Below are 144,179 nucleotides of genomic sequence, written 5' to 3' on the forward strand. Positions count from 1 at the left end.
CAAACCTGGGTTCGGTATAATCAAAGTGACGTGCTCACTTTAAACTTCTCACTCACCACTCACCTGTCTGCAGTTATTGGAAGGAAGTGCATTTTTTAAAGAAATAGTTTGCACAGAAAAATTGCTTCTGGATCTAGTATTTCTTTTCCTCAAAATGTTCAGGCTAGGGGCTGGAGGTTTAGCTTAGCAGCATAAGCACCTGCCTTGCAAGCAGGCAGTTGTGAGTTCGATCCCCGGTACCGATAAAAAGGAAAAAGACAAAAAAAAGTGTTCAGGCTAATGACTGCTTCCCCCTTGCATCAGGTGAGGACTGCATGGTGAAGGGAGTCTGTCATTACTTGGACAATTGCATCCTATTTAAAAGAGAGCAGGTCTCTGTCGCTCAGGCACAGAAAGCTGGGTTTACACAATGGATTGAAATTGCTCCTCCGCCTCTTAGATCCGTGGTCAGGTGTTGGAAATGCTTGCCCTTGAGTTTTAATCCCAAAGAACCAACGGCCCAGCTGAGTAGTATGATCTGCTAGTTCAATAGTCATTCATGTGCTTTTTGTTTTGCAAGTTGAAACACACAGGGTAAAGCTGGGAATCAATACTGATTCTGACACTTTAAGAAAACCGATGTCCTCTCCTGAAATGGCCCAGCTTACTGAATAAATGCATCCATACAAAGCTGCATCTGAACAGTGAGGGAGAAGTCTCTTGTTAACACAAACTTCAAGGTACAGGACAGTCACCAGTGAGGGACCCGGCGCCTTGGAATTGACTAAAGAGGGCTGCAAAGGGGCAGAGTCACTTGTGACAGGTCCATGACCGAAGCCTGCCACCCCCAGAGAAAATACCCCTGGCCCTGCTGTGGGGCACTGCAGACAGAGAGGTGTTTGGGGTAGTTGCACGATACAGGTATTCTGGGGCACCACATCCATCTCCCATGTTTTGCCAGCAGCCATGAACTCAGAGGGATGCAGGGCAAGGCTTTTAACTCCTCAGTTTCTTCATCTAAAAACTGAATTCATCTGCTTTAAATGGGATGAAACTTGAAAGTACCATTGGAAGTGCAAACATGGAATCCTTGCCTTTGAGGTGTCTTTAAGAGTGTCGTTAAGAGGTGTGATGAGAAACATTGTGAGCACTGCTATTGGCTGCCAGCCGATGGAAAACCAAGCTGATACACACAGTACGGTGTGTCCCCTTTCTGCTTATTTATAGACCTGGTTGTGCAATTTATGGCCCTCACACAAAGTCAAAAAGATCACAAAGGGACATATTTTTAGCTGATTCAGGATATCAATGCAATGTACAACAAAAGACACTGATGAATGAGCACTTCCAGAACTGCTTCAGAAAGTGACAAGAATGATGAGACAAGTGTGTTTGAACCGAAAGGGAGGATTTGGAGTAGACTTTTTGGCAATGTGTTTTTTGATACAATAAATTTTTAAGGTTTAAAAATTTCATTATATTTCCCAGTCACATTTCATACACATGTAGTGATCATGGTTACCAATCTTAAACTTTTATCTTGTCTTTGCGTTAGGAACACTAAACATCCTTTTGGCTATTTTGAAACATACAACTAATTTTTTCCACACATAATCCAATACTCTGCTATAGAACACTATAAAAGTGGTTCTTCCTACCCAACTGTACCCCTGTACCTCTTAAATACTCTCTCTTCCCCATCTCATCTCCGTGCCTTTCCCAGATTTTGGTAACCACCTTTATGCTCACTGCTTTCATGCTATCACCTTTTCGGCTTCCATATGAGTGAGAGCGTATGCTACTTAGCTTTCTATGCCTGGGTATCTACTCCCCATCTGTCTCCAGTTCCATCGTGTTTGCCTTACTGTGAAGACACTGCTCAGCAGTTTCTTATCTGTCCCCTGTTATCAGCCTTGCAAGATGAAGCTAAAGTATTTTCTCCCAAATGTCTCTTCATTGTCCTGTCCACATGCAACTAGATGAAGAATTCCCTACCATATTTGTGGTACCTGAATTATTGAAGAACATTAATATACTGACATATTTCCTTTAGAAGTTCACATCACTTTCTAAATAAAAATACTATAAATTCTTTCATCAACTTATTCAAGAAGTATTATACGTTCCATTTCCTAAGGCCTAGAACTAAAAACTACATTTCTGACACCCCATAGAGAATCAAGATAGAGCCCAGGACTTACTCCCAGACCCGTTTCCTCTGGGACTTGTAGACAGGCATTTGATATAGAAATATAAATAGTTGGAGAATGCTCTGGTTATGACACAGGACATAGCTTTAATGGTAGGCGGTGCTACAGTTGACTGACTAAAAGCTATGCATTCAATTCTTAATTTGTAATGTGGTGGCATTAGGAGGCATGGCCTAGTGAGACGTGTTAGGTCTTGAGAGGCCATGAGTACCAGTCTCCCAAGAGCTGGTTACTTCTTACAGGAGTGTGTTTTGCTCCGGGAAGTGGTTGTTAAGAAGGGAAGTTTGGCTTCCTCACTTTCTCTTGCCTTCACCATGTTATGAAGTAGTATGAAGCTCTGACCAAGAGCTGAGAAGAGATCAGCACCCACATTCTTGGACTTCCCAGACCCCCAAACTGTGAGCTGAATAAACGTCTTTTCTTTACAAATTACCCAGTGTGTGTCATTTTGTTATAGCGACAGAAAATAGTCTCCCTTTGGGGTGTAAGTCTTCTCGTTTGTCTATGAGCAAATGTAAACACTGCTGGAAGACTAATAAAACACTTGTCAGTCACACCAAACTCATTCTGTTATGAGCGCACCGCAGTTTGATGAGGGGAGGATTTCTGAAGGTAAAGGAAATAAGAGTTGAGGACAGTGAGACACAGAAGAAGGTGGCTGTAGAATAAACGGCTGGGAAGAGAGAGGGCAAATCTACTTCCTAAGATTTCTAATCCCAGCAGCTGAAGGTGGAAGGGGGCAGGAAGAAAAGACACTGTGTCTCCAGATCCGTGATCACAGTCTCCAGAGCCACAGGCCTGTCTAGCATTTGAAATTATTCTTCTGCTTTACAGAGCAGAGAAAGTGGCATTTTAAGATAAACTGTTTAACAGTATTAGTTCGGTGACACATACCTGGAGATGAGATATATAGCTCCCCTTTAAATATATGCACTGTTTTTGGGTTTTTTTTGTTTTTTGTTTTTTTTTTTTTTTTTGTCTTTTTCATTTTTATCGGTACCAGGGATCGAACTCATGACTGCCTGCTTGCAAGGCAGGCGCTTATGCCGCTGAGCTAAATCCACAGCCCCTATGCACTGTTTTTTATGGGGAAGACTGTATAATACACACACAGTCTTAAGTTAACTTTTCTTATCACTAGAACAAAATACCTGACACCCACAAGTTAAAGGAGGGTAGGTTTGTTTTAGCTCACAGTTTGTACACATTTCTGATGGCTGGCTCCATGGAGAACAGTCCATGGCAGCCCAGAGGCAGGGAAACACAGCTGCCTTTTTTTGGTTTCTTCATATTTCATTCAGGCTGCAAAGCTATGGGTTGGTGTAGCCCACACCCAGGGTGGGGTTTCCATTACCCACCCAGAACCATGCTAAACCAATTCGGTGATCACACTCTTAATCTCAGTGTTCCCTTAATTCCCTAGTACAATCCCAGCACCCGTGACCTGTGACCCGATACCAAGCCTAGGAGTACATGAGACTTTGGGGGGACATCTAGATATAAGCCATAATGTATATCTTGATTTTCATAGAGAATTTCATATACATATAATTAATAGATAACATCTGGAACCTGCTTATACAACAACACATACTGTTATAAATCCTTCACATGCAGTGACTTATTTTAGTCTCATAATAATCTTATTAAGTTCTAAAGAACAGACGGGAAACTGAGGCATATGAGGCTCAAAGACTTGTTAAAACTTACAGGGCTAAGAAGCAGTAGAGGCTTTGATTCCCAGCAGTCTGGTGGTAGAAACATTGCTCTTAATTGCTAAACGAGACTATTTCTTATATTGATCAAATATCTTAAATTTTTTAATTTTTCAGTAAAATATGTATTTTCTAGTTATATTTCTACTGATTCCATCTCATTCTTTAAATGTCTGTATAAGACGTAAAATTTTGTGCTGTGAATGTTCTACATTTTATTTAATGATTTTCTATTGACAAATAGATGGTTACTTTGTTTTTGTCTAGCAATATTGCAATAAACATCTTTGATTTTCTGTAATTATCTTTGTGCACAAGCACAGATTCCTAAAACTGTGATTACAAATCAAAAGTTGTGCATATAAAACCTGTGATTGATAACTACCAATTTGTCCTCTTAACTTATACTCTCACCAAATGCTGTATGAGTCCATCCATTCCCCCAAAATAACTCTGAATATGAGCCATTACAGATTTTTGGTGAGAAGAGCAGTTTTTAACCTCTCTCCCCGCTTTCCCCAAGGATGTAACAAGGGATGCATGTGTTTTATGGTTTAAATATTGAGTGTCCCCCAAAGACTCAGGTCCTGAGGGCTTGATCTCCAATTCAGCAGTGTTCACAGGTGGGACCCCAAATGGATGAACCCATTGATGGGTTCATAACTGTTGGGAGGTAAGGCAGTGTGGGGGTTTAATTTTTTCAGGCTGTCTTGGTTACTTTTCTCTCCTTACTGGGACAAAACACCTGATACTCAAAATGAAGGAAGGAAAGGTTTATTTAGCTCACACTTTGGGGTTTCGGTCCACAATCAGCTGGCTCCAAGGAAGGGTGGCGTAGCACTGGGGCAACACTTCAAGGCAGCAGCCAGAGCAAAAAGCAGCCAGAACAAAAGAGGAAAACAAATCTCTTCTCTTCCCTTATATTGTATACAAGCCACCTCCCTCCCAAGAGCAGGTGTCTCCTTGTCCTCCTCTTGCCCAGGATGGGGATGTTTACAAAGCAAGGACCCTGGCTCCCTGCTGAGTCTCTCAGTTAAACTTCTAAACCTCTCAAGTTAACACCGTGTATCAACCATGACACAGGCATTTGCCTCACTGGCTTCTCCTGGCTGCCATGAAATGAGCATCTTTCCTCCACTGTGAGTGGTTTCTGCCTCGCTACAGTACAGGCCGACAAGCCTGGGAACTAGCTAATTAAGGACTTAAACCTCCAAAATCATGAGCCAAAACAAATCCTTCCACCTTTGTATATCAGATATTTCATCGTTAGCATCTCTATGCACACATATAAGAACTGTATATGTATGAAGATTTATGTATGAAGGGATTTATTATGGCTCATGTGACTGAAATAGGCTGAAATATCTTATGATCTGCCATTCACAAATTGGAAGCCCAAGAAAACCAGTAGTGTAATAGATGAGTTCCACTCCAAAGGCCTGAGAAGTAGGAGAGCTGATGGTGTAAACCTGGATCTGAAGGCAAGAAAAGACCAATGTCTGTCTCTGCTCAAGCAGACAGGAAGCAATAGGGGTGGGTCCCCCATCCTCTGCCCTTTCATTCTGCTTAGTCCTTTGGTGGAATGAATATCCTGTTCACAATGGAAGCACTACCTACTTTAATGAGGCAACCGGTTCAAATGGAATCTCACTCAGACACACACACACACACACACACACACACACACACGCACACACACACACACACACACGTTTAATTGGGCATCTCATGATCCAAATCAGCTGACACATACAACTGAGCATCACTCCAATACTTTCTGTTTTCGATCACATCTTGAGACTCGAACCACTCTGGTTTGTGTGTGCAGACACCGTATAGTGGTCACTTGCATTCCCATGGTGATTCATGAAGTTTAAAACTTTTTTAAACCTTAATTGCCATTTGGATATTGTCTTTTGCTGTCTTCAAGATGTTTGTAATATTTGTTGAAACATCTACCTTTTTTAAATTGGTTTGCAGGAATTCTTGATATATTTTAGATATGAGTCCTTTGTTAGAATATGTATTATAATCGTCGTCTCCAGCTCTGGGGTTTGCCTTTTTACTTTCTGACTGGCATCTTTTGATTAACAGAAGTTCTCCACTTTAAGGTATCACAGGTTGTTTGTTATAAATCAGTTTGTGTTTGTAAGAACACGTTGCACACCCCAAGGTATAAAGATGCTCTCCATATTAGCTTTAAAAATTTTGGGCCAGAATTTAGTTCAGTGGTGTAAGCTCCTGCCTGGCAAGCACAAGGTCAGTGTGATCTCTGGTAAAAAAAAACAAACCTGTAATTTGTCTGTCACACTGCAGTCTAAAATGCACGAGAACTGTTTTATTAGTAACACATTGAAGGGGTAAAGACTCATTTTTCTTCGATCCCTGGTACCGATAAAAATGAAAAAGACAAAAAAAAAAAGACTCATTTTTCTCTTCACATGAATGTTCAATACTTCCAAGTACCATGAATCAAAAAGTAAGTCCTTCCTCACTGCATTGTCATAAACCAAATGACCAGCTATATGGTGACCTCACTCCAGATTCCCCATCCTTACTTTTGGTCTATTATTTTTCTTCTCAGATCAATAGCACATTTTCTTAATTACAATAACATTGAAATAAACTTGCTATCTGATAGTGTATATTCTTGAACTTTGTTGTTCTTCCATTGTGTTTGCAATTCTAGGCTTTACATGCATCCATATAAAATTTACAACCAGCTAATTCCCACAAAAATGGCTGATGGTTTTTATGGGATTGAATTAAAATTGAGATTTCAGATATTTATGACATTCAGTTTTCTAATACATAGTCATGAGATTTCCCTCTATTTAGGTTTTCTTTAATTTCTTTTGTGACTAATTAGTGTAGAAATCTCAGATATCTTTAGATCCAAGCTGTCTGGTTAATGCTTTAATAATTCAAATTATTGGTTGCTATAAAACTAAGGGAATCCAGTGACCTTGAGAAATTCACCACTTTAATTTTTTAATCCCTATATTTAAAAATCATAAGACAGGGTATGGTGGTGTAGAGTATAATCTCAGCACCTTGGAGACTAAGGCTACAAGGTTGCCATGAGTTCAAGACCAGCCTGGACTACATAATGAGATCATATTTCAATAAATAAATAGGTTTTAAAAGCCACTGGCAATAATGACAGCATGATTTCTTATATATCTTGTTACTCGCTTACCAATTTCTTTGACTGACTTACTGCACTGCCAGTATCTGCAGTACCAGGGTGAACAGGATGGTAAGAGGACTTTTCTTTCCTCAGCTCAGAAGGAAATCCCTCAGTAACTAATGGTTGAGAGGTGTTGACATAGCAGCAAGGGGGTGGGAAAGCTGCTTGCTGAAATAAACAGGACCCGTCAATTCTAAGACCCCAGGACAGTGCCAAATAATTCCCAGACTCCACACGGAGAGCTTCTCCCGGGTCCCCATGACAGGGAGATGGCACCTAAAGACACAGATGCCCCCAGAAGCCCGCTATCACGACTCTGCATAATAGCCCATGCTGTCTTCTAGGCCAGGGAGCTTTGAGTTTAGCTCTTTTTCTCTCCTGTTGAGCCCAAGTTTGCTCTGCAGAGCCAGTTTTTTCCCTCAAATCCCTTCACCTCTCACTGTTCAAATAAGCTCCTGGCACTCTTTCGGGCTTGTCTTGTCCAATTCTTTGTTCAAGGCAAGAAGGACCTGGAATGCTTTTGATTGGTAAGCTATTTCTAAAAGTTGCTGCCTGTGTCTCTCTTAATATTCATTTAGGATATTTTTTCATTCCTAATATGATATCTATCACAGATAGATGGTGAATTAAAATACCACATATTTTATTTATTTTGCTTGTGTGACTCTCCACTAGAGTGCAGGGAGTTTTGTCAGTTTTATTCTCTGCTGTTTGCTGGCACCTAGAGTGAAGCCCGTGATGCAGGTTAAATGACAATGTATGAACAGTGACAGGGATGAGCCCCAAAATGTCAGAGCGCCTCAGGACTCTGACCACGTCATGGAGTTGACTTGTCTGGAGCGGTCCATTCCCAGGAGCATCCATTACAGTGCCCATCTGAACCACTCAGACACTAAAGCTTTCCGATGCCTCCCATCCATATGCTGCTCATTGTCCCACGTGACCCCAGGAACCAGCTGGAGAGCACCACAGACCACACCTGATGCACAGGGACCTTGGAGGGACCTTGGAGGAGAACATTAGCTCCAGAGAGAACATCATAGGCTGGCTTGTGGGCGGGAAGGTCAGTGGGAGCAGGACATCACCAGAGAGCAACTCCATCTTGCGGCCTCAGGTGGACATTTCTTGAAATACATGGGGAGAGAAGCTCTGAGGTGGGCGGTGGAGAAAAGTGTCCCAAGAAGGAGTCTGCACGTCAGCAGAGCAGTCTTTAAACAGGAGAGCGGGGTGCAAACCCCGTACACAGCGAATGACTTGTGCAAGCCCATAAGGCAGGCCAAGACTCTGTCCACCGTCGGGGATGGCACTTCCTGCCTGCCCCAGCTGGGGAGACCCAAGTGGGATGTCTCGGACACTAAGGAGTGGCCAGAGATCCCTGTCTTCACATCCTCACCCTCTAGCTTAAGCGGGCAGCAGCAGCAGCCCATTTCTAATTGAATTAACACACATCCCACAGCACTGCATCCCCAGTAATCCTGTGCTCAGAACAGGGCTCCTCCACATTCAAAACACTGGAGTCTGAGGCAGGATCCCTGTTCCCTGGGACTGGTGCCTTGAGGGTGCCCTGGAAGCATCTCCTGCCTTCCTGCCAGATGCCACCACAGCAGCCCTGGCAATCAGAGCTCCCCACAGCTGCTATCAAATGCCTTCTGAGGGCAGGGTGGGGGGACGCAACCGTTCACGGCTGAGAGCCACTGCCCTAACATGAGCTTAGCTCGGAATCAGCTCCCCGTTCAGTCTTCACACCCAGGCTCCATGGTGCTGAGGGCATCGCTCAAAGCCTGTATCTCAGCTGGGTGAGGTGGCACGCACCTGTAATTCCTGCACTCTGGGAGGCTGAGGCAGGAGGATCACAAATTCAAGCCCAGCACAGGCAACTTAGCAACTTAGTGAGACTCTGTGCCAAAAATTAAAAATTAAAATAAAATAAAGGGACTGGGAATGCAGTTTCAGTGCAAAGGCCTTGGGGTCAATCCCCAGGACCACCACCACCCAAAACTCTTTTTCTCTGCTCCGTGGCTTATGGATGAAACTCAAACGCTGCCCGGTGTGGAGGAAGGGTGGCCTGAGTTGCACTGACAGATGCTGGTGTCTGGAGAGCCAGAATCCTAAACCTAAAACACACTTCAAGATCGCTTTGCCTATTGATTTTTCACTGGGATTCTAATTTTCCAGCTTGACTTCTGGGTAGGGTGTCCTCCAGGGTCATAACCCAGTTACTCCTGGGGTTACAAGAACAATGGATGCCATTCAAGGTATTTTGAATACAGAGGCAAGCAACTGGACATGCCTAGGAAGGCCAGTGTTGGTATTCACCCAGGGAGTGAAATCCTGGTGCGGAGCAGTGGTGGGGGACCCATGGCACATGTGTTATTGTGCTTTTGCTTTAAAACAAAAGATGATAATGAAGAGTCATGGGGGTGTTTTTGTTTTTTCCTAAACTAAAACCCCAGTAGTCAGATTGAATTCCAGCGTTGAGCCTTTGTGATAAATAATAAATGGTTTGGGCCTGCAGTTTGGGTACTCATCTCTAAAAGTTGGCTGCCACGGATGTAGAGCACGTAGCTGGTGAGTGGCTGGCGAAGGCTAAGCTACTGAATGAGAGAGCAGAAGTGTGCCTGGGGGGAGGCAAGTGTCTGCTTCTGGCTTGGGTCACAATCCCGGTCCTGGTGACTGGTTCTGTGAAATACACCAGAACGGTGACACTGTGAGGACCTGAATGTCTGTACTGTGACACCACCATCTCCTAGGGTCATGCCTTTGGCTGCAGGTTTGAAGGGAGCTCTTAAGCTGCCACTGGAGAGAAAGAAGAGAGAAAAGAGACGGGAGAGGGGGGCTGGGGATTTCTCAGCGGCAGGGGATTTAGCTCAGCGGCATAAGTGCCCACCTTGCAAGCAGGCAGTCATGAATTCGATCCCTGGTACCTATAAGGAAAAAGACAAAAAAAGGGGGGGGAGAAGGGAGAGGAGGCGAAGAGGAGGGGAGGGAGGAGAGGGGGAGGGGAGGGAGGAGTGGGAGGGGAGGGAGGAGAGGGGGCCGGGAGGGAGGAGAAGGGAAGGGAGCCCAGAGCAGAAGAAAGCCACACTTCCTATTCCCGGTGAAGGCTGAGCTCAGTTGCCACACCCAGTGGCTAGGAAGGTGGGAAAGACTTCAGCAGGATCATCAAGTACTCATGAAGAAATGTGAATGGGTCAGGGAGGAAACCAATATCTAGCAAAAGAGGGATTCAATTCAAATGCCAAAGAAATAAATCACCTTCAGAGGGCTAAGGTATTTTAAAATAATCTCTATAAATTGTATTTGGTTTTCTAAAATATCCTACATGTTCTTTGCCTTTGGACTAAAGATTGCTTAAACCAGGCACTCATAATTCCTGAACCACATTTCTGGGGAAAGAGACACTTAGGTCATCCGGGATAGAGGTCGTTTGAAAGCAGAAGGGGAGATAGCCTTGCTTTGGCAGGTTCTTGGGGGCCTCTCTTGCAAAGCTGGGCTATGCTTGGAGGTATCATGTGGCTTATGTGGCAGTGATGCCCACAACAGGGTGATGGGTATCTTCCACTTCCCTGAGGAGCCACTCCCCAGCTCCCCCTGGGGCTGCAGTTCATGCATAACCAAAGGCTCATGGGAAGGAGTAAGGAAGGGCAGTGGACCCTCCCCTTGCCTGTGGCTCTTGGTCCAGGTGCCTGGGCAAGGTCCTAAGACTGGGTCTGCACAGGATTCGAGAACGTAAGAGGGCGAGGTCCTCCCCTCCCCACCTCCAAGACCACCTCAGGACAGCTTCCCCAAAAGAAGGGGGCTGAGAGGGGACAGAGGACAGGTCAAGAGAAGAGGGACAGCCAGCAGAACTTTAACTTTCAAAGATAACAACTAATAGAGCACATCAGGCCCCATGGCTGGGCTTCCCTAAGGGAGCGTGGATCCTAGTCTAACTATGCAAGGATTTCCCGTGCTCATGTGAGGTATCAGTCTGCCTGTTTTCCATTCTCACAAAGCCAGCCCTGCAGCTCACTGCCTGCCACTGGAACCACCCTTGAATGGATGGGACAGGTGCCAGTCATGTGCTGCTCACTGGAAAAGGGTGGGTTAACCCCTGGAAGCCTGGTTCAACCAGAACATGCCTGGATCCTCTCTTCACAGAGAGCTTTCTGTTATCACATGCACATGACATGCAGAATTTCTCATGCCACAGACTTTACCACAACTCTGGAGGGGTGACAGTGTGGGTCTTAAATGTGTCCCCAAGTCCCATCTTTTAGATGCCTAGTCCCAGGGAGGCAGTCTTGGAGCTTGTGGGACCTTTGAGGGGTGGAGCCTGCTGGGAGGGTCACTGAGGGCGGGTCCTAGCTCCGCCCCTTCCTCTTTCTCTTTTCCACTTCCCAGCCATGAGCCCAACAGTTTTATTCTACCCCAAGGCCCCAAAGCAAAGGAGCTGATCATGTACTAGAAAATCCAAGCTGAGCCAGAATAAACACTGTCTTTAGAAATTGATTATCAAGGGGTTTGTTATAGTGACAGAAAGCAGAGGAGCACAGGGCCACGGGTAGGTACAGCAGCTGTGGCTGAAGAGTAGAGTCACTCTGAAGAGTTGGGTGTTATCAGGCCCAGAGAGTCTGTTTCCATAGGCCTGGGCAGGGATGCAGACCAGTGTGCCTGGCAGCTGGGGCTGAGAACCACTGACATACAGGGTCCTGAGTAGCTGAGAAGAACAGGCATCCTATAGACAGAGAGACGACCTCAGGAAGTGAGGTGATTTGCCTGAGATCCTGCAGACTTGTCTCTGGATTCTTATCTGCGAACTGCCTCTTACTTGCCCCCTGTAGAGAACAGTGCTTTTCCTCCAGGGGGCTCAGAGGTAGTCAGTTTCTAGATTTCATTCTGCTCTTGGAAAAGTTAAGAAAGGAAAGTGCTAGGGGTCCCACCTGAGTTCTCTGTTTCCCCGCCCTTGTATCCTTGGACAGGGGAGAAAAGCCCATGGAGCCAGAGGTTTACACACGTGTTCCCACACAGGAACATGTATACTACACATTTTTGGGCTTCCCAGGAAGCTCAGCCAACAGGCATTTATGTCTATCTGCTTTCCCTGGCACAAGACGAGAGCTCCCCTCCCTTGGAGAAGCCAGCGCTCTCTCCAGCTGCTTTCAATCACTTACCGCTACCTTTCCAGAGAAAGGCTCACCTCTGGGCCTGAAAGAGAATTGTTTATCACCATGTGGGGGACATCTGAGCCACAGAGCAGGCTTCAATTTGAACTTCCTACTTGAGACTTCTTAAGGCCCGCAGGAGCCCTTTTGTGTATTAGAAGGGGGATAATTTTGTTTTGAAGAAAGAATTTGTAGTACAGCAACAAGATCCACATTTATTTGGGGAACTCTGATTCGTAAACTTAAGATTCTTCCTGTGATTGTCTGAGGGTGCATGGGCTGAACGTCCACTGCCACAGGGATGGGAGGGAAAAGCTGAACTCAGGGGTGTGACTGCCTGAGTGTCCACATTACAGCAAATGAGAGTGCAGATAAATGCCTGTAAGCAGCATGCATGCACAGCACATGCAACATGCTGGACACATAGTTCACACATGCAACAGCATGTAGCTTGGGTGTGCTCAACACACAGCACATGCAATACAGGAAGCCAAACACACACATATGCCACACACGTGCACAATCCACTCACAATCTACACACTCACATAGCTGCTGAGCACATCATGAGCACTTCCAGTAACCAGCCAGCAGGGGACAGCGTGGCCAAGGTGTGAGGGTGAGTGTGTTCAGGTTCACAAACATGAAGGTACAACAAGTTTTACAGCCGTATCCAGTGCCTGCTAAATGCCAGTGCTGGGCTAGGTGCTTCCCAGCAAAAAAGAGTGATCCATGCATCCAGGATGGAGGAAGGGCACATCACTCAGAGTGCACCTGTGCCCAAGGCTGGGCTTGCACAGGAGAACTGCTGCCTTCATTCCAGCTCTGCCAACAGGGAGGTCTGGGGTGCTGGCAGAGTTGGGCCCTGTCCTTTTTCCTAACTGAAAATGACTACCCATGTTATCCATAGAAATACAGCATGAGTCAGAGATGCAAGCTACGTGTGCCAGCATTTCAACGTGCAAAATCACCAAATCTGGAGTGCATGCTTTTGCACTTACACAGAGGAGCACTGTGAGCAGCAGCCAGACTTTAAGTGCTCCGTGATCACCTGTGGCCTGTGGCTTCCACACAGACATCAGCAGAGGACAACAGCTCTAATTCCCAGTCTCAGTATGTGAGCATCACCAGAGAAGGACAAAAAATTATCTACCTCTAAAAAAACCCTGCAAATACAGTGCTGGACACATAGTTCACACATGCAAGAGCATGTAGCTTGGGTGTGCTCAACACACAGCACATGCAATACAGAAAGCCAAACACACATACATGCCACACACATGCACAATCCACTCACAATCTACACACTCACATAGCTCAAATACAGTGCCCAGCCCACACAACACTAATTTTATTCTGAAAGTCTAAGCTAATCCCCAAAATACCAAGGGCCAACCTTGCCCACTTTTCTTCCCCTTGCCATTATGCAACCTGCCCCCACCTGCATGTGCAATTTGGAGTCTGAACTCAGAGACTTTCACAGGATCCCTTTTATTACAAATCACAAAGTACAGGGACAGAGAGAGCTGGGGCAATCACATTCCTCCATCTTTCTTCACTGCCACATGCTGCGGGCCACAAAACTCTTGGTGAAGATCCCACAGAGTGAAGCTCTGTCATTTTTCCTCTGGTCCCCAGCAGATGCTAAGCCCAGGAAACCGTGTCTCTTGTTGCTGTCCCTGCAGGTCTGTCCTTTGAAGACGAGGACTCTGCAATCTGAGCGGCTTCAACCCTTTTGTCTCCAAGCAACACACAGAGCTCAGCCTCTGTGTCCAGGGTCCTTCCTGAAAGGGTTTTGGCCCAGACAGGCCACTGTAGCCAGAAAAGCCTCAACCGGAAGCAGGAAGCCCCTATTTCCCCCGCCCCTAGGAATTTACCTGTGGCGCCATCTTCCCACCCCTGGAAATTTACATATGGTGCCAAACCTAGGACCAATGGGCTACCTGTGTATCCCTAATGCCCTCCTTAGGTTCCACCCCAAACCGAGGCTACTTACATACCCCCACGCCACGTGTCCGCCAGAGAGATCCCCGGATGCCAGTGGTGGGGGTGCTGGTCATCTCTCTCTGTGTTCTCAGAATAAAGGCCGCTTTTTATTTTATACTTCTCATCTTTTGGAAATATTTTTCATCTTTTGGAAATAATCCTAGCGCTTCCACCCTTGAGGATTCAGGGTTCAGGCTTCGGTGGGCTGGCCGGAAGCTGGGGATCTTGGATTCCTTGTCTGCCATGGCCCTGATTAGTGGAGGAACCCAGCTGACTGGCATAGGTTGGCTGCTTTGCTGAGGGGAGATCTGGAGGCTGCTGGCCATCCAGATGAAGGAAATCACTGGGAGATGAGTGGCTGAGGGAAGAATTTCCTGTACTTTGGGTCCTTCGGACATGCAGATAATAAGGCAAAATTCCATTAATAGATCTGAAAATTCATTTTAAAACAAGCACAACAAACCCCTAATTATCCCATCCAGATTAGAGAAGAGAAAGGAAGTTTGGAGACAATGCTGCCTTTAGTTATGTAACACTTATTTTCTGGAGATTAGTATCTCTCCTAGCTTTAGAAATGTCCCCAACCTTCCTGAGTCTTAGCTACTTTGAAAAATGGGATAAAAGTCACTCTGCTGTGTCTGGCTGGGTTGCAGGGTGTCTTAGTTACTTTATGATCGTCGCTGAGACAAAATACCTGATGCCCAAGTTGGGAAAGGAAAGGTTTATTTCTTACAGTTTCTGCAGGCATGGCTGGACCGCCGTTCATGGCGACCTGTGCCCCAGAAGGAGATGCTGCCCGCAATTCAGGGGCAGTGAACCAGCCTCCCCTTTCTGCTGGGCCAGACTGCCTCTGCTTCTCCAGGTTGGTCACTCTGCAAAAAACCCTTAGAAAGTCTGAAACGGTAGCTTCTCACCGCTGTGACCAGTACCTGAACAAGCCAAGTTGGAGAGGGAAGGATTGTTTTGGCACATAAGTTTACTCTAGGGCTTTTTGTTGTTTCTGGGCCTGAGGTGATGCAGAACCTCAGGAGGAAAGAGCAGGGCGGGGAGAGACATTGATCTCATAGAGTCTGAAGGAGGAATGGGACAAAGCGTAGCCTTCAAATGCTGCCCTATAACCTGCCTCCTCCAACCATGTCTGACCTCCTACAATGTCTGTAGCACCCTTGACCCCCGGAAACCACTGCAGCTTCCAAGACTGAGCCCACATGAGAGGAGCAGGCTTGCTTACTCTGTCTGACTCGGTCCACCCCGTGCTCTACCTCGCTGGCTGGGGCACTCAGGGTTGCACAGGAGTTCACAGACACCTAGAATCCTGGGAGCTGCCCCAGATGAGGGAGAGCAGGACAGAGAGGCAGGAAGCTAGGGAGCCCCTGGCCCTCACTCCAGTGGTATGTTCTGCACCACTGACACCCGACAGAGTCTTTCTGTGCAAGGCAGGTAATGGAGCCTCACAATCTGCACCCTGGGGGCTGAAGTCTTTGTGTGGGTCAGCAAGTGTGCCTGAGGGGACTCTTTTGCCTGAAAGGTTTGTGTGAAGCCCCGGTCCTGTTCTGTCTGCCTGCAGGGTCAAGGCTGGTATGGGCCTGGTATCAGCTTCTCATTAATGAAATACCCAAAACAATCCGTTTATGAAGAGAATGGGTGAGGCCTATGCTTCTGGAGGTACTGGACCAAGCTGCTGTCCACATTGCTCCAGACTGCTCAGCAGGGCACAAGTCACACATGGTGTGACAGAATGTATGACAGAAAGAACCGCTCCTATCCTGAGCTCGGAAGCAGCGAAACGTCAGGAGGCCAGGGTCTCCCAATCCTCTTTAAGGGCACATCCCAATGATCAAAAAAAAGATTGCATAATCCCCTCCCCACAGCGCCACCCAGGAGCAAAACCTTTAGCACAAGCACCTAGAGTCTCCCACCTCACCCCAGCAGGGCTCCTTCCTGGCCCTCCAGGCTGACCACTGACTGCCACCGACCAAACTTGCCCAGCATGGGGTGGTCATGCTGGGCCCTTCCCAGGCACCTGCTTATAGGATCCTCTCAGCAGCCCTCAACAGGTGACACAGCACCATAACCCAGTTCGTCTGGCTCTAGGGCCCAGGTGAGCTTCAACAGAAACGTGGGAGTTATCTGCACATTTACACAAATAAAAGTCAGGGTTTACGACAGGACCCTTTCAAACCTTTTTTTTTTTTTTTTTTTTTTTTTTTTTTTTTGTGCCAGCTATAGACGCACGTAGCTCAAAGTGGACCCACAGGTAAGAAAGCACGCGGGTTCTGTCCGTGAGAATAGCAAGCAGTCTGCCCTTCACGCTGTGGAGCAAATCCTTCCGTGCGCGGGCACGCGCTGCCCTCTAGTGTCCAAAGGCGCGCAGGCGCATCCTCTGATCCGGGCTTGGTGACAGGGCAAGAACCTGCCAACCCTGCTGGCAGCTCTGGAGACTCTGCTCCAGGGATGGACTCTGTCTCTGAGGGTGGCCAGGCTTCATCATCTGTCACATCCAAAGCCACTCGTCCTGGTGGCTAAGTCTGGACTGGATCTCCTGATGGGTTCTACAAAGCTGAGCTGTATTTCCTGTTCCCTTCGGTGTCAACTATCCAGTTAGAAATCAAACATGTTTTAAAAGAAATTCATCAGAACCCAGGGCCCACTCTTCAAAGTAGGACTCCTCCGCCCCAAGATTCCCACCTCTGACCAGGTGATCAGACAAGCCCTTCAGACGGTGCCTCCAGTTCCTGAGATGATGATTCTTCTCTGTGGAGCAGGGTACCAGACCCAAGCCATGGTTCTGTGACTTCCAATTTCTTTAGATTGAGAGAAAAATGAAACTCTGAATCAGGACCATCTATTGGAAGTACCCAATTTAATAAGAATCCACTGTAAACAGTTTTTAAAATTCCACAGTTTATCTGATTTTCATGGTACAATTTTCCATGGGTAGGATGGATCTGAACCGGATATAATATGGGCACAATTATAATTCTGTTAAAAATTCTCTCAATCACAGATCTTTGTATTAAAAAGAACCACTTAATTTGGTCTGGGGCCCACGCCCATAATCTCAGCCTCCCTGTGGGCTGAGTTACTGAAATCCGCCACACACCCGGCTGTGTTTTCTGCTTCTGTAGAACAAATCATCCCATTCTTAGTAGTTTAAAAGAACCATTGAGCTGGGCTTAGTGACACAGGTCTGTAATCCCAGCACTCCGGGAGGCTGAGGAAGGAGAACGGTAAATTTGAGCCCAGTTTGGGGAGGGGGCATTTCATGATTTAGGGAGACCCTCTCTCAGAATTAAACACACACAGACAAAAAGGCTATGGACGTAGCTCAGTGCTAAGTTCCTGGATTCGCTATCCAGTACTACAAATATACATAAATCTTTAATAAAAACAACACGGGCTGTTTACACAGCAGGGGGCGTGGTGGCTCCGAGCTCTCTGGCGGGGCTGATTAAGGAGATCAGCTGCAGGTATCTGGAGATTCCCCGGCTGAAGGATCCCTTCCTGGGGCCCATCAGCCTCCCAGCACGGCTGGCGGTTCTACTTCGTCTTCCTGGGTTCTGCGTCCGCGTCAGCAGGCTGGGGAAGCTGTCTGCTGAGGGCAGGAGATGGCTCTCCCTGCACCTTCAGGATCCAGTTCATTTCCTTTCCCTCCTTATACTCCCCTTCTCTTCCTTTTTATAGCTTTCATTCCTCTTTTCATTCGATAGCTGTTTCTTTTAGAAAATACTATAAATGTAATATATAGCTACACATCCGTAACTGTAGCCCCAGGGTAACTGCGGCTCTGGTTTGAATGTGTCCCCCAGTGTTCATGTGTGGGAACTGAGTCCTCAATGGGACAGTGCTGGTAGAGGGGCCTTTCCCAGGTGTGAGGTCTTCAGGCTGCACCCTTGGGCATGAGAACCAGCATTACTCATTGATGGGATGTGAGGTAGGGCTCCGCCGGAGGGCAGCATGGCTGTCCCAGACACCTTCTCTTGCCCTTGGGTCCTGAGTGCCTCCAGTCATGGGGTGACCTTGACCTGGACCTTCCCAGACTCCAGAACTACAAAAGATAAATCTGTTCTTCAGCAATTATCAAGACTCTGATACCCAGTTACAGCAGCACAAAAGGACTAAGATAACTATTGTTAACTTTGTGTTCCTGAAAACACGTCCAGCCTTGTTTTCAGTTTTGTAGTGCAGGGCTGGACTTTCTGCTCTACCAAAACAAAAGAGTGCCCGGGCTGCTGCTCTTCTGTTTAACGTCTGAGCGTTCATGTTCTGGCTTCCAGACGCTGTCAGCACCCATCTGGCTCGCCAGTCACTGTGCCATGTGGATTCATGAGAGACACAGTCCAGACTCATGAGAGCAGTGCCCCAAGGGGACCGTGACAGTCACCAGCCCAGGGCAGTGTTTGCGGGCCTGGCCTGAGCTCCCTGGATCTGGAGAGCTAGTGAGATACCTGAGGCTCAGAGCAAGAACCAGAGGACAGATGGACATTGCCGGGAGTGGAGAAGGCCAAGGCATACAAGCACCAGCAACCAGCAGCACACAGGGTCCTTTGAAAAAGGACTTCTGAAGATGCCAGTGTTTCTTGGGTACTATGGGACGGCTTACGTCAAAATCACGTATGTACTTGTTAAAAGTGACCTGTCCTGGTCCCCACGTCAGGCATCCTGACATATACACCCTTTCTCTTTCAGCACGTCCCAGGCATTGAGGACATACCCCTGTTTGAGAGCCACAGCGCTGAGGACCCCTACCCACCCACTGCCCAAGGGTAGGGCGGGAGCAGCTTGAGGCTGGCCCTACGGTGTCATTCCACAGCTATGCCAGCAGGGGACGCCCATGGAGCTGTTGTCTGGCTGGGAGAAGGAAGGTGGGTTAGTGACCTTGGTCCTCCACTGGATGGGGTGCATTTCTTTTTCATGTTTTAAAGGCTCTGCAATTGGGGTGCGTGCACTCATAATCAAAGGCAAGGAACAGCTTAACGGGCAGCATTTTCTTAATGTTTTAGGATGAAGTCAATCACAGAATGGCACATCCTCTAGATGCCCTGAACTAGGGTAGTTAACTTCCCCTTCCCCAAAGCCTCCCACTTGGCCCAAGAAGACTCCTGGCAGTCAGGGAGTTCGGCCCCCTAATGTTACTCTGGTTCAGCATCCTCAGAGTGGCCTCGTCCTGAAGGTCCAAGATGGTCTGTCCAGTTACACGGCTGCTGGGACGCTGTCTGTCTGGGTAGCGGCTGGAGGAGACTTTCTCCCAGATGAGTTAGGTTCCTTTAGGAGACCTCTGGAACTTTCCTGCTCTTTGCTGTGTTTCTTTTACAAGCACCATGTCACCTGGTCCAATGAGCTGCAGGGACTGGAAACTAGTCCGTTTAACTGGTACCACTGTGGCCCTGAATAAAGCGGTAGCTGTGACAATAGAGCAGGGCAGGTGTGGACCAGCCACACTCTGTATACCACACTCGCACCTGGTGGTGACACAGGCCTGCCAGCCAGAACCGCAGAGCACAGTGTTCCCCAGGCCTTGGGGAGCCTCACAGGCAGCAGCATCTGCCCGCCAGCGTCCCTTGCCGCCCTCACACAGACACGGACGTGTGAGGCTAGGCCACAGGTGTCCACTTCCTGAGTGGGACCACAGGCCTTGTCCTCCTTGTCCTTGTCCCTGTGGAGAGGCAGAGCTGCACCATGGGCCATCCCACAAATTTCAGGAGGAAGTCTTGAGTGAATGAGTGGAAACAGCTTGGGTGCCCCTGGGCAGTGCAAATATAGGGCCAGAGGAGAGGTGGGGAGAGCCTTCGTGTCCTCACTGGCGGGTGGGAGGGGTAACTGCTCAGCCCTTGGAGGTACCCTTAGAAGCCCTCAGGTTCTACTGCAGGATGGGAGGGCTGCCTGCCCTCCTGTTTCATTATTCCTGCTGGTCTCCCAGGGTAAGGTCTGCGCCTTCTTCCCTGGTTATCGATTTACAGAATGACATCAGTGTGAAGAAGGTATTTCTCAGAACATTCTTAAGGGTGCATACGAAAGCAAACATGCAGTAGGGAGCCTCCAAAAAGCACTCAAAAGCATCAGACGGACAGCTGCAGCAGGCAGTAACATCCATGAGACATCAGCGAGCACAGCAGCAGAGACCCCGATGGATGGGTCCTGTGTGGGATCACAGACCTTGTTTCAATTTCCTGGCACCGACAGCTAAACCCGGTGCTAAAAAATGCATTTAGTCCTGGAAGAATGTAGCTGGCGTGGCAGCACACCCCTATGAGTCCAGCACTTTGAGGCTGAGGCAGAGAGATCGCAAGTTTGGGCACAGCCTGGGAAACTTTGGGAGATGCTGCCTCAGGACTAAAAAAGATAGGAAAGGGGGATTTGGGATGTAGATCAGGGCAAAGTCTGTGTTCAGTCCCCAGAGCCCCCCAAAATACCTCTGAATTTCTTAATTAGAGGATCATTCTCTCGCACTTTTAAAGATGCAGCAAGTGCTAGATGAACAGCAGGCGGACTCTGGCATTATAGAAATAGGGCTGAATCCCTCCTCTGTCAATAGCTCTGCTGGGAGCTCCCACTCAGTCTCTCCGAACCCATTTGTCTCCTGCACAATGATAAGCACTCTGTGACGCACAACCTAAGAACTCACGAGTGTTAGTTTGCTTGTCTTTCCTCACCCTAATGCTGAACATTTTAAGTGCACAGAAGCAATCCTCAGTAAATCAGCGCACGTTTGGGTTTATGCCTACACAAGTGGATCCTATTCTCTAACCTGAGGAATATGCCATGGATTCGGTTAGGTAGAAACATTCAGAGTTGGTGCGGCAGGGAGCCTGAGGCAGAGGGGAAGTGGCAGATCTCCTCTAACTCAAACTACGGCAGGGCCGTCCAGCCCAACCCAAACCCAGGGCCACTCAGGGTCCTGTGGAATTGTTGTCCCTCAAACCCGGAGCAGTGGGGTGACTGCTGGTAGCACATCCAGCCGGGGCCTGAAGGCCTGACAGAAGAGGAAGGCTCTGTGCTTGGGGTAGACACAGAAACCCTGAAACAGCTGGCGCCATACAAACATCTGGGAACTGGTGTGCAGGTGAAGGACGTGGGGTAGCCGAGCTGTGGGAACAGCTTCTGGGCTGTGGTGGGGCCTCGGCTCGCCAGGCTCATCCACTCATGCCCCGCTAACATAAGGAAAGCATGCAGGGGGGTCTTGGCACTGTCAGTCCCTTGGCCACCCCTAGCGAGGGGAGACAGCCTGATAAGTGACAGGAATGGGGACATGGACCACCCAGTACAGGAATGATGGCAGCACTCCCACCCTGGCCAGGACCCAGGCCTCTGTCCCACACAGTGGAAGTTTTCCAACTGTCTTATTCCCGGGCTCTTCTGACAGGGCCAAAGACCCTATGGAATTCTAGGTTTGCCAAAAAGTTACATCATCTTAGAGATAGAGGCATCAGGGACTCAAGTGCACTCTCCCTCTCCACTCATGGATCCGAGAGTTTCTGCATGGGTAGTCAAGGTCACAGTTAGTTCATGGCAAGAGCCAGACCTGGGCCCAGGCCCCCGGACCCTGCTCCTGCTTTGCCTGACAGCACCAATTGAGTCAAAGGAATCCTTTTGTCAGTTGTGCCTTAGTGTGGGAATGCAACTGTCAGCCACTTAGGGGACACTTCTACTTAGTAACCCAATCTTACTGAGACCTGAAATGCAGACGATCTAACAGGGCCCTCAGTCATTCCAGCTTAGGACCTCACACATAGGAAGTCAAGGAGGAAATAAAAAAAAAAAATGACTTACAAACCTAACGGGAGTGGGCAGAAGCCCACTTGGGGAAGAAGCAGCTTAGAGATACATCAGCCTGGCTTCTGGCCATACACAGAGCATGATGGGGCACCGAGTCTCCACCATCTGCTTCCAGAGCCATCACACTGGAAATGAGGAGGTGAGCCCTAAAGACCGAGAACTGGATCTTAAAATCTACAGGTTGCCAAGCAGGTATTTCCCTCATAAGGTGAAGTACAAGATGCCCAAGAGACTTTTCTATACATTTCTATATATTTGATTTGGAGGTGGGAGATAGTGGAGATGTACTACAAGGCCTTCCCACTGAGCTGTACCCTCAGCACTTCAGTTTTAAAGTTGTCCATACCGGGCTTGAAGCTGTGATCCTGCCGTCTCTGCCCCCCACCGTACTGGGAACAAGGCGTGTGCCAGCACACTGGTGCATCTGATTCTCACATTCAACAGGCAGAAGAGGCTGGTGGGACAGATAAGCTGATCTGTGACATGTGTTAATCTGCACCCAGCCCCTGAACTGAGTAAGCCTCCTTCCAGCTCATCTACAGAGCACTGGGAGATACACAACCAGGAAACCCTGAGTGGAGCTGGAAGGTGCTGGAACTCAGTGGTCCCTGGCTTGGGGAAGCAGCCATTAGGGAGCCAGGGGAGCCCTGGTCCCCACAGCCATCACCAATAGACCAAAGTATGTCCACACATGATCTTTATTTGGAGCCACCTGAAAACAGGAAGGGTATTCGCACTGCACTGAGCACAGCACTCTTGAAGATGTCCAACTGGGCTTGTGTTGTGGTTTGCATCTGGGTGGCCTCCTAAGCCTCATGCAGTCATGGAAGTGGCTAAATCTAGCATTTGTGATTGATTTATTGTCCAGTGCTGGGACTGACGATGTGAATGCTGCACCTGTCCAGGGGTGAAAAGCCAACATACATTGTAAGGGAGATAGGGAGGCATGCTTTCCCCTTCTGCCCTTTTACTTTTTACTAGTGGCTGCCATGAATGGCTGCCCCTCAGCAACACAACCCTGCCTTGGAGCAAAATGAGTATGGATTGAAACCTCCAAAACCAGAAGATAAATAAATCTTTCTTCACTTCACTTTGGGTGTCAGGTATTTTGTCTCAACAACAAGAAAAATTAAAGTAACCAAAATAGAATTTGGTACCAGAAGTGGGGTACTGCTATAACCATACCTAACCACATGATTCAAAAGCCTTTGAAAATGGCTTGTGGGAAGAGTTTGAAAAGGTTCAGAGGTCTCACCTGAAAGAGTGGTACTAGAACAATTTAGGCTGTTCTGCATGGGAGATTCTAGTCAGAGCTCAGGAGACCAAGAGGCTGAAAGAAAGCTTGCTGGTAAAGACCAGGTACGGGAGGTTCTGCTGGGAAGGACTGCATTGGCTGTTGGACTCCAGACAATGTGTGTTATGGCTTGGCAGAAAGTTTGTCTGCATTTTACTCATGTCCAGAAACTTTGTCTGAGCCTCAGATTAAGTGTGCTAACTGATTAATCTGACAAAAAATTTCAAGTCAGTCAAATGTTGAGGTAATAGCATGGCTAATGTTGGGGGCTGTAAGCCAGATTTATGCTGCAAATCAAGGGCAAAGGGCTCAAAAGGCTTATTTAAAATTTTGTGAGTTTGGCCAGAAAGCTGTGGACTGTAAGAGCTGAGAAAGGAAAAAGAAAAAAACAGATGGCCTGGTGGCATCACGGAAAATGATGAGAGGTCTCCACCCTTTAAAGTCTCAGAACTATAAAGTAAATTTTGCTTGGAGGAGAAACCCACAAATCACCATGCTCCAGAATAGCAGCATCAGCCACATGAGGTCCCAAAATGGCAGAGGCCACATCAGGTTCCAGAATGGTGGTGACACAGAAAATCTGTTGTTCACAATCAGGTTCAAAGTGATCACAATCCAGATACTCAACCCCTACAGCCAAGAGAGAGGACAGTCTGGCTACCACTCCAGTCAATAGTGGACCTTGGCAGCATCCACATGGTGCTGGTTTTAGGTGCATATAGAACGAAGTTAAATCAGCTTCCACCCTGATTTCAGAGGGCATGGGAGGCCAAGCAGTATGCCTAAGAGGACAATATGTAAAGCTGTAAGTATGAAGCCAAAGGTACAGTGGAGAATCCAGAAGTTTAGAAAAGCCAGGAACATGGATTGCCTAAGAAAACCTGCAAGTAGAAAACAAGGCCAGCCCAAGAGAGATGTGAGAGCTAAAACCACTGGGAGTGCCATAGGGATGGAGTCACCCAAGCTCTTTGGAGCTCACAATCTGATTGCTTCAGATGCTAGATATGGAACTCCAAGACTTAATGCTTGCCATGCTGGATTTTGGGCTTCCTTTGGTCCTATTCCTCTGTATAACTCTGTTCATATCCTTTAAAATGGTAATGTTTATCTTATGCCGTTTCATGTTGGGGATGCTTAAATTTGTTTTCATTGGTACAGGGGCTTATAGCTAAGAGTTTGCCTTACATCTAGAAGACTTGGGGCTTGAACTTTTCAGCAATGCTGAAACTGTTAGGGCTTTGACAACTCTTAGAGATGGGCTAAATGTCTTTTGCATAAAGGATGTACATGAGTCTTCAGGGGACCAAGGATGAAAAGTTATGGTTTGTGTCTGGGTGACCTCCCCACTCTCATGCAGTCATGGAAGTGGCTAAATCTAGCATTTGTGACTGATTCATTTTCTGGTGCTGGGACTGACCACATAAATGGGCGAAGAGCCAACTATGATGTAAGGGAGACAGGGAGGCATGCTTTCCCTTTTGCCCTTTTACTCTTTGCACTTGTGGCTGCCATGAACAGCTGCCCCTCAGCCACACAGCCCTGCCTTGGAGCCAAGTATGGACTGAAACCTCCAAAACTATGAGATAAATAAACCTTCCCTTGCTTCACTTTGGGCATCAAGTATTTTGTCTCAACAATGAGAAAAGTACCAAGACAGCTTGGCAGGCCTTGTGCCTGCTCCTGTACTCACCAACTCTCACCACTATCTCTTCTTGTCCCCAGGGCTCCTGTTCACCTAAAGGTGACCACTGCAGCTGGCACTGGCTCTCCAAGGACCCTTCCCACTGCCCTGGGTAGCACCCAAAGAAAGGGCAAGTAGATGCAAAGTTTCATGGGACCTTGTCTTCATCAAATTTTATTTTATTTTTGAGTCACTCTCTTGACTTATGGGACCTGAGGATGAGGGCTTGGGTATCAGCTGGCCCAGGTAGAGAGGACACTTCTGCTTTTCTCTGGGCTCTGACAGGGTTTTTATTTCTAATTTCTGCTTCTCAACTTGAACGTCTCTGCCTCCCTCTTACTCCAGGCCAGTGAGTGCTGGGGTACAGGGAGGAACAAGTGCAGCTTGTCCCACCAAGGCAAAGGCTGAGTCATCCCCCCAAGAGGCACTAAAGAGGTGACTGGCCAACCTTGGCTTCCATGGGGTCAGATTCAGTCAGACTCTATTGGCCTCTGCTGTGTCAATAAACTGAGTTGTAATAGGGGGCTCACAAAAGTCAAAGGAGCTTTGGAACTCCCCACACAGCAGACAGACCCAAGGGAGGTCCCAGGCCAGGTGCTAGACCACTCAGCCTCAGTGAGAGGCCTCCACCTGGACTCACACTAGGAACCCTCTTCTTTTTCTTTTTGACAAAACATGCAGCTGACCATTCTTCTGCTAACATTATTTGATCATCTGCCCCTTCTTGGCTTGGTGGGTCCCCATGTGGACCAACTCACACTCCTGGGGAAAGACCTCCCACCACGTACTCTTTAAAGGTCATTTGGCAGTCTCTGAGCCTGCGTCCTGAAGAGCAGCTCTCCTCCCACAAACTGACATACAGAATATGCAGCAAAAACAAAACAGAGAAAAAACGCGAACTCCCCCACGCCTGCAGCAGCTTCAGTGCAGGTCTGCAGCTGCCTCTCCCTGAACAGCTGGATGTCGCAGAACAATGCCCCCAACACACCCGCCATTGTTTAGAGGAACACAGGAAGTCGGAAGTGTTTTTGCAGGTTCAAATATTTATAGAATTTTGCTGCACTGGTCACTTTGCAAGAGATGTTAACCCGACGCTTCATGGCACATTATTTAATCATTTGAAACAAACAAAACACAACAAAAAGCAACAACAATCTTTGAAGTGCCACAGATGAGATGGCAGGCTGGTGTTACCATCCATTAGTCCCTCTGAGCTTGGAAATCACTGTCAACAGCAGACAATCTTCCTCAAAAGTCCCTGCGGGGGGGGGGGGGGGACACGGGACTGTCATGCTGGAACTGTGACACTGCTGTCAGAGAGCGGCCAGGGGCTGGTTCCGAGCTGTGAGCGGCCGCACACATGGACCTCCCACTAGAAGTCAGTGGAACAGAAAAAGTTCTATTGAGAATTTCCCTGTGGACCAAACCTTGACCCATGATTCTTATAAGGAAATCAAGATATTGGTGAGTTTATCCATATGTTAGGGTCTTCTGAAAAAGAAATGCAAGTAATTAGAAACAACTGGGAAATAATTCTAACACACCATTTGGGCAAGCTGCATCTTTAGTGGGGAGTTGTCTGGGGTTTGCACAAACAAGAGGCTGAAAAGTGGCAACACAAATATTTCATTTCCAACTACTCCGAAGTTTCCTTCAAGGGTCACCAGCGCCAAAATACTATCATCCTCTCTGTTTGCAAATCTAGGTACATGTTTCATTTGTCGTTCCTTAGACAATTTTTAGTTTAAATAGTCAAAATTAGAACCTTAATTTTACAAATTATTGAACACCAACAGGAAATCATGTGTACGGGAAAAACAATAGATGGATGTGAAGACTGTTTCCAGCCACAGCTTATGAGAAACAGAAATAATGAAAAAAGTATTAAATTCAAAGCCTATGGGAAATCTATTTCTTATTAAAGGCTCTTATTTACCTCAGAATAGTAAAGTTCATAGGAGAGATTTTGAAGTTACTAACTCTTTAAGTCACCTTTTTTCCCTAAAAATTGACTGGCTTGAACCCAGGAAAAATTCAGAATGAATTCAGAAAGATATGCTATGGTAATTTAGAGAAAAACAAAATGGAAGAGCATTGTATTTTGGGCTATGAGATACGGTAGGGTAAAATTCTTCTGTTTTGTTTTGCTTTTTCAGGGTCCTCTTCTTCCTTCTGAGGACTAGGGTAAAATTTAGGATTTTGGCTTAAAAGAGGTCTTTGGATGATATCAATAAAATTTAGGAGGAAGCCGGAACAGTACATATATGCACAGACATTCTTTCATTTGCTCCTAAAGCAGGAAGTACACGCCCACAGAGAGCTGTGGGAGCTGGGCCCTCCCTCCCTTCCTTCCTTCCTTCCTTCCTTCCTTCCTTCCTTCCTTTCTTCCTTCCTTCCTTCCGTCAAGATACACGGAGCAATTCCCAACCACAAGACAGTGAGCCACCTCTCCCCATCAGATTCCTCCTGAGAAGAGGCTCAGCCTGTCTCTGCTGCTCCTCTGACAACTAAGGCCCATTCTGATTTTGCTGGGCTCTCAAAAGAGACCCCTGTGCAGAGCAAGGAGGGACACAGACTGCAGGTGATCTGTCCACGTTACCTTGATTCTGTTCTGTGTGCCACAGTCCAAATACTCAAGGTCCTTAGGAAATAAAATCATTCAATATAGCTAAGAATGGGCCGTGAAAACCCAGCAGGTCAGTCCAGAGCCAGCTGGCAGTGGCCAACAGTTCACATTTTAGGAATTTGAAATGTCCAGAAATGAAGTGATATCTCAAAAAAAAAAAAAAAAAAAAAAAAAACAAAAATTAAAAGGAGAGGGGGAAAGGAAAGCAAGGATGGAAGAAAGGAAAGGAGACGTGTGTGCTAACAAGAATATCTCACTTAGAAAGGAGAGACAAATGCACACAAATGCACGAACTGCAGGTTAATTTGGTATTAAACACAGCAGGGCACCTGGGCCTCACAATGCTTCTGTGACGACATAGGCCTACACATACATGCATGAGGCTAATTCAGGATCATTCCAGAGTAAAAATACAAAATACGGGTTCCTTTAAAGGGCCAGGGCCAGAGCGGGGCCCATGGGGGAAAGGCTCGTCACAGAGAGACCCTGCTGACAGGACGCACAGAGACGTAACCAAATGTGGTCTTTTTGGTAATTCTAGTTGGCATGGCAGCAAAATGTCAAAGATGTGGACTGGTGTCCAAGAGGATTATTCTCAAATATGACCTTACAACTACATTTGTTTAAAAAACATCTTTGCAGAAAGTTTCTTAACCTTGCAGTACGTCTATGCTGATGGTTCCTAAAATGAAGTACGGCCAGGGTCAGGGATTGGGGCTTCTAAGGGAGAGCGAGCCCTCTCTGAGTCCTGTCACACAGAAGGGGTACTCTTAAATAAAATAGCACTTCCTTAAAAATCTGCCCCTAACAACTGTTCACATCATAGAAAAATAGCAATTTTATAAAAAGAAATATAGTCACTTTGTTAAAATGGTTTCTTTTAAACCAGCAATTATTTTTATATAAAGTATTTCTAAACATCCATACAGAAAATAAAAATAGATAATACTGAGTGCAAAGCAGACAATGGCATATTTGCAAATGATCAAAGCATTTCATTGCCAGATAAATATTACTCTTTAGTATATTACAGTACGAGTGTCATCTTTTAGGAATTAAAAGATATTGCTTTTACTCTCTGATGGTAAGTTACTTATAAGTCAAGTCACTCCCAGCAGAAGGCCAAATTGATTAGAAGTGGGTCACACATTCATTCACATCTTCCCTCAGCTCAAAGTGCCGACAGACAAGGCAAAGGTCCTGCCCAGACCTGGGCAAGAGCAGTCACACCCAGGAACCGAGGGTGTTTGTGGTCCTTTCTGGCTCATCCACAACATCTTCCACATTTCCATTCCACACAAACACAGACGGATGCCTAACTCTTTACCAGCGTGGCCAAATCCATCAGGAAGCAGGGTTCTCTAAGGATAAGCACTAGGTCTTCATGCTATAGAAACAGACGGTGTCAGCGGACGGGTGCTGCATCTCCAGGAGTCGACATGGAGGATGAGAGTCCACTGATGCTGGTGGAGGGTGAACTGGGACTCTGAGCCCAGCAGTTCCCACCTTCTGCTGGGCCAGACGGGAGGACGGACTGAACCACAAAATACTCAGCGCACCAAGCTGGCCCTGAGCCTCACTGGAATGTCATCACACCCTCTCCACTCTGCTGGGGTCATACGAATCTGTGACAAGGGAAAGTAAGTGAATAAAATCAGTGATACATTTGACTGCTATGTTTTCAGTTTGATTCTCAGACCTTAAATAAATTCGTTAAAAAAGCAAATTTTCTAAGTTTATAAAATTCATTTTTAGACATTTCAACAATTTTTTAAACTAAAAAGTACAAAGCTATTGGTAAGAGGTTATTTTCAGGGAACATGTATGGATATTACTCAAACACAGATGGAAAAATCGAAGTTGCTTAGTACTGTCATGGCCTCTGGCTGTTATTCAATTAACTATAAATATAGTGCTTCTTAACCAGCGGTTATGCCCCTGGCTGATGCTTGGCCATTTTCTTGGCTTTTATAAACCACAGCTCCAGTGAAAACTTCCTTTACAGTGCCTATCTCTGTGCCCAACAGCTATCGCTTCGAGGACTGGGGATCCCGACACCCTAACTGTATGACCAGCAATGTCTCCACATGCCACTAACCTGGGACTAGATGCGCACCTGTTAGCACGTGTTCAGAATTCAGACATAGGCTGCGTCAGACTGTGCCACCAAGTCAGTCCCTTCTAGAGCCTGTCCTGGACAACTCCAAACTGAGCAAGATGACCTGGATTTCCAAATGGACCCATGCAGAAGTGTGAAAGCAATAACCACGAGCTGCAAAGAGTACTGGGAAATCAGAGGTCTTTTGAGGGCTTTGGAATCCAGCAGACCTCAGCCTTAGACACATGCCTCCTTTGGGTACAATTTCCTGTCACACTGGCTCAAAGGTTTCCTAACTTTTGAAGAGAACACGTTTAAGAAATCTGGAAGGGATATAGCCATTTTAAAAAAACATTGTGGAGAGTTCTAAAAACAATTCAAAGTAGAGCTAGCATATGCTGCAGCAATCCCACTGCAGGGAAGGCATTAGAAGGAAAGGAAGTCAGCACAGCACAGAGCCACCACCTTCCACATTCACGGCAGCAGTGCTCAAAATGGCCAGGACAGGGAAAGGCCTAAGTGTCCAGCGCACAGACTCAAACAAACCAACCAACAAACAAAACCAGTGTGTTTACGCATGTTCAACGGAGTATTACAGTCTTAAAAAAACAAGGGAATCGTGTCATGGTACAGTAACAGGGATGAACTTTAAGGACGTTATGGTAAGGGAAGTAAGCCTAACAAAGAAAGGCAAAAGCTGCATGATCTCATTCATATGTGGAATTTTTAAAAGGTTAAATTCTGAGGAACAGAATGAAATGGTGGTCAACAGGAGCTGGGGGTGGAAAGGAGAAAATACTGATTAAAGAGTATAAATCTTGAGCCGGGCGTGGTGGCTCACACCTGTAATCCCAGTGCTCGGGACGCTGAGGCAGGAGGATCATTGCGAGTTTGAGACTAGCCTGGGCTACGAAACAAGCTCAAGGCCAGCCTGAACTGCGTAGTGAGACCCTGTCTCAAAAAGACAAAAAAACCAGTGTAACTCTTAGGCTGTAGAGTGAGTAAATGCTGGAGACTACAGTGCAGCCCGGCTATAATCAACAATAATCAACGTTGCACATGTGAAACTTTCTAGGAGCACTGATCTCAAGCACCTTCCCCACGCACCAAAAACGCTGTGTGGGGTGATGAGTATGTTAACTAGCTTGGCTTTGACCTTCATTTCACAAAGTGTAATAAAGCTGCACACCTTGAATACGTAATTTTTATTTTTCAATCATATCCTAATAAAGCCAAAAGGACAAAGACAAAAAAGGAAAAAGAGAACAAAGCGAGGCTCAGAACAATGAAAAAGGTGATTCATTAAAAGAAATCTGGAAGGACAGTACAGTTGACCGAAAGAATTCCAAAACAGTCCTTTCTAAAGTCTGTCTGGAAAACTGCATTACGAGGGCCACAGAATCCCCAACTGCTCTGGAACGTTTTGTGTTGTCCTTCTCGCAGCTTTTGAATGTGGCTGCCGCCTATTTGTGATAGGCTAAGTACTCTGCTGTGACAACCAAGCCCGTAGCTGAGCACTGTGAGCTGGCAACAGACAGGGTGGGCTGGGAAGGCGGCTGCTCTTGCTCCAGGGCCGCCCAGATAACAGGCGGTGCAGCCACGAGGAGGTCCGTGCCTCCTGCCGCTCGGCCTCAGCCACAGTGAGCGGTCAGGAAGTCGCGTCCCAGAGCTGAGCTGCTGTGCACTGAGCCTGACGGTGCCGTGATGCTGAGAAGGGCCTTCTGTGAGCAAAGATGGCTTTTTCTTCACTGGGAATGTGGCAAGTAGCCTTTGTAGACGAGATGTGGAGAAGACATGCTTCAGCCACATGGCAACCCTAGAGAGGCAGGCTCCCCCAGCCCCCAGAAACCTCAAAGCAAATAAAGTACCCATGCTGTGGATCCTCACCCTCTAGTACCCGGACCCCAGCGACACCTCCACAAGATGGACCTGTGCTCACAGCCTAAATCATAAACTAACGGCTCAGCCATCTGGAGCCAGGGAAAGAGTCCGCAGGAAAATAGCTCTGCTCCACCTCATGGATGGTCTGGGTCCAGCAGAATCACAACATGAGCTCTGTGATTTTTAAAAAATTTTCTAGTAGCTACATTAAAACAAATAAGAGGAAACAGGTGAAATTAATAATATATTTTATTTCACCAAATATATCCCAAATAGCATTTCAACATGTAAGAAGTGAATATAAAAGTATTAGGGTTTTTAATTTTTTTCTTTTCTATACTAAGCTTTTGGAATTTGGTATTGACAAGCACAACCCAATCTGGGTGAGTTATATTCCACACGGTCAGAAGTCTCACAGGACAAAGGGCCACCACCACACAGGACAGCACAGGTCTCAAGGGCAGAGTGGTGACTCAGTTTGGATAAGGCTCCCCCAAAGGCTCATATATCAAGGGTTCAGCTGCCAGCCTGGGACACTACTAGGTGGCGATGGGCCCTTTTAGGGGCGGGGCCTACAAGGACATCAGGTCCTCGGGCTGCCCGTGAGTGGGACACTGTGACCCAGCCCTTCTGTTCCCTGTCTTTTCTTGCCATCCAGCAGCCATGAGGAGAGCAGCTCTCCGACATCACACTGTCCCTCACCCTAGTCCCCAAAATAACGGATCCAACAGAGATGGACTAAAATCCCTGAATTGTGAGCAAAAGTCAGTCTTTTTTTGTTAGTTAATGATTTCAGGTATTTTGCCACAGTGACAGAAAGCTAACACACTTGGAACATTGAGAATCTGGTTTGCAATGGGCTCTACTATAGCTGAAGACAACTCGTGGTGACGTGTCCACCCCTTGAATGCTACTGTGCTTCAGGGACGTGCTGATGTCCAGCCTCTTACTGGTGTGTCTGGCTTCCTGAAAACTTTCCTGACTCCCCCACTTCTAGCCTGAAGCAGAAAGTCTCCCCTATCTTCCTCTTCTACTTATGTTAACAGAGGATGACATGAAGGCAGAGGGAACGAGTAGGCTCTCCGGACTCTGTGCCCGAGATCACACTTCAGAGTTAGAATAAGTCACCCAGCAGAGATGGAAATCTGTGACCTCAATTAGTTTTGAGCTGCTGACTTTTCAGACAGAGCCAAAAAGCTCTAGTTGGAATAATCACTCTTAATTTGAGATAATTTAATGATAGAACAGGTACCGCACCAAGATAAGGTTCTAAAGAGCTGTGTGTGTGTGTGTGTGTGTGTGTGTGTGTGTGTGTGTGTGTATGTGTGTGTGGTGAGTGGCTATTGAGGTTCACTACATGACTTTGTTTTATGGTTCTAGAACAGAATCTGAATGGACATGGACTGTGAATCTGAGCCAACTCTGAGCCACGGGAAGCAGGCCTAGTGCACTGGGTGAAGGGAGCAGGACTGGGTGGGACAGAGGAGGCTGAAGTTAAAATGCACCAAGGAACCAAGAGAGCGCGGGCCAAGGGCTGCCACAGAGATCACAGCAGTGCTGAGTGCGAAGGTGAGGGGGCCTGTACGATTCTCAGAAAGGCAGATGCTGAATGCCAAAGCCTGGTGATCATCACGGAAAGGCCATGGAGGCTACTGAGCAATGCATGCGTGGCCACCCTGTGCACTCTGCCTTCAGGGATGAAACGCTCCCTGCCTGCAGAGTTTCTGGTGTCCCAGGGAGAGGAGTGAAAGACGGCTACAGTTGGACTTATTAGACACTGATGTTTTCGAAAACATTAGACAGAGCTCATGCCTAGCACACACAAGGCCCTAGGTATGCTCCTGGGCACTCCAAAAACATTTTACAAGAATAAAAATAAAAATAAAAGGTCAGGAGAGATATTCTTAGCAGATTCTTACTCTGGGTGCCTTCAGACACCTGCGAGACCCCACTCACATGCTGAAGGCCACGAGAAACTTTGAGGGTGAGCAGATCTAGTGAGCCTGAATTCGTATGTTGTAAATCACTCCTTATAATATGTGCCCATAAGCAGAGACACAAAAACATTCCCAAACTGATGCTTTATTTTTATTTACTCATTTATTTATTTTTAACAGCAGGATTTGTCTGACTTTAAAATCCTAAAGACTTTTTTCAGGATGAAGGACTGATACATATGGAAACTCACTCTGGAAGCCTATGCCAAGCTTTGACCAGCACTTAAAAAAATCAAGTGGAGATACTTTTTTAGGGGAAAAGGGTTCTGGAAAAGAAACTCCCAAAACATAAATAAACTCCAGAAGCCTGATCTATAAGACAAAGGGTTGTTTTTGAAATTATCTTCTCAAAACCTACAATCTTCAGCTAAACTAAGAAAAAATACAGAAAATGAAATAAAAATGAGATGAAAAGTGAGACATTACAACTACAAGGGTCCTAAAGACTACTGCAAACACTTCCATACCACAAACTGACCTGGAGGAAACAAAATTCCTGGACCCACATCATCTACCAGGGTTGGAGAATGAGGAAATAGAAACTGTGACCAGACCAATAATGAGGAAGCTGAGCCAGTCACGGAAAGTTCCCATCAAAGAAAATCCCACTCCTGAGTCTTACAAACATATGGACATGTACAAATAGAAAAAATAGAAAGAGCTTATAAATAAATTTACAGTCAACCGGTATTTTAGTAAAGATACCAAAAACACAGAAAAAAAAAAAAGTCTCTTCAATAAAAAATATTAGGAAAACCAGATATTCATAAGAAAAATGAATTTAGATCATTCTTTCTCACTATATACAAAACACAGTTCAAAACTGATTAAAGACTTAATCTTATGACCAAAACTATGGAGTTATCTGAAGAAGATATAGGGAAAGTGAGACTGGTTTGAGTAATGTGAATTCTTGGCTATGACCTCAAAACCAACAAAAGCAAAAATGAAACAGATGAGATTCTATAAAACTGAAAAGCTTTTACACAGTAAGCAAAACAAAACAAAATGAAGAAACCAAAGGAGTAAAGAGAAAATGTGCAGAATAGGAGGAAATATTTGCAAGTTATATGATAAGGGATTACTACCCTAAAATACACGAGGAACAATTCAACAGCAAGAAAACAAGCAATCTCATTAAAAATGGGGCAAAGGATCCGAATAGGTATTTCTCAAAAGAAGACATCCACACGCCTTACAAGTATTTTTGTATCACTAATCATCAAGGAAATACAAATCAAAATCACATCATCATTCCACTGCTGTCAGCAAAAAGACAAAAGATACCACATGCTGGTGGAGATAGGAAGAGCCATTATGGAAAGGTAGGAAAGTTGCTTAAAATACGAGTGTAGAACTATCACACAGTCCAGCAGCCCTCTGTGGGCCCGTATCTAAAGGAGATGAATTCAGTGTATTAGAGACACTGCTATGCCCAGGTGCATCACAGCACTAGCCAAACAGTAATGATAGGGAACAAACAACTCTTATCAACAGCCCAGTGAGTGATAAGATGCAGTGCATAAACACAAGAAAACACTATTCAGCCATAAACAAATCCCTTGTAGAGCATGGATGAAAGAAGAGGACATTATGTTAAGTGAAATAAACCAGGCACACAGTGTACTGAATCATTTCACCTACAGGTGCAATAAAAAATGTTAATCTCATTTGTGAAAGATTTGGGGACCAAGAGAACTCGAGGAGGAGGAGGAAAAGAAGGGGAGGGGATGCAGTCAGAAGTAAGATGAGGGATGTACACTGACAGCTCCCCACAGCGACCTGAATCATCATGGCCTGAAAACAGGCACTACTAAAAAGAATAATTTAGTAGAACAATGTCGATTCCACAGAAGTAAAGAGAAGACTGGTTACAGAGGCAGAGGTGTCTGGACAGGTACGGGCCATGTTGCTTAAAGGACACAAAATTATAGTTAAGGAGGAGGAGTAACCACCGGATCTGTCTGCCACACAGCACGCTCACTATGGTCAATGATCTCTTCCTGAGAAATGCGAAAAAGGGTATGCTAAGTGTTCTCATCACAAAAACGGTTGCCACGTGAGGCTGTACTTTTGTGGTTAGGCAGATTTAACAATTCTACTATATATCAAAACATCATACTGTGTGAGTACAATTATGTCAATTTAAAATCAGTCTAAACAACTTAAGAAATACCTTTTCCACCAAAATAGCAAAGACTCCACATCCCTAACATTGTCCCATCATCAAAAACCCAACTGTCAAGCCTGAGGATCCAACTGGACCGTGACACATGGCTCATTTTACTAATGGCTTTTGCTCAAGGACCAGAACAACACTGGTTGAACACCCTTACAAACTACATTGCATTCGTGGGAAAATCCAAGTTTCCTGAGTATGGCTATTTTTGCTTAATAAAAATGTCAAGCTTCTTCCAGATGAAACAACTGCTCCTTCCACCTACCTCTAAATTCCCAGATTTCCAATCAGAAGCCAGAAGCAGGGCTACAGGGGAGTGGAACCAGCTGGTGGGGCGGCTCAGGGACGCAGAGCCGCCTTCGCTCTTCTTTACTCCACTAGGGCCCTGGCTGCAGGGTGTAAAGTCACTTCCGCTATGCAGTTTCTATCTGCAGACCTTTAGATACGTCTCTCAACTCCTAGTCATTTCTAAGATGTGTAATCCATTCCCAGTCTCTAAAAATCATACTCGGACACTGCAACAATTCTTGGTTCTGTTTCTGTCAGAATCAAACAGGTGGAACTGAGTTTAGGGAAAGTCACTCTGTCACTGGGAACCTGCCTTGTGGTTTCATGATTTAGAGAAGGCTCCAGAAACAAGTTATGGTAAGAGAATAAAGAGCCCAGAGACCTACAAGAGCCTCCTCTGAGGTTTAGCAATCACAATTAACACACCAGGTGTGGTAGCAGACATCTGCAATCTCAGCTCTCAGGTGGCTAAGGCAGGAGGATCACCAGGAGTTCAAGACCAGCAAAGTGAGGTAAAGGTCAGCCTGGACTACAGAGCAAGACCCAGTCTCAAAAACACAAAAAACAAAAACAACAAAAACCTTAGGGGACATGAGACAGAGTTGGAGGGCACCATCACCTGACTATGGTTTCTCATCACCAAAACTCATCAGGGTGAGGTCTCCAGGAGAAAGTGTGGAAGGTGGCAAGGCCTTGACGAGGTGACGCCCTCTTGAGCAGGGACTATGTGGCTCGGAGAGTGGGCCTCTCGGAGCAGGGAGCAGCCCAGCACCTCCCTCTGTCTCCACATCCACACTTCTCTTCACATCTCTGCTTGACCTGCATTTCTACCAGCTTATGAAGCAGCACAAAGTCCTCACTAGATGCAGCTGGCCAACTGTGAATCTCTCAGCCCTCAGAACTGGAAGCCAAAAGAAATCTCCTTTCTCTAACAATCACCCAGTCTCATCAGGTATTTTGTTACAGCAACAGAAATGGGCTGATCAGTGGGTGAGTTTTGGGGTGAGGTGCTGAGAAAGGGCGGAGTGTTACTTCAGCTTTCTAAATATTTTAAAGTTTCATAAGTGGTATGACAGTAAAAGCAGAAAAAACAAGTAAGGCAAAGAAGAATCTCAGAAAGTGCAAACGTAAGACAGCATAATAGGTCATGGTACACCTTTTCTTAATTCAATCAACCTGGAATACTTTTTCTTAATAGACTAATAGTTATGAAGTTATTTGAGTGAGTGCCTAAAACCTGAGGAGGAGAAAACAACTGTAAATGCTATGGTCTCCAGCAAGATTTATCAAAGCACCAGCAGCAAAGCCAGAAGACTGTTTCACCTATATTACTGCTTTAGATAATTTTTTATAGTTGTTTACGTAAGTGTCTACAAAGATGCAATCATTTAAAATATGTGACAAGATCTTAATTTTTAAGGAAAGCTTCTGGGTAATTCTTTAAAAATGAAAAATCTTTTGATGAAACAATTAGCAAAGTTAACTTCCTCTTTTGCAAAAATGCAGATGGACATGAGCCTCCTGCCCTCAGCGGGGTTAGAGCTGAGCATTCCACATAAGTGCCCGACACCTGCCCTCCACCTGTCTCCTCACCTGGACACCAGAAGTCTTGGCTCGTGCTCTTCTCCTTCTGGGATGCCACATGCCCATTTTCTTCCCAAGTGACGATGCCCTTGGGGATGGAGGGTGGATGCCCCACTCTCCATGCCCGGTCTCCCCTACTCAGGGCCATGGGGCCCCCGGGCTGCCAGGCCTGGCCCCTCTCGGCCTTCAGTTCCTCGGCCTCCTCTGAGGACTCTGTGCTCCTGCAGCTCAGGCTCCTCATCCTCGATACGGAGCTCACCTCCTTCATTCTCATCAGGCGATCAGGGTCCGCCCTCCTTGGCGGGGATGCCAGTTTCTCTTGCAAACTTTCGATCACTTTAGAAGGGCTTCTCAGCCTCTTTTCCAAGCCAGACACACTTGGGGTTCTTTCTATAACATGGAACAATGTGGACTTGAAGGGTGGCTTTGGCTCTACCAGATTTTGCTCCAAAGGCTTGGACTCCAGGGGGCCAAGTTGAGGCTCAGGGCTGGTGTCTTGGCTGGTCGGGACCCTGTCCACAGCTGAATGTTCGGAAGCCTGGGGAGCCCTTTCTCCCACGAAGAGGGGGCTATGTGTCCAGCCACATCTCCTCCGGCCATAGAAGGCATCTGTGGTTGCTGTGGGGCCGAAAGACATTGCTGAGCTGGGGGAGGACTCTTCTCTGAGTGGCTCCAGGCTGCAGGTACTTGCATCAGGCTCAGGTGACTGGCTCAGACCTGCTGTCCTCGTGCCCGGAAGCAGGGACTCCATGGCCACCTCGATGCCAAGGATTCTTGCTGCCCTTGCCTGCAGCGATTCACTTGGGGGGATTTCTGCCGCAGTGCTTTCACCCAATGGCCTGTCTAGCTCACTGGTGCTTGGCTCCGGTCTCATTATGAGCCCAACAGACCGCAAGTCTGGTGCAGAGAGGCCTCGGCTTTTGTTGGTAAGGGTCAGAGGGACCCCTGTGCCCCTCTCCTCGGCAAGGCCAACCTCCAGAGGAGCTTCTTCCCTCAGCTGCACAGAAGTGAAAGCATCGGTCAATTTCTCCCTTTGTGCTGGCTCCTTTGGTTCAGCCAGCCAGGATGGGGACACTGGCTTTGTGTCACTCTGTCTAAAAGATACCACTCTTTTCACAGGACCTGGCCTAGCTATGAGCTCATCTAATCCATTTACAATCTCCTGCTTTCGATTCTCTGTCACCAAACTTCCATCGGCTGACCCAAAAGGGTCACTTCTGCTGTCTTTCACCTTCGAGAAGTCAGGGGACTGAGGACAGGTAGACAGGTGGCCAGCCTTCAGCTCCTCGCTCCAGCTCTCAGACTTACTCTTCACTCTTCCTGACCAACGTTCTGGGTGCTCCAGCACCAACTCCCTCGGCGGCGGCTTGACTGACTTCTCACTGTCTTCATAGAAGCCCCAATTCCTTGGCCTAGAATCAACATAGTCTTCCTGCCTTTCTATCTCATTTTCCTCACCGCTGCTGCCGCTGCTACCATCAGGGCTGTCTTCCCCTTCTTGAAGCTCCTTGTTAAAACTTTCCAGCTGACTGATCAGATCCCAGGGGCGCCGGCTAACTGGTTTCAGAAGAAACTGACCAAACAGCTGCTTACTATTGCAAGGGCCTGCTGTGGGCTCTCCCTTTACCACCTCGGGTTTGGGGACAGGGCTGGCTCCCTGCCCACGGACATCTAGGCAGGGGTGAGGCTGGCCTGCTTTTAGTACCGGTGCCTGACTGGTGGTTGGGGACGTCCTTGAAAAAGCACTGTTGCTGGACGGGTTGAGGGATGTCTGGCCCTTTAAGTTAGGAGCGTATGCCTTCTGCTTTTGGTCACTGGACCCAAACGGCACATGCCTGTGACTGCCAGTGGCCTCTAAACGTTCTGGCATTGGGGCTGTGTCACTCAACTCACCCAGCATGGAAGCAGGGAGGAGCTGTGAGCTTTTGGACTCCTCAGGGAAGCTGGTTTGTGTTTGCTGGTCCCGGTACTGGTTCCCTGGCCAGGAGCCAGAGTACTTGAGCGCTCTGTGTTTTGCAAGGTGGATGAATCTGAAGTCATCTGTTTGTTTGTCTCCTTCTGGTTCCTCCTGATCTTGCTTTGGGAACTCTGTTTTCCCAGCCATGCTTCCTGTGAGTGCTTGCAGCTCCAGGTCGGTGGAAGACATGCTCAGCAGACTTTGTTCTTGCAAGGCTAGGCTCTTATCAATCCCAGGCTTTTTATCAGCACTCTGTTTTAAGTCATTGTTGTTCGTATCTATCTCTGGCAGATGGGATTCTGATTTAACTGGGATAGAAACCAAACAAAATATCGTCTCATTCGTTTTCTTCTTTGAACTTTTCTTGGTCTGCATCCCAGTTTCAAACATTCTGAGCTTGGTGTGGGTTTCACAGGTCCTCTCACTGCCTTGTGGGTCTGGGGAGGAAACGTAGCCCCCTGCATGGCCATGTTGGCCACCTTCCCCTGGAGCCTGCTGTCCTCTTACAATGCAATGCTCTCTTTGGTCAGGGACACCTGCATTTTTTCCATCCCCCAGGAGCTGGTCCCAGAGCCACTGTGGGCCGGGGTCAACCAAGGTCGGTCTCCTCTCAGTCCCCAGTGGGGGTGTCAGGCTCTGTACATTCAGAATGGCACTGTCATGGTGCCTTCTCTCCTGAGCTGGTTCTGGGGCAGGAACTGGACGAGCGTCATAGTTTCTGTCACCAGGCTTCACTTCTTCACAAAAACCCAGAGGCTGAGCTAGTTTGATATGGCGGATCCGTGGATCATCAAATGGAATGTACTGAACAGAGCCTTCATGGGTGGTGACAGAACGAGGGTGAGGAGGGAGACTTTGGGGAGAGGCTGGGCCTGCATCACATTCATTCCTGGTTCTGAGGAGGCCAGGAGGAAGCGGGCCCCTGGCCCCAGGCTTTTCAGTGGGCTGGTGCTGTGAGCCATGCTCACCACTCACATAGCTGGGGACCGAATCTTCCAGGTAGGGGTTAGGGATGTGCTGAGGAGGCGACCTGTATGAAGGCGGAGGCACATAAACTGGGGGCTCCAAGCCACAGTCGGGCACACTGGGCTCATGAGTGGGGCCACTGGTTCTGTTCAAGCAGGAACTGTGCAGGTCTACCTGCTGGCTGTCCTGAAGGCTGCTCCGCTCCCCGCCCCTGGGTTGTGGGTGTGAACCATACAGAGGCCTGATGGGTCTCCCAAACTTGGGCCGGGGGAAGGGGGCTGAGGAGCCAGCCTTCTCAGGGTTTCTGACCAATTCTGAGTGGGGTGCACAATTGGGAGCATATGGGGGCACTTTGGGAATGCCTGGTAAATGTCCATCATCTAGCGGAATGGGAATTTCCTTGTAACTCAGGCTCTCAGGGGAAAGAACTCGAGGTAAGGACTGGGATTTCTTTTTGTTCTGAGAAGTCAGCGCATGCTCTCCTTGAGTGAATGGGTACAGATCTTGAAACAGTTTCTCCCTATCACCATCAGACATCTGCCTCCCCAACTTCCTTGGCTGGTTCCAGCTTTCCAGGCTTACATTCTGCCACTTGTCAGGACCCGACATCCTCGGCTCTTCTTCCCAAACTGCTTTCTTCATCACGTACTCTGTCCTTACTCCGACATCCCATGGACCCTCCCTCATGTGTGCAGGCAGACCGCAGGCTTGGGCCACTCCTCTGACCTCCAGGTCATCCGGATCCTGTGGGCCCAGCAAGCTGGTGGCCTTCTGACCTCTTCTCCAACAGGCCTGGTCGGTACCGATCTGGGACTGAGAGGACCGTACTGAGGCAGCTTGATTGTAAAACCTACAAAACACAAAGACATGGATGTGATTCATGGAAGAAATGTGCCTTTCTTGCTGCTGTGACTGGTTTTTTAGGTCACACTTAGGTCAGCACCTTTGAAAAACTGGTTCCCACACTATTTGCCAACTTTAAAAAAAATAAGTCCTACTCTTTATGGCTGGCAAACAGCCACACTTTGCCATCATCCAGGGCTTGGGAATGGCAGCACCAGGCACCTGCAGGATCACCAGAGATGCTGGGTTAAAACACCCAAGGGTCTAAAGGGATTCAGAGTGGTCCTGGACCACCTGCAGTACAGGCCAGGCTCAGTCTGACCTACTGGGAGTCACTTTTAACAGCAGTGATCCCTAAATGTCTGTGAGTGTCAGCATCACAGAAAGGTTCCTACGAGGAAGGCTGCCAAGTGCTCCACGGAGTCTCTGATACGCTGTGACTGGAGGTGGCTCCACACTTCACATCTCTGATGGGTTTTCGGCGGGGGATGCCACTGGCCTGGGACTTTACTCTAACGGTTACCAACACATCCAAATCTGCAGTGCCTTAAAACACCCCAGTGGTCCAGGCTGTAGCAGGGTGTCATCCTTAGAATCTTGGACATGAAAATCCTTCTGGGTTCCCCCAGGGGTTCCCAGTGTGCAGCCAGCACATCCTACAGGACTATACTTCAGCTAGCAGCAGGCTACGTGGATGACAATGCCTTCAGATTGTGATGGAGCTGGAAAGTCCCTAACACTTACTGACCTCAGCTATTGTAACATCACAGGGTAACTCATTATTTGTGGTAACACTGATGAAAATATACCTCCTGACCAGCTGGTCCTGATCCACATGATTATGCGGACATCATACTGGACATGGTAACCAGGAACTGTGCTGTGGGTCTAAGTATAGACTATATCACCTTTAAGGGCTGGGGATTTAGCTCAGCGGCATAAGCATCTGCCTTGCAAGCCCATGGGTCGTGAGCTTGATCCTCGGTACCGATTAAAAAAAAATTACAAAATCACCTTTTCATGTCCTGTATTTACTTCAAGTAGGCTGATGGGAAGACAGCACATTGCACCATGCTGGCAGCGCCTCAAACTTTCTGGATTCAGCCTCATATTCACTGACCATGTGTATCACCTACATCAAAACTGCCACTGATGTGTCTCCCAGAACATGGCCCCACCACGAACTGACACACGTCTCTATACGCAGTGTCCAGTGTCCCCCCAGGAGCTCTGTGTCTAGCCCAAGATCTGTATTTTTAACAAGCTCTCTGAGGAGTCCTTAGATGGCTAGAAAACACTGCTAGGACTGGCTCTGAGACTGAGGCGGGGGGGGGGGGGCTCTGCCCATGGCTGCTGTGTGCTGCCGGCTCGATGCAGAATGTCCCCATCAGCCCTTAAACAATGCAGACCCAGGGCCCCCTCCCAGGGACTTGGACTTGACTGGGCTAGAAAGCCTAATGCAGGCACATTCTCCAAACTGCCCAAGGGACTCTGGCATACATCCGAGGGTAGGGTCATTGCTCCAATGCAAGTGAAGGAAGTATTTGAACAGCACCATCACAGTGTGCATGAACGTGGACCTCAACCACACACAGCCAGACTCCAAGGTCATGATACAGGGACCAAAACCAAAAATTACCTGTAAACTCCCTACTCACAGTCAGGCACTTTAATGAGTCTCCTGGTGTGCACATGCGTGTGATCTGCAAATTGCGTTAGCATTCTCCCAGGCCTCTATGTTCCAGCATAGGTGACAGGGTGACAGGTGACAGACGCTGGATGCTGTGTGCCAGGTCCACACTCAGGGCCTCCATCTGCCACCTCACTTTGGGTTCACCAACATCCCTCTCAGGTAAAAATGACAGCCATTCCATTTTACAGAGGAGGAAACTGAGGCACAGAAGTAACTTGCTTAACACTAACACTTATTAGTCATTTTTGCCATGTCTGATAGTGTGTTAAGCATGTCAAATAAGTTATTTCACTTAAACTTATCCCTTTGCTAAGGAAAAAAAGGAAACTGAGGCACAGATTAATCAACTTTCTAGAATTACAGTTTTAAGAAGCTGGGACAGGATTCTAGTGCAAGAAAAGTAAGCCTAACCAGTGTAGTTTCTTTTTTTCAGTGTTTCTTCCAATCCCTCAAGTGTTTGACTTTCAAGGTTAAACAGTATTCCACGACACATGTATGTGTACATATGTATATACAAAAATACATGCACGTATACACACATTTGTGGTTTACGTCACCTTTGTCCCAGTGCGGGACATTTACAGAAATCCATTCCAACAGACTTTGAGAAACACAATGCAGGTTATTTGGGGAAGTTAGGGTCCCTGTTTATGCAACCCTTAGGGCAGGAATGAGCAGATCATGGTGCACATCAGCAAGCTGACCTCGCAACAACCATGGCCCATCTGTCACACAGAGGACAGCTGGTCTTGCTGCATGTTTTCTTCCCTATATTATAATGATTTTTCCTTATTAGATACATGAAAATAATGTTTCATTATTTTGAGTTTGAATATTAGTAAAGCCGTTATTTTCATGTGCCTAAGAGTCACTCTGTCACAGTTCGGAGTTTTAGATAACTTTTAAGATACAGCCCACTTTTCAGCTCGCGGGAGGACAGAGCAGACTGAGGTGGCAAATGCGCCAAAGCCACTGTCCCATGAAATGTGCATGCCAGCCTGGGCAAGAAGCGGGCTGAGGGGCACCATCCCAACAGATCTGCAAGAAGCCCCTCGTGAGACGTTCCATCAGTGCTAATGTTCCTACTCTTCTTTTTCTACTGCTGGGGGTGGAACCCAAACCCTTGCACACGCCAGGCATGTGCTCTCCCACTGAGCCATCTCTCCAGTCCTTTAATGCCCTTTAATGTTTTGGAATTCTTTCCCTTACAAGGTGAGGGAAGCTCTTAACTTACAAAGCAGGCACTTCCAGTGCACCATAGGTATGGGTAGAAAATATCTTTGATCCTTTTGAGCCCAAGCAAGGGACACTGAAGAGTCTGGATGTTTCTGCATGTAGTATGCGGCAGGCAGTGCAAGCTATCAATCCTGAGCATAGGAGGAGGCCATGATTTCCTTGTTGCTTTTGTTGGCATCAAAATCATATTTTGGGGGTCCTTTGGGTTTTCAGAGTTAAGCAGAGCACTTCTTGGGTCAGGCTGTATAAAAAGCCATCATTTTGGAAGCCACCAATCTGAGCCCCCAAACATACCCACCCACTCAGGTAAGCCAGCCTTCAGCTCCAGAAGCCGCCGTCCCTTCCCTTAGGGACTCCTGCATGTGGTCCACAGCGTGAGAAACTGAAGGTGATGAATAAAACCCTTCAGTAACTACTTGGCTACACAGCATCAGACATTAGGACAAGATTTAAAAACTAACTTACGGCACTGCAGCTGTCACAGACTGAACCGGTCAAGAGGAAAATACAGTGAATCTCAAAGGAGGGTGTGGCCAACACTTTGCATCACATTCTACTTCTTATCTCTGTTCTTAAGCCAAGTGTGAGCAACCCCCTGTGCTGCAGATCTCATCTAGTGCCACTGCTATTCCTGAATCTGGCGAGGAGGACTTCCAGGAGCAGTACTGGGGCGCAGCTGTTTCCAGCATCACTGGGGTATCACAGCGTGCTGTGCTCAGAGAGGTGGCTGGAACCTACGGTGCTGTTTGTGCGTGTGGCTGCCCTGAGCATGATGTGCAGACAGATAAAAAATGACATAAAGAGGACAAGAATATAAACAGCGGCTTTCCTGTAGATGTAATGGGGTCAGTTTTCTTCTCCATACAAAAATTCTCTCACCTTAACATTGCCAAACTAATCAAAACAGCTGAACATTGTGGATGCAACATTTTCTACATTTTCAACATTTCACAAGACACCAAAATCTGAATTTAAGGAAATGGAGGTTACTAGGAAATTTTTACTCTATTTTAAAAGACGGTCCATATGCCCCCGGAAACTATAAAGCACTTATTTAATGAGCACCTATTTTGAACCTAGCCTGAGCCAGGCTCTCAGACACAAGAGGGACCCCACCAGGAGGAGGTTCTGGAAAGGCCTCCCACTGCAGGACGTGTGCTCTATTAGCTTTGCTGCAGGGCACCCCTTGAGGACAAAATATGAGCTAACGGACTCCTAAGGCTTCTAAGACAAGAACGTGTTTTCTAAAATAAAATAAAAAAACAGAACCGAAGATCAATGGAATAGATTAGAAGATATAACCACAACTACAAACACACTTAATTACCTTATTTTTGATAAAGGGGCCAAACATGTTCACTGGAAGAATGACAGTCTCTTTAATAAATGGTGTTGAAAAAACTGGCTCTCTACATGCTGAAAACTAAAACTAGACCCATGCCTATCACCATGTACTAAATTAAAATCTAAATGGATCAAAGATCCGAATATTAAAACAGAAACACTAAATCTATTGGAAGACAAATTGGGTAAAAACCTTGAAGACACAGGGGTAGGTAGAGAATTTATGAACAGGAATCAAACCGCACAGGAAATACTTCCCCGAATCAATAACCAGGATCACCTCTTATTAAAAAGTTTCTGCACATAAAAAGAAATCTCCAGCACAGTGAAAAGAAAATCCACAAACCGGGAAAAAATCTTAGTGAACTGTCCCTCAGACAAAGGACTTCTGTCTAAAACATAAAGAATTAAAAAAATCAGATCCCAAAATTCAAGGACCCAATCCAAAAATGGGCATCTGAGATGAATACACAATTCTCAGATGAAGAAATACAAATGGCAAATAAATGCATGAAAAAATGTTCAGCATCATTACTCATTAGAGAAATACAAAATAAAACCACATTGAAATTTCATCTCACTCCTGAAAGAATGGCCAGGATCAAGAAAACTACCAACAACAAATGCTGGAGAGGCTGTGGGGAGAAAGGAACTCTCCTGCACTGTTGGTGGGAGTGTAGACTGGTGCAACCATTGTGGAAGTCAGTCTGGAGATTTCTCAAAAAGCTGGGATTGGAATTCCCATTTGACCCAGCTATTCCACTTCGAGGCATATTCCCAGATGAACTGAAAACATCATACCACAGTGATATATGTGCACCCATGTTTATAGCAGCACAATTTGTAATAGCCAGATCTTGGAAACAACCTAAGTGTCCATCAACTGAGGAATGCATAAAAAAGATGTGGTATTTTTATACAATGGAGTACTACTCTGCTATAAAGAATGATCACATTGAGATATTTATAAATGTGTAAAGCTTGAGACCATACTCATAAGTGAAATAAATCAAACTCACATGTATAAAAACCAAATAGTTTCCCTAGTGTAAGAAATGGTAAGAATACATAAAAGTATGTGGTAAACATGATTCCCCATTATATTGATTTGAAGCCTTATAATGCTTTCATTCATTAATTGGAATGGTTTTATTCTGGGTTGTTTGATTTTATTATCTGTGATGGTATGAACAGTTATTTTGAAGAAAACAAGACAATATAATAGCTAGTGCTGATTTAATATCATCTTGTTTTGAAGTCCCATGAAGCTTTTGTTCTTCTGTCTCCGTCGGTTTATCATGTTGTATCTTACTGATTTTATTATATGTGATAGCATATACAAAAATTTTTATACACAAGGAGATAATATAGAAACCATTGTCTTTTTCTGTTAGTTGGTTCTAAATACCCTGTAATACTTTCATTCTCTTGAACGGTTTTACACTGTCATGTTGTGTTTGATGCTATAATATATGAAGTTATACTCAAATATTTCAAGGAAAAAGACACTGTGGTAGTGACTGTTATGTTGGGTTATCTTGTGGTGAAACACTATGTTGCTTAAATTGTTCTGCTTTGACCCGTGTTATTAGGTTGTTATGTTCTCTTTTATCTTAATCTCCTTCTTTCTTTTAATTTTTTTAATAAGAAAAATTACCCCTGAAAAATGGCTTACGTGGGAACCCACTTTTGGGACCCCTTCTGTGTTTCAGAAGCAATCTCTCAATAAACTTTTCATATTCTTAAAAAAATAAATAAAATTAAATTAAAATAAAGATGAGGCCAAATTTTTCTTTTTTAAAAATGAAACTAATGACTTACATTTAGAAAAAGGTGGACAATGAGCCTCATTCCATAAACATGAACACACTGATCCAGGATAGAAAACAGATAAAGCAGCAAAGTAAAACGTGAGAGCCCAAAAAACTGTTGACACGTTTGAGGGAAAGACAGTCTTTATGCAGAACTCCAGGGAGAAAAGCACAGGGACAAGGAACAGGTTAGACTTGCTAACAGCTCCGCATCTCACCACAGAGAGGAGCAGTAATGCCAGGAATAACTTATTTTTACAAAGCAGTCTGCAAAGTACTGTGTGTGAGACACGCACATTTGAAAAACAACTTGTCTAAAGGGAAACTAGCAAATCCATCTGCTGAGCAAGGGAAAGTTAGGAGAGATTTGCTAGATCACATTACTCCCTTTCAAACACAACAGAAAACAGTCTTTCTTTGATTTATTTTCATTTTTGCACCACAGGGTTCAAGCCCAAGGCCTAGCACACAACAAAGCGCCCTCCTGGGGCCCACACCCCCAGCCACGCCCATCCTCTCGTAACAAGTAAAATTCTGGTAGGACGAGTGGCAGTGTGAGCAGACACAGCCACTGTTCCCAGGCTCTAATACGATTATCTTCTCAGTAGATTCCAGGTTCAGTGAGCCACACCACCTTGTGACCATCTGGCACAGCGGCCTATGACCGTGCCAGGTAGCCAGGAAGCAAGGCCAATGGACTGCAGTGCTGCTGCATGCTCTGGGGGCCCCGTGGAAATGCGGTTACCCTTCCTTCCCGCAGGGACACGATCCCACGCCTGGCCTTCCATGGGCAGTGCCCAGGGTGCAGCCAGTGTGGGCGGCAGGGGACCCCTATGAAGGCCTTGCACATCCTGGTGTAATACTTTCACCCTGCCTGCAATCTAGCAGACGCCTGCTGCTCCTGTAGATCACCTTCAGATTCCAGTGTCACTCTCTGGACTGGGCTCAGCACGGAGACCTAGCCTGCTCTTTCAAAGGCCACCAGCTTCCAGGATCAGCTGTTTCAATCCAGGTGCACAGTATTTAGTAGGCAACACGTCCTCTTCTCTGGAGAAGCTTTCTTCTCTAGACTGGCACGGCAGTAACTGTGGGCACCTCTTCAGAGTGACTTGTATTTACTGGCTGCAGGGCTAGGTGCTTACAGGCTTCAGTGATGGGTCAGTGATCTTTCCCTACAGAAAGTGTTCGTTCGGGCAGCTCCTCTGGCCAGGAAGCATGCAGCTGCACTTCTCAGCATACTGTGAGACATTCAGCAGCCCACTCTGCGCAGATAACCTCCTGACACAGGGCAGCAAGTAGGCTAAGTTTAGAAAGGAAAAATAGAAGGTCAGGAGAAGATTAAGACTGCAGTAGAGAGGTTGGTGTAAATTAAAGATCAGTCAGAAAAGATAAAGCTGTTCAGAAAACCTAATGGAGGAACATCACTATTTGACTGGAGGACAAATTATAGGCTGCATGGGCAGAATTCTACTAGAAAATCCATGAATGCTGGGTTAGACTGTTAACATGCTGTTATGACTGCTTCTCACAACAAATGACAGTGGATGACAACAGGATAGGTTAGCTGAGATAAAGCACCAGGCAGGAAGTTAATTTTTGGTTAAAAAATACACAAAGTTGATAACGGGTCTGGAAGAGAAAGAAAACTGCATTTTTGGACATAGACGAGACTAAATGTAGACATCTGAGGGAGGGGCACAGGAAGTGAATCCCAAGGCATGGGTGTCGGTGGTAGTGAGAGAGGCACCTGCTGACACACCAGGATGGAGACTCCAGCAGCCACGAGCAGGCAGCCCCGTGGGCTTGCAGCTCCTAGCTTGGTCCGAGTTCTACTAAAATGAGCTCATACTGGGAGTAATGCATTTTGGAAGCCATCCAGCTCACAGTGCCAATCTGCTCTGCCACAGGTCCATAATATTTTACAAACTGATGGTGAGAAGTGGATAGGAACTGCTCCTATGGATACCATCAGTCTTCTGAAATAGTTCTGTGCTAGGGCTTTTGATCTTTCAAGGTGCAATAAGGACTGTTTAGACACACAAGGCGGTCAGAGACTCCACTCATGAGGTCCTGGCTCCAGGAGTGGTGCTCAGGTGCTGCTTCTGTTCACTGTGTTCCTCTGAACCAACAATTCACAATGAGGGCTGACATGAAAGACTGGGCCATTCCAGAAATCGTAGCAGTATTTCCAGTAGAGTAGGTTGAATAACCTTAATCTGAACGTCCAAAATGTCTTAAAGTGTTTGGGGTTTTTGGATTAAGGGTATTCAACTATCAATATGCAACTGCTCCTATGTGGAGTGAACACACACTCAAAAAAAAAAAAAAAAAAACCTCAACCCTGAAATCAGAAACATTTGTTAGCCCCAAGTATTATGGGTACAGGACACACTTACAACTTTTTACATCTTTTCAACGTGCACAACAGAATCAATGGACAGGAAGCAATGCTTCCTGAAGAGGGATTTTTCCTCCTGCCCTTCCTTCCATCCCTCCTCCCTCCCTCCTTCCTTTTCTTCTTCCTTCCTCTCTCCCTTCTTATTTCTTTCCTTTACTCTTTATGTATTTCTCTTTTGTCTTATGTGTTTTTTTCCCCTGGTGTTGGGGATCAAACTCAGAGCCTCTGACATGCAAAGCAGCCCAAGCACGCTACCACTGAGCTGTACCCCAGTCCTGAAGGAGATATTTACGGGGTTAACTGTCATTCACATGGACTAGACAAATCTCTGTGAGGAGGACGAGGAAGGGGAGGGGAGGGGAGGGAGGGGAAAAGGAGGAGAAGAGAATGATGATGATGAAGAAGAAGAGAGAAGCTGGAGGAGGAGAAGAGAAAGAAGAGAGAAGCAGGAGGAAGGGGTAGAAACACCAGTGGAAGAAGGACCTCAGATCTGTGTGGAAGGAGAAGAAAGCAGTCCTAAGGAGACCAGCAGGTGGGCCCTGCATGGCCAGCTGGGGGGGGGGGGCTGGCTGCGTGCCAAGTTGTTCTGGCGGGAGGACTGGGCCTCCCCCAGTACACCCCCAGTGTCTCCGAGCCACACTCCTCCCACAGATGCCTTTCTCAGACACAAAGACCTGCTTCACAGATCCCCACCTTGGGCCGGGGTCAGTGAGGAAAGTGACGCTAATTTACTCAACTGATTGAGAAGGCACAGATGCAAAGAGGATGACTGTGACTCTGAAGGCAAGATGACATCTCTGGGTCCTCTATTCCAGAAGCAGCCTCCAAACAAGCGCAGCTGCCAACATTTCTACCCATACCAAGATGCCAATGATTTGCCACCAGGTTCCTCATGACAGAGGGGGTAGCACTGAGCCCATGCAAACACCACCTACAGTGTCTGCTTTGCCCTGGAGAAACAGCTCCCCATCTGAGCCACCAGGTGAACCCTGCCAATGAAAGCAGGGGTAGATGCCATTTCCTTCCACAGATGTGGCCCTTTACATCCAGTCTTACATCCCAGCTGCACTGCCGTTGAATGTAGGTTACTAATCATCTCCTGACCTGTTTCTCACCTTTAGGGAGGAAGCATCCAGATGCAAGCAGGTAGAACAAGAAGATGTCTGCAGCAGGCCCAGGAGCCCCACAAACTTGCAGCCAGCACTCGAAGAGGGCTATTCCAGGTCCAGAGAGCACCAGGCTGGGGGCACCTGCAAGGGCTACAGAATGGGCCAGCTGCTTCTGACTTCTCATCATACCTATAGAGAGTGGCACCAGGAGCGCGAGTGTGGCCCGGGTACTGAAGAGACAGCGTGGGCTTGCATGCTAATACCAGCGCTGCTGCAGTTTATATGTCCTCCCAAAGCGTCACACACTTGGGCGGTGACTGGATCAGTAGCGTGTGACCCTGGATCATGGGTGTGTGGTACTAGATTAGCCCGCTGATGCCCTTAGAGCTAGGTGTGATGCTGGGAAGAGGTGGGCCACTGTGGGTGTGGCCTATAAGGGCTCTGTAACCCTCCTCTTCCCTTGATCCCTGCTCTACTGCTCACTGCCATATAATGAACCCTTTCTTCTCTGCCATACCCCTGCATCATGCTACTATGTCTTGGAACCAGATGATTAAGGAGTGAAACCTCTACAAACTGTGACCCCCCCCCAAAAAAAAAACAAATGTTTTCTCTTTTAACTCCCAGGTGTTGGGTATTCTGTCCCATGACTGAGCATGCAGAATAAGCACTTTCTGTTTGCCTTCTGTAACAACCTTCACCTCTCTCTGCTTCTGTCCCTCACCTGTATACAGACAATGGTAAGTATTCTGCTTTCTGTGGTAGGCTACAAGGGATTGAGATAATACATTTAAAATGCTTGGCAGGGACTAACGTGTTTTAAAAACTCCTGTTTTTAGCTATCATTCCTATTATTACCTTGATTAAGAGAAATGATTAGTGGATAGTAACACTGAAGTTCTTTTCCTTGAGTCACTGTGGAAGAAGGCACAGGTGAACACAGAGGCAGGAGAGAAGCGCAGAGTTTGTCTTAGGCAATGATCCCTTTAGATAAGTACCATCTCATTTTCCAAATCGTAACATGAAGGCCTGGACAATAGCAGGAAACAATGATACAGTGGGCTGTCATAACAAGATGCTGCCCACCCCAGGGAAGCTGGTCTCTAAGGAAGAAGCTACACCCACTTCCACAGTGGTAATGCAGAATGAATCAATATTTAGCTTATTGAAACAAAACAGGAAGCGCCAGTCTCTAATCCATTTGTTTCCATGTTAATCTAACATGTAAAGCAGATTATTTCAGGGTTTTCAGACGTTGTCTCATGGATTTTTACCAAGCTAAACTGCTCAGTGTCACTGCAGACAAGAAAAGGCACCTTGGCTTCTTCTTCCTGCTCACAGTCCCACCACCACCCTCACTTTGGCTCATTCGTTCACTCACTTGATGAACATTAATGAGCCGTTCTCTGAGCCACTGCTCTATGGAGGCCAAGCCAGAGGAGGAAGGAGTGGGAAAGGCAGCCACCAATGAGGCAGAGCACCTCTGGTCCCTGCCACCACACCTAGGGAAGCCATCTAATGGCCTCATGGTCTGTGGCCAGGACATGGCAGCATGTCAAACGGACTTCTGGTCTACGTTCCTTGTCCTTTGTCAAGAACTCAAAGAAGGCATCATCTTAAAAGCAAAACAATGAGACCTGCATAGCCCACGTGTCCTGTGCCTGTGTTCAATGTCTCTCTAGTGGGTACTGCTGAGCTCTTGAACCCACCCAGCACTCTGGTTGAAGAAGGCACTCCTCATGGACAGCATTCCTGATGACAGCCTGGCTGCCAGTGCACAAGGTTCTCAGTGGCTGTGCCGCTATGAAGCCCTTGCATCTGTGCTAGAAGCTCCTGCTTTTCTTGGGGCTCTTGAAAGTCTGTGTTCAAAGGATGCAACCCACTTCTTGATGGGAAAAGCTGGGAGGGAAAAGCAACGTGAGCACATGGGCCACAGCAGACACAACACAGGCATTTCTGTCGATCACATTGTTTCTGAGCGAAAGCAAAGTTCCCCAGAGGGAAGGTTTCCAAAGAGACAGGGCAGATGGGAGGTCTGAGTCTTCCTGGGTGCGCATAAGCACGCACCCAGCTCAGGAATCCAAACTCCTGCTCTGAGCACCCAAGACACCAGGCTGCCAGTCGGGCTATTAAACAAACGTTAGAAGACAAATAATGTGTGGGGTTACCGTTCTGCACAGAGAGAGAGATGCATAGAAACAGATGTTAAACTTGGAGCTTTCCTTCTTGGGAAAACCATTTTCAGCAGGATATGATTTGAGAGAGGTTTAAAAAGGCCCTGAAAATCCACTGTTTACCATATCCAGTAGCACTGTCTGGGATAGATGTTTACTGATCAGATAGAAACCTCCCAAGACGAGGGCCCCACGCCACCACATCAGACACCCTCCCACTTGGCTCAGCCTCTAATTAGTCACAACTGCTGCTGATGACAGGAGATAATCACAAGTCATCCTCAGGGTTAACTAAGGAAGCCTTTTAACCAGAATTCCTGGGTGCAGCACAGAGCCTGCTGTGGTGAGACCTTCAGATCAAAACCTCTGCTATGTGAGTTATTGCACAGTTCCCTCCGATTCTGGGATTGCACAGGAAACACATCAAGGAAACCATGGATGCCCACCAGTCTTCTGCATACTTTAATGGTGGCTCACTATCTCTCAGTGACGGCTACCTGCATGTGCAGCCTACAGTTTCCTCTGCTACAGGCAACACGCAGCTCTCCCCTGGTCAGTTTCCCTTGATGTCTGTGTACATGCACACACGCGTCCTGTGGGTGGCTTCTGCATCACCAAGTGACCTCTACTCTGTGAACTGAGACTATGCGAGAGTGGTCTGCATCAAGACCTACTTCTTGTGAAGTAACAACCCCATTGGCCTGGAAACTGCCTTGCCCCAGTCCCTGCTGTGGCCACAATGCCAGCATCCCTGTCACCAGCCCCAGTCCTTCTATGCCAGCTGGAGGAAGGGACACCCCCACCATGTGTAAGTCTCCAGTGGCTGTCTAACACCACTGATTCTTTATCTCAAAATTGAAACTAAGACACTGCTCTGATGCTAAATCAACACATAGAACACAGTATTTAAAATCACAGTTAAAATTATCCTGAGCTCAAGCTACTCGGAAAAAAAGACACAGTCTGGAAAGGGACAGAGACCTGAGACACATGACAAGTAGGGACACAGACTGAGTTGGCTGCCCCAGCCCCCTGGGAGACAGACCAGCCTTGGCACTCCAGTGCCCACCAGCCCTCTCATGCCTGTGGATGATCGACTTCCCCTGCCCCTAGGACAACTTTGCCTTTTCACTTGGTGCATCCCAGAGAAGCTACCAAAGAGAAAAGCTTCCCTTATAGGAACCACTCAGCCACCAGAAGTCCTCCTCAGTCTGCGCTCATCCCTTCTCCTGGGTTCCCGGCACACCCCATGTCCCGGCACACAAAGGGGAAGCCATCGACACTGCTGCCTCCTCCGCTGGCCAGGAGATGAGTGCTCCTCCTCCTCCAGGTGCACCTTCCAGCCTCTTCAGTCACCGCACACGGCACATGTCCACGTCCTGCCCCCAGCCTGCTGCTCTCAACACTCAGCGCTTACACAATGCCGAGGCTGTGAGCCTAGTGAATTTATTTAAGGACTGAATGTTTACTAAGTACAAAATTTGAAAATAGGAATTAGTCACATCAGAGATGAATTAGATATGGTATCGGCCTTCAGGAAGCAGATGATCCCTGAGGGCTGATAGAAAGTGCTGGAAGAATTCATGGAACAGAGCAATTTCCAAGGACGGAATTGCAGGGGACAAACTGATAAGGTGAGGTCTCCAAGAGGAGATGAGGTGGGAAGGGAGCAGGGAGCACAAGAGGGCCCATGTGACCCCACAGGCAGCAGGACTGGGGCAGGTGAGCCTGAGGAGGCCTGCTGCAGACCAGCTGATGACCAAGAAGCAGAGCGGCACCGCCCGAATGAGGAGGGGGCACGGCTGGAGCTGAGTCCATTTCCTGCGCTCGCTGCGCTGAAGCAAGCATAGTCCCGTGCCCTGTATAGCTACAGACCGCAAGTTCTCTGTAATCACTCATTCGGAGCATCTCTGTGCAAACAAGAATTGACTCCTGGTCCTGTCTGCACCACTTTTTAACCACTTTGCAGTCCTCCACCTCCCTTTACAGGGGTCCCTGTCTTCTTGTCCTGGATCTGACAGGGCATGTATCGAGCATACACAAGGCTCTGGGTTCAACCCCCAGCACAGCAACATCATGCCTGTCATCTGATGTTCCCACCACCTGCCAGAATAACACAAACAGCTTGGCTTGCACCCTTCCAGGAACGCGAGTGGGGTGCCGAAGGCGAGCTCAAGGTGCTGACCTCAGCCTGCGTGAGCAATGGCAGTAGAGGAGCCCTGACTCCACCCAAAAGACCGAGATGGCGTGGAGCTGGACAGGGCTGTCCTGGGCCCCACGTGCCCTCCAGGCCTGGAAACCAGCCCAGCAGCGGCCACTAGGCTGGAGAAGACAGGCAGCAGGACTGCAGCTGCTCTTGTCAAGGGACCAAAGGCTGGGAGCTGGCAGCACACCACTCAGGCATTTGGATTCAGAATTCACATAAGCCACGGTCTGGTGGGTTTGTCTTTTTACATTTTTAAAGCTGTAACTCTTGGTACCTTGTTGTTTCCTCCCAAAGCACTTTTTTTTCTGATGGAGAAAAATAATTTTTTTTCCATGCCTAACTTTCTGTTGGTCTCCTATTATTAGGTACCCATTGGCTACTAAAGAAAAAAATTATTTTTTCAGGTCAACGGAGGAAGACCTGCGCTGAGGCTTTGGGTGCTGGCATGGAGTTCTGCATGTAGGAAGCGTAACTAAAAACTACATGAATGTTTAGTTTTAAAAACTGGTATTACAGTAAAACACGTTGCCATTAGTATCACTAGAAACAGCCCGCTCTCTCCCAACACACATCCTGTCTCTCTTGCCACTTTCTGGAGCAGTCCTGGAAGTCCTCATTTATGAATGTCTTTGGCTGTGCTGTCATGGCTGCCCTGATGTCTTGAACTCATTCGAAGTGTTTACTTCTCATGGTTATTTTAACCCTGGGGGGGGGTGCGGAAGCCACAGATGCTGGATCCAGTGGCTGATGACAACCACAGCTTTACAGCCCGCCTTTCTGTGGGGTACGTGCAGCAGGAGCCCCCACACTCTTCATCACACCTTGGAAAGACATTCGTGAGAGAGGACTTCCAGAAGCGCCTCGGAAAGTGGTAAGAATGATGGGATCAGTGTGTTCAAAGCAAGTGGGGGTACTGTGAAGGAGGATTAACGGCAATGGTCCTTTATCGTAATAAAGGCTTAACATTTAAACACTCACTATGCATCTCAGTCACACTGTGCATGTCCTTTGTACCCTTCAACTGTTACAATTTAAGCACGAAGTGCCCTCCCAGTGAAGGCTTGATCCCCACTGCAGCAGCGTTCAGGGGCGGAGGGGGTGGTGGCTGGAGAGGTGACTGGACTGTGATGGTGCTGACCTCATCAACAGATCATGGATGAGTTCACAACTGAGGGGCTGCGGGGAGGCAGGGCTGCTGGAGGAACTAGGTCACTGGAGGTGTGTCTTGGAAGGACGCAGCTCTCTTTGGTTCTTTCCCTGCTAAATTTGCTAGGTGCCATGAGGCGAGCAGCTTGCCTCACCACGCCCTTCTACCATGAGATTTCTACCTTGGAAACAGCTGAACATGGACCGAAAACTCTGAAGCCGTAAGTCAAGACCAGCCTCCTTTAAACTGTGCATGTCAGGAATTTGTCCCAGAAGTGGAGGGGCTGAGCAACATAGCAAACTTCAATCCAAACACTCCAATTCATCTCTCAAGTTAATCAGCAAACCCAGAAACAAGAAGAAGCCTAATCTAGTCAGCATTCAAGCATCTGTATGAAAGCACCCCAGTGCCACACAGCCAGCCACCTGTGTCACACAGAGACTGCTGCAGATCTAGCTGTATCTCCCCTCCTACAGGAGTGGGCTGGAGACCTCGTGGTTCTCAGGACTCTATTACCAAAAAGGGGATAGAGACCCTGGCCAGGCTGTGGAGGGAATGAGGAGCCCAGTGCCCACTCAGGATTCTAAAGGGGGTCCTACTGTCCCTATTCTGAAACCCCATTCGCCCTACACAGCACATGTGTAGGGGCTCCATGGCACCACCTTGACCTCATTAAGAACACAGTCTTCTGCTTTACAGTGGCCATCAAAATGGTGAGAAGGATAATTTAAATAATTAGCATATATCAAATAACTAGTGTACGCACTGAACTAACAAGTTCTCCAGGGAAAACAAAAGAAACAGGAGATAAGATACAAACTGATCATCTTGCAATGCAAGCTGAAAGACATAGATATCTTCAGCACAAAACACAAAACCAGAAAGAACAAAAGGCAGGAGACAATGAACCACAAGTTTGTCTGGGAGTAATTAAGTCTGTCCTAACCTAGCTAACTTATGCAGGAGAGCCCTCTCCCGAAATCCACAGCAGCACATGGTCCGTAAGTGAAGCCCAAGACTGCAGTGGGTGCTGGAAGTCCAAAGGGCAAAGCAAGAGCAGCAGCTCCTGCACCTTCCCCTCTGGGCTTCCTGCAACACCCCTCTCCTCAGGCACCGCTCAGACTTGTCCCACAAGCCCCTCCCTAGCCCACTCACTACAGGGCCAGGAAGAGGCAGTCTTGCCTTTGTTCCTGCCCAGAAGTCAAGGGGTCCTCCATGCGCTGACAAACAAAACCAAGGAGGAAGACGGTTCTTTCCTACAGATTCATCGCACTGCCCTTCTGTTTGTTTCTCTGGGCCCCCTGCTCCTGGTTGTCTCCAGTTCCTGCCCCTGCAACATGCTCCGTACCCTCGAGGCTGCTTCTGCACAGAGCTGTCCCAGGCCTGATAGTTTTAAAGACAGGCACAGTTTCATGAAGAGATAACAAGGTTTCCTCAAAGTTGAAACTGATTAGAAGAGAGTTTCAGGGTTACTCTCTCATGTTGCCTCTGAGAAAACTGCTGGGATTCTGTACAAAGGCAGCTGTGTGAGGATGGGACCCTGACATGGGCCAGTGTATATGCAAGTGCTTGGGTGGAGTCAGGTGACTATCAAACAAGGATGGTTCTTTTTCACAAATGGAGGGGTGACAGATCCCACTCAAGGCCCTGAGCCTGCAAAATACTGGGTAAGAAATGGGTTAGTCAGAATACAAAAATGTACCATCACCACATGAATGGTCATGAACTAGCTTTTAGCAGGTTCAAAAATGATTTCCACCCAAGGCAACCAAGAAGGCTGTGGAGAGAAGCAGGGCATTCTGTCACGGCTGTGGGTTCCTGAGGGCTCACTGCGGTGGCACTGTAATCAGTGTGGCTGGGACACCTTACACGCCAAATGGGACAAAGCACCTCTTCTTGGACCCTTCTCTCCCTCCCTGGCCCTAGTCAGACAGAAAGAGGTGGAAGAGTTCACTCACACATAAACCAATGCCGAAGTCCCAAGGCAAAAGCACCTGCTGGGTCACCAGGGATGCTTACTTACCCTGCCTCTGCAGCTCCGGAAGCTGAAGTCCTGTGGGGTTCCACGTGGTGCCGGGGCGCACCTCGGTGGCCCTCGGGGGTACTCACAGGGCTTGTCGCCAGGGCTGGCCTGCTTGGAGCCAGGGTAGTGGCGCCATCCTCACACCCATTCTGCAGGCCCTGGCTGCCTCTGGGCCTTGTCCTCGCCTGTGCATGTCCATCAGCCTTGGTACCACGCGGCCCTGGGAGGTCTCGGGATGGTCTGTACCCATGAGAGATCAGCAGGTCCTCCACGCTGTACATGATGTGCTGGCTTCACCGTCACTCACCCGCTGGTACCACTGTGGCGGCGTGACCCATCACTAGGGGGGACAAAAGAGAGCTCTGAGTGACCAGTCCATCCTGCAGTGCTGCGGTTCCCTCCACCTTCCTCAAAGCAGACGCCCAAGGAGTGCAGGTGGTGACCTCTCAGTGCCTGGACACCGTGTCCAGTACTCACGGGGCAGCGGGACACGGTGACATGACAAAGGATTGCACCAAGAGCCACCACCTCTCAAACAAGGATGCTGAGTAGTAGTTCTTGGTTTTTGTTTTTCAGTACAAGAGCTTGAATGCAAGAGTGCTCTGCTGACAAAGTTACATCCCACCCCTCTTTTATCTTTTAAGAAGAGATAGGGTCTCAGCAAGTTGTCCCAGCTGGCCTCAAACTTGCAGTCCTTTTGCCTTAGCTTCACAGAGGTGCTGAGATTATAGGCATGCACCCTACACCTGGTCAGAATAGTATTTAAGCAAAAAAGAAAGTTCAACTCTGCCCACCAGCCTCTTACCTCCCTCATCTAAAATAATCAGGCTAAATGGGCAAGGATGGCATAAACACAGGCATGGAAGCTGCGACTACTACTTTATGTTTCTAAAAAGAGAAACTACCAATGTGCAACTCTGCCCTGTTGCCCGCCCCTGCTTCCACCTCACACACACACCTCTTGCTTTGCACAAGCAGAGCAAGTGAAACATTGCTCAGTGCACAGCCATAAGGTGCTTCTGGGAAGCAGTCAAAGGTGTGTGGGCAACTCCCTGGCTGCTAGCTGCTAGCTGGTAGCTGGTGGCTGGAAACAAGTTTCCAACCAAGCATACACATCCAACCCTCAACAACTTGAAAAGTCTCCTTTCCACATGAATCTTTACTTTTCCCAATACTGGGGACTGAGCCCAGGGCCACTGCACTGAGTTATGTCCCCAGTCTGTTTTATTCTGACACAGGGTCTTGCTAAGTCACGAAACTACCCAGAAGGAGCTCAAACTCACGACCTTCGTGCCTCAGCCTCCCAGGGTGCTAGGATGACAGGTGTGTGCCACCATAATCGCTACACACAGAGCTTTTCAGAAATAAATTTATTCCCAATGACCTTGGGGACAAGTCTGTACTTTTGGTCAAGGCTGTCCACACCCAAATGCCACCTCAGCAGCTATGTCACCAACAGCTTGCCCCTGTATAATATTCTTAAAGGCAAGAGCACCAAGTGAAGAGAACAGAAATGGACAGAAATCCATGTAAAAGCAAAGCAGACGGGGTTGCCGTTCCGGCTTCTACCAGGGCAGGAGACAGATCTCAGGGACATCCGCTGCCTCCACGTCTTTACCCATGGCGGCTGGCTGTGGCCCTGGGTGAGCAGCACACAAAAGCTGGCCAGACCAGGGAGCTTGGCCAGCTCAGCTCGCCGGCTCCAGAGGCTGAAAATAGTCACTGGTCACTGTGAACAATGGCCAGGAAATGCCTGCTGGACTGTGCAGGTGAGAGGAAGACGCATGTGCTTCCTGTTGGTACAAACTGCCCCTGGGGCCCAAGGCACCGTTCTGCTGACTGCGTGTGTCTTCTGCTTGGCGTGCCCGGTTGCAGGAACAGAGGAGTCCCTCCGTCAACTTGATGAAGATTGCCCAGGTCCCTAATTTTCCACTGTGCCCTGTTCTGTGGGAGGCTGACAAGCAGCAGGAGTTACCACACTCTTGGAAACTAACTGCAGCAACTCCATCACTCCAGAGGCTCCCCTGCCTGACTCTGCGGAGCTGCAGGACACGGAAAGAAGTTAGGTGCAGTGAGCAAGGCACTGACCCAGGCAGGAGTGCTGAGCAGAGTTCTCGGTACAGTGCAGGCTAAGGCTTTCTCAGCCACACACCCACTGTCTAGCAGAAAGTATGCTCTCAATGTAAACACTTGGAAAGATGCTTGTTAAGTGAATGCACAAAGGAGGAAGTGGCATGTGAGCTAGGTTTAACAAACTGGAATTTACTGGCTAAGCTTCATTTTATGTGTATGAGAAGGGAGCGCAGCACTTGAAACAGACTGTGGGTACAGTCGTTGCAGAAATACAGAAACAGTTTAGCAATCAAACCATGGTGGCTGAGGTCAGCATCTCCAGACCCCCTGGCTGTGTACCCAGAGTTGGATGAACTGTGGCCCATTCATTAGAGTGGTAAAAAGAAAAAACTCTCACACAACATGGCTGTGGGCTGCTGACCTATACTGGGGTCAGGAAGGTCAACCAATCAAGCTAAGTGTTTGCAATTATATTTAGCAAAATCTTAAACGGCACGACAGCCCACAAACGCTATCTGAAAAGCCCCAACCACGCAGAGGCCCTAACCTGACCTCAGTGGTCTGAGACAGAAGTACTGTGATTGATGGAAAACCTTTCTTCCACTCACAGAGGCCAGAAGCTCATGAGAAGGCGGCAGACAAAAGGGACAGGCTTCCGTGCTCAGGCGTGGAGAGGCCAAGGCCAAGGGCTGAGCCACGACCTAGAGTAACCTCCGTGACCGCCTGGGCACTGGAAGACATCCACCCTCACCCTCCACCTGTGGTTCCCAGCTCAGAGCCCGCACCTTTACCCACCCCCACACCTGCACACACGTTAACCCCGCTCCTTACAGGTTTGCACCACCCTGATTACTTCTGGTCTTTGACATATTTCGCTTGCTTTCTTTAGTGTCCTTATCTGTTCACATGGGATGGGCCGCCCCAAACAGGAGTGGGCTCCCATCTGGAGGGAGGGTCTGCTGAGTGCCGGCAGGGGATCAGGTGCCCAGTGAGCTGCTGCATTAGGATGATGTCCTTTAAAGTCCTCCTTCAATACCAGCATTTTAAATCATCAGCTCTTAACTCTATCACTCATGCATCCACCCAAACAACTGCTGTGAAGGAAGCTGCGTGACAAAATTGGACAAAATACTAAACTGTCGCCATCACTATATCCACACATTTCATATCCTGGAAAGGCAGACAAATAGTTAAATGACAAATAATCACGTTTTTAAACTACTCCTGTCTTCACCCTTTGGGATTGCTTGTGATCCATTGTATGGTGTCCGAGATTTTCTCTGGTAGATGCACCAGTTCACTAAGGATGGCTCTCAGTTCAGGTACATTTTCTCCATACCCCTTGCCCCATGACCCAGTAAACAGTCTCTCAAATGAACCATGAGGGAAAACTTGCTTCATAAAGCTACAATCACAGGTCACATAAAGAAGATTGGCATACTTGACTTCACTTTGTGTTTCCAGCAAATTTTCTAATGTGCATGTAGAATGCTACCACTTTACAGAGAGGCAGACTAAGGTTCATAGTTTGAGGTTACAGATATTAAGTGGATACCAGATCTATCTAGCTTTGAAATCTATGCTACTATTGGTATGTTCATCTCATCCATTTATAGTTCCTTCCTTACAAACAACTTTCTTGATTTATTCAAATAATGCATACATACAAATAATAAAATACAGAAGATATGGTGGCATTAAACTTAACTACATTTAAAGTGAAAAATTCTCCTTTATTCCCTGCAATGAAGGTATCTCTTTTAGCCACATATGCATATGTATACACACATGAAGGAGAATCCTTGGCTTAACTATAATGTCTTGGAGATAATCCTAGTGTTCATATCTAAGCACTCAGCACGTGACTCATTCACAAATACATGACTGGGTTGCTCGTGACCTTCGCAAGACTCCCGGGTCATCTTGGTCCTTTCTTAGAGAGACAGAGCTATCACAGATCATCGGGCATCAACTAAAAGAAAAAAAAATATAAAAATAGCAGCTCTTCACTTCAATATTAAAAGAATTGGGATTTTTGAGTGGCTGATAGGAAATCACAAATGGCTACAGGCAAGGAAAAGGTTTTGGGTGAACCTGGTGGGAAAAAAATGAGGGCTAAGGCAAGGAGAGATGGACGGAGGGGCAAGAAATTCAAGGTAATGGAGAAGATAAGGAAAAGAAGGGGCCATAACTAATTTTCAAGGAAAGAAGCAGCACAATGGATTTAACCTCTGTGAGATTAGCATTAGGTCATTCCATAAGATGAGAGTGATTATTGGTTTGAGAAGGTAACAGGTAATTTGATTTTGACTTAACCCATCCCCATTCCCACAAACTTTTCTTCCTTCCAAATCACTGCACATGTAGTTTCATCAAAATCTATTTGTCCCTTCCAAAGAACCTGAATGAGCCCACTTAAAGCACTGTGCTCTGTGGGAGATTTCTGAGTTCTTTAGCACAGCTCTGTCCTTTATGTTCAGAGGGCTGGGATTACAAACTAACTATCCACTGGCATTTAAGGGCAATGCTGAGTGGTGTCCCCTCTCATGGTCACATGTCTGTCTCTGCATGTTATTGTGTGTGTGTGTGTGTGTGTGTGTGTGTGTGTGTGTGTGTTTGGAGTTGGATCATGCCCAGGGCACTCCCTAGGAGAAAAGAGAACTCTTTGGGGTGCAGCCTTCTCCTAAATGAGTACAATGGGACTGCTGAATTAGTAGTTCTTTAGGGTCCTTCCACCTCTGGAAATCTGTCCCCTCCCATCAGCCTGCCCCCTCTGTAATTAACAGCATGCGTGTGTAAGTCAGCTGGCCACAGGGGGGGTGGAAAAAAGAGTACAGTTTGTGCTTGTGGCCACGACACAGAACAAAGCTAAATAGGCCACATGCAGATAGAACTTCTGACCTTGGCCTCATTGGCACCCTGCAGAGGCCACCCCGAGCGCAAAGGTGAATGATCACACGGCGAGAGAGGACGCCAGGGCACAGGACACATCACAGTTCTCTGTCAGCAAGCAGGTGCTACACATATGCTCCAACCTAAATTCACCAAGACACTTGTTTTTCATGGACACACTTGCCACTGGCTCTGTGCTGTAGAATAGAAAGACAGATCTGATCTGCTGCACGTTACTGCCTAGGTGGTATTATTTCAATTCCGCATCTTCTCCCTCTCTCTGGAGAGGTGCAAGCGAATGCCATTTTAAAAGGTTCCCTGTCTCCCCCCTTCCCATATTTAAAAAAAAAATTTTGTATTCTCATATTTACAGTTATAAGGTTCCCCAAGATAGTGAAAGGAAACAAAATATTAGCAAACTTTATATATATATATATATATATATATATATATATATTTTTTTTTTTTTTTTTTTTAAATCAGTACCCAGGATCAAACTCATGACCATATGCTTGCAAGGCTTATGCCGCTGAGCTAAATCCCCAGCTCCGCAAATTTATTATATTAGCCAGAACTTTTTCCTTTTTAAAATTTGCTTAAAACATGAACTGAAAATTAAGAGATATGTACCCAATTAAAAACACGCAGAAAAAGCTCACTCTTCTGCAATTGGACAAATGCAAATTAGGCCAAAATGCCATTATTCACATACCAGATTACTGAAGCCTTTAAAAAGTAGTGTTCCTTGTTGGTGAGGTCATGGTAATCTACCAGGACTCTGGTATCTGTGGATGTATGAATGTGTATACAAATGGGTCTTTCCTTTCTTAAAGTGGTTAGGTAATATGCAATAACATCTTTAAATATCTGAACTCCTAAAAAGTAATAATCTCATTTCTCAGGATTCATCTTAACCAAACAATCAGAGCTATATACACATGTAAGGATATTTATCCAAATTTTATTTTTAGAACATTGTTCTAAAAACATTGTTATTGAACAATGTTCAATAACATTTTTATAGAACGAACTAAATTTCTATTTAATGAATGGCTAAGAAGATTCTGCTATAGTACGTCCACTATAATACATACATACACGACTAATATTGTGCTTCCGAGTATTTAGTGGCACAAGGAAATGTTCATGCAATCGTGTAAAGCAATAAGGACAGGCTACTATAACTATATTACATATAACTACAGTAATATTATGTACATCTACACATAGGAGAGGAAAAACACAAAAAAGGAGCAAACCAAAATATAACAGTGTTACTAAACTCTACTTAAAGTCATTATTTATACTTTTAAGTGTACAGTATTTTATGATGTCACAAAATGTATTAAATTAAGCCACATGAAACTATAATTGTGTAGGTCAAAATTGGCATTTTCATACACTGAGCATACTTAGCCTTAATTTCATATACTCAGTATTAGCTTAAGTATCTATAACCTACATACATCACAATTAATAGCAGTTTAAGATCTATTAATATAACAGAATTTTATCAATTATCAATAATTTTGTCAATTATGTCATTAATCAACACTCATAAACATATATTAAGTTATAACTAAGTTTTATTAATGTAATTTAATAACAATGTTGCAAATGTTAGCAAATAATACAGTCTATAATATACTTAGCTATGCCCTCATCAACCACAAACATTGTTTTTTAAAAGCTTCAATAATACGTGAATGAGTCTTAGTTGCTTTCTTTTATTATTTTTAATTTATGTTCTAGGCAAAAAATAAATAAAACCTTTGAAAATGAAGAGTTGCTTCGGTCAGGTTAGTAAAATGTGTCTTTGAAAGCATCACATATTTGGAATAACCATCAAAGAGAAAATGGCAAAGAGAACAAACGGCCTGAGACTGCCCCAGCGCACATGTGCCGTGGAGACGGTCTCGCTTCCGGTGAGCCTGACACCCCACATCCTCCGAGGAAACCCACTCAAGACTGCCGTCTGGACTCTGGAAGTCTCGAGAAGACACTTACTCCCCTTAAAAATCTCCCAGTTTTCAGTTGTACTCTCTGACATTCCATACTTAATATGTAATTGGTCCCTCAAATTGTTGGCAGCTCAGTGTAAATATTTCTTCAACTGACAAGTTTTAGGTCTAATGTTATGATTAACATATAACAAAGCACTTTATTTAAACAAGAGGTAAATAGCCAAGACATGAAACACACCAGGATGGGTCATGTTGCTAACTGATATGGGGATTTTAATGCTTTCTGCAGCTTGTTTTTTAATGGTAAAACTGTGTATTTTATTATGAACAATTGTGTGCCACTTCCCTTTCCAGCCTTTATTATTCAATTAACACCACGTGGTTTCACACCAAGTTCTGGGACAAGTCCCCACCCAGTGCTGCTACCATTCCACGCGTGCAGTGTGATGACCAGCTCTGCCAGGGCCCTCAACTTGCAGGACCCGGTATGACAGAAGCAGCATCTTTACCGCAGGAAGCAATCATTTTAGAAAGGCAAGCATCACGGAAGGTAAACAAAAAGATGGGAAATTTTGGGTCTAAAATTTGGGTCAGAAAGATCTTGAACCATTAAATTTGCCAGGTTAGGTTAGTGCTGAGGCAGGGGTTCAAAGAGAAAGAAGGGGGGATAAGTACCAAATATTAAACAGCATGCACTTCATTTTAAGTATTATCTCTGACTGTTCTAGTCTTTCCACACTAGCCTGAGAACACACACACACACACACCCTCCTCCTTGTTTTTCTCTCACCTCTATATTCTGTGTCACACAATTAGTGCTTTGGTTATTTCCCTCCACTTTTATAAGACCCTAAATACCTCATTAACATTTCCAAAAGGTTATAAGTCATTAAAAAAGGCCTCAAATTGGGTAAGATTTTTTTAAATCCTCTGGAATTTGAGGCCACTTACAAAAATAACTAAAACTTTTAACAGGTTAGAAACTTATTCTGTTATCATCATATATATCAAGTCCTCCAGATTTCTGAAATACTTTGTTAAACTGCTAACATACTAATTTTGTTCACTGTTTCAAAATAGCTTTAGACTGAAAGAGCTAAGATTTCATGAAGACGCTGCAGTTCCTATTAATGTAATTTTCCCACTGTCCTTTATTTTCTAATTATAACAATCATATAAAATTATTTCAAAAGTAAACATTGCCAAATTCAGTACTTAAGAGAAACAGAAAAAGCTCCTAATAACCTCACTAGGCCAAGAGATAACCAGCAGCAACAGTTGGTTTTCATGTCTCCAACTATTCTTTATATATAGTTACTTTCACTCTTTCTTTCCCTTTGAAATCTACCTTGGTGCCTGTTCATAAAGGCATCTAAATTCTTTCACTTACATACCGAAGAAACCTGCGTTAGGAGGTTTGCCATAGAGAGCTAACTAATAAGCAGAGAATTTAAAGGTAGTTAGTGGTCTGATAATGAGTCTGTCAGCCAGGCCAGGCTGCTCCTAATCAATGACCTACATACAGAAAGTTGCTGAAAAATACATTTAATTATAGAAAGTCATAAAGAAATTTTAAACAACGTTTCCCAAATTCAAACCGAGATGGTTGATGTTTTATTCTGGCGAGTTACCATATTTTACCTCCCTACTTAGTGTTTAAGGGGACATAGAAAATACTGACAGAGTGACCTGCCCTTCCCTGGGCTTCTGGCTTGAGCAAGTGACTGTCCCTCTGCATTCCACAGCCAGCAGACCCCACTGAAAAGCCCAGTAACAAGGTTTCCAAGAGGCAGATAACCCTTCCCATCCAAAAGGTGAAAAACATCTGCTGAGAACCAGGAGAGAATGTAGCCAGGGGCCAGGCTTAGAGGAACTGAGAGATAGTCATTGCTTATCAAAACAAAATCCAAGACAGGACAATTGTTTCAATCCAGCGCTCTGTGTTCTAAACTCCCAGATTAATTACTGTGGAGTCTCCAGCCAAGCTCATTAAGAGGGAAACTCTGGCCTCCTACCATGATTGGTGTTTACTGTTCTTCCCGACCAGAAGGCTTTCCCAGCAAGGACAAGGAGGACTGGGGAAGCCACCAGCTCCTGGGCTTTCTTTACTGAAGATAAAGAAAGGATTGATCTTTAAATTGCATTTTAAGAACTACTCTCAAGAATCATTTCATATTTGTCTTTGAGTGAAAAAGTGGACACTATTTTCCTTATCTACCTTTGGAACACCAGCTATGTTTTGCAACTGCTGAACAACACACTACAAGCCTCTGGAATCTGTGGTCTCTCAGATGAAGTATTTATCAGACAACTCTGATGAGCATGGCAAGCCCTCCACAGCACGTGGGCACTCAGGCATTCTTATTCCGAGGGCGTGGAAAGACACACACCTCCCAACAGGCTTCCGGCATCCACCCTGTCTCCTCAAATCTCCAGGGCCTAACCTTCCACTCTTCGCAGCAAAGGCTAAAATTTTTCAGGAGGAAGGCCTAATAGATTAAAAGCCTTTCTCCCACAAATATTTGCTAGCTCAAGGCAGCCCAAGGGAAAGTTTGAAGCCTGCTGCTGCCCAGAGCAATGGGGAGACATTCAGGAAGCACAATCAGCTGATGACTAGGAATCAGACACCCAGTCCCAAAGTGAATGATTAAATCCAAACCCACACAAACTAATGGAAAACCAAAGGAATTTACCAAACTCCCACTTACACGGGAAAACCAACACGGCTACTATGAAACAGTCTTCGTACAATTTCCAAAAACCTTTGTGCATTTTTGCGTTGCTGCACGGGGTTATCTTGTCATTTTAAATTTTAAAACCACCTGACATAAGGAGTCATTTTCCTAAAGTTTTACCTGTTCAGCCCTTGTCTGCTCAGCCTACACTACTGGGCCTATTTTTATGTTATTTTGGCGAAACATTTCTGTCTGCCAAAATCCCTTCTCTTCCTCCCCTCCCAAAAATTCTCCCGTCTTCCAACCCTCATCCCAAATTCCTGGTATGTGTCTGCTTGTGAAGTCTGAAAAGCCCAAAAGCCAGAGAAGGAAAAAGCAAGAGCTGTGGGAAACATCCCATCAAACTGTCACGCGCGAGAAAAGCTTGGGAGCACGGGGTCCACCCAGCCCCACATCTCGGAAAGTCAAAGCCAGGCGCCCCCGACCGGCGAGGGTGCGGGTCCTGGGACGTCCTGGGACAAGCGAGAGGGGCGTTTCCGAGTACCCCGCTCCCCGGGAGCCAGGTCTGGGGCGCGGCCAGGTGGCCCTGGGGTGAAGTCTCCCTTGGAATTTTTTTTCCGCTAGTGAAATCGCGGCTTTTCAAAACCCAATTAGAAGCCAGTAGCGGCAGCAGAGCCGCGCTGTCAGCCGGGGTGCTGCACCCCGCTCAAACCAGGGCGCCTGGCACACCAGGCTGGGGGCTCGAGACCATACGGGGCGGCGGGACCTGCGCCGAGCTGCGCCACCCTGGGAGCGGGGGTCCCCCGCGAGCGCCCCAGGCTGCGGGCGCGAGCGGCCCCATCCCGCCTGCGGCTCCCGGACCGGGCTCGGAGCCGGTTGCCGGTTCCGAAGAGCCGCCAGGCACCCCCGCCCGGCCGCCCGTGCCCACCGCGGGCCTCGGCGCAGCCCTGGCCGGAGCGGGACCCCGCGGCCTCGCAGGCGCCCGGCTGCGGACCCCGAGGGGGACCCCACGGGAGCCGCGACCCAAGGGCAAGTTGGGGCGGGCGCGTGGGCTGCGGGCGAGGCTGCGGGGTCCGGCGGGAGTGGGCAGAGGGACGGTGGGGTAGGAGGCGCGGGACACGCCGGGACTTACCGAGCGGCTCCCTCATGCTGCCCCACGCCGTGCCGCCGTAGCCCGGCCAGCCCAGGACCAGCGCGACCCGCCCCGCCTCAGCCGCCGCGGCCGAGCATGCCCGGAGCGCCGTCGGCTCGCCCCGCCCACCGCCCCGCCCACAACCGGATCTCCCCACCCACATAGGCTCAGCCCGCCCATCCCGCCTCGCCCCGCCCATCTCCGGCTCGCCCCGCCTCCGCCAGGATCGCCCCACCCACCTCCCCGCCTCCCTCACGCTTATGAAGGGCAGAGGGTCTCCTGCCACTGAGAAGAAGAACCAGGCCCTGGAGCCTCCCAGGCCTTCTGAGTGATAGTCTAGAGAAGCACAGGCGGGCTAGCCACCCTGTCCTCTTCCTGTCACTTGTGTTTGAGCCATCTGCGTCTTGTGTGAACGTCCAGAGATGCACGGACACTTAGGAACACAGATGCACAAACACTGGTTGCAGGGACATGCTCACGCTCCCATAGACAGACACAGCATCGTGTGCACTCACAAATACACTCAGCGACCGTGGGAAGAGCAGAAACAAACCACTGGGAGTTGGATAAGAGCTCAGCCTGCCCGTGTTCCTCCTGCTATGGAGGGCAGAGAAGAGGGAATCTGTCAGCTAAGCGAAAAGTCTAGAGTCCAGGGCTTGCTGCCTCCATCCACCAGACCAGCACCGTTTAGCCCTGCAGTGCTTACCAGTGTAAGACCAATGAATGCTTTTTAAAATCTATGGAGCAAAATCTAAACATGACAGAATCCAGTGACGCTAACAAAGCCCCATGCTGGAAAGGAGAGTGACGTAGCAGTTGCTGTGTCAAGCACTATCAGAGGACTTCAAAGGCCCAGGTGAGAGAGATGGCGCAGGAAGCAGAGGGGGCTCAGGCAGCACACAGCTGGGGTCCCCGCTTCGGCTGCTTTCACCACTTTCCAGATGTGTGACTCCTGTTGGCCTCAGTTTTCTCTTCTGCAAAATGAGGATAAGAACAAGGCTGGGCCCTGAAAGAGTCCTGAGAGCTGATGGAAATGATGCCTCCTTAGCCCTTGGTGTAGCTCAGACTCCTGGTTAAGACTGCCTGCAATGTAGCTGCGCCTGTGAATCAGAACCGCCAGTGCTGTCTGTGCTGGCCCTACCAGGGAGAACTGGGGACCTTGCTAAAGGAACAGTGGGTGCGGCCAGTCTGGACTCGAACATTATCTCCAGGCAGGGGAAAGATTTTTGAAAGTAAAATGAAACACAGACTTTTGTGGGAAGTTAGTTATTAATGACTTCTTGTGATAAAAGCATCTTTCAAGGATGGGTCACTCCAGTGGCATGCAGTTCCTGGCTCTCCTCGGTTTGCCAGTGCTGTGAAATAACTTTGGGGCTGTGGGCCGCCTATATGCACCCTTTCTAAAAACATAAAAGTACTTACATACACGGCTATGTGTGTACATATGTAAAATACAGAGGCTGCACATATATATCTATCTGCTTATTTACATTTCAGACACATCTGGAGCCAGATGTTCCTGCAAGCAGATTTATCAGCTTGTGAATTAAGACTAGGCCTTGTTTCCCCATAGAACAATGTCATGCTCTTGGTTTCTGGGTCAGTCCCACACGTTTTATAATGCAGCTAAAATGCTGTAGAGTTGCAGAAGAAAACATTGATGTAATATTAGGAAAGAAGCTTAACCAAACAAATTCTGTTCTAGCAGAAAGGTTGACAAGACAGACTTAATTAGGGGAAAGTAATGAATTGAAACATTGGAGTCAAAAGAAGGTGACTGCATAATTGTAAGGGTTTCTTGACCCAGCTCTTTATCACCGTGACCTTGTTTCAGAACATTCAGCTTCTCTCTTTGCTCAGCACTTATGTACACCACTCCTACTCTATTGCCTTCCAGCCATGAAAGCCTTAAGAACATGAATGAAGACACGGAGACAGAAGATAGTGATGGTCATGGAAGTCAGGGGAGAGGTGAAGGGTTTTCTGAAGATCTGGATTAGAATTATGATGAGAAAGGAGGGTGAGGTTGAAAAGCTGCCTGAGGATGAGTGGGTGATTATTTAAGTTATAAATGTATGAAGACAAATGAAATTGAAAGGTAGTGAGAAAATCCACTGGCAGTTTCCACACTGGCACCAGGGTGTAGACTTGGGGTGGCAACAGCAGATGTGGAAAGAGGCATCTATACATGCCTATCTGTGCACACACGCAAACTATGTGTTTCATATATATATATATATACACCTGTGTTTATGGTTAAATTTTTAGGAAATAGAACATTTCTTCATAAGTCAGGTCACTGTAGCTCAGAAAACAGCTGTGTATGTTTTCTTTTGACCACAAGAGGCTTCCAGTTTTCTTCTGCTAACCTCCTCCTCTCCAAATCACCACCCACATTCCCGCAACTCCAGCCCCTCATTCTGCCTGTTTGGTGTTGGGAGGTTTGAACCCGAGAAGAAAATGCCTATCATTATAATAATATGAAGTATAAAATACATTTGGAAGCAACTTTTAGCACAGTAGTCTTGGAAATCTAGCACAGCAGATGCCCAGTGTCCCCCCGCCTTCCTGAGTCCTGGGAAGGGATTTCACAGATTCAGGAAAGAACGTGGATTATTGAGTCATCAGGGCAGATGTTGAGTGAGCACAGGAAAAATGATCCTGCTTAAGGAAAAAATTAAAAAGAAACAATGTACTGCTTTTTCAAAGGACTAGAACAAGCCTCTGCTCTTTTTCTTCTAGAGTCCTGCTCTGATGCCAATAAAGTTTCTTTTAGCTGATTTAAACATTCTCTGATATTTTTCCCTTAGTTCGTAAAAACAATGCTAGTTCTTATATTTAAGAAAAAGATTAATGTTCTTGAAAGCACCTTGAGATCCCTCTTGTTGACTTTTTCTAGAAAGAAAACAATAATAGCTATAAAAACCTAGAAAGGATTAACAAGTGCTAATAAAATTTGCTTTTGGATATTTCAGTGCTTTATATTAATTTAGTGACCATACTGTGTAATTGGTTTCAACCGTGATTAAAAACCTTTCCCAAAATATATTGTATGAGCCAACTATTTCAGAATCAATGAGGGGATTTGACTATTAGATTCTTGGGCCTCTTCATCAATAGATTTGATCAGAATTTCCAGTTCTGTGGGTGAGATTCCAAAAGTAACTGTCTAGATGATTCCTACACACAGTAAAACTTGAAAAGCAAGGATTCAGCATGAGATATGGAGATAATGGGGCAGCAGTATAACAAAAGGGGTGTACACAATACACACCCCAAACATAGTAGTCACTGATACCATTGTGGGGTACTAAGGACTGACAGCAGAGTCCTCTATGAGTCAAGTGAACCAGATGCTCAGTAACTACGGACTGGGGGGACTGAAAATTTACAATCTTGGGATCAAATAAAAAAGATGAAACATTTGTCAATCATATATCTTCAGATTAAGGAGCTGAAATCTGCATGGTTATTGCATGAGAAAAATCATTTTTAATCATCAGGCTGTATGATTTTGGTGTTAGTATTTCCTCATGTAAGGCTATACATTGATGGGAAACAACTTTTGTCTCCCTCGCAGGCCCCATTGCCTCTGATCCTCACCAAAGATCTACTGGTGGGAAGGATAGCCCAAACAGCCCCATCCTGCAGGCTGCAACTCTGCTAGAGTCATAAGGAAAACCCTTGAGTGGTGATGCTTCTTGGGAATGGCGGTGGCTGGCTGAAATCCCATCCTTGCAGACAGAGATACAGCCCATACCAGAAGGATCCAGACCTCAATACCCCTGTGCCACCTCTTCACACATTACAAGAATCAGCCAAAAGAAATCCAGGTGATCTCTTAACCCTGTGTGTTTTATTTTTTAACAGAAAATAAATGAACAACAGAACAGGGAATATGGCTCAGTGATAGAGCACTTGCCCAGCATGTGAGGCCCTGTTTCCATCCCCAGCACTAAAAGAACAAACTCTACCAAAACAAAACAAACAATACCACAAAAGTGAACACCATGAACCAAGTTGGTTATCAATATTAATTGCAAAAAGAATGCTTCCATTTGAAAAAAGGGTGGTGGAACCAGCCTACATTAACTCCGCAGTGGCTGACAACACAAAGTTATCATGAAGGAAGGAGGCAGTGGTGAGAACTGCCCTTTATTTATCTTCTGTTATGGGCCAGATGGTCAGCTTGACCTTGGTTTGTGTCCTTCCATGAGCACATGGGTAGAATTTAGCCACAGGGCTATATGATTTGAAGCAGTTATTCTAGTTAGGTATTGAAGAAAATATTAAATCTCCCATTCAAGAAAATGTTCCATCTCATTACTTGTCTGCCTCTCTAAAATTTCCATCACCTTTGTTAAGCTGTTTGTCAGTCTTCTGTCACTGTGACAAAACACCTGAGGTAGTCAGCAAGAAGTCTCTTGTTTTGGCTTATATTTTTAGAGGTTCTGTCTGGGGCAGGTTAGCTCTGTTGCTTCTGCGAGGCAGAAGGTCATGGGACACTAAAGATGCTCACTTTATGGCAGCCGGGAACCCACCCCCAAAGACAGACCAGAGTCCACGCCCCCAGTGACTTAACTTTCCCCCACAAAGCCCCACCTCCTAAAGGTTCTACCACTCGCCTCTGCCTGAGTCTTTAACAAGAGAGCCTTGGGGGCATTTAAAATCTGAACTATAACAAGCTGTTAATTGCTTTATCAGTATACAGTTTGGGTTTGGCTACTAGATTCTGAATGCTGGTGGAAGGGGTTGCTTGTCCATGTCCTAAATGTGTTTGCTTAGGTTCTGTATTTGTGTATGGGACATTCATTAATCACAGGCTCAGACTAACAGCCAAAGTACTCAGAGCCCAAACTAAGCTATCTTTTTTTCTAACTCTCACAAAAGAGGCCAATAGTTCTCCTACATCAAGTCAACCCAACACTAGAGCATATTCAAGGCCCTGGATTCAGTCTCCAGCAACAAGAAACAAATGCAGAAACCTCCTCTCTTAAGATCTAGGCACCCGCCAGTCCCACTGTTTACACAACGTAGGACCACGCATTTGGACAGGAAGATGAAAGAGCTACCCATTGAACTGGGGAGCTGAATGCCTCTGAAGTAAAATTGGTCACCTAAATACACTGTGTGGCTGAGGTATAAATTCTCACTATAGGATTGGGATCCAAGGAGTTAGCTGAGGGCCAAAGAAGGTGGATGGATGGATGGATGGATGGATGGATAGATAGGTCAACACTTTTAAAAAAATGTCTAGATTTTTTGAATTCCTTGTCTTGGTGTGTCTGAGATCTGCTTTTGCTTTGTCCAGGTTCTACCTTAAGCACAGCTTACTGTCCTGGCCTTTTCTGTATCTGGGTGATATGCAGATCAAGCATGCTATTTACACATTCTGTTTAATCCAGCAAAAATCAATCCTTCTAAAAGCAAATGACATGCAAACAAGAGAGACCAAACAGAATGATTACTTGTTTGTGGAAAGGCAAATACCAGATATGAAATATGACCAAGCAAAGATAATAAATCAAATGAAAGGCAGCTTTCATCAGCAATAGTGGAAAAATAACAGTGACAGTGCAAACCCATTGTCTTATGGAGCAGAAATAGTGTCTCTAAGCTCCGGGTAACAATGTAACAGCAGCAATGTTTCCTTGGCTGTATCATCCACACATGCTCCCTTGACAATTCAGTGCATTTTTCCCAATCATCACTGATAAGGTCCTGCAGGGCGCTCCATTTCTACAGCCTGCATCTGTGTGTGGACACCCTCATGCAAGCAGGCACTGAACGCAGGTTTCAGGTCGGCAGGGAATTGCATGTGCTTTTTAGTTTCCTCAAGTAAATGGATAGACAAGACTCCATCTACACAGTCTCCCCTATAGGTCTTGATGCCTGGAATGTGAATTAGAACTTTTAACTGAAACCACTAAATATCTGGCGATTACCGTAACTAAGCAGTCACAGATGTTGTATTAAATCCACCCTACTCTTTTTCCCTCTCTGTACAGCATACACCAGGGTCATAACATGATATATTCTTAGAACAGATGCCATTCGTAAACAGAATGCACATCTTTTTTTAGGGAACACGGTTTTATTGTGCCCAAGGGCCATCTGTTTGTTCTGTCACCTGTTTGTCAGGAGACACCTCTAAATATGGAGTTGTGATGGATTTCATATTTTCCAAGGTTGATAAAAACATAGAACACTTCTCAGTTACTAATTCTTTGCCACTACCTCACAATGCATTGTTCCAATATTATTATTTTTATAGCTCCCATCTTTCCTAATGAGCTGTGGGAAGGCTGGAAGATGTCCAGTGTTGTAGTCAGGGGTTGTGAGGAGAACAATTATAATCACAGGACACAGAATTTATATTATTTATGGTGGTCACCCAGAGTAAAACACAGGAAGTACAAGGAACCGTCCACAACACTAAAGACCCAGAATATTCAGCCAAGGGCCTGAATCCCCCAGCAATGTCCTGCATGAGTCCAGATGAAGACACAGACCTCATGACAATGCTTCCCACGAGTCTAACTGGAGGTCTAGAGGCCCGGAGAAAGAAGACTCACACCAGTCTGTTTTATGGATCCACTCTGGGAAGGCCCAAAGGTCAGCGGTGGACGCTAGAAAGTCTGTGCTACCAGGGTGAAGGAGCTGTGCTGGTAGGTTGAGGGTTCTACACTGGAGTTGAGAAGTCATGTTCATAATAAAGACAAGGGCTGCCCTGAAAACCACCACAGCCATCCTCAGCGCCACGGCGACCCCAAACTCCTCCAACAATAAGAACAGTCGAGTACATGCCAGAAAGCCAGCATGACGAGTTTGTCCTGGAAATTAAACGGCACATGTCTTTCCCTCCAGGGCCAGGAAGCGATGCTCAATGTAAGAACCAGAGCTCCCCCAAAGTGAACCACAGCCACCCTCACCAACAAGGTCCCGAGGTCCTCTGATGACAATGATGGACCTCACACTGGGGAAGCTAGTCATGATAAGCTCCTCCAGGAGAATCAACGGCTCAAATAGCAACACACAGGAGAAACCCATAACACCTCCTTCTCCTTCTCCATGTATCTATTTATGCTGGCAACTTTCCTCAGGTGGAGCATCTATGCTTAGCACCACACTGATTCAACTCAGCTGGTGTTAAGGTGACCACCAGTTTTTAATCCATAACACCCAGCAGTGAGTCACACTGACAGCTGTGGGGACACAGTCATCCAGTGCTGAAGTAACTGCAGGATGATAAATGTGACAGCCATTTGCTGAGATCTAAGTTTAAAGTTTTTAATTTATTTATTTTGGCAGCACCGGGAACTGAACTCAGGGCCTTTGCACATGATATGCAAAAAATTCCAGCCCCTCTGTTTTAAGGTCTTACTCATTATGCTTAAGGAAGTGTATTTAAGAGCCAAAAAGACAGTCAAGATTTCATGTAGATTTGAAACACTTATGTAAACTTAATAAAAGGACTCCCACAGATGCCAGGACGTCATTGCTTTGTGAAACAGAATGCTCTGTCCTTTCTCATGAAACGTGGGTGACCTAAAGCGCTATCTTGGTGTTTAAATTAAAGGCTATGAAATACCCTTAGCTGACAGTCCATATGCACTGCTGCTCAGTCGTGTGTTTATTTAACACCCTCATTTTCCAGTTTCTATGATTTGCTTTGTGTTCCCTGCTGTATTTGACACGATTCCTAGTGGTATATCAGTTCAAGTGTGTGCCTTCCTACAGCACACCTGGATGTATGAGGATCTCTCTTGTCACACCAGATCGTAGGTTTCCTAATGGCAGGAGGCCTGGTGACGCCTGCCATTCACGAGATAAACCACAAAGACTGGAAATGACATTCTCTGAATCTATTAAATCATGAATCACTAATTTTATGAACTATTTTTGGAGAAAAAAAAGCAATGCTTAGATGCTATTGGCCAGAAACCTAGGGTGGAACCCAGACATCTGCAGTTTTAAACAGATTCTGTGATTCCACTGGGTACCGAAGTTTGAGAGCCAAGGCTCACGATCAATCCGGATAAGAAGACTCTAGCAGAGGCTCTGAGTGACATGTGACTCACTCTGTAAACCTTATTAACCAGAAAGCACTTAGTGCCTGTTTGGAAAGCTAACTGTGTTCACAACTATCCAACCGCCCTGCTTGTCAGAAGGTGACAGTACCTTGAGGGAGAAGCGTACAGGCCTTGGAATCAGACAGACCTGGGCTGGATCTCAGTGCTGCCCAAGCGAGACTGATTGTCTTGCTTTAGGCAAATCGATTCACTTCTCTGAGCCTGTTTCTGATATGAAGACAAACCAGAGTCTGGCGATGGTGATGGAGTGAGATACTTTGTGAAGCAGTCAGTACTGAGTCTCTGCTTGTGCTGCAGCCTTTTTGAAGACCAGAAGTGAATGGATGGGAGTATGGAGAGCACCTGGCCCATCCCAGCCTTCTGCAAATGAGAGGTGGCTCCCATCTCCCGGGTCCCCGCATTGGCTGAGAACCATGGGAGGAAACTCCTTCAGTTAACTACATGAACTATACTCGTTTGCTTGTTACAGGGAAACTCACAGAGAGATAACACAATTAGCAGATTTTTGGAAGAGCCTTTCCGCTTAGCCTTTTCACTGCACAGTAAACCTGAGGTTCCCTTCCTTCCTCCTCTTTCTTTCTTTCTTTCTTTCTTTCTTTCTTTCTTTCTTTCTTTCTTCCTCTCTTCCTTTCTTCCTTTCTTCTTTCTTTTCTCCCAGGAGAATAGTTGTGCAAAGAATATGTGCCTTTCCAAGTTAAGGTAAATAAGTAGAACCTTGTACAGCTATTGTAGTACCATAAAGTATTTAGTCAATAGAAGCTACCTTCATTCTGCCACAGAACCCGGAGAGAACAAGATTTAAGGGAAGACTTTAACAATAGGATTCTTAGTTAATGTGAAATGCAGTCTTAGCGTTTAATCTGAGCACATGGCTCTGTGTGTGTGTGTGTGTGTGTGTGTGTGTGTGTGTGTCGCTTGCATGCAAAGAAGGAAATTAAAACCAACTTTTGGAGTTTAGAAAAGTAGTTTACACCCAGAAATGGGGTAAATAAGTGCATTGGAAATATTCACAAAAAATATTGTGGTCAGAAGAATCATCTGATACTCCGCGAGTATGTTCTGAGGCACACAGGAGGATGTTAACATCGTACAGCTCTTTGTTGGATATTGATCCACACTGTAGCTGTGGCTAGGACAGTACATTATTGCCATTCTTCTTTTGCTTCCAATTTTCTTCTTCTTCTTTTTTTTTTTTTTTTTTTTTTTTTTTTTTTTGCGGTCCTTGGGATTGAACTCATGACCTTGCACTTGCAAGGCAGGTGCTTATGCCACTGAGCTAAATCCCCACCCCTTTTGCTTCCAAATTTAATGGGAGAATTCCAAACAGGGGCAACTGGCCAGGCGGAAAGTAATGTGACCATGTTACACACTCATCGAAAGTCATAGCAATTTGAGGTTCAAGAATCTTGAACAACAACAACAGAAAAAGAATCTTGAACCAGAATCTCTAGCCGGATCAGCCGAAAGAGCCAAGCTGTCCATTGGGCTTCCATATGCTCTCAGCTCCACACACATAGTATCAGTGGCCGTGCAGAGGGGGATGGCTGGTCAACAAAATTCTGTATCCATCCCAGTAGACAATGGCAGTGATTTTCAGGGAAAGGCGACCGAACTGGCAGCTGTGCTGGCCTCCAGCTGCCATTGATGCCCACGTGGAAGAAGAACCCAGAGAAGATGTAGGCGTTATTACACAGTGTGATAGTGAGGAGGCTGCCAGTGGAGGAGGTCATGTAGTGTTCATTGCCTATCACGCCCCCCCTTCCCTTTACATGAAATCCCACGTGTGGTTACTTATGCATGGAGGCTTCTTGTTTTTTCTTTGTCTTCATTTGTTTTTTGAATCAAGGTCTTGCTCTGCAGTTCAGGCTGGCCTTGAACTCACTATGTAGCCCAGACTTGCCTCAAACTCATAGGGATTCTCTTTTCTCAGTTTCCCAAGTGCTGAGATTGCAGGCATGCACCACCATACCCAACTAGACCAGATTTTAAAGGCCTCATTTTATTAAATTTTGACTGCGCAAACCAGAAATCTATGCAGATTTCTAGGAAGCATCTCACTTGTCCATGTTCTTGCCCAGGCTGGCCTCCGACCCTCCTGATCGTCAGCTTCCTGAGCACAGGAATTATAGACACGAGCTGCCATACTCAACTCTCACCATTCTCTCTGGAGGGAGTGAGCATGCTTTGATTGTGAGGATACGAAGCAATCACAGATGTCCCAGGAGGTAGGGAGGAAGCCTGTGGTAGACAAGCTCATAACAGACTGCTTACATGCTGCTTTCAATATGGTTTTAGCAGCAACCTGCTGTTTGTCACTAATCTGTGGTCTGACCACACTTGACACACTTGACACAATTTGATAGAATGGCCTAATTGATTTAATATTTGGGTCAGTACTAATGAATCTGGATGCTTGTCCTTTAAGAGGTGGGCAAAGGTTAGCTAAGGAGACAGAGCTCACAGTTTATGCCACTGGTTAGTTATGGACCCAAAGCTGCACCCTTAACCTGCCCCAAGAACCAACATTCATTCTGGATAAAAATACCCATGGGAAGTGCAGCCGGTGTCGCATGAGGAATGCCCGTCACCATGTGCAGATGCCGACCACATAAGCAGATGCCGACCTGTCAGGATTGTGCTGTCAGATGACAGAGCAGCATTGCAGGAGGGGTGTGTATTGGAGCCGAGGATGGTTTGTATCTGTTCTGCTAATATCTGTGAAAGGGCGAATAAGTCCCTCGGAATTATTCAGGCACAGGTGCTTTGTGTCTACAGTGCCTTCTGCAGCTGCCACCCTTGTATCTTCATCATATTACAGCGCTTTCCTACAAGCACTGTCACTTGCTCCAAATCAAAGAGCTCCAGAGAACACCTGGAGTTAACCTGCCGCTTCCAGGGGCATGCTTGTTTTCACTTCCAGTTTATTAATGTGGCTCAAATGGGGCCCTTCCGAGCATCTGGTACCTGTGCTGGTTTAGATCACGTGTCCCTCAAGGGCCCATTAGTTAAAGGTCTGGATTTGGTGGGAACATTGGGGTGGGGCCTAGTGGGAGTCCTGAAGTCATGGGCATGCATCTAAGTTTGAGTAGTGAGATCTCAGCCCTTTCCTCTTCTTCCCTTCCCCTCCCTGGTCTGTGATGTGAGTAGTTTTCTCTGCCACATATTACTATTGTGCTATCTCAATACAGGCCCAAAGCAACAGGGCTGATTCATTATGGGCTACAACCTCTAAAGCCATGACCCAAAATAAACCTCTTCTTCTATTTTTATTTTTATATTTTTTAAGAGTAGAATATATTTATTAAGAGAAAGAAAGCTTCTGTTTGAGAGAGACAGAAGTGGTCCTGAGTGGGTTGACAAAGACTCTTGTCTTTTCTAGGGATTTTTATAGAGTAAAATCATGAGATGAGATGGGTTCAAGGTGGCGAAAACTGGAAACTCACAAGGTAGATGGGCTTGAGGTGGGACAAAAGTATGGTCAACCAATAAGATTAATCATTCAAGTAAATTTGAACAAATCAGGGACAAATGAGGAAGCCAATCACATAGTAAACAGCCATTCTTACGGAGCGGTGACCCCCTGGAGGGGGTTGGGATGGTGGCTCCTGGCTTCCTCAAAGCGATCCATACCTATTTAGAGTATGGATCCCTGATGTTTATACTCAGGGTGTTGCTTGTATTTATTTTGCCTTTTGTCTTGAGATCTGGCCCACAGCAGGAGGTGTCTGTTTCCCCTGCAGTTACCAGGTATCTGAGCTTATGCACTGGCTCCTTTGAGGATCCACCCCTGTCTGACTGCCTGATAAGGCTTCTTCAGGCTGAAGGGGTTTGAAGTTGTTGGGCGGCAGTCAGGGTTACTCTGCAGAGCTTCTAACTAGTGGCCCTCAGTAGAGACTAGACATGGTCATCTTGGGTAGGTGTAGAGCTTTATGTCTCAAGGAGACAAAGCCAAAGAAACAATTCAGTACACATCAGCCAAATAACAGAATCGACAGGATAATTATGAGTACAGTTAACAAAGATTTTCACCAAGCAGAGCTGGTAATGGCTTCCCATAATGAGGATAAGGATAAGAGCCAGGAAATTTTAGAATCTGCCATGTCATTGATTTGTTATCTAATATCTTGAACAGTTAATTGAGATATTAGCAGAAGGATCAGGAATGTCCACACATTTAGTTTTCACAATTGCATAAATACCTCCTGTGTTGTTAGAATGTCTCCTGTCATCCAAGTTTGGAGGGCAGCCTGTCTTATTAATTTTATTTCTTTATTTAGGAGAGAGACCAGCTGCAGTGTCACTTAAGGCATCAACAGGTGTCACATAACCATCTCTCTGGACAAGATCTGGTGGATCCCAGTAAAAGAAATCTAAAGGAATCTAGCATATTTGTTATTTTATCTGTATGCCGCCTTGGGGTTTTGTACCTTTTAGGCAATAACAAACTTTAATCAAAGTATGTCTAATCAAAGTTTGTATACAAAAGCATTATAATCAAAGCATGAGCATTAGCGTTGACAGGTAAGTTTAGGAACTGTTTCTAAGTTACAGAAATTGTATCCTATTGGTTCTTAGGTCTTTTTATTGATGGAGTCTAACATTTTTTCATAAAGCCTTCTAACTTTAGTTAAAATCATCTCTAAATTTGATAACTTATGAGAACCATATTAATAATACATTGTTTTGGCAAATAAACTCAAGTTTTTATATATGAACAACAATATGTACTATATTTGTCAAAACCAGTCTGGGCATCATTTTGATTAGTGGGAACTTGGATATATATATTACAGCATTTAGACAGGATAAAATCTCTCCAGGATTGGAGTCAGGCTAAACCTCTTCTCTTTATAAGTTAATTATCTCAGGAGTTTTGCTATAGTGGTGGAGAGCCAACTAATATAGGGCTTATGCAGAAACCACACAGGGACGGTATTTCTTTCTAGAGTGAGAACAGCAGCATTTTTATGCCATCAACCTATTCACATTGTACAGATATTACTGACACAGAATGCACAACGAAAGCCAGCGTCAGATCTTAGCTCTCCAGGGTGGTGTGTCAAGCCAGGTATTGGAAAACCTTCCCTTTCCAGCATGGGTTGAGTGGGGCGCTAGCACGGCTAGTTGTCCCTTTCCTAATTCTGCAGTGACACTGCGAACGGAGGGAAATCTCTGTGTGGTCAGGACAGTGTAGGGACACGGGTAGCATGGCACAGATGATCGTTAGTGTCTGGTGAGAGGGGAGGGACAGGCAGCACTTTATCTCAACTTCACAGGAATCCAAGTCAGTACCTGTGCAAAGCCACCAGGCTTGTCAAGGGCAGAAGGAAACAGAAGACCATCACAGGCTGCGGGACCCAGCAGGGAAAGCTGGATGCATCGGCCTACGTTTTAAGCTTTATTGTTTTGAAAAGGTTCCCAGGGAGAGGAGAAGACATGCTCCGCAGCAGAACTTCCTTACTGGGGCGAGGTAGGGGGCACAAAAAAAATGGACACATGTCAGAGTGGGGTTGGAAAAATAGGTGAAGACATTTGGGATTCTGGAGCGTGTTACAGTGCTACTGCAAGATGGCCTGTGGTCCACAACCAGAGGACCAGAGCATCTAGATTTCCCTGCTGTAACATAGCAATGTATTTATAAACCTCAGGACGTAAGAGAGCTGGCATATTGACCTGAGCCTCCGAAACCCTTGGCAAAAGTTCAGCAAAGGCCAAGTATCTTTTCATTCTTTTCTTCCCCACCACCATCCTCCTCTTCCTTCCTTACCACTTTAATCATTTTGACCACGCATTTTCATGACACTAAATACATTTACTGTGTTTGCATCCTTCATCCGTGTCCATGTCTAGCACACTATCTTCGGCTCAAACGGAAGCTCTGCATTTATTTGTCAATAATTCCCAGGCTCATTTTCACTCAGCCCTGGAAAAATTCTATTTAATGTTCTGTTTATAAAGATATTTATTTGCAGTACCTCACACAAGTGAACCAGCACATTTCTCACTTTGTAACTAACTTATTTTCCCTAGGGTAATGCCCCCAAGGGTCATCCACTCTGTGACACGTGTCAGAATTTCCTTCCTTTTAAAGACTACTCTATCATCCTTTTTGTGTAGACTACCATCTTGCTCATCCATTTATCTATGAATGGGCATGAGTGGATTTCTATTTCTGGCTATTGTGAACAATGCTTCTATGAACACGGATGTCAGATAACTCTTTTGAGTTACTGCTTTCAGTTTTTTAGGTATACCCCCAGAAGTGGAATTGCTGAATCACATGGTAGTTCCATGCCTAACTTTTCGGTGACCTGAACAAACACTTTTCCACAGGAGCTGCATCATTCCACATTCCCACCAGCAATGAACAAGGGTTCTAATTGCTCCACATTCTTGCCAACGCTTGTTATTTTGTTGTGTATTGTTTTTTAAGCATCCACCTTAGTGGGTGTGAAGTGGTGTCTCATGGTTTTGATTTGCATTCCATGTTTTTCCAAATTTAGTCACTAAAGACTTTCTTTTCCTCTGAAATTCCAGTAGCTCCCCCCTCGCACACACACACACACACACACACACACACACAAACCATGTGTATATGAAGCCTATTACCTGGTAAATCTTAGAGTCCCTCTGCAGGGACCTCACCTGTGTCTGTCACTTCATGCAACATGCAGAGCCAGATTGGAATGGTAGAAAGGCAAGCACCTGAATTGAGAGGGCACTTTGCAATCCTTAAGGGCAAGATAAAAGTTTTCTCTCTTTTTCTCTTTCTCCCTTTCTTTTTTTCTTTCAACGCAGCAGCAGCAGCAGCACAGAACTACCATTTAGTGTCAGGCCTATGACGGCAATGGAATTGGCTGCTCCGAAGGCTCAATCCTGGATAAAGGCTGCTGCTTTGGGGGAAGCAGCTGACTGCTCTGACCTGACAGCAGGATCAGTAAATTATCCTGAGGAGCGCTGAGATGCACTGGCTCTGAAGCCATCAATCAGAGGGGTTGACTCTGTCATGACTGGCCAATGGCAACAGGCCCCCTTTATGCTACTGCATTAAACGGCCACAGACAACAGCACGTCTGTCTTCAAAGTAGTTGTGTCTGAGGTGCAGCTGGCCTGTCACCTTGGTGATACTCAGGAGAATGGTGGGTCTGATTCTTGGGCCCAAACTAGAGACATGCAGGACAAAACAGTCATGGCCAGTGTTCCTAAGTGCACAGCAGTAAAGGATAGTCACAGTGGTTTCTTTTGAGTGCACTGAAACTTGGCATTTTATTTGATGTTACAGAAATAGAAAGAGTAAGAGTGAGGGACAGTAAAGGGTTCCCCCCTCTGCTTCTAGACCTTCATGCTCTGACTCCGGTGAAGCCAGGGCCATTAACCAGAGTGAAGCTCACCTTTGCAGACCTCTGTGCTGCATGGGTCTCACTTACTTTGCTAGTAGGTCAGGAGAAGGAGTATTATAGGAGCTTCTGGCTATCAGACAGCAGAGACCAGAAAGGTAGAATTGAACTTTGGAGCTGTTCATTTCAGTGGACTTAAGTTTCTAGTGAGCAAAATTTCTAAGAGAAGAATCTGACTGGTCTGCCTGGCTTTGTTATTCACCCTCCGCTACACGCTCAGCTTTCCCATGGAGCCTGAGTAACAAATCCACCCTTAGCTCATCTGATCACAGCACTTTTCTGCAGGTGTATGGTAAATGTCAAACATCCATATCTCTAGCTATGAATTTCTTTCTAAGCCTCTTCCATACTTACATGGATTGGCTGCCTTTGGGTCACATGACACACAAACAAGATGGCTGCTCCTGTTCTTCTGTGAAAGGAGAAGGTCATGGGCAAGAGAAGTTCTTGGAATGGGGGAACTAAGTATCACAACAATGAAATGTCTGATAGATGTATACTTAATTCTATAAAAACCAGAGTTGGACTTTACATTTGTCTTCCCTGTTCAAATCTTAGAACATTTTCTATAGATTATTAAGTTATAAAAAGGATTTAGGTCAGATCTTGCTTGCATGAACAATTTTTCCCAATCATTATTATTAATAAAATATTTAATTTTTCAAACAACCCTTTGTCCTTCCACAAAGAGCAAAAATGAGAAACAATATCGGTATTGCTCTTTGGGCAGAAAATATATATACAAATATATATGTACACAAAATGCTTTCTTTAATGCACTGTCTAAATTGCTAAGATGGTGCCTAGATTAAAACCAGGTGGAATTAATTCCTTATGGCCCAGGGGTTTGGTCTAATAGTTAAGGAGTTGGGGGGGGGGCATGGACAAAGAAATTCTCGAACCACTTTGGAACTCTCATCTTAAAAGGATTACCAAGCTTTTATGCAGCATTTGTGCCTTTCTTCTAAAAGGTTTGATGTTGGTTTCCTTGTTCTTTTTCTCTCCTTCTCACCTTTAAACAGCTGTATTAAAAAAGAGTTTTTCTGGGTTCTGGAGGCTCACAGCTTTCGGTACCTCCTTCTGTCTCCTCCCAAAGGAGCAAGTCTAGAAGCAAGAAGCTGAATCTTGTAATAGTTGTACCCTTCCCTTTCACCCCTTCCAATGTATTCCTGTGGCTTTGGTGACACCATCCATCTGGGGCTCTGTTATTCACCCTCTACTCTGTGCTCTGCTTTCCTAGGGAACCTGGGTAACAAATCTACCCGTTAGCTCATCTGATCACAGCACTTTTCTGCAGATCTATGGTAAATGTCAAGTCAAACTCCCTCATCACATACTTCCTGCAGCCAGGTTCTTAATCACACTCGGGCAGAGGATCAGCTGCTCCATGGACCTGCTGGCCCCTCTCTCACACCCTGCAGTCCAGGCACCAAGCCCACTCCCAGGCCATCTAGAGGGTGTGGCCCCCTCGCAATGCTCCTGTTGGGCACCCCTCCCCTGGCCCCCATTCAATCGCACTCTAGTGACAGTCACCCAGGGTAAGCCCAGGCCTGCACACTGTGTGTTTCCATTCCGCTGCCCTCCTGTTCTTGGTATCTGCTGCTCAGCTACACTGCTACATGACAGCTCAAGTCTCCCAAGACCATTTTCAGCTTAGGGAGAGGAGGAGGGAAGTCTCCCTTCCACCACAGCACCCCTATTTCAGAGTGGCATCAGGGTTAGCCAGATGTGCCAAATTCACTGGAAAACAATGAGTCAGCCCCTAACTCTAGCCAGTTCTCCTTGCTGCTGACCCCCTTGTGTTCTCAGATGAAGGCAAGTTCCTGAGGTCCAGCATCAGGCATCAGTGTTATTGGGAGCAAGAAGACATTTGGGCATCTGGTACACGCATCCAGTGACGGTGTGCCAGATCAGGTAGGGAAAGGAAATTAAGGCAGAAAAGAAAGGTAGCTATGTCTGATATTTTATGTATTAGTAAAAGAATATTTTGGTTATAGATGACCCACATCAAGTTTAAACTATTGTGTTCAATTTACTTTGAAGGACTTAATTGGATCACAGATTTGGAGGAAGATTTGGCTAAATTAAAGCATGGAGCTGAGTCAAAGCCTCTGACTTGGATGTGAATGACAATCTGCCATGGCACCGAAAGTGCCTGACAAAAAGGAGACCAGTGTCCCCCAGACCTGCCCAGACACATCTTGGGTGCATAGCAGCTCCTGGATTAGTAGACTACTAGCAGAATATTTAGAAGCTGTGTGTAGTGCCATCAACTCCAATGTTACTGATAATTCTGTTGGAGTAGGATGGTCCTTCAGATGTGCCTAGAGCTGAAGGGTCAGTGGACATGTGCATTTCTTTTTCTTTTTTCTTTCTTTTCTTTTTTTTTTTTGGTACTGGGGATCAAACTCATGACCTCACACTTGCCAGGTAGGCGCTTAAGCCGCTGAGCTAAATCCCCAGCCCCATGTGGATTTCTTAGTTTCTGATAAATTTAGTGACCTTGTTTAAGTAGTATGTCTAAGTGTAACTGTGCTTTTTAACTTGTTTTTTCTTGGAAATGAATAATTATGAATACAGATTTATATAGCTCACTGATAATGGAAACTGATAGGAACCTTAGAAAGTTCCTTGGAACGTGTATCGTTAGAACAAAACAGATCCATTAGCTGTCAAACCCAGCTTCCTGGAGGATGACAAGTAGAATTTGTTCTCAGGTGATGCTAAGAAAAGCTCTAGTTTATTCTAAGACCTTCGGATATGGGCGCTTTTGCAAAAATGTTGGCATAGGAAGATGGTGACAACTCACAATTAATGAATGTCACAAACTGCAAAAAAAAAAAGATTTTTCTGATCAAATTATGTGAAATTTAACTCAAACTGTATTTTTAAAGATAACCTATTTGATTCCAGATATGCCTCGTTTTCCTGTCTCCGTTGATGAAGCCTTTTTATCTCTTGTATTGACCATGATAAGGAGAAAGAAATGATCTAGTACTGTACAAAGGCAGAGATTTCTATAAGTGGAAATGCCCTTTTAAGGATGAAGTGAGTCATTTATCCCAGGTCTACCAACTGTTTTGAGCCACACCAAGAACTAGACACCAAATCTCACCTCCCATACCCTTTGGACATGTCCACCAGTGGCAAACAGTCGTTTTCCAAATGAGGGCTTCTTTAAATAGCTACTCATATCAGAGTTTCCGTTTATGGATATTCCCATGGATCTTGGAGGTTGAGTGTTTTGACAAGAGACTTTTTAATGTTTCTGTATGACCACAAAGTGTTTTGGAGGTAAACAAATACATTTCTAAGTGTCCTTCCCTGCTCAATAGAAGAGTTCCTTGTGCACAAAAAAATGATCTAGAGGTAGGTAGGGGCATTTTATTTTATTTTATTTTATTTTTTGTCTTTTTTGAGACAGGGTCTCTCTGTGCAGTACAGGCTGGCCTTGAGCTCACTTTGTAGCCTAGGCTGGTATCAAACTCACAATGATTCTTCTGCCTCAGCCTCCCGAGTATGGGGATTACAGGCATGAGCCACCACACTTGGCAATAGTGGCACTTTAATAGTTAATGTTAAGTGCTTATTTACCAAGTTACCAGTATTGCAATCTAGAATTTTACAAGGAAATGAAATAAAACTTGTGTCTCCCAACATAAGCACAAGTGAGACATGAAGTACAAACAGAGATTTCAACCAGAAAATAGGCAAATGGGCAAAGCAATTTTAAAAAATTTGAAAACATTTGTTATTCTTGTGATTAAAGAAAGAAATTAATTTGATTTAACATAAAATACAATGTGATGACTAATTTTATGTTTTGACTTGACTGAGCCGTGAGTGCCTAGATATTTGGTCTACTATTCTTCTGGGTATTTCTATGCAGATTATTGGGGTGAGATTAAGATTACCAACGTGTTAACTAAGTCAGAACTAGACAGTAGTCACGGTTTATGTCAGTGGCCCCCAAGCCTCAGGCAATTATGAGTTTGTGACTGGTGCATTCTCTAGCACTCGGATTGGAGGTGTGAGTGCTACACCCGCCTAGGTGTGGAGCCAGGATATGATGTAAGGGCAGGAAGAAAGTGTGTCTCTCTCTCTTGCCAGTTCATGCCTTGCAGTTTACAGCAGCCATGAACGCGGCCCCGCCATGCCACCCTGCCTTGGAGCCAACTGAATATGGATTGAAATCTCCAAGAACTGTAAGAAATAAACCTTTCCTTCCCCCAACTCTGGGCATCAGGTGTTTTGTCTCAACAATGAGTAAAAAGTAACTAAGACAACAGTCAAATATGATGTTTTCTCTGAAATGAGGAATTTGGGGAAAGATCTTTTTAAAAAGAGAGACTGATATGAAAATATAAAGGAGACAATTAGAGAAGAGGAAGAGGATGGAGGAATAAAAGGGAGTGCGTATTGGAGAGCATGATCAAAGTATGTTACATGCATGTACAAAATATGCCAAAGTGAGATCCACTAGCTTCCTAACTAATACATACCCATTAAAGGAAAAAGAAAACAGATTCAATTTGTAGACTAGGTAAAGCAAATTGTCCTCCACAATGTGGATAGGTCTCATCCAGTCACTTGAAGGCCCCCATAGAATGAAAAGACTAATTCTCTTGTAAGAGAGTTGCTTCTTCCTGATTTCCTTTAAACAGGACACTGGCTTTTCTTTGCTTCTAAGCAGAAATAGAGACATCAGTTCTTCTGGGTCTTTGGAGTGTTGGCCAGCAGACTTGAACCTACACCATCAGCTCTGTTGGCTCTCGAGCTCAGCACCTTACCCTGGAAGTCTTGGGTCCTCTTAGCCTCCACACTGGCATGAACCAATTCCTTGTAATAGATCATATGTGTCTATGTACCTATTTGTCTGCCTACATGTGTACTGGGTGTGTCTCCCTGGAGAACTCTGTTGAGTACACATAGTAAAGATCTGCACTCTACGAATACCGATAGTCCCAACCAAGGTCTATTCTGCTAGTACTTTAAGTTTCAGATTGTTAAGTCTTCCTGTATTCCTTTGAGGAGAATGAAGCAGCCATCCTAGTGCTAGGACAGGAGACCACCTGCCAATCACTAGCTTTTTTTTCTCTAAGATGTATAACCTTTCTTGTTTTAATCTTTTGTTTTTTTATGAACTCAACTTCAATTTTTCAGCTATTTTGAAGGAATAATTTGATTGCCTTGAACTGTACAAATCTGTATGATCTGTGCCCTTAGTGGTAAAGTCACATTGTTTTGAATCATGACATCAAGGCAAGAGGAAGCTTGAAATACACGAATCCAGCAGAAATGAACACATCCTGAAATTTAATGAGTGGTCTTATTCTGCTTTGTCTGCACAAGTTTTGTGCAAAATTATTTCGTCTTTGCAATTCCATGATATTTTTATATTTTCCAGTGAATCCTGACCATCGGATTCTTTCTAGCTCAAGAATATGTGACAAAGAAGCAGCATAGTTTTGCTCCCATCAAGTTGGGGGACAAGCGGTGCTGGATTCTAATACAAACAAGTGTTTTGCAAACATTCCATGTAAACAGAGGCTCAGTGACACCTCACACAATCACAGAAGACTGATTGCAGGGAGATAGATGCCCTCACACAGTCAGAGGACAAAGAGCCCTCCCAGGGAGAGCCATGTCAGTTATGCGCTGAGGAAATGGCGGTTAGACTCAAGGGAACGGAAGGTGCATGTCAGGAGTTACAGTGAGCAGGGCGTTAGGGATGTGGGGTGGCTGAGGGGATATGGGTCCCTAGTCACCGCAGCTGGGCCCAGAGCCCTGATTCCAGTGTCACATCTGCCTCAGTTTGCCTGTCCTGCTTAAGAGTCATCATGAAGGTGATTTTTCCTGATCCGTGCTTTCCACATCTGTGTGGGAGGAATCTGTGACATTGCAGAGAGTTTCGTGGAAGCCAATTTCCAATATTAACCTAGTCCTCCTTCCAGAAAGTCTCTTTAAATAAACTCCTTTGAAGTGCTGAAAGCTGAAATTATGTGGCAAAGTGAATGACTGCAGACAGAATTTATTAAACTCTCTTTACCAACTACTTAGAGAAATGGGAGACTAACAAATTTCAAACAATAGATCATCACAAAAAATACAAATGTATTCATTTAAAAACAATATTCTTAAGGGAAAATGAATATATACAGAAAGCACTAAACACAAACTGTTCAGAAAAGCAGCAGAAATAGAGCCGATGTATTGTCTCTGCCTATTTTTGGACATGGACCTTCCCCCTCTGTCATCTTGGTGGACACATAGATGTAAATGGCCTGCCACTCACCAGGGCATCTACACAGGAGGAGCACGTTATCCGTACAGGTAGAGGGGAAAAGAAAGTTTGCTGTGGGGTTGGCGGATTGCATTATACAAGTGGTCGAGAGTTCATCTCTTTTTGTTTGTACCTGTCTCCAGGATGATGTGAGCAGGCCCAAGGTGCAAAGTTCTATATTTGGAATGTGCCTCTGTCCTTAGTTTTGGATTTTCAGTCAATTCTGCATGCTGAGCACCATGTCATAAATTCTGATCATTACTGACTACCTAGCCTGATTTGCATTCCCACTCTTGAAAACAGCAGCTCAGTCCTTTGACCCACCTCCTTTTTCTAACCATGGTACTTCCTGTAGCTCATACCCTGGGTACACTGGTTGAAAATCTGTAAATGTTTTCAAACCAGCAGAACTGAACACTTTCAGTCTGATGCATGTGACTTAAAAATGTTTGACTATGTCTTATGAACAAAGAAATTAGATCAGTCTGAAAATCAAATAGCTTTCTAAAAAGGCTACAGATATTTATCTCTAGTATTAAAGCACAGGGTAAATTTCTTAGTTTTGGTAGATTTTAATTCCTTTCTGTAGAACTGGTCTATTGTTTTCTGTCAGAGTAGAGGGGTAAATATAGTGGGATAAACCACGGTCTTGGAGTTTGGAGCTAGTGCCCCAGAAAATGCCCACCACCACCACTGCCCCTGCCAGTATACTTCAGTTTTTTAGTTGTCCAGGTAAGAGTTCCAGTTCTGGTTTCTCTTGTCACTTAGAAAGAGATGGTCACTGTGATGCACATTGTATAAATCAATCCTTAATTGGCAAACCATTCTGCTGCTGTACTTCCTGCTAGCTAGGTCATATAAGCCCTACATCACCAGAGATCAGGGCCTGATATTCCAGGAATGATCTCCATCAGTGCCCATTGATATAACTAAATCTGCGTCCAAATCCTGGGTGCCATTTTGGCGTTTCTGCCCACCTTTGCACTAGTGTGGTTTATGTATTGTTTTAGTGCTCCCCAAGACTTCATGTGTTGAAATTTAACTCTTGTTGTGAGGTAAGAAAAGGATGCTTAAAGACAGTCTTTTCAGATATTGGTTAGGACTCAAGTCCTGAGAGGCACCAGGAGTGAATTCTGTTGGTTTTCTAAGGACAGAGAGATCACATAGACATGAATGCACAAGCATGTTTCCCGTCTTTGCCATGAGATGCCCTGTGCTGCCTCATTACTGTACAGCAAAAACATCACCACCAGAGGCAAGTCCTTGGACCACGTGAGCTAAATAAACCTCTCTTTTGCATAAAAAAAATCCTTCCTTAAGTATTTCACTGTGACAATGAAAAGCTGATTAGCAGGAATCTTGGGTAGGAATTACAGCTCTTCCTATTAAGGGGTGACTCTTACTCCTTGTGGGTGAAGTAAAGTCACTGTCCAGACTCCAGGCCTTCCCACAACAGCCAGGCAAGGAGGCCGGGTGGCAACCGACAGCCCAGCAGTGGGGGAGCTGAGCATACTCAGCCCTCTTTCTCCTCCCTTCCCTTCAACCTACCAGTCCTCACTATTGTTGCCCAGTTGTAAGGGTGTACAGGAGTCCACTGCTGATGGCTGGCACCATATTTCTAATAGCGGCCATGGTACAGGAAGCCACGGGGCCAGCAAACTGGGTACCATTCTCTGACATCATTCCACCAGTCACACAGTTGTCCATCTGGACTGACTCTGAGTGTGCAGAAAGGAGGGTGAAGGGGAAGGGCTGTTATTTATTCATCCCTTTTGACAAAGACCTAGCATGAGATCTGAAACATCACAGGAATTTCATAATTTTTTTCCTTAAGTATAGTGAATGCAGAGAGTGAGTCTAGTGAACACAGAAGCCTGGGTTTAAGAATCATGACCTGGAGGGCTGATCCTGCTACAAACTCCCAAGGCAGATGTTAACATAGAGAACAGGGTGTTCACTCTGCTCAGGGGAGGCTCAAGAGAATCTATCACCCTCAGGAGTTCTAGACACACCGCTGTTCTCTGAGCGTGTCAGGCTCAGCCAGAGTTGGAGGAATCCTACTGTGACCTCTTTTTTTTTTTATCAGTACCACAGATTGAACCCAGGACCACTTACAGCACTGAGCTAAATCCCCAGTCCCTACTGTGACCTCTTGATTCATCTGTTTACTCAAAGCAAGTGAGGTGATCAGCCAGCTGAGACTCAGGTTCTAAATCAAATAGTTTGAGAGATAGAAAGATAAAGGCCCTGATTGATTTCAGTTTCCATCTCTTTTAAAAACAGTAAGATTCAAAATGCAGTGACCCATAGTCAGAGACTGGATGAAGTCCATTTGCTTTTCAATGACCGGGATTTGGGAAGACAAGAAGATGAGAACAAATAGTGTGTTTCCATCTCACCAGAGAAGCACTATGCAAAAAGAATTCTCATCCACTGAGCAGAGCTCCATTTTCCCTCCTAGGGAAAACCTGAGAAGGCTTTCATGGCAAAATGGCTTATCCAAGTAATGTCTTTTCTTGGTGCTAGCATAGTATATTGGGGATGTGATGTTTGTGCCCTGGGCTGGGCTTGAATCTGGAATTTCAGGCCGGCTTCTCCCATCCACCCCATGTCTTTGGAGAAGTCATTTCCCTAGATGCACCAAGGGCTCCCTCTGAGACAGGCAGCTTTCTTCCACTGGTGATGGTGCAGTGGTCCTGGCTTCCACAGCTTCTCTGGGTCCAGAGAACTGAATCACAGGGTGTCAGGGACTGGTTACCTGTGAGGAAGCAGAAGCTCAAGCTAGAGCATCTGTCCTCTTCTCCCCTGCTCGGTCTGGCTGCTCCCTTTGGCTGCCACTTACAAAGCTGTTGCTGTGACTCCATCTGCCTGGTCTCAGCGGAACGTCAGGATAAAGGGTGTGAAGCGGAGCTGCTTCTTTCACATTTTTTTAGTTGCTACTAATGGGTGTCTAGAGACAGAAATGTTGGAAAACCTTTTAGGAAATCTCTTCTGAAATACACAAAAATATCTAGAGTTCACTAGGTAGTTTTGTCATGCAATATCGGGTGGCTGCCACAATCCTTGAAGCCAGTGATGATGTCTGATTTATCTAAAAGGGGAGAAGTCATGGTGGATGAGTTAATCACTTGGAATAGAGCAGTAGATGCCAGATGTCTAGTGAACAGAAACACTTTTCTGTACTTGAGGCTTCAAAAGCACACACACACGCACACACACACACACACACATACACGCATACACATACGTCAACTCTACTGTACAAGTCATTCACAATTCATGAAAACATGATTGTTTCAAAATAAATTCAGAATGACTGGTTTGTTTTGCTTCCATTTATGTTGATGAAAATGGTCAAAAAGAATGTATGTATCCATATACAACCTGCTTAATTTTCACAACAGAGAATATGTTGTCATTTCTCTTCAGAACTATCTTCTTTAGTTTATTATTTTCAAAAATCTGCAAAACCCAGCGATGCGATGAATACTGTTCTGTGTATTTCTTTGTTTCCAAGGCTGATGTCTCTACAAGGTGCCCTGACAGTGCACACAGCTCCAAAGCCTGCCAGGGATGCTTTTGACTTACTTGCTGATTGATAAGTTTTTGGGGAGTAAATATTTCATCTACCAGGGAAGGAGTGAGTAAAAGAAGTGGTTAAAAGAAATGAGCTGAATGTTCAGCCTCTGACTCTTTCATCCTCCCAAATCCCTCTCAGTGTCAGTCAGAGGTCCTGGCTGATGAGAATCTCAGAAGCCTGAACCGCTGGGTGTGATGGTGTACTCTGATAACCTTGGCTACCCGGAGGCTGGACCAGGAGCATTGCGTGTTTGAGGGCGGCTGGGGCAGCACTGCAAAATCTCATCCCAAACAGAAAGAAAGAAAGAACGGCAGAAACTGAAAATCAAGTTGCTGCAGGGACTGTGCTGTGTCTAAGCCTTGGGACACAGCTGCCCGCATGAGGCGTCCTGGTTCTGATGCTATTGGTGAAGAAGGTGGGGGCAGGGAGAGGACAGGAGCCAGGCTCCATGGCAGGACTGGGAATGCCAGCCGGTGTGGGCCTGGCCTTGAGCACAGGTCCGGGCTGTGCAGAACCGGGCAGGCCCAGCCCATCTAATGTCCTTCAGACCCTCTGACTCAGGTGCACGGGCCTGGAGCCACCCTCTTGGCTAAATAAAACCACCTAAGCTCTAGAGGAGGAGCATGATGGTGATTTAAAGACCACTGACTTGGGCGTTTGTGTGAAGCTTCACAATAGGGTTCCTGACAGTCGCTTGGCATCATTAAAAGATCACTAACAGACCTGAGAAAAAGCTCTTCAAAAATAGATGTGATTTTGGATGAGATTCTAGTAGCAGAGTGGAATTTCCGTTTAAATTTATCTTTAAAGGGAGCTCCAGTCAAAAGCAGGGCTGAGCAGCAGGCAGGGTAGGAGGGGCACACACAGGGCTGACCTGCGGGCTGTGGGAGGTCAGGGGTGGACACACGTCAGGGGATTCAGTTCCTCACCAGAGCAGTAACGGTGTTTGAACTCTACTCAAGCTCTTTATAGTCAATCTACTTAAGGTCTAAAACCGAGGAGTATATTTTCTGTAACATGTAGGGATTTTCCAGAAGGAAAAGTCGAGTGCAGGGGCTGGAGGCTTAGCTCAGTGGAAGAGAAGGGCGTAAACTGGATTCTAGTGTCAGCTCTGCTGAAGAGAATGAGGAGGAGGAGGGGGAAGAGGGGGGAGAGGAAGGGAATGAGAAAGGGAAAGAAGACGAGGGGGAAGAAGAAGGGGCAAGGCACAGGCAAAGGGAAGGGAGGAAGAAGAGGAGGAGGGGCTGGGGAGGGGAGAAGAAAGGGAAGGGAAGGAGGGGGAGGGGAGGGAAACAGAGCTGGGCAAGGGCCATCGGCTGTACTTGTGTGTCATAAGGACATAAGGTCACAGTGCAGGGGCACGTTGGTGTGGAGTTGCATCTACTGGCATGCAGTGGCAGGCAGACCGAGCAGCTGGGAGCTTCTTCCATCAGAGTCAAGACCAGAAGTAGCTCCCATTCCCCTTGGAATCCCCAAACCTCACAAACAGGAGCTAGCAGCCAAAGTGTTGTTCTTAGCTTTCCAAACCCAAAGAAACTAGGAGGCACAAGCCTCATCTTGGAGCACAAAGTTCAGTTCTGTGTCAGGAGCCACCCAGTAAATGGTTTAGAGCCTTCAGAAGGAAGCACCAGAGCCTACACATTGGCTACTTGGCTATTAGATGTTTAGTTTTTCAGCTTTGAATGTCTGTGAGCAGCTACCCAGAGCCTGTGGTTGGGGTGATATGCACTTCCCCTGAGGCACAGGCTCGAATGGCTGGGGAGGGACAGCAGGCAGCCAGCTAGAGAATGGACCTAGCTCCCTGCCTGGCTTCTCCATTTGGCCTCAGGATTCACTTTTTTGGGGTACCATTGAAAAGTGAAAATCCTGATGTGGCAGGAGGTACCTGCTACGGTTATGACAGATAGTTTGCACCTTCACAGTCCTTATGCTGAAAGGTTGGTCACTGGTGTACTGTGGCACTGACCTGGGACCTCTAAGAAGTAGCAACACCAGAGGGCTAGGTTCATAGTTATCTTTGTGGAGGGATTAATGCAGGTCTCACAGGCTGGGTCAGATCTCACAGGGACAGATTAGCTCCCTGGAGAGCAGGTTGTTATGAGAGAGTGATTCAGCCCCTTCCACTCCTGCTGCTTTCTGCCTCACCACATGACGTCTTATGTGTGCATGCGTGTACACACACATGCACACGCACATGCACACACACAGTGCCCTTTGCTAGGCAATAATGCAACCAGGAATCAAGCAGACAGAGCTACCCTATCACCCGGTCTTGGGCCGTCAGCTTCCAAAGCCGTGAGTTAAGCAAACCTCTTCACTGTACCAAATACTTAGGTGCTTGATACAGAGACACAAAATGGATTGAGATGGTTGCCAAAGAAAGCCAACTACTTCTGTGAATTTTGAACATGAAAAGAATGTGATCTGTTCTAAGGGGAGGAAGCCAGAAAAGAGAAATTGTAGACAAATCTTAAAATAATGGATTAACCACAGCACAAATTTGGGGGAAAGAGTAATGAAAAGGATATATCAAAAGGAGAATTCAAATGTACATTTGCACCAAAGTTTTGCATATTGAATCTATTGGTTTTATCAGCTTGAAGGTGGGAAGGAGCTGGATCCCCAGCACTGAGATTACACAACCAAGGAATTGCCCTCAGGGATAAGGAGGGATACTGGTGTCCATTCTTCAACCACTGTGGGTGTCCCTGTGCTCGTGTTGCCCATGAGCACGTTATGGTAGTGCTCCAGGTCACAGGTTAGCATTGCTTACAAGGGATTTTCTACTTCTGGCACATGTCAGAAGTTATCCAAGGAAAACTTGGATTTGACCTTTCAGTGGAATCAGAGCACATAACTGCCCATGGAGAGAAATGAGACGAGATACACAGATGGACATAGACCCGGAGCAGAAAGACAGACTGGATGACTTCCAGAATCAGCGATGCATATATGTTTATAGCTTTGCCCAGTGCCTTCTATTCTGAGCTCCTAAAAATATACCTTGAGCCCTAGCCCTTGCTTGTAGCTCTCTTTATTACCTGAGCAGCACTCTGAGCTTTAGGACTTGACTCCGGTCAGCAGCACTAAAGCCAAAAAAAAACCCCAGGGTATAGTGTAGTTTACAGACTCTTCCAGGACCAGGAGGTCCAAGACCTTTGACAAGAATCTTCAAAATAAACTCTAAACTCTTTGGTTGTGAAGAATATTGGTATCCTGACTACTGCTTGCAGTAATTGTATCCTCGCCTGAAAGACTGGACAAATCATAAAAGGGCTGAGGACTTCATGAGCTTTGTCTTCCTTACAGAATACTTTGCTAAGACCACAAGGACTGTGCATGAGATTATTGCTATCATGTGAAAGGAAAGAACTCGATCCTTCTTTCTGCTCCAATTTAGGAATCTTTAGGAACTTGCCTTCCTGCTTCGTCATCCCTCGTGCTGAAATCAAGATGAAAATTTGCTCACTGCTAATGGAAGGTTACCGTACAGTACCGGAGGTAGGAAAGAGCAAATCTCCCTTCCAGGCGTATGGAGTTATCATTGCTTTGCAGAAAAGATGTGGCGAGCTGCAGGGCTTTAGCACTGCCTGGGAGGCCCTTATGCTGTCCAAGGGCCACTGGCTGGCGGCCTGGGGGAGGAAACCATTTCTCTTGCTGCTGGAAACTTGCTGCCACGGTGGCCGGGCTGCCCACTCCTCCCTCTTTTCTTTCCCACACACCTCCCATATTTAGCCTGCTCATTCTCTGTCATTTTCATTACCCAGATTTCTCTTCCCCTGATCTCACCGAGGTGTGGAGTAGTTTCCCATTTTTGCCTCCTCCTACATACTCTGAAATAAGTGCACCAAATACCCTATTTGGGAGTGTGAAGAACATACTGTTTGCACCGGAAATGAGTTCCATTCAGATTGTCTGCGTAGGCTGTCAGTCCCAAGATGGAAGTATTTCAGTCCAGGGTGGGTTTGGGCTGAGGCCCTGCCACCTACAGTGTGGTTCTGGGGGGGTCGGGTCGTCTCATCCTTACCCCTTGTGCTTCCTTCTGGCCTCCAGATAACTCTGTGTCCTTTCTTTGTACCCTAGAGCTCTGGACCCTACCTTGGCCCATTGGCCCCATTTCTGTCTCCTGCACTGAACTTGCAGTTCCCAATTTTCTCATTCAGTTCCTGATGAGTGAGCACATGGCTCTCATCTTTGGAAGATTTTCTCTGACCCCTAAAACTGTTCTCTCTAGTAATTCAGTTTTGCTGATAGATACTTATCAGTCAATTATTAAAGCCAATTCCACTCCTGGGTAAATGAATCACGGCTTTTGAATCCACAGTTCTAAATTAATTCCAGGCCTGGCCTTGGCCCTGTGTCCTCGACAGTGGACATCACTAGCCCAGTGGCTTGTTGGTCTGGCCTCAGCCCTCCCTAACAGCCTAGAACCCACTGCCCAGCTCGCCTCTTCTGTAATCTTGCATCCCCATGAGACCCATTGTAACTTTGAATTTGGGGTTGAAGATGTGTATTTCACATGTTCCAGTTTTAAGGCTTGGTCTTGTGTCATAGTTATTTGCTTACCAACAGGACAGACGACAAACAGCTCCCACATAAGGACCAAACCTCATTCACCTCTTGTATGTGAATGCCTGGCACAGGAGAGGTCTCCAGAAAAATATTTGTGCATCTTTCAGGTTAGCAGCTAATTTTCCAGGAGTCCCTGGCTAGGCCAGGGTGTCCTACAACACTGGCCCTGCCAGGGACAAGCTTTATGTCCAGCTCAGTGGTAAGGAAAAATGACCAAATCAGATAGTAAGATACTGGCTGTTCTCCTTCATCCTGGACACTTTTGGCAGTGTTTTTGAATTCCTATTTGCATACTGGTTTGTTGTTCAAATACAATGGAACTCCTCTTTGAAACTTATCATGTGAAGTCAGTTGACCACAAGCCAGGAAAAAATTTTAAAATTCTGTGTTTACTTTTTTTCTCATTGCCAAAGTCAAGGACTGATCCACTGGAACCAGAAGGCCACCAGGGCAGGTGGTGTGTGAGGGCTGCCCTGCCAGATGAGGCCTGAGCTGAGTTCCTGCTGTACCCATCTCTACCATCCCGCAACTTGATTTCTTCATCTGTGAGATGTGGAAAAGGCTACTTACTACTTTGAGTTATTGTGGGGCGTAGTGCTAATGGGTTAATGCCACTTCCATTGTTATTATGTAAATCTCAAGGCACGATCACATCCTCAAGCTGCTACCTAATGAAAATCAAGAAATCACTAATGCATTATTCATCACACCTTGACATGACTTTCCTATGACATTCAGCTGGAAGAGTTTCAATCTGTTCTTCATTTGTTATTCTGAGCTTAGAGTACAGGGTAACCCGCTCATCAATTCAATGAGCTGATTTTTCTATTTAAAAATGAGCATTTCGGGTATGTGAAGGCCACGGGTTCCTGCTTGCACCTGGTCTCTCAAGGTCGAGCAATGACTTGACCAAGCCTCTTGTGGAGTTGTGGAATCTCTCAAATCAGTTAAGATTGCATGACGCATATATGACTTTTATCTATTTGGAGACACTGTGGGAAGGTGAATTAAGCAAGAGCTCAGATTTTCCCATGAGCAACTGTAGAATTTTAATTAGCTTCAAGTCCATTTCTCTGCTGGAAATAGCAGATAGCTGAGCATTTCTTCAATAGTATTACAGTAATTATAACAATTCTGCAAGGAATAATTTACACGATGTATTTTTGTAAGCTTAGCAGAATAAGCAAAGCCACACGCAGTTCTGTATATGGGGCATACCTGGAGTTGCTGTCAAATAGAGGGTAGCACATTAGCAGCAGTGATGTCAATTGTTTGGTTCTACAATATGCTGTCTATGATACATTATGACAGTGTTGTACGACAGGTCTCACTGTGATAGTAGAAATGTTCAGTACCTGTGCTGTATATGTGGCCAGCAGCCACACGTGGGTACTGAGCACTTGAGATGTGGCTGGGTGCTTTAAGGACTGAATTCTCAACTTAGCTTTATTTAAATTATTTGAATAACTAAATATTATGATTATACGTAGCTAGTGGTCACCATGTTGGACAGCATAGCACTGAGGTGCTAACTGAGGCGCCCTTAAGTAAGCAATCTGGAGCATGCGTGGAGACATAGAGGGAGCTTGAGTATCATTGAGGGAGCCCCGCAGCCCATATTCCAGCATTCAGTGGAAGTTGAGTTCTCTAATTTCTTTTCCTGTGACTACTGAAAGCAGCAAATTAGAGAGGTACAATGGCGGCAAAGCAAAATGAAACAATTTACAAGCAGACCAGGATTCAAAAAGAAAAAAATAGCATGGGATTCTTGAGCATACGGTCAAGGAGCCTTTATCCCTCAAAGGCATTGGACTTGCTCTCTGTGTAGATTTCGGATGTCCCCCAAAGACTTCTATGTTTAGAGGTTGGACTTTTGGAAAGCGATTAGACCATGTGCGTGCTGTACTCTTCGGTAGATTAATCCACTAAGCAAATGTGCTTTGGGAATTGAGACCTGGTTGAAGAAGTAGGTCACGGAGTGGTGGCCTGGAAGGGTGTGTCTCCTTCCTTGATCCTCACTTCCCTTCCTGCTTCCTGACCACCATGATGTGAGCGGCTTCCCTTGGCCAGATCCTTTTCCCTGCCCCTTCTTGCCTGGGAGCCAGCAGACTCTGCACTGAGTCCTCCAACAAACGTCCTTGAACCAAAATAAACCACTTGTCCTTTAAACTGTGTGTGTCAGGTATTTTGTCCCAGCAGCACGCAAGCGACTAAGATAACTTGGTGTCTCGGACCATCAATAAAATGTTAAGAGTTCAGGACACGTGCTTAGGAGGATCTAGAGACAAAGTGAACAAGCCACGTCCAAGCGTTGGTCCAATGAAAGTGACAAAACTATGAACAATTTTGGCACACAAGTGAGTGATTTTGGGTAATCTGATGAGTCCAGAAGATCCTGTCTCATCACCGAAGAAACTGTTCTTGGGATTAAATGTCACATAACTGCTGGTGCACAGGATCCGTCTGAGATAGCCTCTTCCACTAGTCTTTCAGTTTATATTGCTTATCTTGACCATTTCTAGCTCTGTGTATCTTCCTTCTGTTTCCTGACGGTGCTATGATTCCCTCTACAGAGCTTCTATCTAGAAGCATTCTTCCACCTACCTCCTTTCTTCTCCCCTGTCTGGCTGAGGGGACTCTCAGATTGCAGCTCCTTGGAGAACTGACCAACTTTGCCATCTGTTCCTTTTGCATTCCCTCTAGTCACTTATCCACATGAATTCCTCCCCCTTTGGCACCTACTTGAAAATATATCTTCATCAATGCGATTAGATGACTTATTTATCAATATACCCCAAGCAAGCAGAGACTGGGCTTGTCTTTATTCACTTTGTAACCTCCATGCCTAGACTATGCTAAAAAATGCTAAATGAAAAAAATAAAACTGATGGATTGTAGTTTGTGTGTAAGATTTTCAGTAGAACTAGTGTTCTCCACAGTCTCACACTTCACGTCTTTTTAAAAAATCTCTTCCGTCTCTGAGATGATTCATATTCTTCTTAAGTGTCATTGCAGAGTTCTTACTGTCCAATAGCTCATTGTCACGAAAACCTCAACTTTAAAATTCCACCCACTTCTCTCTTCTTTGCTCCACTTACCACATTGGCTCAAAAAGTTCCTGTCTCCCTTAAACCCTCAGGGCTCATGCTGGCAAGCTGACTGCATTTGTGATTCTTTCCTTGGCAATGAAATTTTCTTTATGATTTTCCTGTTTCCTTCACTTGAACTTCCTGAGAGGCTCAGAGCTTGTCGCTAACTTGCTTTCTGCCACGACAGCGGAGTTCTCTTTTGAGATTTGCAGTGCGTTCTCCATGGAGTTTCTCTCTGTGATTTCTACTATAGGCTTTTAAATTTTCAGTCTTTGTATTTATTATTTTTCCTGTGCTAAAGAAAAGTCTTTAAAAATGGGAAAATGAAACCTAAACTTACCCCCATCTCTTCTCCCTACCCACAGTTTAAAGCATAATCATCGTTACAAAAGAAAGATCTTGACCTATCATTGCCAAAACCTTCAGAGGATTCACATTTTCTGTCTCCTCCCATTTTTTTCACTGACAAAACCAGGAGTAACAAACTCCCCTAAGTCTTAATTTCTTTCTCTACATGCCACCAAATTGTGATGCCTCAGGCCTTGCCTGCTCCTTGGGAATGAGTTTCTTCAGTGGTTAAATGGCCTTCTCCAGCGGAGTAGACCCTATCTAGTAATGAAGTTAATGGAACCATAATTCTCTTTAGCAAGTGTTTCTTAAGCATTTACTGGGGAACCAACAATGAAAAAAGTGAAAAAGAATCTTAATAGAGAGGGCATTTCTTAGAAAGAGATATATATAATCTAATTCTAGGTACTGATGGGCTGTACAAGTGATGCTATGTATGATAAAAAAAAATCTGAATTTATCCTAACGTAGAGATGAGTTTATGATTCTTGGTATAAATTATAGCTTTGTTCCTTAAGCATAGAGTCCTGCCATAACACATTCACAGTTCTTCTTTTGTTCCACTTTAAGGAAAGGAAAGACAATGCCCTCCTTCATTCCAGAGATGTTTGCATGCTGACATACAGGTGCAATGTCAGAGTCAGTGACAGGCAGCCTCTGATGTTCTGACTCAGACACCAACTCCACTGCGGCCCAGAGCGGGAGCGGGGTCTCTGCCCTCTAACCGCCTTTGGTGACTCAACTCACCAGCTTCTGGTGGCCCTTGGAAGGGGGGTCCTGGTTGTTATTATTTCACTGGCTGGAGAACACTCCACATGGCAGCTACCTCTTGACAAATTTGAAGTGTGCATACAGCATTGGTAACTGCAGTCTGAATGTTGTACGGCAGATCCTTAGAATTTATCCCTCTGCATAACCGAAACTTTATACTGACTGAACAGCTCTCTCTTTTCCCTCCCCACAGTCCCTGGCAACCACCATTCCACGCTCTTTTCTATGAGCTTAGCTGGAGCACTAGCTGTGGAATCGATGCAGTGGAATCATGGGGTTGTTTGTCTTTCTGAAGGTGGATTGGTGTTGACTGCTTCTCCAGGCTGAATCATGCTCCATTGCAGGTGTGCCCTGCATTTCCTGTGCTCCTTTACCTCCTCATGGACTCTGGGATCATTTTCATGTCTTGCCTACTGTGCAGAGGACACTGAGATCTTTATTTCAATTTTTTGAATGTGTCCTCAAAAGTAGAAAAATATTATAGTAGTTCCTCAAAAAATTATGAATAGAACAATCATACAGCAAGCTGTAATATTTTAAAGTATATTGTAAGAAGATAAAGGCCAATAACTTAAATTCATCACTTAGATTTAGAAGGAACTTCAAGTGCTATATGTGTATTTTATAAATGAGGCTTTACACACACATGTGCACACACAGACACACACATCTGTACCTCCAGTTGGTTTCCTCCCAAACAGGCCCTTTCTCTGCTGTTACTATAACTTATTGACAATAACTATATAATCAGCTTTTCAGCTCAGCGTAACCAATCTTTTCTGCCATTAGCTATAGCCAAGCAGCTCACAGCGTACTCTTGGGGAAGTCCAGTAGCGGTGCAGTTTCAGTTCTCATGGAGCTTTCGAGATAACCTGGGAGTCACAGTCCCAAGCGAGGGTGAGGAGTGCAGGGTAAAGGTGCAGAGAGCCTCTTGGGAATGCACCCCAAGAAGCTTCTCCGATGCTGATGGGACCTCACTCAGGCAGGGTGGGAGGGAAAGGTGTAGGGTGGAGGAACTGAGAAGGTGGTGCACAGAGGCTGGGGGCATGTGAGCACTCAGGAGAAGGGAAATGCTGCCTGGGTCCCGGAAAGGAAAACTCGCAGGGCCTACGAGGACAGCAGTGGAAGGGACAGCATCGCGACCTTACCTGCCTTCCCAAAGGGTTTGCGCCTACGTGCTCACGGGGTTCTGAGCGGAGGAGTGGCTTCATCAGACTCCTGCTTTATGCCCAGACTTGGAGAGAGATGTGAGCAGGTGGTTGGCTGGAAAATGGCAGCAGCTCTGGAGTTCACAGGTTACCTGGGATAACAGCAGTTAGCATGGACTGAACCTGCTAAGGGTTCCACACACTTCAGCAGCAACCCTGTGGGCAAGGACCTTTTGTTCATTTTATTTCACAGACGATGAAACTGAAGCTGAGACAGGTTAAGTCCTGAGCCAGCAGGAAGCACACCAGAGGACCTCCCAGGTCACTTTTATCCCAAATTGCAGTCTCAAGAAGGAGGCTCTGTATTGCTGGTACAACTGATGTTTTTGAGAGGGATACAGATGGAAAGAGATGGAGATAAGTTTTTGACATCCCTATGAGCTTATGTGTGCTGAAGCTATGCAACATAATTTGAATATCACTTTTAGAGAGCCTTTTCTTAAAATCCATACTGAGAATAGAACTCAGGACCACACACTTCCAAGGCAGGCGCTTATGCCACTGAGCTAAATCCCCAGCCCTTGAATATCAGTTTAAGCAAATTCAGATCTAGGAAAGTACAGCTACTAAAAAGACATCCCATGGCACTTTTCAAAGGCCAATGGCAGTGGTTTGGTGGACTTATCTTTGTCACCTGCTGTGCTGCTTGAGTACTGACACTAACTGACATTATCACACTTGGTCCGTGGAGAACACTGAAAGCTGATTTTACACTATGTGTGTCAAGATCCAAACTGGTGCTTTGCCCTTTTTTATCCTGAACTGGCCCAGGCCCAGCAGTAGTGTCACCCTGTTTGCTACTTAAACATGTATTCCCTAGGAGCAGTGTCCCGGAAAAAGCATGTCACTCCATTTGGGACCAGATGTCCTCTGCCAGTAAGACCCCAACCAGTGTTTCTGTTCCAGCACAACTACAGAACAATAGAGCCATGATTGCATAAAGTGCCCTAGACATCAGCTGTCATTGTAAAGCTGCTTCCTTACAGGGAAGGGTGTGACAGGAAAAGGAGAGCATGTGACCTCCGGAGCTTTGTAGCTGCAAAATCTACTGACATCACAATGGTGGATGTGATGAACGCAGTATTTCTTGGAGCGTCACTGCCTTGCAGAGCATGTGCCTACAGGTTTCTCAGCTCCTGTCCCCTGGTGGGGAATGGTAGGGGCGGGCATTGACTCAAATACAGGGAGGCCACTAGACGTGAGGAGCCCACATCGTGCCTCTGCTTTGCCACCCTTCTGTCAGCACTCACATGTGGTACCTGGAGTCCCAGGGTTAAGCTAACAGGACAGTGGCATGTACCCCTCACAGGGGACTGTCTGTGGGTGCTTAGTGGGCTTACACTGTACTTGATGGATGACCAAGTGTAACAATCAGTGAGCGATTGCATGGAGTCAGAAAACACAACACCCTGCCCCATTCATAGGTACAGTTTTGTTTTTATATCTCTGATAAAAGTGATTTTAATACAAATTTTAAAAATGAGTAGAACGAGGTGCAGTGACACATGCCTGTGACCCTTGCACTCCTGAGAGGCTGAGGCAGGAGGATCACAAGTTCCAGAACAGCCTAGGCAACTTAGTAACATAATGAAACTCTGTCTCTCATTGAAAGTATCTATAAAGAGATAGGGATGTAGCTCCAGTGCCAAGGGTCTGAGTTCAATTCCCAGTACTGGGAAAAAAACAGTGCAGAGAAATATATTTTATTGTATGCATTTGATGAAAGATAGAATTAGGTTATATCACTTCTAAAATATTTTTTGATTTTTACATTTCTTGGGTTTTTACTTTGAATTCTTGCATAGCAATTTTGGAAGTTCTTAATATTTTTATGCATAAAATTGTCAGTCTCCAAAACGAGAGAGAAACACATCATCCTAGGAAGCCCCAACATTTGCAAATGAAGAAAAGACTTCTTCACTTTCAAATTGCCTAAAGGACCATCTCTGAAGACTTTTTATTTGTTTGTGTTTTGTCATTAAATAAGACATGTACCCCATCTGGAGAATGCTCAAAAAGAGCACTGGGCTCCGTTTTGTGACAGGGTGGCATGATATCACAGGTGGCTGTTACAACATGACAGCAGTGTCCATGTAGCACTCAGAAGAACCCTCTAGAACTGGAGCCGTGTAGGAGGGGATGTTTTGGCACTGGGGAGATGATTCTATCAGGGAGACTCCAGGCACACAACAGAAGTGGAAGCCTGTAAAAAGCCAGTGTTGCATCCTCGCTAAAATTCTGTTTCTCATATGTGAGTGTGCTGGTAGCATCCACAGACAAAGAGGAATGATGGGAACGGTCATTTTCTTGCTAGTTTTCCTAAGGTCAGCCACTTAATTCCCATCCAGAAGTCAAAATTCTCCAGCCTAAATAATAAATCCCTTCCTTGAAAGTCATACTTTGGCCACATATCCAGGGAAGAGAAAATTCCCAGTGAAATAAAAAGTTCTCTTCCATACACTCAGCATGTGGAACAATAGCTATCACGTGCATTGGGCAATTCCCATGAGTGTGTTGCACAAGGAGCATTCTGGGAGTAGACTTTTCTGTCCTGAATCTGAGTGAGGCACAGCTTGATACTCCTGGCCCCCAATGCCCTGTGGCTCTCAGTGTCATGTGGGACCCAGCATCTGCTCTCACCCACAGGGTTTGCCCCAGGCTCCCACCCTCAGCTGTTTCCATGGATGTCATATCTGCATTCACCCAGGGCATTGTTTACCAGGGCTCCACAGTGGGAGCGACCATTGACCTGGAAGAACAGAATTCACTCAGTGGGACCAAGAAGCCACTGTGACTCTAAAAGTTGCCCATGACCAAGACACAATCATTATAAACCCTCCAGGGAACAAGTTTGCACCCCATCCATTAACTGTCTTTCATTCAGGGCATGGGCACAGGTATCCACTTCTTTTCCCACGGGGGAGGTGGACGGTGGAAAGGTAATGCAATCCCTCTGTGGCTTTATCAGCTGGGGATAGAGAGATTTGGGAATGAGGTACAGACTTGCTGATGTACGGACCAGCTGACCTGTAGTGAGCTGCAGCATTCTGCCCACTGTGCTGTCCACTGCTGATCCAAGAACAGGATGAGGGGAGGCTGTTGGCCTAGGATCTGGAGATAACCATAATTTGCTGTGTATGTTATATGTATCTGCACATGTTTATGTGTATATGTTTTCTATGTATATTTAGTGGGAGATCAAGAAAGTGTTATGTCTTGTATCTAGATGTCCCCCAAAGCCTTATGTACTCCTAGGTGGGAGTTTTGAGAAGTGATGGATCATGGGTGTGCGATCCTGGACTAGTTCACTAATGGGTTTATAGCTGGATGTGATGCTGTAAAGTGAAGCCTGATGCGAAGAGGTGGGTCACTGGGCGTGTGATCTGGAAGGGACAGACACATGGATGGGCTCTTTCTCCTCATCCATGCGACTGTGCCATGACACTTTGCCCTTGACCCAGTCAACTATGGGCTGAAACCTCCCCTAACTGTGAGCCAAATAAACCTCTCTTCCATTAACTTTTTAGTGTTGGATATTTTTGTTCCAGCAATGAGAAAGTAACTAAGACAGAGAAGGGGGGAAGTGGGGGGGGGGAGATCTTATATTTCTAAACACTGTCATAGGTATTAAGATATAATAATTAACAAGATAGAGTGCTCACCCTCTTCGAGGTTATACAGTCCTAAAAGAATACAGATGAAAAGGAATTTATTTAAATAAAGACCTAATGTGACGTGGTGTGATTAAGTCATTAAACATGTGTAAGGAGAAAAAGTCAGAGAGAGTAAGAATTAAATGGGACAAACGGCCGCAAATACATGAGACGTTCCACATCATCAGTCACCGGAGAAGCGCAGTTCAAAATCACAGCGAGATCCCACTTCACACCCACTAGGCTAGCTCTATTTAAAAAAACCCAGAAAATAAGTATTGGCACAAGGATGCAAAGAAATTGAGCACTCCTACATGGATGGTGGAAATATAAAGTGGTGCAGCTGCTCTGGAAAACATTTTGGCAGCCCCTCAGAAAGTTAAACATAGAATCACCATATGATCGAGCAATTCCACTCCTACGTACGTGCCCTAAAGATTAGGAAATATATGCTCAAGTAAAAACTTGCATACCCGTGTTTATTGTAACATCAGTCACAATAGGCAAAAGGTGGAAACAATCGAAATGTCCATCAGCTGAATGGATGAACAAAACAGGACACATACATGCTAGGAAATACCACGCAGCCCTAGGACATATGGAGCACTGACAGGTGCCGCACCACAGACGCACGTGAAACACTGGCTAAGGAACATCAGCCAGATGTGAAGGCCACATGATTTATGATTCCAAACAATGTGGGGACATCCACAGAGAGAGAAAGCAGATTAGTGGTTTCCAGGAGCTGGGGATACAGCCACGAGGAGCAGCTGCTTAATGGGGATGGTTTCCATTTGGAGAGATGAAAATGCCCTAGAACTAGATGGTAGTTATGGTTATGCAGCATTTGAATGTACTTAAATACCACTCAATTATCCACTTTAACTATGGTTAGGGTGGTAAACGGTACGCTATGCGTATTTCACCACAGTGTTTAAAGGAAGCCAATGAGGGTGATCACAGAGGGTCAGGGGAGGCTGGCGGCTGAGGTGAGATGTGGCCCTGAGCCAGGAGACAGGGGGCTTGAGTGAGTGAGGCCAATTCTGCAGGTGAGGGAGAGGCTGGAAAGCCCCAAGGTAGCTCTCCTCAGACAGGACTCCTGCTGCACCCCACTTCTCTCACCATGGTGCCTCCTGTCCCGGACCCTACAACTCTCTCTGCCCAGCAATCCTGGTTCTGTCTCCCAACAGGGCAAGTGTTGTCCTATGGTGTGGTCCCTTAAACATCTAGAACCTTCCACTTGTCCCTCAGGGCAGAGCTGCTCCTTCGAGCCATTTCCACAACCCATGACCTTTCTGGCCCCAGGCCAAGGACCACTTCTGCTTGGGCACATTTTCCGTAAGCCTTGGCCTCAGACTAAAGGCTGGAGCACCTAGGGAGGCTGTGTCTCTGGGTGCCACTGTGCAGTCACCTCCCTCTTGGCTTGTCTTCTCATGTGTAAAACGAGGGCTGTTGAGATAACATGCAAAGACTGAAAAACACTCAGTGTGGTCCCTAGCATGCAATGAGCTCCAGTGACCGTGGTGCATGGTCACTTTAGCCCTACGGACCATCGAAAGCCTGCCTGGAAGTCGGCGTAGCACGGTGCCCTATCTGCAGTGCTGAGTGACGTTTCATGTGTTTAGGTGGGAATCCAGGAACATGACAGACATCCGGGTTGGTCCTGATGCTTTTTGACGCAGTCTCCCTCAGCTCTGTCCTGCGGCACAGCATATACTGAAGAAATGTTGGACTAACAACTGGTTCACTGACTGATTTGGTTCTAGCATTAAATAGGAATGAAGTTTTGTTCAAATGAAAACTTCAAGAATAGTAACAGTCACTCAGAGAAAAAGTTGTGACTTTTCAGAATGGATTTTTCAGGATGTCTTTGCCTCACTGAAAGGCAAAGACAGATTTCAAAGTCAAGGCTGTTTACAAACAAAAAAACTTACGCAGCCCAAGGGAGACCCAAGGGGACCTCCCCCTCTGCAAAAGCATCCTTCTTTCCTTTCAGAAGAGCATAGTTACTTTCATTGATATTCAAAGAAAATGTTAACACATTTTAAAATAGACTTCAGACAAATTTTTAAATCATCTATCGCTGGAGAAAGGTGTGGGTTTAAAAACTATGAAAATAGTAGAGGAAATTGCGGAATACAGATAGACAGACAGACAGATAGAGTGGTGCATTCAACTGCTTAAAAAGAAGTAACAAAGGGAAGAGAACTGGCTTAGTTTTATTCAATTAGAGTGAGAGATTCCACACAGCAGTGGGAACCACTCCTGGGTGAGCCAGTCATGTGTCCAGCTCAGCACCGCTTCCCCAGACAGAGATAAAGCCCAATGGACCTTGGGTCCTCAGCTCTACCTGACCTAGACATGACCAGATGCCACAGATCCCAGGCTAACAGATCCTGCAGGCCCAGCCCTTTCTCCACAGAAAATGCCTCCTCAGCTTCCTCTTCCTGCAGCTCTTTATCCTCTTTCAGAGAAAGAGACACAAGCCCTGCTTTCAAGAGGAGGCCAGAAAGCAGTTCATTCCTTCCAAAGTTCACTGATTGTATTCTTAGCCAGTTTTTTTTGACAGAATAATGAAGAAAGGGAAGAAAACATTTACCTGAGGAGATCCCTGTTTCTTCCTGAGAGGCTGAAGCACTGAATTTTCCAAATTGGATGCCTCTGTTGAGAGACTTTTACATCCAAAATCAGTCTCCAAAAGCAGCTCTAAGTTTGAGCTCTGAACAGAGCCTGAGTTATTTTAACCGCAAGGTTTCCATTGGGAGGGAGGAGAGGTGGTAATAAGCGAGGTTGGCTTCGGAAGCGCCCATCCAGCTCCAGGGATGGCGCTCTCAGATCAGATGGAAGGGTTCAGGAGGATCTGCAGAGCCCTCCGAACTGACTTTTCCTAAATTCGAGGTTAAATAACCATGGAAAATTCCACTGGAGTAAGAGAAGACACCTACGGGGTTTTTTAAAAAAAAAAAAAGCCAGGTTGGTGAGCTCTGTCAGGCAGATCTGAGCAGAAGCTCAGAGCTGAACAGGGCTCTGGGCCTTCAAGTCCTAGGCTTGGGACAGGAGAGCTAAACCCATGGACACCTTCGATCTATGAAGCAGAGCCATTTAGCAAAAAATAAGGAAGGAGCATGACCAAGTCAGAACTCTGATGTAAAAAACAAAGAAAAACAGAGTCATGAGAATGTATGGGAATTTGCAAGACAAGGAAATAGCTATTTTGGACAATATGACTGAGGAATACATATGTGTGAGTGTGTGTGCGTGTGTGTGCATGCGTATTTGTGTGTGTGTGTGTGCTCCTCACCTCCCAGAGCTCCAGCCTCAGCTTGGGCCAGTTGGAGATCCTCCTCACTGTGGCGAATGTAAACGTCGCCTTTGGACTTGGAGGACAGTGATTTATCATGTGCAGAATCCACACGGGGAAGTGGGGCTCTGAAACGGCCAGGACCCTTTACAGCCAGCCGCCTGCAGATGCCAAAGGGGTTTAACTCCACTTTTGGAAACACTCAGCGGTGCTGCCAATAAGCAGGGTCGTAATTCAATTTTATACAGAGTCTTTCATCTTGAAGAAGCTGGAGGTGCTTTTGCACCAAAATATAAATTATCTTTTGCGCCGTCACCTCGGGGACGAAGTACAGCTCCTGCCCCGCAGCTGCTGGCCGAGGAGTGCAGAGCCACAGTGAGACAGCAGGATATGCAGCCGGGGACTCAGGGAGGAGGAGCGGTGTCCTGTCCCTCTTCCAACGACATCTTTCCACAGCACAGCCAGGGGGACCTCTCCATCCCACACCCTGCTTCGCTTCCTGAGGCCCCTCTGCCCTTCCCTGGTGGCCTCGCCTCCCCAGCCCTGCCCCTTCACATACAGCCTCAAATTGTGCCCTGGAAGTAGCTGACAAGCTAAGGGGTAGATGATGGTGTTTGCATCTGGTCCTGCAGAGCAAGGTAGGTGCTTAAGCCACTGCCTGTTTTTGCTGATAAAGTTTTATTGACACCCAGCCATTCTCACCTACAGCTGTTCGCAGATCCCTGCAGATACTTGAGTCCACAAATGGCCAAGGACCTTGTATAAATGGTGGTGTATTTGCACACAGGCCACACAACTTCTGCCGTCTGCTTTAAGTCCTCTCTAGGCAACAGGATACTCAGTGCAGTGTACTGGCTGTGACTCCCTGTTGACTCATGTTTAGGGAATGACATCGTGAGAGAAGTGCGTGTGTGTCCAGTAGACACGCAACCCGAAACACGCTTTCAATCACAGTCAGCGAACCCGCAGATGCAGCCCTGCAGACGTCCAGGGCGACTCCAAGCGCAGTCTCAGGGTCTCGGCTGCTCCTGCGACGCAGCAGCAAGCAGAGTGAAAGGAGCTGGAGCTGTGTGCACAGCTGCCCAGGCCCAACCGCGGCTTCCTGTCTGGTCTTTTAAGGGGCCTGTGTGCGAGCCCCACGCGGAGGGTTTGTTTTGTTTGTGGTCCTGGGGATTGAGTCCCCCGGCCTCCTCACGGAGCTGCAGCCCCGACCCATTTTAAATTCATTTCAGTACAGAGTCTCACCAAGCTACTAAGTTACCCAGTTTGTTTCAAACTTGCAATCCTCCTGCCTCAGCCTCCTAGAGCACCAAAATTACGAATCTGAGTCACCAAACTTGGTTTGGGCAGGGATTTTGGTATGATTTTTTTTTTTTTTATGGGTGGAAGGAAGAGACAAAAGGTTCCCTCCACGACCCCTAAAGATCATTCTATGGAAGAAACACCTGCTCAGAACCCTAATCCCTTATACAGCTCCTGAGTTTCCAAGCTCACTCTTCCATCAGAGAAACTCTTTCACCTGGTGTTCTTGTCACTGCCCGGTCATATTGGTGCACTTTTTTCAGTTTTATCCCTAAGAATGTGCCCAACTGGCCTCTCAGAAAGAAGTCATAGACACGTCTCAGGCCCGCCTTCCTCCAGAGCCCTCTCTGGTCCGCCCTGCCCCTGCCCCAGGCTCTCACCACATTTTCTCCATTCTACTGCTGAAGCTCTTAACTACACCCCCCGTGATCTATTTATAGGACTTTTCTTACCAGACTCCGGTTCCCCAGAGCAAGAAGCATGTCTTCCTCATCTTTTTGTCCCCAGAACGCCATCCAGTGAAAGACACGAAAAAAGGCAGTCTATCAATGGTGACTGCAGTAGTAACTCAGCCTAACTCTACCTGACGTAATCTCAGAGGAGAGGCGTGGAAGGCTGTCTGCTGTCCCCTGCAGAGTGGATTCTTTTCACTTTATTTTATTAATGTATGTTTGCAATACAGAATAAAAATGTTTGTTTTGGAGAAATGGTGCAGGCATACAACATAGTACATCTTGATCACTTGCCTGCTGGTTCCCTTCTTCATTTCCAAGATACCGGTTTCTTATTTTTTTACCATCTCCATTTTATTCATTGGTCTAATTTCAAGTTAGGTTTCTCATGAGAGAGAAACCATGTGATGTTTAACTTTCTTATTGTCTTATTTGACTTTGCGTTTTCCTGCAAATGACATAACTTTGTTCTTCTTTTTGGCTGGATAATATTCCAATGAATATATAATCTTCTTCATCAATTCATCTGTTGACAGATAGCTAGGCTGTTTTAAGAGCTTAGCTATAAAACTAGAATTTTTAAATGTCTTCCCCAAGGATAATCCTGTCTTCATCCTGATTTTATCCACTTATCTATTGTTGTTGAGTTTTGGTTTGGGGTTGGGTTTGGGGGATTTTTTTTTTCCCACATACTAGGGACTGAACTTAGGGTTTTACACTGAGCTATGTCTCCAGGGCTTTTAAAATGTTTTTTATCTGAGACAGGATCTCACTAAATGTTACCAGACTTGGCTTGAACTTGCCTCAGTCGCCCAGACTGCTGAGATTACAGGAAGGCACCAAACACAATCTGGTGGTAGTTATTTATCTAATTTTGAATTTTTGGACAAATAATCTCCTTTCAGAAATATACATCAACCACAGTTAGAAAAAGAGACTCTTCCTACAAGTGGGGCTGTTTGGGAACTTGGAAGAGCATAGGGTTGGTGGGAAGGAGGCTGCCTTATCTCTGAGTTTCACTCTGACTTTAAAGTTGGGTGATGCCTTTGAAAGATATCGCTATTGCGTGGCTGGGAGACACAGATTTCCCCCACCAGCCCTCACCTGACGCAGGACCATTTGTCAGTGTACCTCACTCCACTGATTTTTATGAAGGTCACGGGTGTAACAACACCTGGAAACACCAAGTAGTGCACAAACACGGAGCAGTCATCACGCGTGTGGCCAGTGGCAAACACTGTCCACTCATAAACCCGAACTCGGCCCATTGAGTCTTTCATTCCCCAAAGTAGAAGCCAGAGTTCTCTTTTCCAACCTCTTCTGCAGCTGCAAAGAGCCAGATGCAGCTTCGAGCCAGTGAAGACCTGGCGTAGGCAGAAAGGGTCGATCCCCTGCATGGAAGACAGGTGCCATGTGGCATGAGACCTCAGCTTCCTGAGGCAGCTGTGGGAAAGGCTGCCACGGTGCCTGTGCTGGGTCTGCAGGGTGAACCCGGGCCTGGGCACTGCCTGCCTCCCAACCCACTGGGTCGCATGCATGCCCCTTCTGAGAATGCAGTTCCCAAGTCTGACTCTGAGCTCCCCAAGACTCCAGGGCCTATTAAGACCCTTTAATAAATAATTTTGGGCTCAAAATTATAAGCAGAATGTTTTGTTTTAGCTCTACAAAGCCCCCCAGAGGCCCATGTGTTCAGACATGGGGCTTCCAGGAGATGCTTGACTCCTAAGGTGTCTAACTCGATCTGGTTGCTTTGGTGGAGCACTCCACTGATGGATCACAGTCAGTAACTTGGAGGGTGAGAGAAGCAGGTGATGAGGCCTGGCTAGCAAGGAGCAGATCATGGGGATGCAGACTTGGGGGTTTTATCTTCTCCTTGGCCTCTTCCTCTCTGGCTGTTTCCTCTCCCTCTGCTTCCTAGCCAGCATGAGGTGAGCGGCCTTCCTCTCAGCACTGTTCCACCATGATGCTCCTGCCTCACCACAGGCCTAGAAGCAATGGAGTGGTCAGTGGACAGTGACCTGTGAAGCTGGGAGCCAAAATAAACACTTGTCCTCTGGTATTTTGCTGTGGGATGCGAAGCTGACTAGCACACAGGTCTGTTTGCCACTATGAACAAAACTGAGGCTGCTACGGATATTTATCCCTTGATGGTCCTGAGGAGGACTCAGGCAAGAGCTCTGCTGTGGAGATGCTCCTCGAGCCTCCAAATCAGCACTTCAAACAGAGCCTATGTCCATCCTTCTCGCTGCCTCAGGTTGTTTCCTGTAGGGTGGCATCACCTCCTCTGATCCCTTGGGGACAGGCCTCTGGATGCTGCTTCTGCCAGGGGCCCCTGATCCGTGATGCTAGTGACTTCCTCCACTGCCACCCCCCGAGTGGCCCCCCCAGCTTGGATGCTGGGCCTCCTATCGCCTGTGGGGCTACGCTGTGAAACATGCTCTGCTTCAGACACATAGAGTGGTCCTCGGTGCCCAGCTGGCCCTAGTTTGGAAGGCTCAGGATTGCAGAACCCTGCACGCTCTTCAGCTGCTGGTGGACGGGGCTGAGCACAGAGCCCATGCTCTGTTGGATAGAATTCCCGCTCTTGCTCTGGACAGACTCGCTCTGCAGTGAGGGTTACAATGGGACAAGTGTTAGCTAAGAATCTACGTAACTCTCCTGGCCTTTTCGGAGAACAAGAAGCAGTGTTCAAAGATATTTGTTGAGGGAAAAGTCGTGATTAGAAACAGCAGCTAAATGCTTTCCTCATGGGCCAGAAGACCCCGCGAGAGCAAAGCAAGATGAAGCAAAGACGGCTGGTCAATATGCAGCATGGGGGGAATTCGGAAACGGTGGCTCAGCTTTTAGGAAAAACAAACATGAATGCTTTTTCCTCTTAACTCATAATGGGTGAAGTAAGGCTATAACCAGAGGGTATCATTATAGCATTATTTAATAAATAAACCTAAGAAGCCAGCAATCAGAAAATCATGCTTTTCAATACAATGTTTTACCCCGTGGAATGGTTTACAACCAGTAGCAGAGATAATCATGCAGGGATGAAGTAAGTTAGGAAATATTTATAGCCACCTTAAATAAATAAAATGAGCAGATGCAGATAATGGATCTGTCATGATCACGGTGACCTGAAAGCCAGGGTGCCTGTGGATGAACCGAGAGGGGTGAGGCAACGTGCCAGGGGCCGGGGTGCTGCAACCTCAGCGGGCTCTTGTGAGAAGCTTGCCTCTGTTTGTGTGGGAAGGTTTGTGGGCAATAAATACTGCTTCCACCCCTTCCCTTTCTTACCTAGGGTTGGGCGGTACTCAGTGATGACACGGAAGAGGCAGGGCTCGGGGCAGCCAGGCAGCAGGACCTGCAACACACTGACAGGAGGCCGAAATGTGCACTGCCAGAAAGCACAAGGAAGCCTGGAAACCTAACTGTGGAAGCCCAGTGCATCTTAGAAGCTCTGCAGAAACAAGAAGGTGGAGGATTTTAAAGTGGGGCCTCCTGTTTCTGTGCTTGTGGATACCCTCAGTGTGCCTCCTGTTTCTGTGCTTGTGGACACCCTCAGCCTATGGTGTCTTTTCCTGTCACCTGAACCGATGAAGAAACTGAAGCTAAGTTAAATCTAGTGGGACGGTCAGTGTGTGCAGCCAGCCGCAGCAGAGCTGGGTCTGAGCCCTGGGCCCTAGGCCAATGCTTTGGCTTCCCCATCATGGTTGCTTCTAATGGGTGGTGGACACCCGTGTACCCATCTGCAGACAGGGATCCCAGCCTGGCCACTGCTTCCCCCAGCTCCCTGACTGCCTGCAGGTAAAGGCCGGTTCTGAAGCCAGCGCTTCCTTCTGCCCCGGAGAGCTTCTGCCAGGTGCAGTGTGCACACCACATTGTGCCTTTCACTCTGAGGCCTACTCATGGACAGTGTCCAGCTGTCTCAGGAAAGATGGCACAAGGAAAGGGCTGTGTACAAAGCTAGGGGTGAGGAGTGAGCTAATAAAACCAAATTTTATGGCATTTTTTTGTTAGACATGCTGGAATCAGAATGGGATCAGAATCCTCTACCACTAAGTTCCCCACTCTTTTTAAATTTTGAGACAAAGTCTCACTAAGCTGCCAAGTAGAACTTGAATGTGATCCTCCTGCCTCAGCCTCCCTCAGTGTCGGGGTTATGGCCACGTGCCACCATGCCCTGAGAAGGATTAAGGCTTTTTAACTGTGTATATAGGATTTCACACAGTGTCTACTACATGAAAAGTCAGAGGCCCACCAGCAGTAGAAGTAGGAATAGCAGGAATGAAATAATAGGTGGGGTTAAAACCAGACCCTGACAACCCATGAGAAAATCTCCTCCAGAAATTGGGACCAAGAGAAAGATTGTATTTTTCTTCTCCCTCCTGAATGTACTTATTTCCTAGTTTAAATTAAACCCTGGGACTTCTTTGTAGTTCAACCTATAAGTCTACTTGATTATTCTGTTTTTTTCCCAGGTTTGCTTTTAAAACTCTGCTCCATTCTTCATCCCCTCCCTTCATATCTCACTTCCTGTGTTGGGTTTTGTTTGACATCAAATCTGTTTTGAAAGGATGTGGGAAACAAATTATTAGACTGCAAAATAAATCAGGTAGTTACTTACATGCCTTGGCTTATTGAATCAACATTTTCCTTGTCTTCCTGTTATGGTTTGCATCCATGAATTTACACTAATTTATGTACCACATACAAACAATATGTAGCAAGTACTATTAACTTAGTTATCACTCGTGAATCACACCAATAATACAAAGATTGAGCTTAAAGTGAGGGCATAAGTTCCTAACTTCTTACTTATGTTTTTCTCTGTAAAGTAGGCTTATGCTTCATTGGTAAAGTGCATGTGTGTGTGTGTGTGTGCACGTGCTCCCTGAGTTAGCTCCACATGTATTTCCAGGCATAGTTCATTTCTCACCATTACCCACTTATTTTGCTAATCCCTGGGCAGCATGTATTAGGCCCCTGGTGTATACAGACCCTATGTTACACTGAGCTCCCAGACAGGATTCCTAATTGTCCTGATGGTCCACCCTTCCTCTCAAGGCTATCAGAGTTAGTAGCTGGGCTGTTCATTTCTTTCTTGGCATTTGCTTTCCAGCCTTGTAAATTGCTTTTTGATGAATGGTTCTCTGTCTCTCCCATCAAAGTATACTCTTCTTTAGGGTGAGAATTTGGTTTTATTAATCTTCGAATCCCTAGGACTTTGCCTCAGATTACTTTATTAATAAGGGGTTTTATTGTTAGTGATATCACATCATCCTGTTAATTAAAAATAAAACAGGTAGATATTATGCAGGAAGTGACATCTGATGTTTTAGGAGAAAGAACCAGTTGTCATGTGAACTTGTAGTGTAGACATGTTCAAGAATATCTGAGACACAAGATTGGTGGCTGATGGGACAGTTTAAGCCACAAATTAGTAAGCTGCAGATAATATTTTATTAAAGTGGGCCACAGGAGTCTTGAGATCAGATTGTGAAGCCCAGAGCGTGAATGAATAAATGAACAGACACAAAACTGACCTAAATATGCCCTGCCTGGAAAAGTACCATGCATATGGCAATGGTCATGATCGGGTTGTGCCTACTGAGACTGCACACATGTCAGGTATAAACCATAGCTATTCACTAAGCTAAATAGAATCTGTCCTGCGTGTGTTCACCAAGGAAGAACCTGCTTTCAAAGTAAGAGAGATGGAAAATGATAGTTGCAAATCAAAGCCTGAGTTGACAGGGTGCCTACATTGACCTGTGGTGAGTGATGGGAGTGGAGCCATTTCATAAATAGGAGGGCTCCAGTGGATGACATTCTGGGACCAGGCAGGGCTGGCAAGTACAAGGGGCAGCAGTGACTTCAGTCAATTGCTCTCTTCCTGAACGGGATTGATGGAGTGAGCTAGGCCTGAGTCACGTGACCTGGCTGAGACCCAATAGGTTATCCAAGGTCAAGTCTCTATAGTGGTGGTGCACACTAACCACACTAACCCAGTGAAATCTCAGAAGTTTGACTGACAGTGCAGGCCACAGCAGCTTGACTGACCTGGAGGGGAGGCGGCGCAAAGAAATGCAGTGCACCTCACACAACTTGGTTGATCCCCGTGCTGCTGCACTCCAGCCACTGTCTGTGGTACCTCAGGGCTGCCAGCAAGACCTGTTGCTGTGGGCCTGGGAATGACTGGGTGCCCACCAGCTGCCCCCACCCCTGACCCCACCACAGCCACCGACCCAGAAGGGAGGCAGAGCAAAGTCCGCTGCTGCCACAGCCACCACCTGGAGGGGAGGTGACGCAAAGTAATACAGTGCAGGTCACAGTGCTTGACTGATGTGGAGGGGAGGGGCCAGCATACGCTATCTCTGTCTGCAACTCACTAGCCCACTGCAGTGGGAAAGTCATCTAGCCAGGGCACTTCAGAAAAATTGTAACCAACAAAGAAAGATACTGGGGCCTCCTGGAAGAAGCAAAAAAAGGTGGGAAGAACAAGCAACAACAAAAAGTCCCTAGGCCCTAACCCTGAGAACATTGACCCAGGACAGGTAAGTACAAAGGAGAATGAGAACAGCAAACATGCAATATCAGACATAGCACAAGTGGACATAAAGAGATATATTTGGGACCTCATAGACGAGTTCAAAAGTGAGATGTTTAGCCAAATAAAGCAAGATATAAGAAGATTAATAAAAGAGATTCTAAGCGCCCCTCAAACAGACACAGACGGAAGAAGGGAGGAACTCAAACACAGGAGAGAACCATTTGGTGAAGAATATAAAAAAATATAGAATACATGAAGCAGATTCAAAGAGATCACCACGAAATTAAAAACTCTATGGAAAGAAGGAAAATCAGCTTGAAAGAAACTAAGGATAGATTATCCAAACTGGAGGACAATTTTGCAATGTGGGAGTATGAAAGGGAAAACTTTTAAAAAATAACAAGGAAACAAGCAGTAAAAATACAAAGGCTAGAAGATGACAAGAGGATCTATAACTTGATAATAAAGAATGTAAATGAAGAAGCTGGGATACAAACAAAGGAACTACAAAGGTTATTCACAGAAATAATTAAGGAAAACTCCCCAAACATAGGAAAAGGAAATGATATTCTGATATATTGACCTGGCCTGCGGCTAAGTCCATGGAGACCCTAGAGGGGGAGTGGGGATGGAAAGGGAACAAGAGACACAAAGAGCAGAGACAAGTTGAAGAAGTCCAATCAAGTCTCTCTTTATTCAAGGAATGAGTATCAAATATATAGGGTATTGAGGAGGAGGGATTTGGGTGCTGAGACATCAGCAGGTAATTTAGCAACAGTGGCAAGACCGAGGTTTATAGGTCAGTTCAAATTTCCCAGGCGTGGGCTCATAAGGCGGGCTGATTAACATAATTCCCGAATAGGCCAGACAAGCTAGGTAGGCAAGGTGCTGCTTAACTACCAAACTTAACTCCTAGAGGGAGTTAAGATGGTGTGGCCTGCAGATGTTAAGGTGGCAGCCAGTTACAGGGTTTCCCACAATATATGAGGCATATCCAGCCACCTACAACCAAAACAGAGCTACCCCCAGGCATGTAATAATCAAGATCCCAGAAATTCAATATAAGAACAGAATATTAAAAGCTGATAGAGACAAGAAACAGATCACCTGTAAAGGAAAGCCCATCAGAATAATGGCAGACTTCTCGACACAAACCATCAAGTCAAGAAGAGCCTTGAGCAAAATATTCTAAGCCCTGAAAGAAAATAACCTCCATCCCGGATTGATATACCCTGCTAAACTGTCTCTAGAAATTAATGGAGAAACAAAATGCTTCCAAGACAAAGGGAACTTGGGAAATTTGCAACCACCAATCCAACTCTACAGAGAATACTGCAGGGCATTCTAGAGAGAGAGAAAAATAATAGGATTCCAGGAACAGAGGCAGAGAGGCCTCAATGAATGGAGCAGAAAACAGAATGAAGAAGATGGGAAGACAACTGATGGCAAAAAAAGAGCATAACAGAAATGAGACAGAGAAGATTTTATTTAAAACTGATATGATTAATAGTATCAAGTCTGAGAGCACAGGCAACTACACTGAAGATGATAAGACTACGATACATATTCTGGTTTGATAACTGCCAGTTTGTGAAGTTCTATACTATATACAAAGTTGTGTTTTTATTGATACTGTTATGTACTGATATATTCGATTATACTATGTCTGATGATATCGCCAATTCTATTGGATATAACAAGAGACAACACAGGAACCATCGTTTGTACAACAGTCTTATATGTTTATTTCAATTAATGTGTTTATAGGAATATCTTTTGTTTTGCCATGCTTTGTTTTGTTTCTCCCTCTAATATAGAAAGGATAGAGATATATGCTAAGACTCATGCATGTATAGAATCTATAAACAGTTTATGAGAACAGATCTTATGACACATGATGAAATGAACAGATACTTTGAAGAAAAAGAGACACTAAAATACCCAGTGCTGATCCTGGAGTGTCATAATGTGAAACCCAGCAATAGTATTATTCTTTGTTTAGAGTGATATTAGCCTGCTTGGGTTTATTCAATCTCAACGTAATTGAAGATATGGATAACTGCATGTATGTTTAAGTGTACAGGATTGATAACCATATTTCTAAGTTTTTGTTGGATAATTGAACAGAACTGATTGCAATCTCAGTGTTTGAATCCCCACTTTATATGCTCCACTTTAGTATCTTGAATAACTATTTATAAGAAGACAATCTGTGATCATCAACTAGTGATTTCTTACTGTTTATTTTTTCTTTGAAATTATGTATTATTTCTGTTTTCTGTTTTGTTTAGTCTTTCTTTAAATTAAATTTTAAAAAAGACACTACAGTACCCAGTGCTGATCACAGAGTATCATGAGGTGAAATCCAGCAATACTATTATTCTTTGTTCAGAATGATTTTAACCTGCTTAATTTGTTTAATCTCAACATAAATGAAGATATGGATAACTGCATGTATGCTTAAGTGTATAGGATTGACGACCATGTTACTAAGTTTTTGCTGGACAGTTGAACAGAACTGTTTGCAGTCTCACTGTTTGAATTCCCACTTCACATATTCCACTCTTGTACCTTGAACAACTATTTGTAAAACAACAATATATAAACATCAACTAGTGATTTCTTACTGTTTATTTTTTTCTCTGAAGGTATGTATTATTTCTACTTATTTTCTGTTTTGCTTAGTCTTTCTTTAAATAAAATTACAAAAATTTTTTTAAAAAACAAAAAGTAATGTATTGACATGTACAGTAATATAGCAGCCAGATGTTTTCAAGGGCCCTAGTGGCATAAAATTAAAGAGTGCCTTCTAAAAACGGAGGCTTTTTGCATCTTGGGATCAAGCCCACATCTCAGTAACTCCACCATCTGAGTATCATGAATATGACTCAACAGAAAGTCCTCTCAGATTTTGAGGGTAAATTTCTACCTATACCTATTGCCACACTTACATCTTGTAATCGTTTGTTGAAGACAGATCCTTGAGTTTTACGATCAGAGTTTCTAATTTGGTCGATCTTTTGTGGAACTTCTCAGGTGATTGTGGAAATTGGCAGGGCCGAGAGGCTCACTGGTCTAACTCTCCTTCTTCTACAATGTGCCAAGGGCTGGAAAAGAAGGGCAGCGCCTGGATCAGCTTCATGATGAGTAACTGGGTGGACAGAACTGCAGAGATGACCAGAAGGAAGCAGCAGTAGTGGGAGCGGGGCTCAGTGTGGGTTGCGATGTTGCACAGGATGTCCTGAGACCAGGGAAGGCTCTGAGCACTCCTGCGACATCCGCAGAGACTCAGAAATGGCACTGAGCTAGAGGAAGGACAGCTGAACAGGTGCAGGGACACATATGGGATTGCTGGAAATAAACCTGACTTACAGATAGTTAAAAGTAGCTACACAATTCTCTCTTAAGAATACTACTCACAGACAGAGGCCAGTAGAAAGTGGGACTCGACTCCATAATTTACCACCACGGTGAAGTTATAAGACACTAGAATTATTGGTTTGATTTCACAATGTCCTACTTTTCCCCTCCGTCTCTCTCCCTCCAAAGAGCTCATCAGAATGGCATCCAGACTCTAAGCACAGCAAGTTTTCCCTTCGTGAGGCTCTCACATCTTCTCCAGTGTTCCAGCTCTCAGATGAAGTGACATTCAGGCAAGCAGTCTTGAGAACTGCATTTGGATGTGGGCACAGGAGGGAAGGACCGTCCAGATGCACTTCACAGTTGTGGCCTTCTGGGACTATGGCGGAGAAGAACCTCCAAAAGTGGGTGATGACAGCAGAACCCCAGGACTGCGCATTGTTAGGATGACTTGAGAAACGTGCCTAACAGTGTCTTCGATGTAAAGATAGTCAAATTCCTGTCCCAAGAAGTTTACTTTACTCATGATATTTAAGGATGAGCCCAATATAGACAGCAGCTTAGGACCTTGGACAGGCTCAGAAAGATGAGAAGACTCGGAAATAGCCCTGAGTAGGAGGAAGTCTTGACAGGGAAGAAGGCCAGGCTACATCCCTTTGTTGAGTTGGCAAACATTTATTAGTGCCTTTGGTTGTGACCTTGGGAACGACACGGTTCCAAGGTCGAACAGGAATGGGCTGGACAATGGTTATGACTTCACTGTCACTTGCCTGCAGCATGATAAAATTCGTGTTAGTTTACGCATCTGCGTTGTGGTTTGGGTTTTTAAGAATGATGCCCGGAAAACTGGAACAATTCAAGTCAGTAATGGAAATGAGCCCCACAGAAAGTTTCAATGACACCAATTCCTTCTAAGAGAAGAAGAGCCAGGAGGGAGTTTGATGGAGCACTTGAGAGCAGGTGAGCTATTTTAAGAGGTAAAGCACTTCTCTGTTCTAGCACGATTTCAGAGAAACGGCTTTCATTTCCAGAAGTGAGGGGAATTTACTTCTGAGGAAAACGCCTGACTGGCAGGATTGTTATTCACCAGGACACGGAGGACTTGATGGATTCTCCTTCATTTTAGACCTTTAAAATGAGGAGAGTCAGGCTTTTGTTGGGAATAAAGGCATTTTAGGAGGGAAAAGAGGAGGCAGGGTGTCCTTGAAGCCCTCCTAACTCAGCCCTGCTCCCCCACAGGATGAAGACAGGGGTGTTCACAGCAGCTGCAGCAGCAGCAGCAATCAGCCTTGTTATCTGACTCTAGCCAGGCAATGTACTAGCTCTCGGAAGGGAAACTGAGGCACGAAGGGTAAGTGACTTATTCAAGTCACTCGTGGGTGAGGGAAGCACTGATTTAGGTGTAGATGGTGAGGTTTTGAGGGTTTCATGCTCCCTCACTGCAAGAACCTGCAATTCCATCGCAGTCTTCAATAAGCAATCCTTCTTTATTTCTGACTGCCGGCTTCAAGGAGGCAAGCGTGGGGAGTTGAAGTACTTTAGCTCAACTGTATGTATTTTTAGCTTTATTAAGAGGTAATTGATAAATATAAATTCTATAAATTTGTGCTCTACAGTGTAAAGTCTGACATTTGTATACAGTGCACGCTGATTTAAATCAATCTAAGTAAATTGTCATCACGTCACATAGTTAACTTGTTTGTTGGTGAAAACACTTAAGATCTGCTTTCTCAGTAATTTTCAAGTGTAAAATACACCATTATTTCCTAGAGCTCTTGACCTCTTTCCTCCTGTCTCACTGAAAGTTTGTATCCTCTGACCAACATCTTCCCAGCGTTCACTCAGCACCAGGCAGCCACTGCTCTGTCCTCTGCTTCTGTGAATTCCACTATTTTGAGTTTCACATATAAACAAGAAAATGCAACTTTTGTTTCTCCGTGACTGGTTTACAGCACAAAGTAAATCTTCCAGGGTCGCTCAAGTCAGAAATGGCTATGTTGTATTTTTTATAAATTTTCAAACTTGTCATTGAAGGAAGGGATTCTTTTAAGATTGGACTCTTTCCCAGGATCTTTTCCTGCTTCTGTCCAGTAGAAAGGCCGCAGGACACAGGCCTTGCAGGGAGTAGGAACTTAAGCTGCTTCCTAGCCTAGCTCAGGATTCACTTCCTGTTAATTTACCTCCAGCTGCCTGTTCAAGGATTTAAGGCAGCTCAAGGCAAAACTCAATTCACAGCTTCAAGGAAACCAATACCCCGCCTTCTTCAGCTCACCACAGGACTATGGGCTAGATCTACTCATCACTAGTAAGATGCTGCCCAGAGCTTGGCACTCATCTGGTCCCAAGCACACACAAGCGGAGCAAGATAATAAAGTACGTTTCTTCTGTATTTGTCAAGCAGTGGCCTTAATCCATTAAAAGAAAGCTCTTTTTAGTTTGGCATGGGGGCCGGAAAGCATGAAGAAATGAGGAAAAAGGATTTTGCTCCCAGCCATCAGAGAGAATTTTCCTCAACCAAAGACAAATGGAAAAATTGATGGTGGTTTTATGGGTTTCTGGACAGTTCTGGAAAAGGGATCTGTGGAGTGAATGCCCAGGTTTTAGTGAAGGCTCTTAACTGAGACCACAATAACTTGTTTCCAAGTACGCGTGATGGTCTGTAATTCGAAGGGTTTCATTGCTTACTTAAGCTCTATTTAGAGGGAAGCTACTTAGCCCCCAGGATCGTTTGGTGTTTGGAGTTTTCATCTCTGTGCTTTCCGATCTGCCTGAAGTGGCTCCATGTGACCATTCACCCTTAGCTCTCACTCGGGAAAATGGAGCAGAAAGACCATGGCCTGTGGCTTCTTCTCCCTCCTCCCATCTTGCATCTGCTTAACAGGGCAGTATTAGCCTTGTCCCTGCTGGGATCCTGAAGTCCAAGACCTGTCTGAAGGCCAACATGAGCACCCACTGACGCACATGAAGCTCCCCCTGGGCACACAGCACAGAGAGGGAGGGACCCCAGGTGTGCTGACGAGCGGACCAGGCAGCTCCAGAAAAACTGACTCTCCTGCCCCACTCTCCTGCTTCTGAGGGTTACTAGGAGTCACCTTAGGTTCAGTTCTCAATGTCTCCACCCAGAGATGGCTCAGAGCCCACTGAGCTCTGGTGGCATGTCAGAAGGAAAGTGGTGGCCAGACACATCTGCACAGGGAAATACCTTTGTGGTCCATTCACCTCACATTGTCACTCAACAGACCAGGACAGGAGTTCCAGTGGATTAACCAAGTGGCACACAACAGAAATCAGAAAAATTTTAGGAGATCTCAGAGGAAAAACAGACAAGGTAGCAAACTAATCTACCCTTACTTCATGGTGCCAGAAGTTTCTGAAGTTGTGATCAACCTCTTAAGAATTGTTGAAATGGCACAATCACTGTTGAATACACACGTGTGCATGTGTGCACACCCACAGGCACGCGCACGCACACACACTCCATACATAGTTTTTCCAGGGATTTTTGTGGATACTTTGAAGCCCAGTTATGGACAAGAGCTGCAGCAGAAGGGCCAGACACCGTCCCAGAGATGGCAGGGGGCTAGCCTGGCTTGTCTTTCTCCACCTGCAAACATACACCTTAAAGTCTTGCTGTCCCAGAAAAACAGAGGACTGTTGTTATGGAGACAGCATCAGTTGGAGCTGCAGCTCACTGCTGATCAGCTGTCAGCTCCTGCCAAGTGCTTCTCCTCTCTGAGCCTCTAAAGATTGGGACTGGTATCAATCTCTGTGCTGTGAAAAATGAAATGAAATAAAATGAAAACATGTGCAGGTACTCATGGGCGTTGTGCTCTGGGTAGGGCAACTAGGAGCAGGCCTAGCTTCAGGTCATGTCACCCTGCAGTGACATCACACAGGCAGGGCCTGGGATTTGCAGACACTAGCAGCAGCCTGCAGAAATGACAGGATTATGTGCTGACTCCCAGGACTGGCTCCTCCAGCTGCCTCAGTGCACTGTCTCCCAAGCAATTAGCAGGCACTCTGACAAAAGGGGTGTGCGAGGGAACCTCAGATCCAGGGACAGTTTTACAAGACTGAAAAATGTCAGTTACACAACAAGACATACACACTAATATGGTAAAAAGTCTTGAAAACCTCATTGTACCTCACTTATAATTTGCCAGGAGGATGAATTAAAAGGGAAAGTGTACTATAATAAGATTCTTCTCAGGAGGCTGGGAACCGCAGGCCCCCTGGGAACAGCAGGCCCCCAGGGTGTCCCGAATCCTGCACTGCCCCAGTTCTCCAGGGACCAGCCCCCAACCTCAGCACCAAAATATTCCAGTAAAAACTCTTAATGTTTTTTTTAGAGGCATAACCTCAGTTTTAAATATTTTCTTGACAAGCATATATCAAAATGAATCTCATTTCTGCTGTTCTCCTTTTTATCAAAGGCAGTCACAGATCAGGCCATTTGGAGAGTAATGTGGTGGTGGGGGGTGAAGTGCAGGGGAAAAATTTGGAAAAGCTTTCAGGGATGTAGTGCGCCCCACAGAGGCAGCCTGTGCTCAGCACTCACAAGGCCCCAGTTCCATCCTAGGCATCAGAGGGATAAAGAAGGCCTCACAGAGGGAGGAAGGCAAAATCCCCTCCATGTACAGACCTGGAATAGAATGTGGGTTTGCTCACTGAGGGGTGCTTATGTTGTTGAATTTATGGTTCTAGCTCGGATTCATCAGTGAGATGTTGGGGGCTATGAAGCACACTCAAAACATAACAGGGAATGTTTGTACTTTTACAGAATGATTGTAGTAAGAGACATATGGTCCTTAATCCTTCTCAAAATCCTCTCCCTCACTTCAAACACACTTATCCATCATTCTTGCCACTTTCTGAAGTAGCTCTGGAAGTGCTCTTTCGTGAGTGTCTTTAGTTGTTCTGCCTTGACTGCCTTTGTGTCCTAAATCAATTCAAAATGTTTCCCTTTTGTGGTCCCTTTGACTTTGGAGGAGAGCCAGAAGCCACGCAATGCCAGACCCAGTGAACAAGGTGGATGCACAAACATGTAGTACTTATGTTTAACAGAAATTGTAGACTTGTTTTGGATTGATCCAGGGCACCGGGGAGCCAGGGGAAGACACTATGAAAGAGGACTCTCAGAACTGCTTCCAAAACCGTGTTCAAAGGGATTGGGACATTCTGAGGGATTACTGACAACGAGTCTTCCATTGTAACTATTTTTTAATTCTTAATCATTCACTGGATATTTCAATCACATCATGTATAAGCATCTTATAAAACAACTCCAGAATGGACCCCAGTTGATAATGATCTCAGTCCCTGCTGACATTAGCAATGGAACAAAGCCAAGCTCTGTCTAGTGCCAGACTTCCAGCTTCTGAAGAACCCCCAGTAGGAGCTTGTGTATACAGGTCCCTTGTGCACAGGACACAGGGCACGTGGCTACAGTGAATGAAGGGCCGGGCAGTCCTTCCTCAGGAGTGGATGTTTGGGCCTGACGTCTTCCTCTTAACTCTTTTATATGAGACCTGTTTTCTGTCCTTGAAAATACTTATGTTCAATCCAGCAAGGGCAGGAGCCAAGAGGCAGGTGGTGGGGAATGTGTCCACCCGCAGGGCTCTGTCCCAGGCTGAGGATCCTGGCCGGTGCGCTGCACCCCACTAGGTGCTCATCCAGAGGAAACACGATACTGAGTAGCCTAACTGCTGGTCTCAGATCTGTGCACTGCACAGTGCACTCTAAACCAATGGTTCAGGAAAGGCTTGTTTATCCCAGCCAAGCCTGAGTAGTTCTTCGGCAGACAGGAGAGAAGGCGCCAAGTTTCTGTGCAGAAACTGCTCTGGAGCGCACTGAACCCACAGGCCCTGGGACAGAGGCAGCAGGCAAGGCCTCACCCCCAACACCATGCACACTGGGGACTTCTGGAGAGGCTCGGTGGAAAGACTTGGAGGAGTCCCTGAATGCAGGGGAGAGGAGACAAGATGCCAGCCAGGAAGAGGTGGGCCATGCACTTTGCAGCTCAGGAAGCGGGCTTTGCTTTGAAGTCAGGAAGACAACTGGCATCTCTCTGCTTCAGGGCAAAGACTCCCTCTTCCCACATGCTGGCTTGGCTGGGAGGGTGCGGGGAGCAGGGAGTCAGGGCACTGGAGGGAGCCCAGCAGTGTGGCTATGTGAGGTGTGCTGCCATATGCAGGCAGGGCCAAGATGCTCTGCAGTTGTGCACACACACCCATACACATATGTGAGCATATGTACAAACATCACATGTATAGCACAGGCAGCACATATTACATCTACATGTACATATATACACACTGCACATACATATACACACATATATCCACATATCCATATATGTACATCTCACTCACATACATGCATGCATAGACCCATCCATCACTTCTACATGCTGCATGCATCCTACAATATAGCCCAAACAGCACAAACACACACACATTCCACATATGCTGCTGTGTACACATTACAATCATCATTCACATACATGCCACTCATAGAGCATGTGTACACACACCACATACCACAAACATGCAAACACATAGATATCACACATTCAGATATATACTCACCATACATACACATATTACACACGCATTCCATGCACACCACACCACTGGCTCTCACCCCATGCATGTCACATATTCTGTGCACACTGACACACACCCTGGAACCCCAGACACACACCACACACTGTACCTCAGACACACCACTGTCCACACACAGCAGCACACAGGTGTGCTCCCCCAGCCTGAGGCTGCCTGGGAATGCAAGGCACACAGGTGACAGGGCTCTGCAGCCATGTGGCCTCCTGGGAGAGGGCCTTGTCACAGGATGGCTCCAGAGGCTGAATCTCTGCCAGCCACAATCCTATGATGCTCCAGCATGAGGTGGAGAGGGAAGCAATGCGGCTGAGACTCTGCTCCCAGACTCAGTCAGAACATGTGCTGCCACCTGGTCCTGCAGGGCAGCAGACATCCTGAGTAGGGTTCCAAGGATTTGAGCATTCACAAGGATGACATGAATGATTAATCTGCATTTCTGAAGGTCACCTTCTTCCTGCAGGCTGGGCACTTCACTGGGTACATTGCAGAGTTGACCCCAGTTTGCTTGCTGCTCTGGGTGTGGACCTTCTATGCCCATCTGACAATGGTGAGACAGAGGTAGGACGAGGTCAGGAGCCTGCCCAAACAGTGCATGAAGTCAAAGCAGGACCAGGAGCCATTTGTCCAGCTCTTCAACCTGTACTCTCCAGCTCTGGACTCTACTTCCATTGTGCTAAGAGATTTCTGTTGCCCTTGAGAAAATAAGCTATGACAAAATGACAAAATGTAACCACGGAAGTCTAGGGGGTGAGATCAAGCAAATCAGTGCAGTGTGAAGTGTGATGCTGATGTCACATTTTAGACCATGTTATTACTGAGTTACAGAACAAAAATGTTTCTAAATGCCTATCACAGCCTGGGCGTGGTGGCACATGGCATGTAATCTCAGCACTGGAGAGGTTGAGGCAAGAGTGTTCCCTTGAATTTGAGGCCAGCCTGGGCTATACAACAAAACCCTGTCTGAAAGAACTTAAATAAATAAATGCCACTACCACTGACTTCAGAAACTTACTAAAAATGCAAATCACCTTTGTAGATATCTAAATCCAGCAACCCAAATCTGGAATAGAATTCACTCCAGAATTGTTCCTGTTCTGGTTACTGCTGGTAGATACCTTGCTGGCCCCTTGTAGAGGCCCCTGACCTGAGAAATGTCTGTTAGCTGCAAGATTAACTCAGTGGCTTTTAATTAGCTTTAAAAAAGTGGAGGAGCTGAGAACCAGCATTTTGGGAGGCTGAAGCGGAATGATTTTATGCTTCAGCCCAGCCTGGGAAACTTAGCAACTGAGCAAGACCCTGTCTCAAAAATACAAAAGGGCTGGGGATGTTCATTGTGAAGGTTCTGGCCTCAGTCTCCAATATTGCAAAAACAACAACTTTGGAGGTGAAAATGCTGCCTGTGAAACTGTTTTGCCCTTACCCAATACTCTGTGTTTCCAGTGATTGTCCAACCTTGGGGGCCACAGTAGTGTGGTGAGTTTTCAGTGCTCTTGAAGTATCATTCTTTCCTGTCCCTTGGGTGGCTCTGCCACCTCCACTCGCCTGTTGAGGCTGAGGATTGAGTGGCAGCAGTGGCTTCATATTCTGCAATCAGGTGTTGAAGTCCTGATCCACGAGCATGTGAAGTAGACATTGTGTTCCATGGGTTCGGTTCACGGTAACCACAGGAAATAACAAGGCTAGGTCAGTCGAGAACAGAAGGGCAAGAAAAAAGCCTTTCTTTAAAACCAGTTAGATTAGCAAAGCACAAATCCCAAAAGAGGGGCAGCTGGACCCTTGCTGTCTTGACACCTGCCTCCCTGGAAGTCATCTTCCTGTTACAGCTGTTCTAGAACAGCCTGTGGTTTGAAGGTCCCTGCCCAGACTCCCACTGATATTTAACCCCCACTGTGAGGTATGGCGAGGTGAACCAGGTGGGATTGCTAAGAGGTGATTGGATCCCCAGGGCTTTGTCTCATAAAAGGATAAATCCATTCATAGACCAATGGATTCTTGAGGGAGAGGCTCTGTTTCATAAGAAAGCTCTCTCTGCCTAGCTGTTGTTGCCACCATGAGGGGTCCTCTGCTATGTTGCAATCTGGCAAGAAGGTACTCGATTTTAAACTTCTCAGTCTTGAGAACTGGGTCTCACAAACCTTTATTATTTATAAATTGTTCACTGTGTGATATTTGGTGATAGTAAATGAAAACAGTCTAAGATAGACCCAGGGATTATTTGAAGTCTTGACCCAAATGTGCAGATAAACTCCTTCCATTGACTCCCCAGGACACCATTAAGATAGCACTAGATCGTCAAACCAAAGAACAAGAAACTAAGCAATCAATATTCAAGCAGATAACGTGGCATCAAAGTGCTGTCACCTCATCCTTCCCGAGATACCTGCTTCTTCATCTTGTCCTCTGCCTTTCTCAGAGACCAAATTCTTCTTCAGTGCCTGTAAGGATCATCAGTCATGTTTGGACACCTCAAAACCCAAGCCTGAGGGCAGGTAAAAGAAAGACATGCTATCTTCTCTTCCTCGGGCTGCTAATCATTCCTTTGCTCGGGTGTTTATTGAGCAATGGATAGACATTTGCATGAGGCTGAGGATGTAGCAATAGGAGCACATCATCTGTGCCCATGAACCTGCATTTTGGTGACCTGCAGAGTTCCTTGATAAGCCATTGAAGGATCATGATCCTGACATCCATATCTGTATCATCTATATCTATCTATGCATGTATTTATCTATATAATTTTTTCAGTGTTGGGGATGCAACATAGAGCTTCATATATGCTAAGCAAATGCTCTACCACTGAGCTACATCCCCAGCCCAATAATCTGGAAGTTTCTGCAAAAATTTCTTTTCTACTTATTTCAGTTTTTGCCTCAAGGCTCAAATACAGAATGTAGAGCCAGGGATTTAGATCAGCAGAACAAGCACCTGTCTGACAAGCTCAAGGTCATGAGTTTAATCCTTGGTACCAAAAAAACAAACAAAAATACAAAACAAAACAAAAACAAAAAAAAAAACCCCTGAGTTTAATCTTCAGAAAGTACACAGTGGCCACTTCTGATTAGGGGAGGCACCTCCATTTAGCTTAAATATCCTTAGTTCCAAGTTCAATGGCACAGCAGAGCCAACATGCTTTCTGAGAGTTCTTTACCAGTCTGTCTTGTGACCCTTCCTTGTGATGAATTAGGCCCTGTGGCCCTATCTGCACCATGACCATACTCTCCGGGTGACTTGAGGCTCCAAAGGAATCCCTCTGGTCCTGGGAAGCCCCTATTAGATATGTACTACCTTAGGATATTACTGGGACATGGCAACTACCCAGAAAATCAGGGGAGTCTGATCAAGGCCAAGACCAAGGAAGCACTGACTGCCAATTCAAGTGGGAGGACAGAAAACAAGGCTATGGGTCTCTCAGACATCTCGAGAATGGCCACACTTAACCTAAGGGGCATCAGCACGCTGCAGAGGGACACACAATGAAGAGAGTGCTTAGCCAGAGAGGAGAGGCCCAACTGCTTCCATCAGAGCTGGCTTCACACTCGCTCCTCTCTAGAGAAGCCCCTCAAAGGCCTGTCTGTGCACAGAGTCCCCTTCTGATCTCAGCTCACCATCACATGGGCCCCACAGGTCTCAGGGATGACAGAGTGCCGGACACCTTCACGTTCCATTTTTAACAAGTCTCTCCTGAGAGTTCCTGTAAGTTTATAGCAGAGCCAAGCCCATATTTTTCTGTCATTTTAGAGTGCATTGCATTTCACCCTCTGACTGCCAGAAGGGTAACTCCCCATGGGGTTACTAATTACTATACTTGTTACATTTAAGAGGCTTTGTAAATGCTTTGGTGATTTGTTTTGCCTGGCAATTAGATGCAGTGAATAAATTTTAAAAGCTTTAATGTGATCTTGTGGTTTTCTTTAACAAGGACACTGAAAAGTAAAAGATGGAAAAACCCAGCACAATGATGTGCCTCTCATCCCAGCTACTCAAAAGTCTGACGCAAGACCATCACTTGAGTCCAGGAGTTAGGATCAGCAACATGTGAGACACCACCTCAACAACAAACAAAGAGCAGAGGCTGGGGAGGCTGCTCAGTGGTAGAGCACTTGCCCAGCATGTGATAACAGCCAACCAGATAAAAATGTAGAGGGCAGCCACTGTCTTACTTCTCTAACACAGTGGTTCTCAAACTGTGGTCAGCAAACTTCTGGGAGTTGCTGAGACTCTTTCAGGGAGATTGTGGGTCCTAAACAATTTTCTTAATGATACTATAACAGGTTCCTGTACTCTCCCACCACAGTGACACGCACGTGGCAACAATGGTGGGTAGGACTGTGGTGTCTTAGCATAAACCACTATAGTGGTAATAGACTTCACTAGGAGTCATCATGTTTTTTACCACTACACATTTAGAGAGGGAAAGCCTCACTTGAAGATGTCCTAGACGAAGCAAATAATTTTATGAGTTTTATTACAAGTTGGTGAGTATGAGAAGATCCACTCAAAGCATAGGAAAGACCAATAAGATTGTAAAGTAGCAGATCATAAATAGTTTATTTAAATGATTTTGAACACCTGGTATAGTTTGTGTCTAGATGTCCCCCCAAAGCCTCATGTGGTTGTGGGACCAGGCTTCTAGAGAATGTGACTGATTCATGGTCCAGTGCTGAGATTATGGGTATGAGTGCTACCCTCATGTGGGTGTGACCTATGTACAATATAAGGGCTTCTCTACTTCGTGGTCTTGTTGCTTTTGCTGTCTTCCACCACCATGAACTGTTGCTTCTCTTCCACACCACCCTCCTTTAGACCTAGCAGATTATGGGCTGAAACCTCCACAAACTGTGAGCTAAATAAACCTTTCCTACCTTAATTTTGGGTGTCAGGCATTTTGTCTCAGAAATGAGAGAAAAGTAACCAGCACAACTCCACAATGAACTAACCCTTAGGAAATTACAGTTTGCTGAAATTGTAACAAAGAAGGTATCTATGATTGTATCAGTCAATGATGATTAGAAAAACAGATTTGATACATGTGAGTGAGTGTGTGTGCATGTGTAAAATGTAGGAAACTGCAAAATTATTATAGAAAAGCACCACCCAAATAAGGCTATAGCAGCACGAGCTATTAATTTGTTTAATTAAAATACAATGTGACATTTCCATGAAATCCTCAAAAGGAGACAAAGGCAAGTGTCATGTGATAAGTTCCTTGTTAAAGTTGTATGAAAAGAAAAAGAATTTCACTGAGCCAACAGAGAGCAGTGATTCTCTGTGATAGTGAAAGTGATAGTGTGATAGTGATAGTGATTAGTGATAGTGAAAATCATCAATGATCCTCCTCTTCCTGTCTCCCTCACACCAGCCACAAAGGTTTTCAAAGGTAGACACCGATTAATTTATTTGTTCATATATTGTATTTTCTTTATTATTTTGTAGTATGTCATAATATTGTAATCATTTTTATATGAATATTTTTGAGTTGTAAAATGAACTACCTGACTTTTCATTATTTCTATCGGGAAATTTGCTTTGCTATACAAGTGCTTTGGATTACAACCATGTTTCTGAAACAAATTATGCTCACAAGAACAATTGACAAGGTGGACTTACAATAGTCACCTGCAGAGTCAGGTGTGGACAAGTGCAAAAGGGTTGTCAGTATGCTACAGGTCTGCAGAATCCAATCAAAAGTCAATGACCTGGAGCACACTGTGACATCCCATGTTAGTCCATATATGGAGTCAAAGGATCTGTTCTGGAAGCCAGGAGACGATGACCAAGGGGAAGGGGAAGACTGGAGCTCCTCCCAAGAAACAGAAGCGAGCTCTCTTGGTTAATTTTCTCTCATTGCTGAGACAAAATACTTGATGTTCAAAACAAAGGAAGGAAAAGTTTATTTAGCTCATAGTTTGTGGAGGTTTCAGTCCATACTCAGCTGGCTTCAAGGCAGGGTGGCGTGGCACCAGGGCATACTTCAAGGCAGCAGCCAGTAAAAACAGCCAGAGCAAAATAGGGGAAGAGAAAGCCTCTTTTCTTCATTTATACTGTAAGCAGGCTACCACTCCCTAGGGTAACAATCACAAAATCTCTGTACCCTCCCCTTGCACAGAATGAGGATGTTTACAAAATAAAGATCTTTTCTCTCCACTGAGTGGCTTAGTTAAACTTCTGAACTTCTCAAGTGGACACAATTTATCAACCATAATACTAATCTTCCTGCTTCTTTCCCTTTTTATTCCATCCAGGCTACAAGCCTATTGGATGGTGCTGCCCACACCCAGTGTGGGGCTTCCCTCTTCAGAAAGTCTGTTCATTCACACTCAGAACTATGCTTAGCCAATCAGCTGGATGTTTCTTGAGATTCAAGTTGACACAGCAGTTAACCATCACAATGATTATTTGGAAAATGTTAAAATATTATTTCCTTTTCCATTCACTGTACCAGATGTGAAAATGTAGCTTGTTTTCTAATAAGCCCTCCATAAAAGAGGTTTGCAACACATAGAACAAAGTCACTCTTCTAATTTTTTCAAAGTCTAATTTTCTTATTTAAAAATGCTAAATTAAAAATGCTAGAAAGGTAACATACATTGTCATTATAGTTACTTTTAATAGGGAACCCACCTAAGAGTTGCAATTGTCTGTCTCAAGAATGCGGCAAGAAAAATAATAAACAGAGACCAGTACAGTATTCCATCAATGACAGGGAAGTCAGTGTCTCTGGGTTAGACATCTCTACTCCCAAAGCAGCCACTGTTTATTAGCTATATACAGTGCTAGGTGGGGTAGCAAAAGATTACGATTCATCAGAAGACTCGGACTCCAGAGGGTGTAGATAACTTCATGTTTAGAAGTATCGTTACCCGGAGTATAATCCTGTGATGACTCAAGAAGACACACTGATCCCATGCTTAAAAGAATCAATGGGAAGTCCCAGATGGGTGGTACCAACAATCCCAATCCTTCCTTTCATTCCACAGGGAAATACACAAAACCAGTCACTGAATTTGTGGTCCCCACAATGTTTAATAAATTGTTACATATTTTTTAAAAGTCTCACTTTTACTTTCTAATATGCTGAATATCCATCAATATAACCTACATACACCAAAGCTCTTGCACTCTGGGAAGCCGAGACAGGAGGACGGTAAGTTTGAACTTAATCCTGATAATTTAAAGAGACCCTGTCTCAAAAAAGAACATATTGAAATGGCTTAGATGGAGCTGGCACAAAGTCTTTGGGTTCAATCACTACTACTGAAAAAAAAATCTCTGGACTGTAAAGGAATCATAAACTTTTCGAGTTGAAATGTCTCATCTGACCGATGAGAAGCAGAAATCTTGGAACTGTTCATAAGAAGAAGAAGCCACCTGAACTACTAAAAGCCAAAATGATACCCACATCCCCACAGGGGCAACCAGAAGCCTGCCAGCCAAGTCTGGAACAGGAATTTGGGACCAAATGGTGAGTGCCACCAGCACCTTGGCACGATCGCAGTTTCTCTAAACCGTTAGGACGGTCCTACAGTATTGTTGGAACCACATTCCTAATTTTTACTTAATGCAAAGAACAGCTGATTCTAGACCAGCTTTTGATTTGTTCAGTCTTCTGCAGAAAGCTTTTACTGACCTCTGGTATGTGTGGAAATGTGTGAGATGAAGAGCATGTCCTAGGAGTCAAAATAAATAATTGTCTTCCTTTCTTCCAAGATTTGTACCACCAACAGACTTTAACTAGTGCCCAAAAAGCATAATTTTTCCAATAAGGCACTAAAGGAACCAAGGGTGTCAGTAACAAGGAGGTATCATGAGATGCCACATTTTTGCTTTGAGTGTTACATTAATTATGCATTACTCAGCCTTTTATTACTATGACAAATACCCAATACAATCAACTTATAAGGAGGAAAGGTTTGCTTGGTTCATGGTTTCAGAAATTTCAGTTAATGGTTACGTGGCCACATTACTTTCAAGCCAGTAACAGCACACAAATCATAGCAGAAATGTATGATCGGGGACACTGTTCATCTTATGCCAGCCAGGAACCAGAAACAGAGTCAAAAAGAAAGCAGAGTCTCAATAACTTCCGTCCTTCTGTCCTTCCTTCCTTCCTTCCTTCCTTCCTTCCTTCCTTCCTTCCATTACGCCTAACCTCCCAGTAGTGTCACAGGATTGAGAGTCCTTTACTGTGTAGAGTTCAGGGTGTCATTGCAAGTACAAAGTGCAGGAGTAGAATCAACAGTTCTTAAAGTGTGGTTCCTGGACTCGGCCTCAGTCTCACCTAAGAATTTGTAGAAACACAAATTCTACGGTCCCAGCCCAGCCCAGCCCTACTGAACCAGAAGCTCTTTCAAGGGGCAAGGTGGGGGCATCAGTCTGTGCTTCGATAAGCCCACGGGTATCACTGATGTGGCTCAGATTTGAAGCCATTGCCGCAGATCAAATGTGCTTAGCTCAGATTTGCCCATCTACCATTTGGGACTACGCCATCTCTCTCCCAATGGGATTCTTCAACCCCCAGCCATCCTCCACTTCACACTGGCACAGAACCTCATTTCCATCTGGCATGAATCCTTTCCCAAAATGAAATGTGAGCAAATAAGACTTAAGCTATCAAGTTTCATTTAAAAAATCCCTAAATGCGGAACTCAGAAGTGTTGCCCAGAGCCTGACTTCCTTGGCCTCATGTTTTGCCTCTGATGTTTCCCATTAAATTCTATTTCCTTCAGGGTTCCATTTCTTTTTGGAAATGTTTACCTTTAATCTCTTTTTCACTTGTATATACCTATAGGAAACTGTCACAACTGGACAAGTGAAGGATTTTGTCCTTTGCCCTACTTTCCGCTGCCCACTTTTAGAGCAAGAGTTACCAGACAGATCCCGTCACACTCATTTTGGGGAGCTTCAAGGAAAAAGGGGAATGACACGCTGGGCTCCTGTGGCTGGGCCACACTGTCAGTGCTTGCTGAGGACTCCTGGGACTAATCCATCTTCCTGACCAGAACTGCTACGCCTGGCCAACCGAGAGCAAATATGTCCAGCCAACCCAATTTATTTCTCTTTCTGGAAGAAATAATTCATATTTGGGATTCTTCTGTTGAGGACTCAGAAGTCTCACTCCTACTGGAAGCACGCATCTCTTCCAAGAGCCAAGTGCAAACAGCAGTGTTAACCCTCAGCCCCCACTCACACACACACATATTGCAAGGGACCCAGGAGCAGTGCCGTTGACACCTGCAGATGTGGGCTGTTGTGAGGCTCCTCACACAGACTTTGCTGACATTCACCACCATCGACACCCAGAGAGACTCAAGTTTAGAGACGGCAGGTTCATCTTTCTTGCAATGTGTGCCAATAATTGCCACTTTGGGTCTGTTTTCACAAAATGTGTAATATCATGTCCAGGATAATCTTAGCAGCAGAAGCACACGTTTTAAATGTCAGAAACATGCACAGAGTCACCACTTTCTTTAAGGTTTCATGTCTGCTTGTCACCAAAATGCCTGCAAAAAAGAATATATTGATAGATGTAATCTTTACAGGGTGTTCTGGGTCTGGAAAGACCAGGACATGCGCAGATCTATGGAAGGAAATTCAGCTTAAAATGTCAAAGCATCTGGCTTTCTCCAGCTTCACATCTCAAGGAGCAAAGTGGTGATCAGTTGGACACAGGGACTTGAGTGTTTTTTAAAGTGCACTTACCTGTTGCCCTTGCATAGCAGATGTGAGCTGAAAATGGGTCACAAACCAAATCCCCAGTCACCAAGTGCTGGGGAGGAAGAGCTGATCAAGATCTCATCTGTTATGCCCCTGCCTTTTGGCAGGATCACCTTATGTCCACGAAACAACATGTTCTTAAAGGTCTCTAGAGAAAGGCCCCACTCCTTACCTCTTGCCTCTGGTGACTTTGGGGAGAAATAAGCAGGCTCACCATACTTTGTGGAACAAGTTTTATGGACTGGCCGCTTATGCCCCCCTTCATATGTTGAAAGCTTCTTACTTGACTGAAGACTGATAAAGTTGTAATTGAGTTTGTGTGAGGTATTCAAAGTGGGACTGAAATCCAAAATGCACTTGTACAAAGAGAAATCACCGAGCTCTCACTGCCCCCCTGCACACACACACACACACACACACACACACACACACACACACACACAAACATAGAAGTTATGTGAGCACACAGAAAGATGGCAGCCATCTACAAGAGAGAGAGCCCTCACTAAAAAACAGACATTGCCACAAACTGATGTTAGACTTTCCTATCTCCAGAACTGCGAAAAGTACATGTCTGTTTTTCAAGTCACCCAGTCTGTATGATTTTGATAGAAAGCCTACAGGACCAAGACCACTGCTCATCCCACAAGGGGCTGCTGGATCATCCAGGGATCTTGATAATACTTGGAGTCCTCACAATTGGTGGAAAGTTGAAAAAACAGGTTTAAGGCATCAAGATCCTAAAAGACCTGGAGGGAAGTGTCTTAAAATAAGGTAACAGTGCAGCATGATCAACCATCACTGTGACAAGGATGGCACAACTGTGATGACTCTAATTCCTGACACTCCAGTCCTCTGTGTCATACACGCAGACTTCAAAGTCAAGAGCAAGCACCTAACTGGTCAAGCTGAGGTTACTGACTGACCCAACCTACCCGAGGCTCGAGGTAGATGAAGAAAGTATCCATCTCCCTCTTGGCTTCTAGAGTGGAGGAAAGACAGAGGAACACAGGACTGACTCTCATCAGGAGGGTGCAGTTTCCAACAGGGAATGGAGTGGCTGTTAACAAGAAAAACAGATCTGCTGTGGTGTAGAAGGGCAAAATAAACATTTGTCTCCTAAAGGGGTGTAGGTGTTGGATTTCGTGATTACAGTCAAATCATGGCACATACTCGGTAGCATGAGAACAAGGGCCTTTGGAGGACCTTGGTGTGACTCACAGAGCAGGCTATAGACCCGCTAAGCTCGACTCCATGAAATGATTGGTACGATTCCTCCTCCCACATTCCTCAAGGCAGTGAAGTGCCAGACTTCCCTCCTGAGTAAATAATCCTCTCTGTGCCACTAACCGAACCGTGGTAGATGTTTTCTACCTGGGCAGATTTTTCACCACCCCATCTCTGGCCTTTTTTTACAAGGCAGTGATGTTCTAAGCATTTATCAACCTAGACTGTGCTGCAGATGGTGACTACAGAGAGGTAAGTAGTGCTGTGCGGCCACCGACCTGGTCCACCACAGCGGGAGGAAACGGACACACATCACGGGCAAGTGGTGCGCACATTTCGTGATCTGAGATCCATTTCTGCAAGATGCACCATTTCTAGGAAGAATGAAAGCTGCCAAACTATGAGACAGTGTTTTCTGATCATGTAGAATTTTTATCTTATGTTTTATCTTATGTAAGAGCTGTTTCAGCCTTTTTTGAGGCACAGGTTATATAATGATCACTTTTGTGATCACAAGCTTTCTTGCATGCATACTCTGACTCCTCTGAGTCACTGCTTAACTCAAGGTCCTTGACAGCTACATGACAGCTATGTGGACAGTGTTTTGCTGTATGTACAGTATTCTGTGCCAGGAAGAGGTTTAATGGCACTGCAGTTCTTAGAAAATCCCGTCAAGGAGCTAAAAGCCATTGGTTCTAAGGTTCGAACCGGTTCTGACGTTATTTAGATTTTACCCTCTTTCATTTTAACATTGGAGATTGTTAAACCTGTCTGATTCTCCGCTTTTCTCTCCCCTCCTCCCCACAAGACAACTCATGCTCTAGGAGTTACACGTGTTCCATGATTGTCCCTGGACGTCTCTCAGGAACTCCTTTAGGCTGCCACCACCCACCCTATCTATTTGGATGCTGATCTTTTTATCTTATTTTGTTTTATTTTTTGAGACAGGGTCTCACTTGTATAGTCCAGGTTGTCCCCAGGCTAGCAGTGATCCTCCTGTCTCAGCCTCCCAAATGCTCGGGTTATAAGCAGGCATCATCACACCTGGCAGAATGCTGAGGTTTTTAAAGTGGAGGCCACAGCAGCTGAGACCTGGCTGATTGTGATTGTGATATGAGACTGTAAGACATGTGCAAATTTCAGAAATAATACATGTAAAAATAAATAAATAAATAAAATTTTAAAATCCATTCAACACGAGCTGTAAATGGTGTTTTTTAAACTGAGAAACATTGCCAACTGAGTAGAGGACTGTCAGAGTTTATTGTCACACTGAATGCCAGCAGTAGGAATCCATGGTGTATGTGGTGCACCAATAAACTGCGGTGAGTTTATTTTGAACCCACAGTGATGACACTGGTGAACAGGAGGTGCAGGCAGCACACTCATCTTCCCCATCTTCAGCTGCATGCTTTCCTTTGCTATGGAGTCAAACCCTTCATCCCACGTCTCCCCCAAGCTTGAGTTTCACCCTGAGGGAAAATGAATGGAGCTGAGGTTGGGTGAGGGTGCCCTGGTTTGAAAAGCTGGCTCCCTTGGATGGGGCGCATGTGGGTGTCTGTGAGTGCTGGGATTGGGAGAGGACCACATTCTTGGCTCTGGGAGGTAAAGTCAGGGTCAGGGTAACTGTGCCATCTGAAGACTTATTTAAAGGGTAGAATATAAGTTACTGAACCAAGGCCAAGTCTAGACAGTGAGCATGGGCTGAGAATAACTGGGAGCCCAGAAAGTTGGAAAAATTAAGCCACAGACAGCACTAATTACTGAGCACAACCTATCAGTGAGTCTTGGTTAATGACTTAACCTGAACCTCTGGCCAGAGCAGGGCACGGGTTGGCCAGACTGAAAGAAATGACTAGTAGATAAACTAAACCCAAAACAGAGGAGGAGGAGGGGCCAGTGGTACAGTCTGATTATGCTGGGCTACATGTGGGGTTGACGCGTCACCTGCTGCTCTTTGAGCATCTTGGTAACACACAGCATTCTTTCTCTGACACTCAGGAGGGTTTGCTGACCATGTTCGACTGTTACCCCAGAATCACCCTGACTAGTCCCAACGGGACAGCTTGGTTCCACATGTAGATGCTTCTGTGAATGTATTTTCATTTAACGTTGTAGGTCCCGATCAAAGATTATGACACCTTAAAACAAAAATGAGCCTCTCTTTAAAGCATGGCCACCCTACCCTACTCACACAGCTGGAGCTTCCTGCTGACAGGAGCCTCGAGGAACTGGAGGTCCTGGCTGAGTGCCAAAACAATTTGCTCATGATGGTGGCTTAATGACAAAGAGGAAATCTCTTATGGACTGCCGGGGCCGCCAAACCTGTCCAAAGAACACAGCTTTGTGTTTCTGTAGCCACGGGGAACGACTGGGCTAAGGATCCTTTTAGTTTCTGCTGTGAATGTTCCAATGATGACAAGGTCTTCAGGAAATCCTGGGCCTGTACACACACATATATATCCCTCCTGCGGGTGCTTTCAGTCCTAATCAAGACCTACATCATCGGTAAGTTTATCCACAATGGAAAAGAGGAAAAACAAAGCCCAGGTTGCAGATCCCCTGCCCAAACTTCTGACACCACGCCCCAGTGCTCCTCAGGAGAGAGGATACTTTGGAAACATTTAGGGCAAGCAGCAGAGACGGGGACACACAGGAAGCTGGCATGTGTTTGAGGGGTCGTTTTATGTTCATAGCTTAGTTCAGTTCATTTTGGTTACACTTTTAGTCTAATGAAAAAGTAAAGTTTGTTTTGTTTTGTTTTTTAATCTGGAAGTCAAATTTCTTCAGAATTCAAAGACAGAGGACACAGTGTGCCAATACAACTGTTCAAGAAAAATTACAGGAGGTCACTGTTCCAGACTGAATGCTAGCCATAGGCTCTCCAAAATCAGGCCAAAGCAAAGTGGAGGTGCTCACACAAAGCTCATCACCAAACTAAAACTTTAAGGAAGTGGACAGATCCTCAAACTAACCAGCATTTTCCCTAAACACAAGAGATTCCAGTTTGAGTCAGTGAAATAAGGAAATCTCTACTTTAACTCCTCCCAACCAAAGAAATAACTGAAGTAACTTAATCCACTTTCCATCACTGTGGGAAAATGCCTGAGATAATAAACTTACAAAGAGGAAAAGTTTATTGTGGTTCAAGGGTCAGAGGCTTCAGTCCACTATCAGTTGGCCCTGGAGTGGTTAGGATGGATGTCAACTTGATTAGCTTTGGGATCCCCCTGGGAGTGGTGGAACCCACTTCTGGGTATGTCTGGGTGGGTCATGGAGGTGGGGCCTCAGACAGTGTGTCCCTTGTCCCTTCCCCTCTGGCACTGTTTCCTGCTGTTTCCCAACTAGGTACCTCTGCTCCACCTCATCCTTCTTCCATGATGTTTCTGCCTTGGAAT

At 45.7% G+C, this 144,179-nt stretch overlaps 1 protein-coding gene and 2 long non-coding RNA genes across 4 annotated transcripts; 1 reads left to right on the forward strand and 2 right to left on the reverse strand.

Moving 5' to 3' along the window:
• Nucleotides 1-25,997: 25,997 nt before the first annotated feature.
• Jcad (junctional cadherin 5 associated) lies at nt 25,998-111,020 on the reverse strand. Of its 2 annotated transcripts, none has more exons than XM_063253767.1 (4): nt 110,864-111,020; nt 58,535-58,874; nt 37,637-41,400; nt 25,998-29,225 (listed from the first exon to the last, which is right to left on the reverse strand). In XM_063253767.1, exons 2-4 carry the CDS (start codon nt 58,813-58,815, stop codon nt 29,191-29,193), a joined length of 4,080 nt encoding a protein of 1,359 aa, XP_063109837.1. In that variant the 5' UTR covers nt 58,816-58,874; nt 110,864-111,020; the 3' UTR covers nt 25,998-29,190. The 2 variants fall into 2 exon arrangements, with proteins under 2 accessions (XP_063109837.1, XP_003468764.1); XM_003468716.5 differs by lacking the exon at nt 110,864-111,020 and adding an exon at nt 69,271-69,426.
• LOC111756434 (uncharacterized) lies at nt 47,883-58,528 on the reverse strand. Its single transcript, XR_002790925.2, has 2 exons — nt 50,991-58,528; nt 47,883-48,777 (listed from the first exon to the last, which is right to left on the reverse strand). It is a non-coding gene; the product is annotated as an uncharacterized LOC111756434 (long non-coding RNA).
• LOC134477012 (uncharacterized) lies at nt 65,716-81,857 on the forward strand. Its single transcript, XR_010048885.1, has 3 exons — nt 65,716-66,013; nt 72,851-73,103; nt 81,641-81,857. It is a non-coding gene; the product is annotated as an uncharacterized LOC134477012 (long non-coding RNA).
• Nucleotides 111,021-144,179: the final 33,159 nt, after the last annotated feature.

Source organism: Cavia porcellus, unplaced genomic scaffold (assembly GCF_034190915.1).
Source record: "Cavia porcellus strain 051 isolate PalLab524CR breed Dunkin Hartley unplaced genomic scaffold, mCavPor4.1 scaffold_7, whole genome shotgun sequence".
Lineage (NCBI taxonomy): Eukaryota > Metazoa > Chordata > Mammalia > Rodentia > Caviidae > Cavia > Cavia porcellus.

Coding starts and splice junctions, on each gene's coding strand:
- Jcad (XM_063253767.1), bottom strand. CDS start 58,815: ATGTACAGCGTGGAGGACCTGCTGATCTCTCATGGGTACAGACCATCC. Junction 41,401..58,534: donor TCCGGAGCTGCAGAGGCAGG/GTAAGTAAGCAT, acceptor TGTGTTTTGTAG/GTTTTACAATCAAGCTGCCT. Junction 29,226..37,636: donor CCAAGACTTCTGGTGTCCAG/GTGAGGAGACAG, acceptor CCCTTGTCACAG/ATTCGTATGACCCCAGCAGA.